The 137,918-nt window shown below is 28.7% G+C and overlaps 21 protein-coding genes and 5 long non-coding RNA genes across 38 annotated transcripts in view; 10 read left to right on the forward strand and 16 right to left on the reverse strand.

The window, feature by feature from the left end:
* Positions 1–1,337: 1,337 nt before the first annotated feature.
* Positions 1,338–2,882, reverse strand: LOC127290308 (uncharacterized). The gene is made up of 3 exons (XR_007844291.1): positions 2,614–2,882; positions 2,368–2,451; positions 1,338–1,642 (listed from the first exon to the last, which is right to left on the reverse strand). It is a non-coding gene; the product is annotated as an uncharacterized LOC127290308 (long non-coding RNA).
* Positions 2,883–4,120: 1,238 nt separating this feature from the next.
* On the reverse strand, positions 4,121–4,870 carry LOC127290315 (uncharacterized). Its single transcript, XR_007844292.1, has 2 exons — positions 4,786–4,870; positions 4,121–4,492 (listed from the first exon to the last, which is right to left on the reverse strand). It is a non-coding gene; the product is annotated as an uncharacterized LOC127290315 (long non-coding RNA).
* Positions 4,871–5,179: 309 nt separating this feature from the next.
* On the reverse strand, positions 5,180–13,000 carry LOC127290154 (RNA-binding protein 25). 2 transcript variants are annotated; one of them, XM_051318572.1, is made up of 12 exons: positions 12,815–13,000; positions 12,096–12,247; positions 11,664–12,024; positions 11,352–11,546; positions 11,159–11,274; positions 7,870–8,066; positions 7,139–7,790; positions 6,642–7,059; positions 6,344–6,562; positions 6,057–6,229; positions 5,770–5,916; positions 5,180–5,636 (listed from the first exon to the last, which is right to left on the reverse strand). In XM_051318572.1, exons 2-12 carry the CDS (start codon positions 12,201–12,203, stop codon positions 5,544–5,546), a joined length of 2,679 nt encoding a protein of 892 aa, XP_051174529.1. In that variant the 5' UTR covers positions 12,204–12,247; positions 12,815–13,000; the 3' UTR covers positions 5,180–5,543. The 2 variants fall into 2 exon arrangements, with proteins under 2 accessions (XP_051174529.1, XP_051174519.1); XM_051318562.1 differs by having other exon boundaries at positions 7,864–8,066.
* Positions 13,001–13,300: 300 nt separating this feature from the next.
* LOC127290208 (folliculin) lies at positions 13,301–16,440 on the forward strand. Its single transcript, XM_051318646.1, has 8 exons — positions 13,301–13,488; positions 13,823–14,212; positions 14,284–14,389; positions 14,461–14,732; positions 14,814–14,926; positions 14,988–15,305; positions 15,460–15,694; positions 15,768–16,440. The coding sequence occupies exons 2-8, from the start codon at positions 13,908–13,910 to the stop codon at positions 15,907–15,909; spliced, it is 1,491 nt and encodes a 496-aa protein (XP_051174603.1). The 5' UTR covers positions 13,301–13,488; positions 13,823–13,907; the 3' UTR covers positions 15,910–16,440.
* A 531-nt stretch (positions 16,441–16,971) lies between these two features.
* LOC127290163 (zinc finger protein 436-like) lies at positions 16,972–20,344 on the forward strand. Its single transcript, XM_051318584.1, has 7 exons — positions 16,972–17,401; positions 17,475–17,722; positions 17,799–17,971; positions 18,039–18,197; positions 18,264–18,491; positions 18,564–19,766; positions 19,856–20,344. The coding sequence occupies exons 1-7, from the start codon at positions 17,163–17,165 to the stop codon at positions 20,180–20,182; spliced, it is 2,577 nt and encodes an 858-aa protein (XP_051174541.1). The 5' UTR covers positions 16,972–17,162; the 3' UTR covers positions 20,183–20,344.
* Positions 20,345–20,492: 148 nt separating this feature from the next.
* LOC127290292 (NHP2-like protein 1 homolog) lies at positions 20,493–21,544 on the forward strand. Its single transcript, XM_051318785.1, has 2 exons — positions 20,493–20,660; positions 20,980–21,544. The coding sequence occupies exons 1-2, from the start codon at positions 20,658–20,660 to the stop codon at positions 21,358–21,360; spliced, it is 384 nt and encodes a 127-aa protein (XP_051174742.1). The 5' UTR covers positions 20,493–20,657; the 3' UTR covers positions 21,361–21,544.
* On the reverse strand, positions 21,425–24,134 carry LOC127290214 (chitobiosyldiphosphodolichol beta-mannosyltransferase). Its single transcript, XM_051318661.1, has 6 exons — positions 23,634–24,134; positions 23,190–23,532; positions 22,829–23,079; positions 22,558–22,731; positions 22,373–22,487; positions 21,425–22,265 (listed from the first exon to the last, which is right to left on the reverse strand). Exons 1-6 carry the CDS (start codon positions 23,914–23,916, stop codon positions 22,052–22,054), a joined length of 1,380 nt encoding a protein of 459 aa, XP_051174618.1. The 5' UTR covers positions 23,917–24,134; the 3' UTR covers positions 21,425–22,051.
* A 120-nt stretch (positions 24,135–24,254) lies between these two features.
* On the forward strand, positions 24,255–26,156 carry LOC127290245 (E3 ubiquitin-protein ligase CHIP). The gene is made up of 4 exons (XM_051318722.1): positions 24,255–24,577; positions 24,642–24,840; positions 25,036–25,349; positions 25,427–26,156. Exons 1-4 carry the CDS (start codon positions 24,461–24,463, stop codon positions 25,667–25,669), a joined length of 873 nt encoding a protein of 290 aa, XP_051174679.1. The 5' UTR covers positions 24,255–24,460; the 3' UTR covers positions 25,670–26,156.
* A 133-nt stretch (positions 26,157–26,289) lies between these two features.
* On the reverse strand, positions 26,290–30,118 carry LOC127290150 (GPI inositol-deacylase). The gene is made up of 11 exons (XM_051318551.1): positions 29,995–30,118; positions 29,782–29,925; positions 29,555–29,720; positions 29,342–29,495; positions 29,074–29,288; positions 28,565–29,008; positions 28,237–28,499; positions 27,734–28,171; positions 27,291–27,677; positions 26,850–27,218; positions 26,290–26,767 (listed from the first exon to the last, which is right to left on the reverse strand). Exons 3-11 carry the CDS (start codon positions 29,708–29,710, stop codon positions 26,503–26,505), a joined length of 2,691 nt encoding a protein of 896 aa, XP_051174508.1. The 5' UTR covers positions 29,711–29,720; positions 29,782–29,925; positions 29,995–30,118; the 3' UTR covers positions 26,290–26,502.
* A 124-nt stretch (positions 30,119–30,242) lies between these two features.
* Positions 30,243–36,324, forward strand: LOC127290177 (SH2B adapter protein 1). Of its 3 annotated transcripts, none has more exons than XM_051318609.1 (6): positions 30,243–30,651; positions 30,711–30,996; positions 31,616–32,490; positions 32,559–32,758; positions 32,827–33,075; positions 33,418–36,324. In XM_051318609.1, exons 2-6 carry the CDS (start codon positions 30,749–30,751, stop codon positions 33,544–33,546), a joined length of 1,701 nt encoding a protein of 566 aa, XP_051174566.1. In that variant the 5' UTR covers positions 30,243–30,651; positions 30,711–30,748; the 3' UTR covers positions 33,547–36,324. The 3 variants fall into 3 exon arrangements, with proteins under 3 accessions (XP_051174566.1, XP_051174575.1, XP_051174581.1); XM_051318618.1 differs by having other exon boundaries at positions 30,243–30,528; XM_051318624.1 differs by having other exon boundaries at positions 30,245–30,996; positions 32,827–33,150.
* LOC127290255 (cell cycle checkpoint protein RAD1) lies at positions 36,250–37,619 on the reverse strand. The gene is made up of 5 exons (XM_051318732.1): positions 37,389–37,619; positions 37,064–37,288; positions 36,774–36,968; positions 36,433–36,708; positions 36,250–36,324 (listed from the first exon to the last, which is right to left on the reverse strand). The coding sequence occupies exons 1-5, from the start codon at positions 37,479–37,481 to the stop codon at positions 36,298–36,300; spliced, it is 816 nt and encodes a 271-aa protein (XP_051174689.1). The 5' UTR covers positions 37,482–37,619; the 3' UTR covers positions 36,250–36,297.
* Positions 37,620–39,271: 1,652 nt separating this feature from the next.
* Positions 39,272–40,712, reverse strand: LOC127289763 (TM2 domain-containing protein almondex). The gene is made up of 6 exons (XM_051317909.1): positions 40,497–40,712; positions 40,336–40,403; positions 40,104–40,247; positions 39,894–40,015; positions 39,660–39,803; positions 39,272–39,563 (listed from the first exon to the last, which is right to left on the reverse strand). Exons 1-6 carry the CDS (start codon positions 40,585–40,587, stop codon positions 39,428–39,430), a joined length of 705 nt encoding a protein of 234 aa, XP_051173866.1. The 5' UTR covers positions 40,588–40,712; the 3' UTR covers positions 39,272–39,427.
* A 327-nt stretch (positions 40,713–41,039) lies between these two features.
* On the reverse strand, positions 41,040–42,297 carry LOC127289784 (protein lethal(2)essential for life-like). The gene is made up of 2 exons (XM_051317956.1): positions 41,938–42,297; positions 41,040–41,678 (listed from the first exon to the last, which is right to left on the reverse strand). Exons 1-2 carry the CDS (start codon positions 42,178–42,180, stop codon positions 41,316–41,318), a joined length of 606 nt encoding a protein of 201 aa, XP_051173913.1. The 5' UTR covers positions 42,181–42,297; the 3' UTR covers positions 41,040–41,315.
* A 2,460-nt stretch (positions 42,298–44,757) lies between these two features.
* LOC127289776 (protein lethal(2)essential for life-like) lies at positions 44,758–46,106 on the reverse strand. Its single transcript, XM_051317946.1, has one exon. It carries the CDS (start codon positions 45,624–45,626, stop codon positions 44,979–44,981), a length of 648 nt encoding a protein of 215 aa, XP_051173903.1. The 5' UTR covers positions 45,627–46,106; the 3' UTR covers positions 44,758–44,978.
* Positions 46,107–46,287: 181 nt separating this feature from the next.
* On the reverse strand, positions 46,288–47,789 carry LOC127289765 (protein lethal(2)essential for life-like). Of its 2 annotated transcripts, XM_051317934.1 has the most exons (3): positions 47,299–47,789; positions 46,748–47,201; positions 46,288–46,505 (listed from the first exon to the last, which is right to left on the reverse strand). In XM_051317934.1, the coding sequence occupies exons 1-2, from the start codon at positions 47,519–47,521 to the stop codon at positions 46,762–46,764; spliced, it is 663 nt and encodes a 220-aa protein (XP_051173891.1). In that variant the 5' UTR covers positions 47,522–47,789; the 3' UTR covers positions 46,288–46,505; positions 46,748–46,761. The 2 variants fall into 2 exon arrangements, with proteins under 2 accessions (XP_051173891.1, XP_051173882.1); XM_051317925.1 differs by lacking the exon at positions 46,288–46,505 and having other exon boundaries at positions 46,585–47,201; positions 47,299–47,788.
* Positions 47,790–48,568: 779 nt separating this feature from the next.
* Positions 48,569–53,992, forward strand: LOC127288003 (uncharacterized). The gene is made up of 8 exons (XM_051315186.1): positions 48,569–49,017; positions 49,325–49,576; positions 51,281–51,513; positions 51,657–51,781; positions 52,223–52,327; positions 52,752–53,019; positions 53,208–53,318; positions 53,407–53,992. Exons 1-8 carry the CDS (start codon positions 48,687–48,689, stop codon positions 53,686–53,688), a joined length of 1,707 nt encoding a protein of 568 aa, XP_051171143.1. The 5' UTR covers positions 48,569–48,686; the 3' UTR covers positions 53,689–53,992.
* LOC127290057 (protein lethal(2)essential for life-like) lies at positions 50,527–51,673 on the reverse strand. The gene is made up of 2 exons (XM_051318442.1): positions 51,176–51,673; positions 50,527–51,069 (listed from the first exon to the last, which is right to left on the reverse strand). Exons 1-2 carry the CDS (start codon positions 51,524–51,526, stop codon positions 50,839–50,841), a joined length of 582 nt encoding a protein of 193 aa, XP_051174399.1. The 5' UTR covers positions 51,527–51,673; the 3' UTR covers positions 50,527–50,838.
* LOC127289922 (uncharacterized) lies at positions 51,698–79,407 on the forward strand. 3 transcript variants are annotated; one of them, XM_051318216.1, is made up of 10 exons: positions 51,698–51,771; positions 52,223–52,327; positions 56,260–56,340; positions 62,584–62,751; positions 67,013–67,200; positions 68,542–68,780; positions 68,939–69,214; positions 75,663–75,996; positions 76,533–76,770; positions 77,586–79,407. In XM_051318216.1, the coding sequence occupies exons 4-10, from the start codon at positions 62,590–62,592 to the stop codon at positions 77,802–77,804; spliced, it is 1,656 nt and encodes a 551-aa protein (XP_051174173.1). In that variant the 5' UTR covers positions 51,698–51,771; positions 52,223–52,327; positions 56,260–56,340; positions 62,584–62,589; the 3' UTR covers positions 77,805–79,407. The 3 variants fall into 3 exon arrangements, with proteins under 3 accessions (XP_051174173.1, XP_051174166.1, XP_051174182.1); XM_051318209.1 differs by lacking the exons at positions 51,698–51,771; positions 52,223–52,327; positions 56,260–56,340 and adding an exon at positions 56,657–57,505; XM_051318225.1 differs by lacking the exons at positions 51,698–51,771; positions 52,223–52,327; positions 56,260–56,340; positions 62,584–62,751; positions 67,013–67,200 and adding an exon at positions 68,319–68,451.
* Positions 57,528–67,104, reverse strand: LOC127290090 (uncharacterized). The gene is made up of 3 exons (XR_007844251.1): positions 66,963–67,104; positions 58,632–59,146; positions 57,528–57,578 (listed from the first exon to the last, which is right to left on the reverse strand). It is a non-coding gene; the product is annotated as an uncharacterized LOC127290090 (long non-coding RNA).
* LOC127290075 (uncharacterized) lies at positions 67,207–75,809 on the reverse strand. Of its 4 annotated transcripts, none has more exons than XR_007844250.1 (6): positions 75,661–75,809; positions 75,191–75,440; positions 74,946–75,126; positions 73,625–74,046; positions 71,515–71,776; positions 67,207–67,488 (listed from the first exon to the last, which is right to left on the reverse strand). It is a non-coding gene; the product is annotated as an uncharacterized LOC127290075 (long non-coding RNA). The 4 variants fall into 4 exon arrangements; XR_007844249.1 differs by adding an exon at positions 74,592–74,831 and having other exon boundaries at positions 74,946–75,440; XR_007844247.1 differs by having other exon boundaries at positions 74,946–75,440.
* Positions 79,408–87,916: 8,509 nt separating the features above from the next.
* LOC127289918 (uncharacterized) lies at positions 87,917–91,173 on the forward strand. The gene has a single exon (XM_051318195.1). The coding sequence runs from the start codon at positions 88,958–88,960 to the stop codon at positions 90,641–90,643; it is 1,686 nt and encodes a 561-aa protein (XP_051174152.1). The 5' UTR covers positions 87,917–88,957; the 3' UTR covers positions 90,644–91,173.
* Positions 91,174–100,150: 8,977 nt separating this feature from the next.
* Positions 100,151–110,339, forward strand: LOC127289835 (uncharacterized). Of its 3 annotated transcripts, XM_051318057.1 has the most exons (10): positions 100,151–100,544; positions 102,823–103,251; positions 106,048–106,544; positions 106,599–107,284; positions 107,352–107,737; positions 107,795–108,092; positions 108,750–108,933; positions 109,072–109,148; positions 109,227–109,591; positions 109,660–110,339. In XM_051318057.1, exons 2-10 carry the CDS (start codon positions 102,958–102,960, stop codon positions 110,011–110,013), a joined length of 3,141 nt encoding a protein of 1,046 aa, XP_051174014.1. In that variant the 5' UTR covers positions 100,151–100,544; positions 102,823–102,957; the 3' UTR covers positions 110,014–110,339. The 3 variants fall into 3 exon arrangements, with proteins under 3 accessions (XP_051174014.1, XP_051173995.1, XP_051174003.1); XM_051318038.1 differs by having other exon boundaries at positions 108,750–109,148; XM_051318046.1 differs by having other exon boundaries at positions 106,617–107,284; positions 108,750–109,148.
* Positions 106,764–108,848, reverse strand: LOC127290103 (uncharacterized). The gene is made up of 3 exons (XR_007844254.1): positions 108,720–108,848; positions 108,342–108,521; positions 106,764–106,870 (listed from the first exon to the last, which is right to left on the reverse strand). It is a non-coding gene; the product is annotated as an uncharacterized LOC127290103 (long non-coding RNA).
* On the reverse strand, positions 110,286–112,499 carry LOC127289979 (protein HGH1 homolog). Its single transcript, XM_051318316.1, has 7 exons — positions 112,364–112,499; positions 112,135–112,279; positions 111,562–111,790; positions 111,181–111,411; positions 110,816–111,100; positions 110,568–110,729; positions 110,286–110,481 (listed from the first exon to the last, which is right to left on the reverse strand). The coding sequence occupies exons 2-7, from the start codon at positions 112,232–112,234 to the stop codon at positions 110,379–110,381; spliced, it is 1,110 nt and encodes a 369-aa protein (XP_051174273.1). The 5' UTR covers positions 112,235–112,279; positions 112,364–112,499; the 3' UTR covers positions 110,286–110,378.
* Positions 112,500–112,513: 14 nt separating this feature from the next.
* On the forward strand, positions 112,514–113,263 carry LOC127290065 (coiled-coil domain-containing protein 86). Its single transcript, XM_051318454.1, has 3 exons — positions 112,514–112,656; positions 112,780–112,984; positions 113,091–113,263. Exons 1-3 carry the CDS (start codon positions 112,559–112,561, stop codon positions 113,172–113,174), a joined length of 387 nt encoding a protein of 128 aa, XP_051174411.1. The 5' UTR covers positions 112,514–112,558; the 3' UTR covers positions 113,175–113,263.
* Positions 113,264–113,533: 270 nt separating this feature from the next.
* Positions 113,534–137,918, reverse strand: part of LOC127289861 (Fanconi anemia group J protein homolog) — a 41,239-nt gene continuing 16,854 nt past the window's right edge. Inside the window, exons 4-16 of one of the 2 annotated variants that reach the window (XM_051318098.1) lie at positions 127,550–127,582; positions 116,981–117,016; positions 116,797–116,890; positions 116,411–116,512; positions 116,184–116,280; positions 115,874–116,098; positions 115,522–115,761; positions 115,121–115,435; positions 114,718–115,032; positions 114,273–114,605; positions 113,942–114,138; positions 113,822–113,873; positions 113,534–113,740 (exon numbers count right to left, since the gene is read on the reverse strand). In XM_051318098.1, the coding sequence (XP_051174055.1) occupies positions 113,648–113,740; positions 113,822–113,873; positions 113,942–114,138; positions 114,273–114,605; positions 114,718–115,032; positions 115,121–115,435; positions 115,522–115,761; positions 115,874–116,098; positions 116,184–116,280; positions 116,411–116,512; positions 116,797–116,890; positions 116,981–117,016; positions 127,550–127,582 (2,132 nt within the window). In that variant the 3' untranslated portion in view covers positions 113,534–113,647. Of the gene's footprint in view, positions 113,741–113,821; positions 113,874–113,941; positions 114,139–114,272; positions 114,606–114,717; positions 115,036–115,120; positions 115,436–115,521; positions 115,762–115,873; positions 116,099–116,183; positions 116,281–116,410; positions 116,513–116,796; positions 116,891–116,980; positions 117,017–127,549; positions 127,583–137,918 lie in introns of both variants that reach the window. The other variant, XM_051318090.1, reaches the window with a different exon arrangement.

Below are 137,918 nucleotides of genomic sequence, written 5' to 3' on the forward strand. Positions count from 1 at the left end.
AATTACCATTACCATTTGTATATATATATGTACATTCGCAGTGTAAGGAAATTTTAAGACGGAAATTGTAACAAGAACAGTCTGAAGCATTGTTCACCTGAGAATTAGTGAAGCGCTCCTCCTCTTTGGTATAAGTACGAAGGAAAACCCGAGGACTGGCTAATCCATATAGAACAGGCTTAATTATTAATCATACTAAACCAAGAGAAGAGGGATTCAGTCTCTTGCGACTACACGTCAGTGGATGAAGTTACCTAGGTCTAGTCTCCGAGTTAATCTATAGGCAAAGCACGTCACTTACTAATCACATTTGATATTTGACCGGACGATAAAGTTTCAGCACAAGGTTTGCCGGTGCTGGTGGTGGTCCGTCAAGTGTAACCATTATTATGCTCTCGAGATTCTACTCTCATCCCTATTAGAATAATAGTAGCTTTTGTTAATTCAAAGAATATAAAAAATAATCTTTATATACGAGTTAAAAAACTTTATAATATTACAAGATTATTAAATCTTTTTCATATACATAATTTCCTTAATGGTCTCGTTTAGGGGGTATTAAGTCAGGTTCGTTACACTGAAAAAAAAAAATTTATTTCATTCAAATACTCGATTACTTGCGTATTATCAAATAAATATTTACTTGAACCAAATAATTTTTATTTGCATTAAATAAACTGTATTAGAATCAATAATTTCTGTCTTTAAAACAAATACCAATTTAATTGATTTAAAAAAAAATTATTTGGTTCAAGTTAATATTTATTTGATAGTCAAGTAATCGAGTATTTGAATCAAATAAATTTTTTTTTCAGTGTATATTGTTATCTAATGGAACTCGAAAATCAAAATCAGATCAAAATGAATTTATAAAGATACTTCCTGCTATAAATAAGAATAATTTTCAATTATCTTTCATTAATTATTTGGCATTTATATTGAAAATTCATAAGAAGTATAAAATTAATCACAATCGAGAGGAAATTTTCGCGAATTAAACATTTATAAATCTCATCTTGATTGAAAGCTACCTGTATTTCTGAATTTATTCATACTAATAGTTAATGAATTCAGTGCAATGAAACATGATATACTTCCATTTTGTCAAAGTAGAAATAGAAAATATATTATGGTAAAATTGATGTTTCATAAAATTAGTATAGAAAATAAGATTTTTTAAATCTTCTTATTTGAGAAAAATGGAGTTTTAGAGGAATATTACAATTTTTGTATATTCTATATAGAAAATCGTAATCAAGAAAAGTGTGGGAATTTCTAGGTATGAGAAAGATAAAAACGACCAAGGGTTTTTTGAAGAGACGAGACGATACCGCCACCAGACTAGACTGCATCATCATCATCGTATCAGAGTAAAACTCGTGCAACACTGCACCAAACGGCTGACGAAGCACTTAGCATTATTAGGCAAAGTAAAGCCTACTGAATGTGGCTGGCCACCATCGGCACATATATGTCTGAATTCATGTTCCTCTAGGTAGTCTGAGTTTAAAAGCTTTCATTCATGCGCCAAAAAAAAAAAGAAAGACGGATTCCTCTAATCGGTTTATCGAGTTTTTCCAATTTCAAAACGTTTTCACAGAATCACAAAAGTCAGATGAGCATATAGAAACTCCTTACATACCTAGAAAACAAATTTTTGTAAATAGATATACCCTATTCTAGTTGGAAATAAATTTTATTTTTATTTTTTGAAAAAAAATTGATTAAAACGAATTTTATTGACTTTTAAATTTGAATCCCCCAAAATGATGCAGAAACTGACTTTTTCAATTTTTAAATTAACCAACTTTGATCCGTATAATTAGCATCAAACGAAAGATCTATTCCCGTTATTCAAGATATATTCAAACGATAGCTATACACTGAGACGAGGTATTACAGAGTTTAGCATAATATTAGCAGGCAGGGACAACACGCGACCGGGGTAAAAGGGGTACACGTATTATTCAAGGATTACCTCACTTGTCTCGCCCACAATCCTCCCCAAAGCCTCCATTAGAATAATTGCTTCTTCATCTTCGCGCTTATACGAGACTTCTACTATATGTATATATATATATTATTTTGTATTGTCACTAGTATCTTTTGTTTAAATAATAAGCTTTTCTTCACGAACCTTATACCTCAACATCATCTTATCAAAATTCCAAACACGCATTAATATTCTATTCTGATATATATATCAACAAATTAGTCATTAATTATCATAAATCCAAATTGATTCAATTTTCATATAATTTTAGAAACTCGCGTTATCGTCATATTTGTTAAATTAAACATGAAATCAATTTCATAAAATAAATTCATTTGTAAATAAAATTAATTTTATATTAATAAAAGACTCACCGAATATGTGGATTCCCTCGACGGAACGATGGTAGGAGGCAGAAGTGGAAATTTCATCTTTTTCTTCTTTTTAGGAGCTGAAATCTGAAAATAAAAAAAATGTTAGAGAAAAAAGTAACAAAACCCTGATTTTGAGGTTATAATTATTATAAAATTAATATCAAATCCAATTAAGTATTTCTTATTTTGAGGTTACAATTATTATTAATTTCAGTAGAGAATATAATATATCTATTTATAGCATACCTCATTTTGAGCTTGTAAATAAATTTTCTTAATCTTTTCACAACGCGAAATATCACAAACGATACTACAAAGATTAAACGATCGCGATTTTAAAAATATTCGCACTCCCGAAAAAATATCTAAACATCTATAAATATAACAATAATTCTATAAAACGATCGCGGTTTTAAAAATATTCGCACTCCCGAAAAAATATCTAAACATCTACAACTATAACAATTCTATAAAACGATCGCGATTTTAAAAATATTCGCACTCCCGAAAAAATATCTAAACATCTATAACTATAACAATTCTATAAAACGATCGCGGTTTTAAAAATATTCTCACTCCCGAAAAAATATCTAAACATCTACAACTATAACAATTCAATAAAACGATCGCGGTTTTAAAAATATTCGCACTCCCGAAAAAATATCTAAATTATCTATTTTATAAAACGATCGCGATATAAATTCGAACACTCCCGAAATGACTAACAATGACTGAATATTAATACACGTCCAAAATTACAGGTAGTCTCGACAATTAACCCTAATAACAATGGCAATTTCATCGACTACAATGGAGCAATAAACCTGCAAATTTTCAAAAACCGTTAAAGTAAACAAGACTTGACATTGTCTTCAGATCAAGCAGGAGTACCAACTCACACGCCCCCTCTTTCAAGGTGACCTTTAGAGTTATATGCAGTACAAATTAAATTCAACTTTCGCAATGAAAAATGAATAATCTAATATTCTAAATGGATCGAATTATTGATTAAAATTAATATTATAAACAGACAATAGAGATAAAAAAGGATGCAAGATGGCATCCGGTGCCCGAAATAAACAAAAGTTTGAGACTCAATTTCTCTGACTTTGACGAATCTTCATTAATACATGTATGGAAAATTTTAATCGCGTCTAATGTATATTTGCCTCTGTATTGAATATGTAAATAAATTAATGTAATTTTTATAGAAAAACGCAATTAATCACAATAAATAAAACGCAAACTTTGACTACTAATCACGACAATGCGGGCTAAAGGACACTTCACACTTTATTGCATGCAATGCTACCCCTGTTGTTTCCATAACCTCATTTTTTTCAACTTTTCTTTTTATTCCCCATTTCTATATAATCAGAGAACAAAATTTAATCTTATCTCACATTCTAAAACATCGAAAAATGTATAACAATATCCCCTAATGACGAAAAATTCTATTAATTCAATTAATCTAAAGCTTGGAAACAACAGGGACTCTACTGCACTCAACTGTAGAGCGACTACAAGCTGCGCTTCAGCGCCTGCGCAGAATGTCAATTTCGATCCGCCAATCATAGAGTGGTGCGAATTTTTAAATTCAAAAAAATTAATAATTCTCGCGCCAATAATTATGCATTACTTATTTAAAACTAATACAAAAAATTATTAAAGTTTAATACACTTACTTAATAATTTTAGATGGAACTCGTATTAAAACAGTATAAATTTTTTTTTCCCCACATGAACATTGGTATAAATATATATCTCTACGAAGAGGGTACTTTATTCAATAGCAATTCTCGTTACCTTTTCCAATAAATTACGACCTTCACGTTAGAATAAATTACAGGAGCAGATCACAGAATTCTTTTTGTATTTTTTTTTCTTTCTTTTACTCGAGACGTTACATACATTTTGTTAGGTACCGCCGCGGTACAAGACCACTCTTCTCGTCATTTCAAGACGTCAGGGCGAAAAACGTGCAACGATTGCACAATTCACAATTCCATTTATTTACCCGCGTCTGAATCGATAAACTTCTTTAAATTCAACTTTAGTCTTTAACACTCCCACATTTTTAAAAACTTGCAAAAATTTATTTCATGTCAAATTATTTTAATATCAACTGAAAAAAATTAAAAATTATTTAAATTATAAAGAAAATAAAAATTGATATTAGAAATAATTAAATTTTAAATTCAGATAGAATTTTAAAGAAGCAAATAGTCACATATGTCGGAAAATTTTCAATTTTCTTTTTCAAGGTACGTAACACGTCTCTTCGTGAAGTGGTTGCCCGTAGTGCCACTTCACCATTATTTGTCGCTAAGTACATAAAAGCTTTCGGGTTTAAAACAAGCGCGCGTTAATAGCAGTGCGTTATTGTCTCAATATTCAAGTACAAAACGTATCACCAACCTTTCAAAACGAGTCTTTGTAGTTCAATGGACGTTCTTTTTAATCCTGGCAATTCAAATCGACACTTATAAAGGCGTAAAAGTTCTGAAACGTAAAAAAAAAAAAAATTCTTTTAAACTTTTACAAAATAACAAAAAATTCACCAATACTTTTAAATAACATAAAAAATAGAAGAGAAACGCCACAGTAAAAGAAAATATTTTTTTTTTGCAAATTATCTTATTTCAAATCATCTGAAATATTAAACATTACAGAAATTTTGCGACAACTATATCGTTCCAGTACAAAAATTGCACCTTTTAATACTGAAAATTATAAATTAATTGAAACAAATTTATAAAGATAATGTGAAAGTAAATACCGTAGAAAAAGATCGTGAAGAAAAATAGGAACATTGGTTTCCAAAAACTTAATTCATTTATGTTTTGTAAACTCTTTTCTTTATACTGGCATACATACTCCTTCAAGAAAAAAAAATATGTAAAGTAAATTTGCAAATTGTAATTACAAATAGTTATTCCTTTTTCTTTTTGAATATTTCGAAACCTCACGAAGTTGTCCATTCACCGCACGATCAATTGCGATTGAATTGAATTATCATTATATTTCAAAATAATGATACATAATAAATGTATATGAGTTTTAAAAACTACTCATTACACCAAATATCGTAGGAATTTTTTTTTCTTCTTCTTCATGTTTTTGTTGTAAAAACTATTAATCAATTCGATCGTTTAATAACACAATGGAAATTTATTTTATTTCACTAAACCCATTTTTTTTGCTTCAACTTCGTATATTAATAACCTCCACATTTTTACCACGAATACCTCTGCCTCCTCGTCTAATACCTATAACATAAAAAAAAATACTTTTTGTAATTAACTTAATTTACAATGTAATTAAAAATTTTTTTGTAATTATGACCAATAAAAAAAATAGAAAGCATTTAATTAAATGCCATTTGTTTAATTGATCTCTTACCATTTGTACATCGTCGAGAATACCCTGTGGAGAACTTCCTGCCATTACTTTACTGCAAATAAAATCGACTAACGTTGGTTCCGGTTCTCCAATATATTCAATTATCTTCTTATTGATCCAAGGACGTATCCTCTTTTCCATTAATGTCTAAAAACAAATATTAAAAAGAAAACAATTATAAATTTAACATTAATATTATTTAGAATAAATTTGTTTATTTAAAAAATAAAAGAATAACAATTTAATATGAAAAAAAAATTAAATTTTTAGAAGAAAAAATGACTTACATTATCGATTACAGCCCAATCGAGTTGATAACCAAAGAGTGCAGTTTTGTCTGTCGGTATTTTATCGATAAGAGATTTAATATGCTTTCTCTTTTCTTCTTGTGATTTTGAATTTTCCTCCTTACCAGGTTTTGCATTTGTTTCCTCTTTCTTCTTTTTATCTTCACCATAATCTAATATTCAGAAAAAAAGTATACTTTTTTTATTCAAACTCATAAATTTACCAAATTATTTCAAAAGTTATAATATTTTTAAATTAATAAATAATTTATTGTATTAAAACATACCAAGAGGAACAAGTTTTCGTTTTTTCGAATTACTGGTAGTATCGTCATCATCGTCATTATTGAAAACGTCTTTAACGTCAATACGTCCTTTTTTCTTGACTTGATTGGGATGTGAATGTGCATTTGGAGGTAAAGTTGGACTCGCAGGTGTTTTATTTCCTACAGCATGATCATTGGCACGCATTCCACTAGCTCCCATTGCAAATGGTACAAAATTACCTTGAAAAAAAAAGAGAACAAAATTAATTACAAATTCTTTTTTATAAATAAAAAAAACTTTAGATAAATTTCTACTCACTACTACTGGTTTTTTCTGGCTCACTAACAAGAGACATTCTCGAATCTTCATCATGATGAGGTAGCATTGCTTGTACAGGTGTTGTAGCCCTAATAATAACTGGCGATGGCCTTTTTTCTTTTGAACTTTCCCTATCAATTTCAATTAATTCCTCATCATTTTCACCATCACGATGATGATTTTGATGATGTCTATGATGCCTACGATGATGATGGTGTGGTCTTGGCGGTGTTCTCGATGGTTCCGGTTGTGATACATCGTCAAAATGAACCTCATCATCACTATCACTTTCAATTGGTTCTGTTTCAATAGGTGGTAAAATTTCATTTTCATTTTTCTTCAACAGCTTCTCGTCCTCGTCGTCGAGTATCGTTATTACTGGCTTCGGTTTATATTGCTCTTCTCTTTCCGCTTTCAACTAAAATAAAAAATAAAAACAATATTATAAACAAATTATTTAACAATAAATTAATAATTATTTTTAAAAAAAATCCCACCCTTTCAAATTCAGCAGCAGGATCAGGATGAGAAGCATCAGCGTATAATTTATCGCGAAGACGTTGCAACTCTTGTCGTTCAGCGCAACGATCACGTGAATCAGTTTCAGCTTCGGCTGCTCTCTCTTCCAAACGACGTGATAATTCTTTACCCTTGTAATATTTAGCATCATCTCTATCATCATCATAATCCTCAAGAAATTCCTTGAGTCTCTTTGCTTCTCTCTCTCTGAGATCACGTTTTGCTCTCTTTTTCTCAGCCTCCTTCTCGTATTCCTTCAATTTACGTCGTTCTCTATTTTCCCATGTTCTAAGACGTTCCTGATAGGCAGCATCTTTCTCCCTCGATCGCCTTTCATTTTTCTTTCTCTCCTTTGCCTCCTCTTCCTCCTCACGTTCACGAAGAATTTCCCTCTCTGATTTTCTCGCCTCTTCCCGTTCACGTTCTCTATCACGTTCACGTTCGCGCTCACGTTGTTCCCGTTCACGTTCTCTTTCACGATCTCGTTCCCTCTCACGTTCACGTTCTCGTTCGCGTTCCCTCTCACGCTCCCTCTCACGTTCCCTGTCACGATCTCTGTCACGATCACGATCCCTGTCACGATCACGTTCTCTGTCACTTCGTGCACGATCTCGATCACGATCCTTGGATCTAAAAAATTACATTTTATTAAATAATAATCATTAAAATTATTTATATTTTAATACTTTTAATTAATTTCTACCTTGACCTGGAACGTCTTTTTTCTCTTTTACTGGTACTATCACCGCGGGTCTTACGAGATGGACTTCCGGGTTCAGCGTCATTATCCTCTCGATTTCCATCTTCATCGCGTCTATCTTTTCGCTCTCTCTCACGTTTTTCTCTTTCTTCTTTCTCCACTGCTTCCTTCTTTTTCTTTACTTGAGCCTTTTCCTCCTCCTGCTTCTATAAAACACAAGAAAATAAACGTGATGAGTTTAATTTTTTTCTTCGGGGGTGAACGAAACTCTTGCGAAAAATAACATTCTGATTACTTTTTCTCTAGTATAACAAATTAAAACTACTCAAGTTTAAAATTGTAGAAAAAAAGCAATTGTTTTAGAAAATTAATTTTAAAAAAAAGTTTTAAACATGAAAATACTAAATTTTAATTGAAAAAAAAAAGTTTTCCCAATAGATTTGTTAAAATATTTTTTCAGTTTTGTTTCCTGAGCATCTCAAATAAATCAACTTAAAAAAACAGAAAATTCGCCCTTATGGCGTTTAAAATTGTTAACTAGAAGGATAAATTGAATTTTCATACATGTAATATGTTTTCTTATCGATGATTTATACTCACTCCGTTGGAACGTGCTTGAGCAGCAGCATCTTACGATATCTTGTTAACATATCAAGTACCTAAGTGCACGTACAAACTTTGGAGACAAACGTAAGAGCTCCCTTAAATCTATCTTATCAACTAAGTACCATTATTTTTTTTTTAAAACCATATAGAGACGAATCGTAGTAGGCCACCCAATGTACTTACAACATTGCAAATGTGCCTGTATTTTATTTCGATAGTGTTTTTTTTTAAATATATATTAAATACTAATTACGTAAATGGAAATTATAGGGCCATTGAGAAAGAGAGATAGAGAGAATATCCAATAATTATGAGAAAGTATTTAAATATACCGATCAGAAGTGGAGTCGTCACGAAGAAGGATATCCACCAATACACATCATTCGTATTTGCTGAGATACTGTCGCATTGTCTGTCAACATTGTTCCTTCTGGTTATGGATATACGCGGCAGCTGATGCACCAAAAACTGTTGAATATTAAATGCACAATAGTTCGCCCACCCTATTTTTTTTTTAATAAACAACCATCTCTTACCCAAATATAGCGCCTTAAAGCTAAATTAACTTTTTTTTCACCCTTTACTTTTACTTCAAAAGCCAACTATGGATTATTGATACAATTTTTCTTTATATTCAAATTGAAAATTAAATTTCGCAAAATTAAAATTTTGTAATTGGTAAAATATTTTTATAAACAAAAATTAGTTACAAATAAAATAATAATAAAAAATTATTATATTATTATTAATTGGTCCAATACTTTTTACTTTTTTTTTTAGAAAAATTACACTTTGGACAATAATCCTTAGTTGTAAAAATGACATATAACAAAACAAAACAAAATAAATAGAATTAACAAAAACAAAGTGCTGTTATTGAAATGGATGTGAAAAGGATAATTCAAACAATTAAATTATATGAGAAATATATATCAATATAATGACCGAAGGAATTTGAGTTGTCAATATTGGCTAACAGAACTAGAATAACCGAGTGAAGTTTTTTTTTTGTGTTGGTTCATGGTTTTTTTTTTATGGAGTTTACTCACAGTGTGAAGATGACTTGGTCAGTCACAGAGGTGGATCTGGAGAAGCGCGCACCTAGGTACTACGAACATGTCTGATCGAGACGCTGACAGAAGCTGTTTACATAAAATAAAGACAACAACTGAAGAGTCTCTATCGTGATGAAAGATTAATTTCATTTTTTTTTTCAACAATAAAAATCACGATCTATTACATTCTTTAAATTTTTTTTTTTTTTTGCTTTTCTACTTTCTTTCATTTTTTTTTTTTAAATAATTGCTCTAAGTATCCCAGCTTCAAGCGTTTGACTGTTTTCTCTGGCCCTCGAGTATGCTTTAAATACAAGAAATGTGCAAACTTATCTTACATTCACTTTAAATTATTATATTATTAAACACTATAATTACATTAACTAAATTATTACTTCCTAGAAGAGGATGATTCTTAATAAAAATATTATTATTTTGACAAGTAATACTAATTTTACTTAAATTGTTATCGAAAGTATAAGTTTTGTTTTGTGAAATTCTCATTCTCGTGATTAAAATAATAGAATTTTCTATTAAATGCTCGCTTAAATTTATGCGAGTAATTATACAATTAAATGGAATAAAAAATAATTTCATTAATTTTTACAACTATTTGATAAAAAAAAATTGGGAAATTCAATATTTTTTGTGGAATAAAAATAAGAAACGAAAAAAGTTGAAAGTAATGAAGCTAAAAAGAGAATTTGAGAAATTTTCCAATTTATGAATTATTTATATAACAATTGTAAAAGTTAATGAAATTTATCGTTAAATTTTGTAAACAAAAATTTTAAAAATATTTTTCTTGTAGTTAAAGAGAATGAGAAGAGTTTATTTAGTTAGTTTTGCACATTCTTGTCATGTTGATATGCACTGACTTACCAGCTAGATTTGCAGCATCGGTCTTTCGAAATAACGAGGGTTGTGTGTGATGATTGACTCCTTCAGAGCCATTGACTGAGAGACAAAAGGTGGTCCCCGCACACAGCATTCCTAGACGTGTGTGCATTTGCTGTGTGCGACGCACGCTGCCTGTCATTATAATTACAGCAAACGAATCACGGCTCCAGATATTTAGAGCTAACTTAACACACACACATACACACACTTTCCATTCTCATAAACTTAATTCTAAATAACTATCACTAATTTGTTCCTCATACAAATCTCATATACATCATTTTTTTTTTAAATTTAATTTATACACAAATTAATTTTCCAATTATATGATTAGAGGCATACAAAAGAAAAGCAAAATGTTTAAATATAGGAGAGAATAGAAAAAGAAAAATCAAGATATAAGACTAATCAAAATAAAAATTTTGTTGATATTTACAATTTTTTAGTTAATTTTTTTTTTAAATATTAATCAAGAGAGAATTTATCTCAATATAAAAATTTATGCAACTACTTACTATCAAATTAATAAAAATTTAGATTTTACTTTTTAGATTAATGAATTTTTTTTTCAAATTATGTAAAAGTAAATTTATATTTTTTCTATTTGAAAAATAATTAAAACCCCTGAATCAAAAAAAGTGCTTGATCAACTATAGGTGAATTGTGAAAGAAAGAAAGAAGTAAAGTAAATGGGAAAAGCGCAGAGTTAAAAAAATGAACAATTTTTGAAAACCTACCTTCATGACTTCTCTGAATTTTCCAATTTCCCGAGTGATTAAGTCTCGTTTACTTTCCTCTATTTCCGCATCATCAAGATTCAACTGTTTAGTTGACACTTTAACTGGATGATCATCTGCAAGAAATTTCGTTTTTGTTTCAGAAAACATCATTTTTAATTAAAATTAATTATTTTTTTTACTGTCTTATTACCTGGAGCAGATTGAGCTACTTCAATGTCGCCAGTGTGTTCCTGAATAATTTGATTAATTCGAGTAAGAGCATCAGAATCAACAACTCTCATTACTTCGTCCATATAATCATCTCCATCTTCGCCGTCTGCATTTTCAGTAGGCGTTTCATCTTGTAACGGTGACTGACCACCGCGAAGTTTCTTTCGTTTTTCAGCTAAACAAAAAATAATATTAACAATAACTAAAATGTCTTTTCTTTGAATTGTAGTTTTATAATTAAAAAAGTAAAAAAAAACATTTCTTTTTCTAAAGAATTTTTGGAATAATTTACCTTTAAATTGATCCAGAACTACTTTAGTTTTAGCGTCAACTTTAACGACAAGTTTTTTATTTCCAATTTCCATATCATGAAGAAGTCGTACGGCCCTGAGACCGGCATCGGGACCTGCATATTCGCAAAAACCAAATGCCTGAACCCTCTTCCAAGAGAGGACATGACCACATGCACCTAAAATATGTCGAATCATCACATCCGGAGCGCGATCCATAATATTTCCCACAAACACAGTCACTGGTGGACCTGTTTCACGTTCACGACGTCGAGGTGGTTCTGGACGTGGTTGAGTGTTATTTCGTGGATATCGCACAGCTGGTGCAGAAGTTTGCATTGCAGACACAGGCGTCGGAATCATCTAATATTTTCAAAAATTATTTAATTATACAATATATATTGTAAAATTGACAATTTCCTTTAAACACTTACATGAGGCATTGGCATAACTCCTCCAATTATAGGGGGAGGAGCACCCACCATATAAGGCATGGGGGGCATTCCTGGTATTCCCATCGGAGGCTGTCCAGGATAAGACATTTTTACTGATTTCAAACGATTTTCACTTTAAATCACAACATTCACTGAAAAATAAAAACAATAAATGTTTACATAAATTATATATCTAATTGGAAAAGTAAATTTATTAAATTAAAAAGGAGAAATTTAGTTTAAACAAAAATAAATACTAACAAAAAATCATTTAAAAAAAAAAAAAAAAAAAAAAAAAACCGGAATTGAATCAATCAAAAAGTAACATTTTTGACAACTGTGAAAAAAACAAATAAAATTAACCCTAAATTAAAAAGAAAATTAACATTGCAAATATGTATGGAATATTTCATTCTATTTATTTATAAACATTAATTACTCTTTGGCACTTGACACGAACGCACGCTATAGAATTTTAGCCATTCTTAACAACTTTTTTTGCAATTTCACAATGTGCAAAATTCACACAAACTATCCTTGCTTTAACAAATATTTTCACAATTACTATACAAGATGAGAATATCATCTAATATCGCAAAAATTCATGGAAAAAAGCTTATAATTACGAGAAATAAAAAAAGATAGATGCTATAATAGCCGAATCCAAATGGAGGGCAGGATAACCTAACCACTAAATATATTGATGAAGTATTACTAACCTTCACACACTAGGTTCAACAACTACACATCACTCCTATATTCACTCACAATAAAAAATGTGTCATTTTAATAAAATCACCGATACTTTACACTATTCCAATGATATATTTTTTTTTAGAATTCAATAACGTTCAGAAACTGAGGCTTTCGTCCGCCATTTGCAATTTGTCACTTATCGGTTACTAACACAATGATGCCAACATACACATACAAAACACAAAATATATGCGCAAGCGCCAATTTAACCAATGATTTCTTTCATTTTATTCTTAATTAACCAATCAGTTTTTGTTTTTCTTTAATCTCACAAAATGTAAGTTTATTTATATAAATAAAATATATATTTCATGATAAGCAATTAAATTATATTACTATATTTAATACATAATAATTCCACATATTTTTTATAAAAATTATTTAAAATTTTCAAACTTTCGCGCATTAATATCAGTAACCAATCATAGAAAGTCAGCTGACTTATTCAAGATGGCTACCGCTTGTACCAGCGCGGAAGAGTTCTCGGTTTTTTAATGTTGTTGAAAATGTAGGCTTTGTTATTTATCGTAAAAACGTCATGTGTCATTAGTCTTTATTTTTGTTTGTCACGTGAGAAAACTGATAAACCCTAGTCCCCTAGTGGTCATTATTTCACCCGATTTTAATTAGTACAAAGGCAAGTTCTTGATATTTTTTGACAAATATTTATCTCAATATTCACAAACATCTTATAAAAAAACATTTCCTTCTGGAACTCACAATTTATTAATTTATTTATTGTCAACTTTCAAACTTTGCTTCGTTGTTAACACGATTTTTTAAAAATCTAAAGAAAATTACTTTAAATAACTTTATAAATAAATTTCAAATATAATAAAAAATAATTACAAAATTGAATTAATTTTTAAAAATAAATTATAATAACAAGTGAATTTTTTTTATAGTAAATAAAATTTAATTTTATATTACTTTCCCATGAGAAGAAAAACAACATTATTATGTTTTTTCAGGTAATGTTAAGACCAAAGAAACGTCGAAAAAATATTCAGGCTCAGCCTTGAGTTTAAAAAAATAGTTTGCCTGTGATTAAGAGAAATGAATGCGGCAATAGCTCTTTGCAGTTTCTGTGAAATGCATGGACCAAAAATTATATTCACAACACAAACATTTAAAAATAATGATGATCAAAATCTTGATAAACTTAAATTTTACGGACCAAAAGAAATATTTACACAAAATTCAAGTTCTCAAGCTGAAATACAACAGGATTGTGGAGGATGTCATAGTTTAGGTGATTTAAAATATTTAAGCAATGAACATGAGACAAGAACATCATTTCTATCGGCTCAACAATCATTAATGATTGACATTGATAATTTACTGCGACATGCTTGTATTAGGTATAAAATTAAATTTATTATTTAATATTTCATTTATAAAATAAAAAATGATATAATACTTTTTTTCTCAGGAGTCTAAGCTGTGAAGTACATCCTGGAAAAGAAGGAGTTTGCTATTTTGGTGACGATAATCGGGGTCACGTTTTAAGTCATACGTTTACTCTAAAGGATGCTCAAGTAATTAATTAGAAAATTATTTTTATACTAATGAAATAATAAATATTTTTCATTAAAAAACTATTTTTCAGGCAAGAGGTTTTAGAAGATGGTGTAGTTTCATTGTTTTTATGCGTGATAAACAGTTCCTATTGAATATGTGGCCTTTTCTTGTTGATAATTTAAAGGAAGTGATACGTGAATTGCAAGACTATGCCGAAAGAAACTACAATATTGAAGAAGCCGAATGTCCACAAAGAGCTGTTCGTCTTTCTAATGCTAATAATGGACCCTCATCACAAATTACTAACAAATATCCTAGAACTCTCAGTAAAATTACAAATGAAAAACACGTTTATGTCAGGTACGACAGAATTTTCTCTGAAAATATTTCAAATTAATAATAAATTACAAGCAATATTTAAAAATTGAAAAATATTTGCAGAATACACATGTGGTTAGTGTGGATTCTCAGTGCTGGAGCAAGACATTTTGTTGAAGTCTTACCATTTAGTTTGCTCGATGATAAAATGAATTTTAACATCAAAGATCATATAGGTATATATTTTAATTAATTGATTCAAAAAAAAATTGAACTTATGGAATTAATTATTTTTAGGAGGCCCTATTGGATATATGTTGTTCAATGCCAAATTGCCAGTGACTTTAAATTTAGATTTAGACGTTCCTCAAATTGACGAAGTTTCAAACACATGTCCAACGACATTTTTGCGTAATTTGAGAGAAGTTCTGGGAAAGGATCAATTTCGGCAAATTTTATTCGCCGTACTTACTGGCGTGCAAATATTAGTTCGTGGTCCAAAATTGCCAACATTGAAATCTTTATATAGTCTCTGTTCTCTTGTGCCCAAGGCATGTCGAAGAGTAAAAACACAAGCTGTTCAATATTTAGACTCTAATATTTGCAATTTCATTGGTACGTTCGCTAAACTACTTCAAATTCTCATCATTTGAAGCAAAAGAAAGTAATAATAAATCAAATTTATTATTCGAAAATTGAAATCTTTTTTCACAAATAAAATGTAAATAATTATTAATTGATTTACTATTATTAATTTTTTTTCCTATAGGTGTGGATACTACAGTTGCAGTTCCATTGCCTTGTTCTGATGTATGTAGACTTGATATAATTCCACCTGAACATAGGACGGATAATTCAAAGTCACATGTTATTAAATGGACAGGAGTTTTACCTCCAAAACTTCCGACACTTTTGATTAAAATGGAAAAGTCCATTGAAAATGAAAATCTCACGAATTCAGTTTTGAGATCTCATTTTGCAGCTTTGCAAGAAGAATGGGCAAAGTATAAAATATATATTATATTATAATTAAAGATCAATTGCTTCTATATTAAAAGATCGTTTTAATGATTGTAGTATTGCAAAAGTGCTTCATACAATGAGAGGAAGAGGCTGCAGAGGAGATCTTCCTGGATTAATGTTGAGCTTGGGCGCGGGACCACAAGATCAAAAACTATTGGATGTATGGTCGATGGGATTACCTTCAAATCCTGCGTGATTAGCAGATTTTCTTTCTTTTTTTTTTTTGTATAAATGTATAGTCCGTTCTGTTAAGGTTGTGTTTACTAGAATTATTGTTGAGAAAATCATTTTCCATTAAAGCATGAATGATATACGCAAGATTAACTGCTCGTAAGATTTAAAATATAAAAAGCTGGCTTGGCAATTTGTGATTTTAAAGAAATTTATTATGATAATGTAAAAGTTCCTTTGAAAAAGTATCGAATGATAGTGTGAAACAGAAAAGTATACGTAAAAAATAAAATTAAAAAGAAAAATCGAGACAAAATATTAGTTTCGATTTTAAATATAAATTTAAGGGGCGAAGATAATAACTATAATTTTAGAGCAAGAATTTTAAGTCTAGAAAATATTTTTACTAGAAAGAATGTTGAAAAAAAAAATTGTTAATATGAAGAGTATTCTAATATTGTGTAATGTAGTGTGTTCAAATTTGTTATAAGAATTTGTTTATACAAAGTAGATAAAAAAAAATAAAAGTTTGCATTAAATAAATGTGTTTTTAATACTTGTTAAATTGGATTTCAAATTCCTGTCATATAATTTTGAGGTTATGTTAAGTTGTCAAAAATGTATTGTATATTAGATTAATTTTATATAATTTACCTGATTTTTGTTACTCTTTAAAAAAAAATCACATACCTTTTATAAAATTATACACTGCAACTGTAGCCAAAGGAAGGTTGTAAGTTTTTTTGTAGTCATCATGAAAAACCAATTACTTCGAATTCCTTGACTCATTTTTTATACACCTTTAATAAGAAACACTTTTGTTAATACTTAGAACACTTTTTAATAACTGTTCAACTAATAAATTTAACAAATAGATATTATTTATAAGAACTAGGTTATTAAAACAATTTAAATCAAATTCTCTGCCCTAACTTGTCATCGTCATAATAAGCAACTAACTTCAGATTCGTTCTTAAACAGGGTTGGGTAGTTAAAATTATAAAACAGATGCGTAAGACCCGTAACTATGATCCTATTTACGTAAAATACCTACATTTAAATGAAGTTATCAAAATTTAACTACAAAACCCATCCCTGTTCATGTAACATAACAATTTATATAAATATATACGGAAAGACGGACAGTTTTAACAAAAAATATTTCATCCGTCTATTGTGCCAGTAAATACTGGCACTAGACGGACAATTTATATTATCCGTCTAGATTATTAAGTGCAAATAAAACAATTTGAGCAAGAAATTGAAATAGAAGTAAAAATGGAAGTTGTTGATACTCGTAAAACAAGCGCAAACAAAACGCAACAAGGTAATTTAAAATTGTTTGCTTGTCCTATTTGTGTTGAACGTTTTACAAGTGAAAAGCAATATTATGGTCACCTGAGGATTCATACGGGAGAAGTTTTATTGTCCTGTGAACAATGTCCTGAGTCTGATATCAAATTTGATTCTCAGGGAAAGTTGCAAATGCACGAAAATTTATGTCACAATATTGTCAGGTAAATTTACTTATATTAAATATATCGATTATGACAGCACATAGATAATAATAACAGCATTTTTTTTTATTAGACCTTTTAAATGTCATGAATGTGGATTATTGTTCGATCGAGCTTCTCAATTAGAATATCATCAACGAAGTGTCCATCTTGGTGAAAAATCTCATATATGTCAAATATGCGAAAAAGGATTTTTTCGAAAGACAGATTTACGAACTCATTTAAATATACATCTTGGTACGAATGTTAGCATGTGTGAAATTTGTGGAAGAAAATTTAATCATGTGTCAAATTTAATAAGACATAGCAGAACACATGCTGGTAAAATATTTAAAAATATAATTATTTTTTTTCAATTTGTTTATCATGATAAATTTATTTATATTTATTTTTTTAGGAATTAAACCTTATCCTTGCACTGTTTGTGGAAAGCGATTTACTCAAATAAGTTCCTTAGCGAGACACAAAAGAATTCATGAACGTGTACAAAAAGGAAAAAATGTTAATTCTCAAGAAATAATTAATACCAATGATTATAATATAAAGGATCATGTTTTGGAAGTAAAAGAGGTAAATATTTGTTTGAAAAGTAATATTCTATTTTTAATTACAAATCTATTTAAGATAATTCTTTTAGATTACTAAAGATGTTGGAACTAGTGAACGAAAAGTAATAAAACGTCGTCACTATTGTAAAATTTGTGGAGAAAGTTTTCAATTTGCTGTTTTATTAAGAAAACACGAAAAAGAACATCTCAATAGTGCTAATATTTTTGAATGTAAAAGTTGTCACAAGGTAATATTTTCTTTACAAAAATTTATTCAATTATAAATATTTGTACTAATTGTCTAATATTTACAGAAATTTCAAAATCCAGAAGACATTAAAGAACATAGTTGTAGACAAGAAGCATTTACATGGACAGCTGATGATAATACATCAACATCTGAAAATATATCTAAACATGTTTCTCAACATATCGATAATGTGGATGTTGAATGTCATTCAATATTTTCCAAAGATTTATTACCAGAAGTTAGTGCAAATGAACAAAGTGCAGAAACTGTTCTTTATTTTAAAGCAAAACAGGTGAGATTATCTTTTTTAATCGAAAAAAAAAACATTTTTAACGAAAAATTTTATAATTTATTATATTTTCAGATGACTAATATTAATTTGGATGAATTTGAGGAAGCATCTTCACATTTTTTTAGAGATAATGTAATGGAATTGGCAAATATTTCTGATTTACTTAGTATTTGTAATAATGAAAATGACGATTTAGAAAAGGAGGTCAATCATCTCAATACTTACACTGGTGTTAATGATATATTACCCGATGTCCCAAGATTATTAGAGACTGAAATTTCATCAGAAGATCAAGTTGATATGAGAAATTTTATTTCAAGAAAGCAATCATCCAAAGAAAATATAAAATATAGACAAGACAATAATTTTAAAGAAAATTTATTAGAATTTGAGGAAAATAATACAAATCAATATTTTTTAAATACAGAATCACAAGATTCAACTACTGATCTGGAATTAGAGTCTGTTGATCCTAAAGAAATTCTCACAGACAATGAACCAACACTTCGTCTTGTACAAATTGAAACAGGTGAACAATTTTATGAATTGGTAATGGATAATATTACCGATAAGACACAATTTCAAGACCTCACACAATTAGAAAATGTAGAAGAGACTGGTAATGAGTCTGTTGACAATTTACAGAGTTTTGAATTTTTTCGAACAGAAGCTCAAACAAATTTTGAAGTTTACACTGAAGGTGTATTTGAAGATTTTGATAGAAGAAATTATGAAACATGCGCAAAAGAATTTTTAGAATTAGTACAATCGGAAAAACAAAAAGAAGGAGAAACAATATGTCACGCTGAGAATGGCGATCAATTTTTAGATTTAATTGAAAATCAAAATTTTTCTGAAATTACTAATAAAGAAAAAGAAATTGATTCAGATATTCCACTAAGAGATGATTCATCTTCAATTGTCAAAGTAGTAGAAGAATTTGAGACTAATTATTCTATTTCACAGACTGCTGATCCAAAAGAGATTATAAAACCACTAAATAAAAATGATTCGTCATCAACAAAAGAAAAGAATAATAAAGAATTTCATTGTTATGTTTGTGAAAAAACATTATCATCTAAATATAATTTTACACAGCACATGGGAATTCATTATGCAAATCATCAACGTTTTCATTGTAAAGAATGTGACATATCATTCGCATGGAAATCAACATTAAATAAACACAATGATAGTATTCATAGACCAGAAGGACGTCAATCATATGTTTGTAATATATGTCCAAAAGTTTATAATAATCTTTCACAAGTAAATGTGAGTAATAGCCATTTTTAAAATATTTGGTTATTATTAAATTAAATTCTCTAAGTAAAAATATTTTTTTTTTACTCTTTTCTATACAGGAACACATCAAACGAGATCATTTGAAGGAAAGGAAACATATTTGTCCTCTATGTGGGAAATCTTTTTTTAAAAAATTCGATTTAAAATCACACTTTAGGACCCATACAAACGAAAAACCCTACCAATGTTCATTTTGTGACAAAAGATTTCATTATCAGAGTCATGTTATACGACATGAGCGTATACACTCTGGAGATAAGCCTTACAATTGTGACGTATGCCAAAGAAGTTTTTGTCAACGTAGTTCATTAAAAACACATAAGGAAAAACATCGTATAAATAAAGATTCAAAAAAAAATGAAAATGACAAAAACGATCCAGAATAATTTTCTACTTAAGTTTTTCTTATATAGGTAAATTAAACGTAAGATTAAATAAATAAATTGGGTGATAAATGGGATTATTAATAAATATTGTAAAATATATAGAGTATTTTTGATCAGATCAAAATTGATTCTTAAAAAAAATAAATATATTTTCATTTTTTATCCTTTGGTTTTATTTAAAAAAAATCATTTATCTTGTTTACTGACTTCAGTAAATTATTCAAATATCCCGCTTTCCATTTTAAAGGCCAAATTGATTGGTTGCCTAGTCAAGGCTGAACAATCGATGCGTGCGCATCAAAATAAAAATAATTTTCTCACCCTGCTTCTTTTTTCATTTCAAGTTGTTTGCTAAACGTTGTTTTAACGTTTAAAAATTCTTTTTTCTATCCCTCAGTGAAGCGATTTTCGAATTTAATCGCCGAGAGGTTTTAAATCTTTAAGACTTAAAGCGAATTTATTACGTAAAACAAAAATGGTGAGTTACTGTCAAATTTTAATTGAAATAATTATGATTGTAAAAAAGCGAGTGCTTTAGAGGTTATATTTTCCACGTGCATCCGGTACTTTCAATTTATTAATTTTTTTACCTTGCTTATTTATATAATTAGTCAAGCAATATTAATAAAAAGTATTAAACTTAATTAAAAGCGCATTTTTTATAATTTAAATAAGTAAAATATTGAGGGTTATTGTTAGTGAAAAGTAATTTATATTCACCTTCGAAAAGAAATCGTTTCAATGTCTTTGTTCTCCAAATAAAAGAAAAATTACTAAATTATATGATTTTTTTTCAGACTGAAGAAATAAATCCAAAGGCATATCCTTTGGCTGATGCCACATTGACAGCGAAAATATTGAATTTAGTACAACAGGCTATGAATTATAAACAACTTCGTAAAGGAGCAAATGAAGCTACAAAAACATTGAATCGTGGACTTTCGGAATTTATTGTAATGGCAGCTGATGCACAGCCTTTGGAAATTTTATTACACTTACCACTTCTTTGTGAAGACAAGAACGTTCCTTATGTTTTCGTTCGTAGTAAACAAGCTCTTGGCCGTGCTTGTGGAGTATCCCGACCAGTTGTTGCCTGTTCAGTAACTGTTAACGAAGGTTCCCAACTGAAGCCTCAAATTCAAGCGATTCAACAAGAAATTGAACGACTTCTAGTTTAAATTCCTTCTTTCTTGGTACCTGACATACAATTAACATTTCATCAATATGTGATGTTTATATATATTTACTTTTTTTTTGAGTTTTTTTTTCTACAACAAGAATTAAATTTTTTTTGTACATTTAATAATTGTCAGCATTAATTGTTTTACAAATATATTTGTAAATAAATATTCTTTAATAAAATTGGAATTTTCATTATTTATGTAACTACCTAATATCAGGAAGTTAGGATAAATAAATAAATATTAAATTTCATTGTGCTGTATATATATGTATATATTAAATTGTAGAACATTTATCAAAATTAATGAAAGTGCATTATATTGAGAGCTTTCATAATTATTAATATCCAACTAGTCTAAAATGTAGAAAATCAAAAATATATCTTTATATATAATTAAATTTAGGACTAGTCTTAATGTTTGGTTTAATTTTTTAGTCCACGATAATCTTGATAAAATTGTCTTTGAGACGTTATCAAAAATAACATTTTTCATAATTTTGTTTGAAAATTAACAAAAACGCTAAATGCGTTATGAATAAGAAATATTATATTGGAATGTAAAAGTAACATTCCTTTTTCTTGATTAAGAAAAATTACTTATATCTCAACTTAACGTATAATTATAGATAAGAAAAAAAAAATAGTATTTAAAAACCTGAGGAATAAATTGCAGTCTTTTCAGATTTTCATTGTTTGAAGCAAGGTAATGCAGTGACTGACCAATTTCCATGCCATCCAATTAATCGGAATTTTTCCAATTCTTGTTTGAATTTGCTGGATTTTGCCTTTTGTTCCATGTCATTGGGAAAATTTTTGAACCACATTTTCAATTCATAGGACAATTCTTTTTCATTAGAGAATATCAAACTGTTTTCATCATGTTGCACCAATTCATGTAATCTGAAAGAGAAAAATATTTTTTAAATTATTAAGAGATATTGACGAAAAAAAAAATTAGTAATAGAATTTTTCTGACACTTTGTATAATTAATATAATATTTATTTACGATTGAAAGTTGAAGGCAAGAACAGGAAGTCCACATCCAAACATGTCGACCACTTTCATCGGTAAATCCAAACCACTGGACGATGTGTGAAGACACACTCCTAAATCTGCACTGCCTAAAAATAATAATCTAATCAAATTTCACGTTTTATTTTAATGATAAAAGAAATTTTTTAAAAAATATACCTAAAATTTTAGGATAATCTTCATTTTCAAGCCAAGGCGTAATAACTGTTACGTTTTTCCAATTTCTTCTCTCGATTAAAGCGATATAAAAATCTTTCAATGGCCCCTTTCCTGTGATCACACATATCAATTTTGGAAGATGCAAATCGTTTTCCACACAAGCTGCTTCATAATCTAGAAATAAAAACTAATGTTACTAAATCTCATTTATTAAAAAATTAATTAAAATATGTAATATTTTAAATGGTTTAATTGAACTGTTAAACGTTACCATCAAGAGCGCTCAAAAGAATTGAAAAATCTTCGTCTTCAGTCCAACTTGTACTTGAAACCAATAAAGCTGGTCTATCTGAACGCATTTGAATTTCTCCATTGGATAATGTTTCCGTAAATAATGTACAGGTATCATTCTCTCCTTGAAATATTTTATAATCTTCGCCCAATATTAAAAATAATGCATGCTTTTCTTCAATTGTTATTGGCCGGAATCGTTCTGCTGGACGATCATACAAAACATTTGCTCTGCAAATTAAAAGAAATTATTGTTTGAAAATACTAAACTCTAAATTATTAAACATCAAAAAATTGAAATTTGTTTTTCTAATATTAAAATAAACTAAAAAAATTCTTACTCTATGCCCCATTTAATTTTCAAATCATTCTTCATTGATTTGGTGACACAAAAATTATAGTCTGCTTTCTTGCCGAAATATGATTCAATAAATTTAGCAAACTTGACCAAAATGTGAGTGTGACTTAGATTCAAAGCCATTATTGAATAAGCATAATTATGCCAATCAATGACAAATTTTGCATTCGACAAAATACAAAAAAGCCAGCATATCGGAATTGTAGGTATTGCTGGAGGATTTTGTAACATCAAATGAGACGAGTGACATTTTCCAAGCAAAATAGCCAAAAGATTCACAGATTGCCAAATAACTTTTATTACATACGAAAAAAGACGTGTTACTTCTGAAAATAAATAGAAAACATTAGATTATGAATGATTCACAACAAATAAATAAATAGAAGCGACAATTTATTACTATTAAAATATTATTAATTTTAATTACTATTTTGTAGATCCGGTGGAGGTGTAAGATAATCGATTTTAACGTTAGGAAATTCAGAAAATCTTTGTAAAGGTGTTGAGCCCGGATAACCTATAAGATGGACTGCAAACTTTTCTTTTGCGAAAGAAATTGCATGATATTGCATTCGTGGACTTCTTCCAATGTCTCCTAAAACCAGGATACAGATACTATTCTCTTCTTTTCGATTTCTTAGCCATATTCGACAGAAGATATAGGCTAATAACAATTGCACAAATGTAAGCACAATTAAGAAAAATAACATTGTTCTTGTCAAAAACGCATATGTTACAAAGCCACAAATTAAAAATTTGTGCAATAAAGATTGACAAAAAACAATAATAAGTTTAGTTAATAATAAATTTTTTAACAACAACAATAACTTTTTGCTTTTGTTTTGTAAATAAAAATATTGTTAAGAAAAAAAAACAATTCTTTGTTTACTTTGACAACTTGGCGGCCGCACAACTTTGTAGTCAGGGTTGTGTAGATGAATTGAAGAAAAAAGATCATTTTTAAATTCCCAACCCTGTTAACATTTGAAAACGCGCCCAAAATCAACAACTTCGTGAGATGTAACGAATATTAACGAACATTCACGAACACAACTTTAATAACACAATTTTGAGGTTATGAATTCTAATTTCCCTTGTTGACGTATTGATAATTTTTTTAAAAACATTTTTAAACTTATGACGTTTAGTTAATATATTTCAGTGAAAATAATTGTTGAATTAAGCAAGTGATTTGTTGTCTAATTTTATGTTGTGTATTATTTTTTACAAGCCACAAAAGGCTGTCACATCATAATGAGTAAAATGTATTCGACTGCAAATCTCTCAGACAAGGAGCTCAAGGAACAAGGAAATCGGCTGTTTAGTCTACATAAATTCGAGGATGCTGCCAACTGTTACTCCAAGGCAATTGTGAGTCTTATTCAGACTTTTCAAATTGCCGCAGGTTAGAAATGTTCGCATCTCGTTCCTGCAGATTAAAAATCCGAGCCAGGCGCTGTACTTCACGAATCGAGCTTTATGTCATCTAAAACTGAAGCGATGGGAGTCATCCTGTCAGGATTGCAGACGTGCCCTGGACATCGATCCCTGTTTGGTGAAAGGTCATTTTTTTCTAGGACTAGCTCTCTTGGAATTGGAACTCTATGACGAGGCAATCAAACATTTACAAAGAGGTGCGATCTGTTTTTCTTTCTCATGTTTATATTAACTTCTATTTTTGTAATTTTGTAATTTTTTAATTATTAAAACAATTTGTTTTCATTTACTATGTTGTACATTTTAGTTAAGTATATATATTTTTAATATAACATTAAAATAATAAATATGACTTAATAATTAAACTTTAATGAGTGCAAAAAAAAAAATAGCGGTGGACCTGGCAAAAGAGCAGAAGCTAAACTTTGGGGATGATATGACATGTGTCCTGCGACAAGCACGTAAACGTCGATTTCAGCTCAAAGAAGAACAACGAATTGCACAGGATATTGAACTTCAAACATACCTGAATCAATTAATTATCGAAGACGCGCAACGGAATCTCACAGTTTTAAAAGACAAAGAAGAAACGGAAAGTAAATCTGATGCCGAATTAGCCCAATGTCGTGAAGAAATCGAGGAAAAACGTGATACTTGTATTACACGATTAAACGATCTCTTTTCAAAAGTTGATGAAAGACGACGAGTAAGTTCTATAAAAATATAATTTGTTATAAATAATTTTTGTTATTACAATAATTATATTTTTTATAATATTAACAGAAACGAGATGTACCAGATTATTTGTGTGGCAAAATTAGTTTTGAAATTCTCCAAGAGCCAGTGATTACACCTAGTGGAATAACCTATGAACGTAAAGATATTGAAGAACATCTTCAAAGGGTGGGACATTTTGATCCTGTAACACGTGTTCGTCTAACACAAGATCAATTAATTCCCAATTTGGCAATGAAAGACGTTGTTGATTCATTTCTACAAGAAAATGAATGGGCACTCGACTATTAATTTTGCCCTCAATTTGTAAGTTCAGTCATCATGACACAATAACACTGTCGTATATTATACAAAAAAAAATAATAGAATTAGTTTCGGTAATTTTTTTACACACCGGAATATTAATTTCTATTGTTAAATTCTAATACATACACGTGTATAAATTATAAGCTTAAAATATAATTTTAATCTTGTTAAAACGCACCAATTATACTGCAGCCAATTTTCAAATCTTTTGAGGTTTTTTTTTTTTAAGAAAAAAAAACTTAATAGTCTCGTCTTGTCCATAGCTTTTAAAGTTAAGAGAACGCGCAGTGCCTGTGTATATTTGATTTTTCACAAAATGGGAAAGTAATAATATATATTTTAAAATCAGAGAAACTTACTTTGAGTTTGATATATTTAATCTAAATGTATAGCGCAAAGACAGTAGTTTAGATACAAACGTGCCGTTAATTTTTTGTCTACAAATATTTTGTAATAAATTAGGTTTTTTGAAGTATCTTGTTTATTATTTGAACCAATTGTATTCCTTGAAATAATTATTTACTCTTGATTTTACTTAATTACACCGTGTTCTTAAAATTGGAATACCTTTTTTTAATTTATTAAATAACTTAATTTCTCGAATATAATGTATTATTAGTGTTTTTGTTTTATTAATTAAATAACAATACATAACATTTAATATAAATGTTAAATTTTAATCGCTTCTATTATCTAAATATTTATTAATAAACATTTGTTTATTATAAATACATTATAAGCTACATGTGTAAAATTTGAACTCAATTTGAGCATTTTCTAATTTTGAGAATCAATTTTGTACTTTAAAAGCAGTCTTATTAAAATATCATTGAACAAAATGATATTAATATCATAAAAACAGTCACAGATGGTGGTAACCACCATTGATAGAAAAATGAATTCGGAGCAGCAGTGAGACAAATTATTATCCAAGCTATACAACGCAATAAAAACGATATAAATCTGGTTAATACACCATTGTTCTTACAAGGAACTTCTACTAATCCCAAAGTTCCACAAGCCACTAATATAATCCAACTGTAAAATAAAACTGGATCTTCCGTTGTTAATCTCGAACTATAACTGCAAAAAATTTTATTATTATTTTTTTCAGTGGTAGTTCAAAACTAAAATTTCCAACATTTTTCTTTTAATTAATAATTACCTGAAATTTTTCGCCCACACAAGAACAGATGGAACAGCAAATATTGCTATAAAATTCCATACCATAAAAAGAAGAAGTTGATTAAAGATTTTTCGTCGTGTATTTTCATTGTCATGTTTATTTTGATCACGTTTTCTAATTAAATTAAAATGTCGCATCGATGCTAAAAATAATTCTTCCAAATAATCCTCATACATTCGTGTTAATTTTAAAAATTGTAAAAAAATTGAAATCATCATTGCGAGAGCACCACATGTCGCTGGAACTATTGATAGGACAATTATTGTCGTTACAATTGGCAATTGATTTAAACCTCCAAGCAACCAATCGGACCATGTTATTGAAAATGCTATTGCACGTGCCAAAAATCTGAAAATACATTTAATATTAATTTAAAGAATATACTGTAAAAAAAAGAATTCTATTTTTAATTTTACTAACCGTACGGCAATATTGTGAGCTACGGAGCCAAGAAAAACGACAGAACAACAAACACAAATGGCTAATAAATGTAAAATAATAAAAGCCACGCAACATTCGAAAATAATTCCTAAACCAACACAAAGTATTAAAGTTATTCCAGCTGTCAATAAAGAATCACGATTATTGTCAAATTGCACAGCAATTGCCAATAATAAAAGACTAATTGATATTGGATAGAGAGTCATCCATCGATCTCGAACTATACATGAGATTTTTTCCACTAACGATGCTTGTTGAACAATAATACTGTACGAGCATGATGAATCCAAAGTCAGTCTTAATTCTGCTATATTATTATCCTCCGTGGTTTTCGTTTGTATTTGCAGTGTTTTTGATTCACTGTTACTAAAAAATAAAATAAAAATTAAATTAAAGAAGTTATTAAAATTTAAATAATTCACCTTCCAGTTAAGAAGAAAAATTGCGTTGCTCCAGGATTCCAAGGCTCTATTAATTCGACTATTCCGCATTGTGATTTTGTCAAATCGGCACATTGTAAAACTTTGAGTTCCACATTTATGGCATTTGTTATTTCTAATAGTTTCACGTGAAATCGTACATCTCCTGGCGTTGTATTTATTGTCAAAGGCTTCTTTGGAATGAAAAGACGTTTTAGTAATGAAAATTTCTCATTGAAATTTAATATTCGCGATGATCGTGAATACATATCAATTTGGACATTCACGTATTTTCTCTCCTTACCCGGAGGAATTCGTACAACTACATGAGAATATTTATAAACTTTGAGTTCTTCGACATTTAAATCGACACTTTTTCTTCGACGATACAATATATCCGGTAGTATTGTTGATCGGTTTGACAAGTTCCATCCCCATTCACTGAAAAATTTGTAAAAATTAATTCTTTTTTCTTATTCTTTTTTTTATATAATTTGAAATGTTACCAAATTCTTGACTGTCCCTCGATAGTTGAGGCCAAACAAACGTAGAGCCAATCTTTAGTTTCCAAATTGAGAGTTTGAATTGTCAATTGATCGGTAAAATCGCTAAATCTGATCATAAGATAAATAACCGATTTTGATGTTTCGTCATCGGTAAAATTTTTACCAGACCACACGTATTGTTTGCGAATATCCTCTATCCATAAAGCTCCACTTTCGAAATTAAATTTTTCCTGAAATGGTCTGAGACGTTTTCCTGAATATCGCTGAAATTTTCGATAAATTTAGACGTTTTTAATATTTAAAAAAAACATTGAGTATTTAATTTCACCTTTTGAAAATGATAGGAGAGTGCTTGCATTTTTTTCTCAGGATCAGCAGTTATCATTGGAGGTCGAGTCTTAATGTCAACACAATCAAAAAGTGCTCGAACTATTGATAAGACTAATTGTTTACACCAGAGAATACACAAATGATCGGTACTTCTCCAAACATCGGGAATACCATTTGAAAGAAGATTCATATCTGCTGTTGAATCAATTGTTTGTGTAGCAGTGACTAAATGATCTCTGGGTCCACCACCAATGGAAATTGTTGTAACGTTCGCTAATTTTAATTGATCCATTGAAGCTTCTAAATGTTGATAATAATTTGCAAAAGTTCTATCGAAAACAATTGTTGGCGTATGTGGTGTTGCTAATGTTATTAAAATACTTGCAAAACTAGCATTAATCTTTGGCGACATAAGTAGAGCACCTTTTGCAACAATTCCCCCCTGAAAATAAATATGATTAAAAATAAATTATAAATTATCAAAATAATAGTAAATTTTTTCTTTACCATTGAATGACCAATTAGAATAACATTATTCACTTTGCCTTTATATAAACTTAAAACTCTCTCAATACAATGAGATACGTATTCTGTTTCCTCCATCAAAACACCGCCATATAAAGCAGAATAATCTTTACCAAGATGTACGGCAAAATAATCAAAATGAAATGGTGTTCTGTCCTCTAAACTTTTTCTCAAACTAACAGAAGCCAGAGAACGCACTAAAAAATAAAAAATATTAGAAAAAGATACAATAACAAAACATTTTCCTTACCTTGTTCGGAAGAACCTGCATTTCCTGGGATAAAAAGAACAGGAATCCCAGTGAATTTCATTCGTCGAATTTTTTCCGTCACAAAACCTTCACCGTATGCATATAAACCAAATCTGGGAAAAACTTTTTCTAATTCATCATAAAGTGTTATCCTCTGTAAAGAAAAAAAAAATTTCAGTAATTTATAAAAGCAAATTAATTCTTTATACATACCACATATTGAGGATATTCAAACATATATGTCATTTCGCAGGTGTTTTCTTCTTGTGTAGTAACATAGTAAACAGTACCCAAAATGTATAAAATAAGTAAAAGGAAACAAGCCGATAAAATAGCTCCATAAATAATAAATTTCTTAACTCCCAACATCTTGAAGTGTCTAAAACAAAATTTATCTTTAGATCTTTAAAAGTAGAAATAAATGTAATGTCATTATTTACCTGATATTGTGTATAGATGTAACTTAAAATATTTTCATTTTAAAAACAATTTCTTATAGTAAAGAAAGTCATATTTTAATAAATAACAAATATTTGTAAGGTAAAGGGTTGATTGATAAACATAACATTCTCCTTACTTTTTATCTGAAAATTTAAATTTTTTTTTTAATTTTCTTATATAAATAAATAATTTCTCTATTTCATTTTACTTACCAATAAGTAGAAAAGTGAAATATTTCTCAATAACAATAAAAATCATTGTTGATGAGACAATACTTGTCAAAATTTGGATTTTTGTGACAAGTTTGAGGTTAGTTTACACGTTTCATAGTGCGGTGAGTCGATGACTTTAGTACAAGGTAAAAAAACGTATAATACTGTATTTTACAGTAAAAAAATCATACTTCTAACTTCACAACCCTGCTTACGCTACATGAGCACTATGCTTTATTGAAAAAGTAATGTTGCGGAAATAAAAATGTAGTGACCCTGTAATAATTCTTGTACCGGAAAGTACTTTAACAAAAGTAAAAAAAAAGTATGAAGAAAAAGTAAATTTAAAGTATACAGTGATTGTTGGGGTTGATTTATTATTGAATACACCAGACAAAAGTGGTGTGCAATCGTCATTGTCGGCAATAACAAAGTAGTGCTTCTTTTTTTTTTTTTGGAGTATATATCATCATCATAAAATAAAACCAGAAAAGAATGGAAGGTTATCTCTCTGATTGATCCCGCAGTAAACAGGTGCATTTCGATTCAACGCCGATTAATGAGCGTTGTATCGTCAATTACGTGTATATTCAAATAAAAAGTCAAATATACATATGCAATAAATCACAATGATTGTGTCTAAGATGTGGTGCAGGTGTAAGTTTATTTTAATATAAAAAAAAAATAAATAAATAAAAAGGAGTGCAAAATTACAGAGGTCGGGGTCGAGAACCTGTCTCTCTCAAGGGGAAACATGAGTGTTTACAACGCGGTTACAGCGGCGGGTGTCGCGTCGCCTGAGGGTGCGGGCGATTGGATCGAATTTTGTGACAGACACGCCCGCGCCTCAGCCTCCGACTTTGCCAAAGCTTTCTGTACCTATGTAAGTCTCAACCTCCCCGAAAGCGCCAAGGCCACCCTCTCCCACAGGGATTTTCTTAGGAAATTTGTTGAGACCTTTTGCGATCATTTTGAAAGTGAATACCTACGACGTAGTGCAAGGTTTGTTTTTCTACATTTATTATGCTCTCAAAAAAAAAGAAACTTGATCTTTACTCCGAAAATTAAATTGGAGCAAAACGCATGGCATTTAGACTGAAGGGTTACTTTATTTTTAGTAATGGAGCTAAGAACAAAATCAAATATTTCCTAAAATATGATTTCTCGAAAATTTCAAATAAATTTTTATTTATTATTTCGTAAACGCAGAATTCTTTAATTATATTATCGATTATTGTAGATAAATATAGATATAATGGTCACAATTATCCTGATTTATAAAAAAAAACTGATTTTATTATTAAATATTAGAATGATTCTGTATACAATTTGAAAATAAGAACAGAACATTCAAAATATTTTTAGAAATATAAAAAATTAGTATAAAGCAAATATATGTACTAGTTTTAACTAATCATGTTTGGAAAAAGAAATCTTGGAATAATTTTCTTTTTTCCTTATTAGCTTTTAATTTGTTTTTACAAATCATTATGTTTTTACTAAGAAAAATATAATTAAGTATTCTATGTCAATACGTTTAATATTAATGTTATCTTTTTCTTTAAATCAAAAATATTTTCAACAAAAAGAATAATTGACATTGTAATTTTTTTCTCCTTAGTTCGCCATCAGGAAGTGAAGTACGAACAGTAACAACTAATGAAAAAGACACGAATAATACAACAAATCAAAATAATAAAATTCCAATTAGAGCATCGTCACATGAGGAATTTAGCGATTATTCAGAGCAGGATGAAAATGCCGTTTCACCAAAACCCGTTCATAAACCATTTTTTCGTCGACTTTCATTTAAAGGTCTCAAAAAGGGTAAAGGTCTTTTTCACAAGCAACAAAGCGATGAAGTTGAATTATCACATAATGAGAATCGAAGGGATAAACATTCGAAGGCTAAACTTTCGAAAATTGTTGTCGAATGTAGAAAGGAAGGTGTCGTTAATTCATTAATGGGCGAAAATATTGATGGTACACAAAAATGGGAAAAATCACGTTTAGCGTTAATAAAAGCAATTGGAGGCTATATGTTAGAATTTTATTCACCGCCAAAAGCAGTAAAACCACGTAGTGGAGTATTTTGTTCTGATATTGTTGAAGCACGTGAAACAACAGCATTGGAGATGCCCGATCATGAAAATACATTTGTTTTGAAAACAGAAAAAATGGAATTTGTCATAGAGGCACACGATTCAAATGATATGAGATCGTGGTTGGCGACAATTAAATATTGTATGCGTTCTGGTCTACAAGGAATGAGTCAACAAATTTCTGGTTCAAATGATACCACAGATTCAGTTCATGGTTCAATGTCAATGAATATTGAAGGTGATAGATTGAGAGCTAATTCAGCAAGTAAAAGCTCACGTTCAATGCATGATCATGTTGATGAACAGGGAAATCCACCGGAATTACCACCAAGACTCAGAACACGAAGTAATAGTAATTTAGAACTTTGTTCCTCTCAACAAGAAATTGAACAAAGTAAGTGAAGAAAAAAAAATCATTGAATGAAGAGAAAATTTTCTGATATTAATAATTTTATTGTTTAGTTCCAGGTAATGAGGGGGAACTCGATTTGTCAAGTAGTTTACGCGAATATCCCTGGTTTCATGGGACTCTTCCACGTTCAGATGCTGCACAATTAGTTTTGCATAGTGCCGCCAATGGTCACGGTGTTTTTCTCGTTCGACAAAGTGAAACACGAAAGGGCGAATTTGTTCTTACTTTTAATTTTCAAGGAAGAGCAAAGGTATAAATATTATCATTGAAAAATAATTTTTAAAATAAATTCAACACTTTTTTTTTTTGTAATTCCAGCATTTGCGAATGACATTGAACGATCAAGGACAATGTAGGGTTCAACATTTAAGTTTTAATGCAATTTACGAAATGCTTGAACATTTTCGACAAAATGCCATACCATTGGAATCGGGTGGCACAGCGGATGTAATGCTGACTGAATATGTTGTCGCAAATCCAAGCGGTAGAACAACACATCACAGTGGATCGGGAATTATTCAACAATCGCAAGAAAGAAGGCCGGCAACTATTCCGGAACCAAGAGAAGTAAGAGTCAGCAGCGGAAGTCTAACACCTCTTGAATGAGCACGAGTGGCTGACTCAAAATTTGATCTACAGACAGTGAGTAGATAACACTCTAAAACAAACAAACAAACAAACGACGCGCCCTTTCAAATTTGTGTTTTATTAATATTTATAAAACTATTCTCCTTAAAAAAGATAAATAAATTTCCAGGTATCTTAAAATTTGAATCGTGCTTCAATAGTTGTTAGACTAAAAAATATTTCAATGAAATAAAATTTCACACTACCATTATAAAATGTGTCTAAAAATTAAAAGAAATATATTTTTCATAACTTTTTTTTTATGAACAATTTTATTCACAGGTTCAAACTTATGGTGGATCTATAAGAATACGAGCAGAATCTTTGGAACAATTACAACAACAAATTAGAGAACATCCAAATGTAATTAATAGTGGTAGAGCCGTACAAAATGCCTACAGCTTTTTTTGACGCTGGGTTAATAATAATCTGGCACCAGGATATCATCCGGTTAGTCCTGCAGACTGAATTTTTAAATGTTTCAAAAGATCACCTAATTGTGTGTAGATTTAAACAGAAAAAATATTATAAACGCCCAGTGTCATTCACTTCCAATATAAAAAAAAAAAAATTATATTTAATGACTGATGTGTGATAAAGACCACAATAGCGTTTAGAAGAAAAGAGAGAGATATGCAATTTTTAAATTGCATTATAATCATCATGGAAAATGTGAATTGTATAAATGAAGATATTTTTCTTTTTAATTCCCTATTTTTAAAAGATGCACTTTATTTTTTCACGGGAAAAAAAGTTTATAAATATTATTTACAAGTTTTTCGATTGATAAAAAAATTTTAACTTTTCTTTTTAAATAATATTCAAAGAATAAAAATACTCCATTTTTTTTTTTGTTTGTATATATATACGAAATTTTTTTTTTTATTCGAATATACAAATTTCTGTTTGAAATCTTTTTTTTATTATTGTTATTAATAATGATGAATCTTTATCACAAATTATCATTAAATAGTGTAGAAAAAGTCCCATTGCCTCTAAATGAGAAATTGTAACAGTGGTTTAATTCGTAGATTGATTTTGTTTGTTGTAGAGTTTCAAACAAACATTTACATGAGAAAAAGTTAAATTATTGTTATTTTTTTTTAAATAATTTTTATTTAAAGCAAATTGTTAAGCCTAATATTGAGATTATTGGAGTTTTTTTATTAAATCTTAATTTTTATTGGTGGTTTTTTTTTTTTAATTATGTGTCATTTTTTTAGTTTTATTTTTTGATACATTTTTGCCATTATTATTTGACTTTTTTTTTGAAAAAGACAAGCATTAGTCATATAGTATTTTTTGTGACTGAATCATCGATATGTAATGTAGACTCTTGTAGTCGTACATAAAGCCATTTTAAAATTTTAAGAAATTCCATTTTCTACTGATTGTATATATTTTAAGATAAATATTATATATTATAATGGATTTTTGTTTATGATTGTAAAAATAGAATTTTTATACGAGATTCAATTGAATTTATATATCAATGAAATGAAGGCAGAAAAATAATTACTTTTTTTTGGAATGGAAACATTTTCAATTTTTTATTTTACGCGAAAGTACATATTATTTATATTTATGTATTGAATTTATTATTAAGTTTTTTTTATTATTATTTTATCATAAATTAGTTGAATATTCAAAATTTTTATTATGTATTTTATATTATTTGGATTATTCCACTGTTGCATCAGTAAAATAAAAAATTTTCAAGTATATAAGAAAGATTTTTCTAAATTTTAATAAAAAATTTATTTATAATTTTAAGTTGAATTTTATTAAAGAAAAGAAGATTAATATTAATTAGTATTTAAAATTATTTGAGAATAATTTAAGATAACAAAAAAAAAGCAAAAATAATAATTCAAATATTAATATTTTTATTTTAATATTTATTCAAGGAAAAAAATGTTTAATAAATTCAATTTTTTTTTAATGTTGCTTGAGATTTTAAAAGCACAATGTTTTACTGCCTGCATTCCCAATTTTGTAAATATTATTTTGAAACAGTGTACATCTTATCAAAAAAAGAAGGTACGCGTGCCTTTAATGGCTCTTATAATTGTAATTGTTGTACAGTACACAATAATTTTATATAAGATTTTAAAGAAACGAATGTCATCGGTTATTTTTATATTATCAGAATTCCAATTGTTTTGCTTTTTTTAAGTTTTGATGTTAATGTTACGTATTATAAGAACGATGTATACATATGGTAATTGTAACAATAATTAGTTTTGATATTCTGAATTTTTAGATATATTTGTACAGAATACACGAATGATGAAGTGAAAAAAATACTTTTATACTCGAAATACATTAAATGGCGCATGTTTTAAGACAAATTTTGTCGAAATTTACGTGTTAATGTAAAAAAAAATATCTTGACATAAAATAACGAATTTTTCAAAAAAATTGGAAAATAACATTTTTTAAAAAATTAAACATTGTTACAGGGATCTAATAATTTCAAAAGTTACATAATTTATGAATAACGCTCATAGTAATTATTTAATTTATTTGAATCATTTCTTTCTTCAATTATTTTGAGAAAAACATTGTTTTTCTGGTTATTGTCCATATTTTTAAAAAGAGAGTATAGAAAATAAAATATAAAGTAAAAAAAGGACCATTTTGAAGAAATTGCGAATGAACGAAAAAAATTACATACATGTGATTATGTATTTTACAAAAAAAAAAATCTCACGATTTTTAAGCAGGCAGAGCCATTTTGGTGTAATAACTATATATTTTACATAAATATAAAAAATGATAAAAGGCTTTAATAAAAGTATTTTTAATCATATTATTGAGAATAATTAAAAGTTTCGTGAAAACATTAATTTATACAATGCGTATAACAAAAAATATTTCAAGTTTTATGGAAATATAAATATTTATCTGAAAAAATGAGATATTTCGTTTAATACCGATTTTCAAAAAAGCTTAAATTGTTAATTATTCTCTAATGCTCTACCTGAGTATATAAACTCATCAAGTATACTATAAATAAAGTGAAATTCATGTACAGTTCTATCTAGTCTAAATAAAATACAATTTTGTGAAATAAATTAATCTCTTATTATTACATTAAACTAGTATAAAAAATATAGTTATATGTTCATTATATTTAATTGTCATGAGAATTTATAAAATTTAATCGTTATCCACAATTGATGACATCTGAAATTGATTTATAGTTTATTTTTATTAATTTTCTAAATTAATAATTAATTAATATGGCTATTGGGAAAATAATTAAATTAAAAAATAAAATTTTTGAATACTTACAAAATATTCTATATAACAAGTTTGTCCTTCTTCAGTTTTCACCATAAATTGAAAACACAATAGTCCATGATCATCAGTTTTTAATGAAACCAAATGACTGCAGGCCAAAGCTTTAACAACAGGTTTGATATGTTGTAATTTGTAATTGGAAGTAGTTGTCTCTTTACATTCAAAACTGTCAATTAATTCACTGTCATGAGGAACTTCAATAGTACAATCACCAGCCAATCCATTTGTAGTTATTTTAAAATAAGGCGCATCGGGAGATAAAGTTAACTGAAAAATAATAGAAAAACATAAATGATTAGTTTTTAAAAATATTTTACAATAATTATTATTACCTTAATTGAATCGCTAGTTGGATCAAGTTCAGCGAGAACATCCTTTAACAATACCGTTTGAAGATAAATTTTATTTACAATATTTTCCGGTTCAAGATTAAAATTTAATAATTCATCCGGTTCGGTTGTTTTCAAAGAACATTCCGTTATAATTCCCTCTTCTTCAATAAGCAATACTACGGGATTGCCATTACCCTTTAAAAAATTCAGTTATTTTAGTAAATAAAAAATTTTTCTTAAATTAAACTATTTCGATTATTAAATCATTTCTTTTTTGGTCATTTAATTACCTTATAAGACATTTGTAAAGCGACAACGCTCCCTTGAGCATTTATACTGCTCCAATACATACAAAGACAATCAACTAATGCATTTAGACTTATTTGAAAAATAATGTCCTCATTTAAAATGAATTCTTGAAAAACACAAATTGGAAGATAAACTGTAGCTTGCATACATTTTGCATCCTCAACTGTAATTTTAAGACCATTTTCGCAAGCAGAACATGTGGCAACCTATTTAAAAAAAAAAAAAGAATAATTATTTAAAAAGAAAAATTCATCGAAATTAATCATTAAATATACATAATAATAATATTTATCATTAGAAACAAACATCTTTAAAACTAATAGCTTTTAAAAGGTGAACCACAGTCTTGAGATTTCCTAACTTTGCAAGTAATTTATATTCCTCATTGGGAGTACACATTTTGCTTGTATGAAACTTGATACACCAATAATCCTCGAAATTGAGAAAATGTTAATTTTTGATAAATTAATTTTTCTTTATCTAATACAGCCAACCAAGCTGCTAAAACATGTTTGCACGTAAATGCTGTTTGTCCTTCTAAAACTTGATATCTGAAATAAAATTGATTTACAATGTTTTTTTCTTTACAAATTTTTTTTTAACATTCAAACTTCTTACCTGAACGCTTTGCAAGTACAAAAATTTACATTCAAAAATAATGTGTATACTTGTACAGAAGAACCTTTAACTTGTAAAAGACAACGTGTTCCACTTTTTATTGGTAAATCAGATGTTGATACATGTGTTACATGACCAGATTCATAAATTTCAGAAGCTTTTTCAAAAGCAGTTCCAAAAATTGAATACAATTTCATCAAAGTTTTGTCTGAAACTAAAATAATAATACTATCTTAATAAAAATTTTACTAATTAAATGAAACTGTATTTAAATACAAAATAAATATATTTTATATAAAATATAATTACATTTTCTCTCCTTGGAAAATTCATCAGTTGCTTCTTTAAGAATGTTTAATGGTAAATTCAATAATTGTTTATTTTTTTCTAACTTCCTTAAATTTTCAGAATCATTGACAACACCACAATTCATATTTGAATCACATTATTTAAATATTAAATAAAATAATAAATGTAAAATTGAAGAATTAAAGCATTTATTATTATACAATTAACACACGTGTCCGGCTTTATAACCTATAAATACAATATTGACACATACATAATAAAAAAAACTGTTTGTATAGTTCTGATTGATAAAAAACAAAACTAATTTCTAAATTTAATTCTTGAAACAAATAAACGTAAAATTAATCATTAACGAATGTAAAAATTAAAATTAAAATAATAAAATTTGTTAATTATTTTAAATATAGTTGTATAATAATTACTAGAAATACGGTAATGCAATTGGTTGTTCGTTTGTCCAGAATTTTTTGACAACCAATCAGAAGACCCACACTTGCTTTTCCTAGTTACATTAACTTTAACCAATAGAAGCTTTTTGTTACTATTTTAAAATTGTTCATTGTAAAATTTTCTACATTAATAGTGTAACCGTTATTTTTGTTACTTCTTGATTTTCTTCATTAAAAGTGGTAAGTTATTCGCAATTTATTAAAAACCTTCTTAATTCAGTATTTATTTAACTAAAGGAGTGTAATATTTTGTAAAAATTGTATTGAAAATGATAATTATTTAACAAATATGGAAATAATCAAATATGCCATAACCCCATAAGTAGTTGAATTTTCAAGGTCGAAGAAGCAAATAATAAATTTGCTTTTACAAAAGTATTTTAATATTATCTTTTACTTTTGTCAGTGACAAACAATCGGCAACTGGCAATTGTTTTTCGTAAAACCTGAAGAAAAATATATTTATTTATTTGTTTTATACTTTACAGGTTAAGTAAAAAAGAAGAAAGGAACAATGAATTATTGTTGATTAACAGAGAGCATTATAAAAAGTATTATCGTTTAATAATTCTAATGTATGGAACAATTACAAGTTAAATGGATTTCTATAAGCTGGCATATCCATTTTTTAACTCAGGTAAATTACTTTCTATTAATTTTTACCATTTTTTTTTAATTTTACTTTTCCCTACATATTTAATTAAATTTTCATAAAATTCAAGAATTTTATTCAATTTGAGGACTAAATTAAAGTATGATAAATATTCTATATAAATGTAATAATATATAATATATAAATTAAAATAATGAAAATTGATAAATATAAAAAGTCATTATTTTCTAAATATTATATATAATATATCAACTGGATATAAAAATAACAAAAAAATTCATTTACAATTATGGACATAAAACAAAAGTTTTTTAATAGTATTTAGTATAGAGGCATAAATTATATAAGTCTTTTTCTTAAATATACAAAGAGCCATCTGCTGGTCCTAAATATCTCATTGATATTAGCATCACGTCAATTAAAGTCCACACTCCTAATCCACCAAAACTAAATAATTTTCCAATGCCTTCTTGCCAATGACCCAAGTAAAACCTATTTTTCATATGGTGAAAAGAAATTAGTAAAATACACTTAATAAGAATCTTTAATTTATTTTGAGATCATTATTCTGTAAAATTTAAAAATTACCTATCAGCTCCAAATCCTCCAAGGGTTACACTCAATATAAAAGCAGTAGACCAACGATAACCTCCTGTCCAATTGCACGGTAAATTTTTTAAAAAAGTCCTTCTACCCAAACATATCACATCGCTATTAACTGTACAATTTGTTCTGCAATATTAATATATCATATATTATTACATTTTACATAGATAATAAATTATTATTAAACTTATGTGTACATAATAATAATATACTAACCGATAATATTGTTGTGGTGATGCAATTGAACTGCATGAATTTTTTTGTTGACATTTATATTCCCAATGCTCAGTTTGATAACAGTATCGACACATAAATGTTTTTTCAATTGTCGTCTCACCCTTTAACAAAACAATTACATTTAATACTCCGATAAAAAGAAAATTTGTTTTAGATTAAATTTTGTCAATAGAAAATAAATTAACATACAATACAATCAATTTGATCCATGACAGTACAATTGACTTTATAAATATCACCATAAACACAATTTACATTAAAGTTACATTTTAAACAATCGCCACCTAATTCTGAACATTGTGCACCCGTGGGACATAAATTCACTGATTCTTCCTGAAAAATAGATATTATTGTTAAAAATAATTAAACAATATTACAATTACTTTGTCGTAAAAGTTATTTTTTGTTGTAATTTTCTAACCTTTCGATTGGAATAAGCAGGTGTTGAATTTGTATTGGCATCTTTTAAAGCATAACTTGCAATGCTTTCTAAAACAATAATAAATAAAAATTAGAGAATTTTTAAATATTAAAGTTCAAATTTTTATTGTTATTTGAATAATGTAAACAATTGATAGTCACCATAGCCCATGTGTGCTTGTTTGATTGTCGTTGACAAAATTGCCAGAATTATAAAGATCACATTTTTTGAATTGATTCTAACGACGTTCATTCCGATCTTAAAAGAAAATTATTTAAATAAAAAAAATCACAATTGTTTTTTTTTACATTTAAACTTGTATTAACCTTTACACATCAGATTTTTGTTTTCTTTCCGAGAACAGCAATAAATATGGCGGATGAACGTGACGTATAATTTTCCAACCAATAAGAATTAATTATACATTTAATCATCAATTAAATTAATTTACTTTAATATTTTATTTACTTAAAGTAACACTTTACTCTTGACTTATCATTTTACAAAATTAATTAATATTTAATTATATTTGAAATAAAATATCATTTTTTCTACTCCCTCTTTGAATTTTACCGCCATTGCGCCCTCTCGCGGAAGTAAAATACAAATTTCAAAAATCAAAACTTTCATTTTTTGAAAAATTTTATTCTTTTTTCGAAAACTTATAATATAAAACTGGGTGAATAAATAATAAGATAAAAATATTCCTTTAATTCAAGTTTATTTTATAATCCTTGAGATGTTTACAATTGAATGGCTTATTTTTAAAATAATCTGATATTTTTTTTTTTTTAATAATTAAGTCACTTACTTTAAAAATAATCTTTGAGATATCTTTATAATTAACTCGCTTAATATAATCTTAAAAAACAATGTCACGTAACAATATTACGTAAGATAATTGAAAATTATGAAAAAATTAAAAGTTATAAAGTAAAAAAAAATATAAATCTTTGTTGTGAAAAAAATACAAAAAACACTTATTTTATCATTTTCTTCTCAGTTTTCTTCTCTTCCGGTTGTTTTACCTCTTTTGGTTTAACACATTCGTTGGTAGTAATTGCTGGTTTTCCTGTATGCTCGATTGGGATGTTCTTCTCGTTTGTTTCCATTTCCATTTGTTTTCTAGGTACAGTAATGGAAAGAACACCATCCGAAGAAAGACAAGATTTTACTTCATCAACGTTACATTGATCTGGAATGAGATATTTCCTGGTGAACGAGCGGCTAATAATTCCATGCTGATCCTGCCTTTCTTCGTGTTTTCCTTCAACGACGATAAATTTATCCACGACCTTGACGTTGATCTCATCAGGTTTAAATTGTTGAACATCCAAATTAACCTGCGAAAAAAAAACGAAATTTGTAAGTAATCTCATTCATATATTGACAATATTTAAATATAAAAGTTAATTTGTTGGTCTTGAAAAAATTTCAAACCTGTCGTTAATTATATTTAATTTTTTTTTTTTTAATCTACTGAACGATTGAATTGCGTTTTATTTTATTTACTAATTTATTTCGACGTGAACGTTAATACGTAATTTGCAGAATATATTTTTGGATATAAAAATTTGATAAATTAAATTTAATCAAACTTACGTGGAATTGATCCTTGTCGGCTTTCACAACAGAAGTTCCTTGATTGGCAACTTGTGTCCATGGTCGTAGATAATTCATCCTGGGACGTCTATCAAGTCCCCAACGTCCCATCATTGGATTATACAATGATGGTACCATTAGATCATCTGGATTAAATCCATGTCCAAAATCTTGATCCAGGAGAGAATGAGGTCGGTCCAAATGTTCCCACCAGTCGGAAAATAACAATGGTGCAATTGACATTTTTAAGATTTTAATTATTCACTGATAGAACAAATTGAAAATGTGTTTCGTATAGTATACGAATTTGCAAAGTTACACTTTCGATGACTTCTATTTGAATGATGGGAGCCGGCGTTTTACCCCTGTATTTATATACGCGCAGCGCACCGGCCGGTAAATCTAATAAACAACTGAACCTTCGAGAATATTGCCGAATTTTCCTGAGATTTCTCTTTGGCCTTAGTTTAATTTTACATAAAATATATTTTGACTTTAAAAAGAATTTGCCTGATTTTCGAAACAATTACAAAAATAATAGGAAAAAAAAGAAGTATTTTGGCATTATAGATATGACATTAATACAAAGTGAGGTTATATATAGGTTTCAGTTTTTTAATTATTTTCCACGTAAAAATTCAGGTGGACTTAAATTAATTTCTTTTGTTTCATTTTAATTTTCTGTTCTTTTGGTAAGTTTTTTGTTTTTTATTCAATTTTTATATAGACACATCTAATTTATTGTTGCATTTTTGGTTTTTCATGACAAATTTATAATCGACATACAAGTAAGGCTTTTTTATATCAATTTTTTTTTGTTTTTGACGAAATTTTGAAAACTCAGAAAAGACAAATTTTTTTTATATATTTATTAACAAATAATATAAAAAAATAACATTATTTGTTTTTAAATATAAGAAAACTTTTTCGTGCGTCGAAATTTTTTTAGTCAACAAAGAAAGTAACCTTGTATTTTTTGCAAGGTCAATCAATAATATTTTATGCGTATTACAAAAATTGCGTCTTCAACGTTTCTAGATCGTTAAAAAGCTAAAGCACATTTAGAATGGAATATATTTTAAAATATTGAAAAAAATTAATATTATATAATCCATATAAATGTATACAGTTGCATAAATAATATTTTAAGATTTAATCAATTTTATATAATTTATATAAACATGTATTTCATAATTTAGTTAAATATTGAAAATAATTTTTATTTTTCAATATTTTAACAATTAAAGTCAGTAAAACAATTACTGACTTTATTTCATCAAAAATTTATTGAATAACAAAAAACAATTTCTATTAATAAATTTTTAAATGAAAAACAATTTTTTATCTTTACTCTGATTTCAATTGTTTTTTACAGTCTAAATTAAGAATGGACCAAAACATTTGTTTGATAAATAATTTTCGGAAAAAAATAATAAAAGTTAATAACGTATTATGAAAATATTGAAATGATAATACTCTATTTCTTATTATAACTGTCAATAAGATATAAGAACAAAATTGAAAATATATTTTTGCAAATAATACTGATAAACTGTTAATCACAACATTGTTAAATAATGAAATTCTATTTTTAATTTTCGCCACGTAATTTGCTTTCGTTTTTGCAACGAAATATAGGTGATTACGTTGAATCATATCTCTGCAAATAAAATTCTTTCTGGTTTCATTTGAAAAGGTTTAGATAACTGTATAAAAAAAATCATCTCGTTGATTTATTTGTAATTTATTTTACTTTTCATATTTTTATTTCATTTTTTTTTTAATTATTATATTTGAAGGGTAGAATGACAAAAGGGGTCAAGCGCCAATTCACTGTTTTTACAGGAAGTAAAAAAAACATTTTTAAAAATTTTGCAGGTCATTTAAAAAAAAACTAAGAAAACCGTTTCGATATATTAGTATGTTTTAATAAATAAACAACAATTTGTTGAAATAAACCTACATATTAACGATAAAATTAAAAAAAACTGTGGTTCCTTGAGGTTATATCAACTGCGCACATTTTCTTTAAGCATTAATTATAAAAAAAATATACAGTTTAAAGAAACACTGGAAAATTAGTTTCTTTCTATGGAATCGACGAAATGAATAGAAAAAAAAATTCCTTTAAAAAATTGTTTGTTTTCAAGAAAATTACGAATTAATTGCTTGCTTTGGAATTGAGCAATACTTTCATCTTTAAATTCAATTGTTCACTTAGTATAACCATAAAAATATTTAAAAATTAATAACAAAATTATTTTAAAATTGTTTTAAATTGAAAATACATTATTATTATTATTAATTTTATTAATTAAAATATTATTAAAATAAAATTAAAATAAAATATTAAAATAAAACCTAAAAAAATAATATTTTTTTTTATTTTGATAATATTATTGACTCACCACTTTCTTTTGTTTTTCAATCAGGTTGCAATAAAGTAAATTTGAGGCTATTTTATTAATTTAATTTTTATTAAAAACTGATTTAAATACGCAATAAAAAAAGAAATCCTTCTACAGAAATGTGTAAATGAATTTTCTTGATTTTTTTATGCAAAAACCTCATTTTCGATAAATTGGCGCTTGACCCCTTTTGTCATTCTACCCTTCATTTATTTAACTGAATTTTAAATTGAAATTATTTTATGTAAATTGTGTGATTCAAATTATATAAATTAAAATCAATAATCTTTTATAAATGAAAAATTAACTAAAAAAGTAAAGACAGTCATAGGAGAAAATAATTTCAAAAATAAGATTTCTTTAATTTTTTTTTTTGAGACATGCAAGGGATTTTGAAAATGATTAAAATTCATTTACAATACTGAACGTTATATTTATTAAGCCTTCTCTACTTTTTGTTTACAAATATTTTTATAATTACTTAAAATATAAGAATATTGGAGACAATTTTCACAATTTTCACTATGTCTATAATGAATGAAAAAAATGTTTTCTTTATGAAATGAAAAATATCAATGAAATGTCTATAAGAAAAAACATTAAATTTGAAAATAAAATTTCACTTTTGAAAACTTATGTAGATTTTGCATTTGATTTTCGTCCTCTTTGGGGCGTATTTGGAATTTTTTGATTTTGTTTCTGATTTTCTATTGTTCCCGCAGATCCATTGGAAATCGATTGTTGCTGTGATTGCCGAACAGCAGGTTGACCGGTGAATTGAATTTGGATCCTCCTTTCGTTGGACTCGATTTGATCCTGCTTTCTGGGAACTGTGATTGTCAAAACACCATCAGATGAGAGGAATGTCTCCACTTTATCAAGATCACACTGATTTGGAATTGTATATTTTCTTCGAAATTCCCTGGATATCCAGCCATGCTCATCTTCTTTTTCCTGATGCTTGGCCTCGACAATTACATTTTTATCAATCACCTTAACGTTTATCTCATTTGGCTGAAATTGTTGGACATCCAAAGTTATTTTAAATTTGCTCTTATCCGAATCAACAACCGATGTACCTTGACCTCTTCTCAAGTAAGGACGATATCGTTTTTGAAAAGAACGTCTACCAGGTCTATAGATGACAATTTGATCAGAGCTCGGCAATGTGTCCAAAAGATCTTCCATATTCAAATCAATGCCAAAATTTTGATCAAACAATTGATGAGGACTATCCAATTTCTCCCACCAATGGGAAAAGAGCATTGGCACCAAGGACATTTTTTTTTTTGCAAGTGAGTTTTTCTTTTTAATTTCTAATTTTTTCAATTGTTTTTGTTATCAATATTTTATAAATTGAAATTTTCGTAATTGAATTGACAATTTTATCTCAATAGTGGATTTAAAAATTCTTTATAGCACGTGGTATTATTATGATTTCGAGAAACTGCTGTTGCTGAGTGACGCTCCCTTTTTATATAACGCGGTTACTAAGGCAACTCGCGGTGGGGGATATATATTGACCGGTTCTCGTGTAACTTGTTGAAACTTCAGGAAAATACGAGACGTAACCTTGAATCGTCTATTCGCGATGAATGAAACTGCAAACTACTATGTGTATATTCATTCAAATTAAAAATAGATTTCTCAACGTTTCATAATAGAATCTGCTGATTACAGTAAAATAGTGTCTGGTAACTGTCTACTTCAACTATCAATTATTGTTTGGGGTCAAGACTCGTATTTCTCACATTAATTATAAAAAATGAAGTTAAATCATGAGTTAAAATATTAATTAATAAATATTAATTAACAAATATTAATTAATTAATCATTAATATATTAAATTCTTAATGATAATATTAAATATAAAGGAATAATTATAAATTAATTACTTAATATTTTGTCTGATGAAAAAATAGAATTTTCTGGAAACGACGAGAAAGTTATAACGTTATTTATTTAAAAAGTTCTCGAACATTCTAGAAATTTATCAATACTTCTTTTTTTTAGAGCACTTCAATTATGTTTTGTGCGTTGTTGACTTTTTTACCATTACAAAGGCCGTGTGCTTTTGTAGTAGTAGAACCAACTATCCAACCTTTCAGACAATTGCGTAGGGGAATTTATTTCAAAATGCGTCGAAGAATCGTTATATATCTGAATAAAATTAGACAAATATTAAATTAACAAAATTGCAAAATTATACAATAATATAAATAAATATATAAATTCAAAATTGTCATTTAAATATTTATTTAAAAAAAGTATTTTTATAAACACGAGTATTGAAACTTAAATGACAGAATAACTTTAGGCTATTAAAATTATACAACTATGAGAATTAATCTTAATATAAAAATGACAAGAATAAGAATTATCACAATCAACTATATAGTTACAAATTGTCAATAAATTATTTTTCAGAAATAGATTCATCGACCGTTTCCACTGTCACTTCTTCCTCATTTTTTTCCTCCGAGGTTGTTTTTGTTGTTGTTAACTCTTCTGGATTTTTAGGTTTCTCTAAAATTGCAGGTTTTCCAGTTTCCTCAATGGGAATCAATGTTTCCTTCTTTTCATCTTCAGAAACTTTTTTAATTGGCGCAGTTATCATAAGAATTCCATCAGTGGACAATGTGGATTTAATATTCTCAATGTCAACTTGATCGGGCACAAAATATTTCTTGACAAAATGCAGTTTATTCACTTTTTTGTCATCCTCCTTCTCCTCATGTTTGGCTTCAACAATCACAAATCTATCGACAATCTTCACTTTAATTTCATTTGGTTTGAAATTTTGAACATCGAGAATTAATTGGAAATTGTTCTTATCGGCCGTTATAATTGATGATCCTGAAACAGAGAATGAAAAAAAATTAGTTAACGAATCTCTTGAGAAAAATTTCAAATCTCATAATGTTTAAAAAAAATGTTTTTTTCAGGTACATACCACTATCTTTTGGTCTCAAAATGTCTGCCCAATTTCGATCAAAAAAGTCTAAAGATGTTGATCGGTCCAAAATCGATGGCAAATAAAATCTATTGGACCATTCGGGAAACATTAAATCGTCAAATCGTCGAGTTATTTGTCCCATATCTTGGTCCAGAAAGAGATGGGGCCGATCTAAATCAGCCCACCAGGCTGACAATAGTAATGGAAGTAGAGTTCTCATTTTAAAAAATTATTATCACCAAAAAATTTGTCCTTTTTATTCTTTAAAGAATGAAAATTCCTTTTTTAAAAAAATTAATATGCAGTAAAAGATGATCTTCAAAATTTTGCTTTAAATCACTGCAGATTAGAATCTGAATAAATTTCACACACATACACTTTCGAATTTTATATTCAACTTTTTCTTTATATTGACGAGCAGGCTCACAAATGATTTCTGTATATCTCTCAATGATGTTTTCAACTGGAAAGTGCAGCTCGAAACTGCGATCATTTATGTGACGTTCCTGAGCAAAAAAGTGGGGGATGAATGATCTGGAGCATTCACGAAAATACACGTGGTAAAATGATAGAAAATTGCTAGAGAAACACTTATGAGTCTTTTGCTGATTTGTTGTTGATTGATTAGGAATTTTAAATAATTTATTGATTTCGATACAATTTATTTAATTATTCAAAAAAAAAAATTCAACAGAATTCGAGAATATTCTGATGAACTCTATATCTGTTTGTTATATCTTGTTTGTATCTTTAAAGACGTTTAACTGACGTTGCTCATGAAAGTTTTTTGAAAAGCAAATTTCGAATTTCTTTCGGCTCATGTATTATTCAAAATAAAAAAAAGTCATGAAAAATTCCAGAATTTTGAATTCAAGGATAACATTGAAATTGAAGAAAATTGTTTACTTTTAGAATAAATTAATATTGTTTATAAATAATAATTGTTAATAATTATTAATTAACTATTATTTTTATAAATATAATTAGTTCCACAAAAATAGAAATTATTTTACTTAATGTTAATGTTTTCTGTGTTTTTATAACAAAAATTGTGCCAAGAAATTTTTTTTTCTGAGTAATTATTTTTACAAATTGAAAAAATTGTGTTTTAAAGAGTTAAATTATATTTATGAAAAATTTAACGATAGTTTTGGTCTTGGAATTTTCTCGAGAATTCTAGAGTAAAGAATAGCCATGTGGATCTTTCTAGACGGAGCTAGAATAATTCGCCGGCCGGCAATCGACTATAAAAGCTGACGCAACTTGTGACGCAGCTTCACTAACATTTTGAAGTGCGAACATAACGTTTCGTTAACGTTAATCGTGAATATCAGTGTTTTTTGTTTTGTGCAAAAGAAGAGAAAAAAAATAATTCTCCATTCAACATGAGATCGAGAATGACAGTTATTCCAAAATTGATGTCACAATGGTGGGAGGCTCTTGAACGACCACATCGTCTTCTGGATCAACATTTTGGATTGTCTATGAATCCAGAAAAATTGTTTTTAAGATCAAATTTTAACAGAAGACTTCCTGCCTCCTATGTACGACCCTTAGAGGATTTCTTTCGGGATGATGACTTCTGGAGAGATGATGATCATGGATATTCTGTCGTAAAGGCGGACAAAGATAAATTTAACATTGCTCTCGATGTTCAGCAATTTAAACCAGAAGAAATAAACGTAAAAGTTGTTGACAATTGCATTGTGGTTGAAGGTAAATATTTTTCATTGCAATTTTTATCATTTTACTCGAAGTAATTCAAATGTTATCGGATGACGTAATACTTTCTTAAAATAATTTTAGTTTTGTGTTTTGAAAATTCAAAATATTAAAAAAAATTCGTGGCAACTCTTGTATTTAAAGAATTTTGAAAATCTTCTTTGATTTTTATTTGATTTGTTTAACTTGATTAGTATTATTGAATTTTGATTAATTGATTATAATCAATTTAATTATTAATTTATTTATCTTTAAGTTTAATTGATATTTTATATTTATTTTGTAATTTAAATTTTTTTAGGAAAACACGAATTAAAGAGAGATGATCATGGGATGATTTTACGGCACTTTATTCGAAAATACGTCGTACCAGAGGAGTGTGATGCGGAAAAAACCACGAGTTCACTTTCTTCCGATGGTGTATTGACAATTTCAACTCCAAGGAAACCGGAAGCAATTGAAAATTTAAAAGAAATACCCATAACAATTGAAAAAACAGAAAAACCTTCCATTGAAAATAAAGAGCCGCAGGAAAAACAGAGTATTTCTGCCAGTAATTAATTAAAACAGTCCGTTGAAATGTTTGTGATACTTCCTAAGACTTATATTTTATCATTTTTTTTTTTTTTTTTTAAACGAAATTGTGCGATTTGTGTTATTTTCAGTTTCATTTTTCTTTTATTAATAGTACGATACATTTAAATCTTTAAAATCACTATTGAAGTTTCTGATTTTTGTATGTATAGATTTAGTAGTAGGTAATTATATTTGTAGAGAAAAAAGTATTATAATAAATCTTGTATATTAAATTAATAATGACTGATTATTTTTTAATCCTTTTCATGAACTATGTTGAAAAATTTTCCGTTTTAAAAAATATTTCTTGGCACGAATGGTTATAATTGCGACAATAAACAGAAAACATTAAAATTATAAAATTTTAATTATTTTGAAAACTGATTAGAATTTTAAAATGAAAATACTTTTATCATAAAAATTTAAAAAATTATCACCACTAATTTGCGGTTTTTGATAACTTTCAATACTTATTTCCAAAAATGAATAACTTTTTCTAGTTATAATTTTAGGTCATATAGGATAAATGTAAACATATCTAATTTTCGCAACTAATTAAATTTTTTTTTCTTTAAAAAAATATTTTTTTATATACTTATCAAAAATGTAAATTACCATTGCTGATAGTGTTATCGCTTTAATATATGATATCCTAATTGTTTGATTACTAAAGTATACGACCTTGAAATGTTTTCTAAATTTTCATTACCCAAAATTACAAAAAATTTTCGTTCAACAAAAAGATATTTTGAAATTAATTGAAAATTACAATTTATCAAAAAAAGAAAATAATTTTCTTGTTAATTACCGAAAATTAATGTAATGTAACTTTTTATATTCAACATTTTTTCAATTTTAAATTTTATTTTCATAAATTGGAAAATTTTTGTACTAAAAGGTGATAGGATGATTAATTGAAACAAGCGATTACATTTACTGTCATTTTATTAACTTAAAGATCACAGAAGAATTAGGAATACAAAGATGTCATAGAAGCTATGTGTATGGATTTCATAAGTATCTTAGAAGTATTTTTTTTAAATCAAAAAATTAAATTTAAATAACAATCTGTCAAAAATAGTTTTACTATTAAACTACATAAAGGAAAAATATGTATTTCTAAACACTCAGTCTGAATTGGCAGTAAAGTTATTTAGATATTTAAGTGAAAGTGTATGTATTTTAGAATTATTAATTAAATTTGAAGAATGTATCATTTTTTTTTTTTTGATAAACCTTTTACTTCTTCTCTTCGGTCTTTGATTGGATCTTTGTATTTTTATCAGCAGATGCCTTTATGGCAGGTTTTCCAGTATGTTGAATTTTAATAACCTTCTCATTTTGTAGTTTTGGCTGTTCCTTTCTTGGCACCTCGATTGATAGAACTCCGTCAGATGAGAGGGATGACTTAACCGAATCAATGTTGCATTGTTCAGGAATAAGATACTTCCTGGTGAACGATCTACTCACCTAGAATTGCAAAAAGGTAATATTACATATACAAAATATTCAATAATAACTAATTTTGATATAATTAAAAAGGAACTTTTAAAAGTAATAAAAAATGGATTCTTACCCAACCATGCTCATCTTGTTTTTCTTCGTGCTTAGCGTTGACGATGACGTACTTATCAACGACTTTAACGTCAATTTCCTCAGGTTTAAATTGCTGAACATCAAGTTGCACCTGGAACTTGTCCTTATCATTGTGCACGGTTGAAACACCTCCGTCTTCCTCACGCAAAAGGTCTGCCCATGGTCTACGATAATTCACTGGGCATTTTCGTGGAACAAGCTGATGGAGCATGCTACGTGGAGCCAAAAGTTGATCAGGATGAAGACCAAGACCAAAATGTTGATCAAGGAGATGATGAGGACGGTCGAGATCCTCCCACCAATCCGAAAACATCAAAGGTACTAGAGACATTTTTCTTGATTTTTTGTTGTTGTTGTTGTTGTTATTAAAATATCAGGAAACACAAAACAATTGCAATTTCGCTCTACGAAATGTTCACAAACTTTATAATAATTTGCTTTTTATTGACTTAATCTCTTAGAGATGTAATCTCGATGAATGCTCGTGTAATACTGAACGCGTTGCTAACCGGCCGGCTATTTATCTACACATTCACACTGAGTCGAGAACCGTTGAGAAACTTCTAGAAATTTCGCGTAAAATCTCGTATTATATTGCGAATTATATTTTAATTATTATTTAATGTTTAATTAATATTATATCTACAAAAGTAGATATATAATTTTATTGTTTTAATTTATTTTCTATAAATTGAAAATTTAAAAACAAAAGAAAGTCAAAATTTGTTTAATATATGTTTTGATGACGTGTCATATAAAAAAAATTGAATGAAATCAATAAAAAAATTATAACAATTAAAAAAATATTTTAACGATTTTTTTTTTAAATTTTTACAGAAAATATATTGTTTATTCAGTTTGTGAATTTGTAAATAATTAATTAGAAATATGTACAAATATTTGTACTTGTTAATATTTAAATAGAATAATTTGTTATTTTGATAAATATTTCGTATAAATTTTTTTAAGAAAATCTTTAGAAAATATAGACATAATTTTGACCTAATTTTTTTTAATGTTTTTTTAGCATTTCGGAGCACGAGGATAAGGAATTTATAAATTCAGAAGAAATTACGGAGAATTTGTCAATTTTTTCATTATATCACAACAAAGAACATGGATCAATTTTTACGTATGTATGAGTTTAAACTTTTTGAACAGATTAAATTAGAATTGTTTATTTTCTAATTTGCATGTCAATATAACCAAGCCGGCTGTTGCCGGCCGGTGTTTTTTTTTTTTTTTTTTTTTTGACTCTACAAGACAAGTAAAGTTTAAAATTTCCAGAAGCATCTGCGGTAAATTTCATGACCGTTGAATATTCTAAAACTTTCTGGAAATATCTATCCCTTCTTCATTTCATCGACCGAGGCTATAAATACGAGTTCCCTACTTCGTTTTGGTCAGAATTGAAATTTTTCTGTTAACCGTTTATGTTAACAGGCGCTTCAATATTCTGAAACAGTTACATTTTATATCAAAAAGTGATTCATAAACAGTGATTAAAGTGATTTTTAATATCAAACATTTGTGTAAAGAAGAAAACAGTGGTTATAATTGAAAATGTCTCTCGTTCCATTAATGTTCTCAAAGTGGTGGGAGGACCTTGATCATCCCCATCACGTTTTTGATCAAAATTTTGGCCATGGCCTTCATCCTGAAGAGTTGGAATTATCGATTTCTCCCTATCATGACCTTGTATCGAGACCTCACATTTTGCATCGTCGTCTGGCCCACCGACGCCATCCTTACGATAGGAGTCTTTCTTTGACACAAAGGTCTGGTGGTACTTCGACTGTGCATACTGACAAAGAGAAGTTTAATGTAAGTAACAATTTAATCCTTTTTTGTTTTAATTTAAAAAAGTTCTAATTTTCCTAATCTTACTTTTATCATGTTTTTGATAAATAGCTTTTTATCATTAAAACAAGTTTATTTATAATAAAATTAGAAGCTAAAATTTTTTTATTATATCATAATCTCAATTTTTTAATTACATTATTTAATTTTAGGTGAGCTTGGATGTTCAACAATTCAAACCAGAGGAAATTTCTGTAAAAGTTGTGGGAAATAATGTGATCGTCGAAGGAGAGCATAAAGAAAAGCAAGATGAGCACGGATGGGTACTTTTGATTTTTTTTTTTTTAATTATGTAAAATTATAATCAATTTTTACTGAATATTTTATAATATCATCTTTTTGCAATTCTAGGTGAGTAGGTCATTCACCAGAAAATATCTTGTTCCGGAGCAATGTGACATTGAAAAATTGTCATCCAGTCTATCTTCTGATGGAGTTTTGATTATCAATGCACCGCGAAAGGATCTTCCTTTGGAAGATAAGAAAGAGCGAATTATTGAAATTCAACATACTGGTGTACCAGCTATCAAGGAATCAACAAATAAATCTATTGATTCTCAAAAGGAAGCAGCATCACAAACTAAAAGTCCAGCACAACCACGAGTTGCCGAAAAAATTGTAAAAGCTGCCTAAGATAGCATTTCTTTGTATTTTTCATTCTTTTTTTTTACTTTCACACGCGTAATACAATTACTTAGTCATTTATCGTTCAACGAAGTATTATATTATTTTCCAGTGAGACTCCATATGTCATTTAGTTTATAAATAATTTCAATATTAAAAAAAAAAAGTGATAAACATGTGATCAATAATTTTTTTTTCTCGCTTAATAGTAAAAATAATTTAAGTATTTTTGCATTTTGTATCAGAACATTGTAAAAATGAATTTTCTGAACGAATTTTAAAATGAAATAAACTTGACATTTAAAATTGAAAATTGTTTGACTTATTTTCCTTTGTGCTTTCGAATAAAAAGCTAAAATTAAAAAATAATTAATTAAATTTAATTCTCAAATTAACAAATCTTTGATCTTAATTTTTAAATAAAATTTCTAACTTTTCACCGATTGAGTTTCAATGATTTAAAGGTTTTCTGCTTCGTTTCAAGATGACAGCACTGTCAGGTTTGAATTTAAGTACAAGATTTAAATTCACTGATGTTATCCTGATGACTTTTAAATATTTTTTTTTTCTTTTCTTCTCTTTTTTTTGAGAAATTGTTTAATTACTTATATATAATTATCAGTTGAATGATTTAAAACTGGTTATAAAAAAATGATCGTTTCCCAGGATTTAAAATAATAATTTTTATATTGTTTATTAAATGCTGGCGTTTAACATTAATTATACCCTTTCAAAATTTATTTAACAAGGCTGTAAAATAATTTTTTGAAAAAATTATAAAACAATAAAATAACCATTACAAATCGGTCACAGCCCTGACATTTCATGGATCGCGAGGTTGATTTACATTATTATATATACATATACATTTAACTCTTATAAGATTTCTGATTCTCACTTTCTCCAGTCCTAGTGCGCAAAAATTATTATAATGATTTAAAAATTGATTATATATATTTTTTTTTTAAAGAAAACAAGGAGGGGACATATTAATTTTTTTATTTAATGCAATTGCAATCAAATCTACAAATGGAATGTTAAAACATAAAATTTTGAACAAATAGAATTTTCAATAAAATAAAAATTTGTCTATTTAAAAATTTGATTAAATAACAATTTAGTTAAATATAAATTTGAAGACAAAAGAAAATTTATTTTCTAATTTCCTGCTAAATGGAAATTTGAAACAAATAAAATTTAGGAAATTTTCATGCACCTTATTATTAAAAGAGAGAAATTCGTAATGCTGTTAACTGTTTGAACACTTCACAGTTACACGTGAGCTTCTTTTGTTAGTTTAGTATAATTATATTTACTTTGTTCTCGACATTCTCTGTAAGAAATTTAAAGAAAATGCATCTCTTTGAATTTTGAAAATAATATATCGAAATTTTTTCCATACCCAAGAAATTGATAAATAATTTTCAAATTATCAATATACTATATTTTCAAACATTTGGTTCAATTTATGATTTAATTAATTCCAAATACCAAAATAGATCTCAGCCAATTTGAAAATAATGTGATTCTACATATTTTTTTTTTTTTCTCTTTTTTGATCATGAACTATTAATCTACAAAACGTTTTTCTGAATATTAATTTTACGATATTGAATTTTACTCTTGATTATCTGTTTTAACTCATCGATCAAGGAATAAATTGCAGTTTAAAGAACTGGCTTCTCATTATGGTGACTACCACGGTGAATATGTTATTGCAATTTTTTTTTTCTATATAGGAAAGTTAACACAAATAGAGGACATACAAACATGTGAATGTATATGTGTGTATTTGTGAAAATATGCGGTACTGATGGTCAGAATTACATCACGTTGACTTTCTATATCCTCTTCTGTGAATCTTTTATTTGAAATTTAATCATGGAAAGAATCTATTTTTTAAGTGAAAAAATTTTTGAAAAATATATCTTTCATTAACTGTGGATATTTGAAAAAAATTAACTAAGAATTATGGAATCAATATAAAATAACAAAATTAAAAGATTAAATTAAGTTTTTTTAATTGAATAATTTAGAATGTTTTTTTTTAATTTTTCATATTTTTTGCAACTTTTTTTTTTCTTTTTTAAAAATACGTTTCTTGAGGAATCGAGTTGTGTAAATTATTTTCCCCTTTTTCCGGTGATAAAATGTTATCTGTAACTTTAGTTTACTTTGGAAAAAGGGTCACTAAATGTTTAAAATGAAATGGCATATTTTTTATTTCCAAAGAATTGTTAAAATACCAATTAAAAAGCAAAAAAAAATTATTGATCAGTTTACATTTTTTTAAATATGTAATTTAATAATAAATCATTTTTATTTCTATTTTATATTTGATAAATGATTGAAAATTATAAATTTCTCTAAATCCTTGTTGAAGAATAAAGGAATTGATTTATTAAATAAATATTTTCCCTGACTATAGATGGTTTTTTTTATTGGTTAAACGTTAACAAAAGATTAGTTTTAAAAAAGAATTCCAATATCAATCATTTAAATGTCTTTGATCAATAAAACATATGAAAAATTTGTTTTCAAATCACTAAATTGACCTCTGACTTTCTTATTTGATTGCAGGTATCATCTTTATTTTTGACGATTCAACAATCACTTTTGAACATCAACAATGGAAATTGGAATCGCTTTATAACTTAACAGGTAAATTCTTTTAATTTTTATTACCGTTAATTTATAATTACAATTATTTTTTAAATCTAAAAAATTAAAATTGTTATTCATGGAAATACCAAAATTATGCAATATGCATTAAATCATCCCGAAATTTATAGTACCTATTCAATTTTTATTTAACAAAATATTTATTTAATTTTATATAAATTAAATATTTATTAATTTGATTCTAAAATATTCTTTGATTTTTTTTAAATGATATTAAAAAACAATTTAAAAAAATATTTTTAAAAAATAACTCTGAGCATAAAATTGCAAATAAATTGATTCAAGAAGGTACCGAGAAGCGTGGTGTAGGTGGAGGGGGTCCCTCTGAACCACTCTGTATATGTATACTCGTTCAGGTAACAGAAGACTTCTTATGGGGCGCACTTCGAAAGGCAGTCGCGATCAGTCAAGGTGTGGCGAGGTTCCCGCGAGTTTTGTTTCGTCATTTTCTATATACCATGGACTTTCTTGTTTAATTCATTCCAGGACTTTAAACTTTCATGTGTGTATGGTGCTTTCGGATTTTATCATTTTTTTCTTTTTTTTTCAATTGTTTAGTGCGCGATTGAACTTGAAATTTCAGATGGTAGATTATTTGAAACTTGTGTTTGTGCGAATTGAAAATTCAATTCGAATCCTATTTTAAACCTCATAAATTCTCGAGGTTATTTGAAATTTGATATTGACATTCTTCTATAGTTTGAAAAATTAGATTAAAATATGTAATTTTGATGACTCGGTAAATTTTGCCAAGTGTTTCTAAATTTTGTTTTGTTTTATCTTAAATATTTTATTTTGAAATTAATCTGAAAAATATTGCTTAACTTTTTTTCTCGAATTAATTGAAAATAAAGAGACATTTTAAATTGAACTTGGTGAGATTTTATTATACTGAGTGGATTGAACTCTTTGAAGGAACTTGCAGGTTGATCTCTCGTGAAATTATTCGAGTGAAATATATTTATAGTTTACAATTCGAAAATATGTTTATTTTTTTGTTAAATTTACTGAGAGATGAATAATTTTTTAAATGAGTTTTTCAAAGACAAGTGAATATAATTTTAAATTGAGTACAAATTGATAACGACATTTCGAATGCAGTTGCAACTGCAACTGGAAGAAGTGCAGCAAACCGAGCATTCTGGTGAGTCTCGTCTACTATATACGGTGTTCTTTTTTAAAGAAACAATCTTGCTTCGGCTTCGTTCTATAATACACTGAGAAGAAATATTTCTTTCAATTTTCAATGTCAATTTTTTCTTGTAATGGTAGTTTGAATTTTTTTTTTGTCAAATTGAAAACAAGTATTTAAATATTTAGAATTTAATAATAATTAATAAATTTAATTTATTACAATTAATAATAAATTAAATTTATTATAATTAATTCTATTTTTAATTTTTAATGTTCAAAAAAATTTTATTCGCCCTTTTCCAGTAGAAAAAAAAAATGATTGAATTTTTATAAAATTTCTAACAATGTACAAAGAGGTCATCTACGTGTTCAATCAGCTATACTAGTTTTGATGAAGTAATACTTAATAAGAGATTAGAAGACTCAATTATAATTTAATTGAGACAAGTAAAAAAATCTTTGACTACTATTTTAGATCAAAGTATTTTTTTCAAATAACAACATTAAAAATTTAAAAATATATATTTCTTTTAATTACTTTTATTAGAAAGATAATTTAGAATCTTGAGTCGTAAATAAAATGACCTTTTCAAATGGTAGATTCTAACGATAGAAATAAACTAATCTTCTTGGGGATTAAAGACAATGCCATTTTTAAAATTGTAATTATCAATGTAGATTTAATGATAAATGCAGTATTGTATATCTGAAATATATACACTTTACTAAAACTAGTTTTTAAAATTAAATTTCATTATTATTTAATAATTCAATTAAAATTGATAGCTTTTTCAACAAAAAAAAATTTGGTTTAATTTTGATTTAATTTTTTTGTTGAAATAATTCATAACTAACGTAATATGATTGTAACACAATTACGACTAAATATAATATAGAAACGATAAAAGTATTTTGTAATATTGAATTGAATAATAATAAACGTTCAAAATTTCTCCTAATAAAAAAAAAAAAAACTAGAAGTCTATTTCTCAAGATATGGGAGAGAGACATCTGAATGAAATCGCTCGAAAAAAACGAGATTATTTCTCTCAGTAATAAACAAAAAAATAAATAACTATTGTAATAACGGTATAATCATTCTACAACATCAACACTTGAAAAATGTATATACGCACAGTGTTAGACTTTTAGAAAATCATGCGGTCATGTTACTTCATTCTATTCTTTTGTGTGTGTGTGTCTTTCTTCCTTCAAAAAGTATGTCTAGCTGTGACTTTATTTCGCTTTGTGTTCAAAACAAATAGATTTTTTATTGAGGCATTGATGTTTTTTCTTCTTTTTAAAGTTTGAGCATTTCCACATTTCCTGAGCATTAATTTCAAAAAAATTATCTAGTCGAATTGATATATAGAAAAAGATGGGTTTATCTTTTGTTTTAGTCAATTTCCAAATTTCCTGTGTACGTTAATTTATTTAAATTTAACTTTTCTCGAATTGAAAATGAGGAATTTTTATAACGAATTTTGCTACACACTGGTCAGTGAATAAGTGTTAGCATTTTTTCTTAATTTTATGGGACTTGAGAGAAAAAAAAAATAAACATTAAACGAAGTAGACTGCACATAGAACAGGTATCTTCATCATCTTTCTCTTTGTGTTTCTTCGTTGTTCTTTATGTCGACAATTTAACCTATAACACAAACAAAAAATTGTTTTATGAATCCCAAGGTAAATGCGCAGCTTCAGTAAATTTTAATATTTTCAAACTTTCAATATTTTCTGAAAAACATTTTGCTCAAGAATATTTGTTTCATACAGCATAATATTGAAATTAATTAATTTTTTTATACTTTATATTGTTTTTTTATATCTAATTTTAAATTTTTGCATGTTAATTTATTTTTAATTTAATTCCACCTTATTTTTAATTTTTTTAAAATAAAATTTGTATCTGTTATAATTTTTCAATTTAAAAAAAAATTGACTAGAATTTTATGAATTTTTGAAAATTTCAAGTTTTGTGGAAATTAAAGAGGAAAAAAAAATTTTTTTTTTACTGGTCATAAAATCGGGGAATAGAACTGTAATCATAAAGAGAACAACTTCATCAATACGACTTTTAGAACTGGAAGAAAATGGCTCATAAAATTAAACTTCCCTGCTCGTCTGAACTGTATATAATACGAGTCAATTTAATGTTTAATTTATTGTTAATATTATTATTATTCGCGTGCTACAGAGAAATTGGAATTTTATAAATCATATTTTCAACATATATTAGGTAAATAAATGGCAAATTTTAGCTTCAATTGTAAATCATTTAAGTCGTTAAATAGCTTACGATAACAGTAGACTAAAATAGTTAAATAATTTATTACGCAAAGTGAACTGTGCGAAATAGTTTTTTCCATATTGAATACTAGTTTTTGCATTATAAATTTTTTTTCAAGAATTTGTCGTGTTTCTCTTTTTCAGGTAAAAAAAAAGAAAGTTTATTGGTATTTTAGTAACTGAGAATTGGATATATAAAGTTTGGAATTTCTTTACATATATTTCGTATTTTTATCACACTTTTATTTTACGACTTTCTATATAGTTAAATTGCAGACTAAATATTTCAAACAGTTTTTTTTAACCAAATAAAAGGAATTTTTTTGGGGGGGGAAAAAATATTAAGTAACTAAACATTTTTTTTAAATCAAATATGTTTTTTTTTTTTGTTCAATTGTGATTAACTTTATGAGATAAAAGATGGAAGAAGATTAAATTCTAATTTGAATGATTAATTATATCATTTTTATGTAATATTATAAATCATTCTCATGATATCGAGATTATTTTTAATAGATAAAATGAAGATTTTTGGTGGGAAAAAAATGTAATTACAATTTTTAGGAGCGATGATGAAAAAATTGAGATTGTATATCTTTTTTTTTTTGAAATTATCCAAATATTATGTCGACATAATTTGTCTAATTGTAAAGTAGGTCAGGAAGTTAGAATCTCACGTGTTGTGTATCAGTATCAAGTCTATAATCTTGTGTAACTTGTTTCATTTAAAAGTTTCAAGATCAATATTCTTTGGATTAGATTATATTTCTATCAATTGTTTTTGTAAAATATTTTTTTAAAATATAGAATCAAAATCTATTGACTATAGAATAGTACAACCAAAAAAATTTTTAAATTCATTCTTTAATATATTTAAATTATATAATCGAGTTCAAGTAATCACAGTTTAATGATGGTATGATGAAAGATTTATAATTGGGAGCACATTATGTCTTTTAGTAAAGTTTCAAGCGAGAACGATTGTCTGACATTTAAAAAAGATCAAATCAATCAAGTTAATTAATGAAAAGTGAAATTGGATGATCTAAAAATTGTATGTCTCGAAAATTGATCTAATCTTACTTTCACTTATATATTCAGCATTTTTTTTTAACAATGTTACTGATATTTTATTCTTTTAGTGAAAAGAAATTCTTTTTTTTTCCTTTAATTGTTATCAATTATGTATTACAAACCAGAAAGTTGATTTCTGTGAAGTGAACAATTCAAGAAAGTTTTTTTTTTCAAAAATTGTCTAGGAAATTTAAAAAATTTTCTCTTATGTATTTTTAATTTTCGTTTTTGTATCTTTCAAAAATGATTTTATAATATCTGGAGATTTTCAATAATTTGATTTTTCATTTAAAAATGTTATAATTTCAAAGAACAACTTTTAATTAATTTTAAGAGATTTTTTCTTCTGAAAACTCTTTTAGAAAAAAATATTTCTCCTCTATCATCAATTTAGTTCTCTCCCTCTCTCTCTTTCTTCCAAAGTGGAAATAATTTCTTTTATGCTCCCCGATAAATGAAATGGGAATAAAGTTTCCAATTTTCTCGAGAAGAATATTGTTTATGAAGAAAACAATCATCCTATGCTATTTTGGACAATCCTGTTAGGTTGTTTCTAGAAGATTTTCGTTCTATAAGATATATCTCCCTCTGATGGAGCTCCGGATCAAACTGTTGAGCGAGAACGGAGATGGACAACGTGGAAACGGGTTTAAGCGTGAAAGTAATCGAGCCTATGGTGCTTCGAGTTCTTCTCTTGTCCAGAGTGCTCAAGATATACCTGCACTGAAATAAATAATAATAAAAAAAAAAAAAAAAGTCGTCCGTTATTCTTTCGTAAAAAATATTGATTGAGATAAATGTTTCGGAAGTTGTGCGCGCGAGAAGTTTTATTATTTTCTTTCATGCTCTATTTTTATCATCATTTTTTTTGCCCATATTTATTATTTTTATTTTCCTTTCTATATACTTTTCTCGCATTCTACAATATATATATTGCAGGCTTTCGCCTTTCTTTTCATGTGAGTTTTTAATGAAGTTGGAGTTTTTAATTTTCATTTCTAATAAAAAAAAATTTATCATCTCAGCGGAAATTGAATTTGAAAAAAATTTATAATTTTTGCAACTAAAATACCGATGAATTTTATTATAATTAAATTTTCAATCGTTATAGTAATTGGTTCAATTTTTAGAAATGGTAAATTTTCTTTTTCAAATATGGAACTTGAAAAAAAAAATTGTTTACGTTTTCCTCTCGAGTGGCAAAAGCAGTTTTCGAGGTTTTCTCCTTAAGAATTTGTAATCGTAGTGGATTAAGGACGTGGTATTGCGCTGCTCATAAAGCAGGTGTTCGAGTAATTATTATTCCGTTAGTGGACAATAAATTTACATTTTGAAGATCATTTATTCGCTGTACATATGTCGGCTGTCGACTCAAGGCAAAAAGTTAGACAAATTAATTTATTGAAGTGAAGATAAACGAACATTAAGGAAAATATTATTTTTGTCTTTTTATAGCTTCTAATTGATGTTAAAAAAAGCATACAAAAATTAATAACAATTTTTTTTTTAATGTTTTCAAGTAATGTTCAATTTGCAATGTAATAAACTGATAAGGAAAAAACAAATTTTTTGAAAATTTTTACAAAATTTACAGATAGAATTTAACGCAGTGAAGAGAATTAAATTTTCTTTTTATATTTTGTAGAATAATTTATTATCTTGTTTAAAAATTTTTTTTTCTCAAAGAATGATTGCAAAATAATAATAATTTTCATTTTTCAGTGAGTGATGGCCCTACGTTTGAGAGGAAGTAAAGATGTCAAGAAAAGCTCGTATTACGTATGGTATTTGGGGGCGAGGGAAGCAAAAGGGGTGGATGCCATGCCAAGTGCCATAGATTATCTCTTGGAACGTGAACGACTTCAAGAACCTTTCAAGGTCACTTTACAGGTGAGTGTGTTACTATTTTTAAATCCGGTTCCAAAATGCAAATAATAATTTTTTTTTGAATAAAAAATTATGCAGTTTGACAACATTTTTAATGATTATAATACGCATTCTTTTAACGCACGCAGAGAAAAAAGAAAACGAAGAAAGCTATTTTTATAGTGTAAAAAAAAGTATTTATAAAATTTATGGCCAAAAAGACACTACATGAACTTCATATCAATGTCCTCTTAAGAATTTAACAAATTTTCGCTTTTTATTCAGCTCTGTTCTCTTCTTCATTTGTTTTTCATTTTTGTCCACATTTCTTTGTTTCTTTACATTTCGAATCTTTCTTTTTTTATTTTATATCGACAATCCTTTGCGTAGAAACTGGAAATTTCACTTTGAATTTTATCAAAGTTTATACTTCTGATATTTCATTTGATTTTAAAATTACTTTTTAAAACGCTTTTAATATCAGTATTTTGCCGTCAAAGAAAAAAATATTTTGAATATGAAGAAGGAAATTAATTTTTAAATTGAATTCGATTAGTTTATTATGGATTTGAAAACATCTTATTTCTAAATTTAAAACAGAAAAAATCTTTGGAATTTGATTTTTTATCACAGAATTTGTTGCAAATTGAAAGTAGATAATTTTTTTTTTTTGACAATACTTTTAGTATTCACGGTGTTCTATGTTTGAAAGTCTGATTTTTTTTTTGAAGTTTAAAATTCGACTCCAGTATATCAGCTTTCACTTCGACTTGTTCATCAAATTAAAGAATCATTACTTTCACTTTAAATGCGTCTTAAAATCGTCACTTGATTAATTATTATCTAATACTTGATGTAAAAAATAGATATAAATTTAATTCTCTAGTTTAATTCAATTTGTCGAAACTTGGTTTTGATGTGCGCACAGGATGTGAACTTGAAAGACACTTTTTGTCTCGTCTTTTCATCTCTCTCTCTTTTTTTTTTTTTGTCTGTATAGTACTCAAGTTTTATGAAGTACGTTCCATGGAAGGAGCATAGCGGATCGTCAGCATTCTTTTAAGATATCGCGTGTTTACATAGGAAACGAAGGTTCGCTTTAAACTCATGGAAGTGATGTAAAAATATATAAAATAACGGTTAACGACGTTGTGTGGCAAAAACAGCTCGATAAATCGAGTCACACACAGTGCAATTGTACAATACAGTGACTTTCAATTTGATGATGAACTATAAATACTTAATGGCAAATCATTTTCTTAAATGTGTACATAAAGTGTCAAGTATTCTCATTTTGTCTTTATATGTATAGAGCGAAAAAGAGAAAAGAGAAATGTTATATTCGATGGACAAAAGTCGAGACCAATGATATGGAATTTCAAAGACTTTTTTTTCTTCAAAGCAAGTTTCAAAAATTATTCTTGACACGAGCCAATTGAAAATCTACAAAAGGAGAACTTGTGGCCCGGATAGAAATCGGCATTGCGAATACATACCATTCGCAATGCAATAAACCTCGTTAACTGTCGAGTGACTCTAACTGGCGCGTATATATATATACATATATTGGATGCGTTGGTACATAAGTACTAACAGCCGGGTCATCAGCGAGCTCCTGACTTTCCCCGGTTGACACACCACATGAGTTATTGTCTGTCCTTCATTTGCTGTCGGGAAAAGAAAGGAAATTCTTTTTAAACTGAAAGAATTTAATAGGCAATTAGTTTTTGCACGTATTTCACTTCTATTGATTCCGTTTCACTATGAATATTCCCTAAATACACTCGTTTTTAATTCGAATTTTATAAAGTCGAAATATAAAGTAAAATTCATATATTGGATTGAATTTGTAATTATTTTTTATTGGAGCAAAACTTTTTCCTTTTTTTCAATAGATGTCTTCATGTGATTGTAGTGTAATTAAATTTTCATTACTGTTTTTCTCTTATAAAGAAAATTAATAGTTTGATTTAAAAATTAAGAAACCCCCCGAAGGCATGAAGAAATCCTTTTGGAGAATAATATTTAAAACATTATGTACAATGCTATAACGAATTTTCATCTCTTATGAGAAATTCCCATATATATTATTATATTCACGTACATATTATTATAAAGTCAAGTATTATTACCAACGAATTTATGAGACTTATTAATAATATGAAATTTTAAATAAATGTTCTCATTATTTTCATATTTTGAATATATGTCAAAACTTTTTTTTTTCATCATGTAATTTTTTCCTTTAAATTGTTTTTATCCGAAAAAAGTGTTTTTGAATATATTAATAAATTAAAAGTCAATTAATCAAGAATTTGATTAAAATATTTTAAAATATATTTTCAGTCAGTTTTTTTTCTAAAAAGTATAAACGTGTTCATGAATAAAACAGTGTTTTCATTTTATGACCATAAATGGAAGAAATTTGATTTGAACCATAATTAAAAAACACTTCCGTATTGTGATATATTTGGAAATATTATGATGATATTTATCCAATATATTTTTTGTTTTCTTATAAAAAATTATTTTTAACTTCCATTGAAAAAATGACGGATAATATTTTTGTTCCTTGAATTATTTTGTAAGAAGATAAAAAGAAATACCATTTATCAAAGTGAATCTTCATAACGATTTTTTTTCTCACTTGATATAATCACACAAATTCCATTTATATTGTTCCTGTTATAAAATAATTATACCACTCGTGTTTGCTGTCATAAGAAAAATAATTATTGGCACCACGCGACTTAAACTGACTATTATGTCACGTTGTAGTAAAAGATTAATAATTGCAAAGGAAACAACATTATTTGTCATTATACATTCAGTTAAAATAAATAAATAAAAAAAAAATGACAGCGGTCCATCCGTTTGATGTTTATTTCTTGAAGCAAATCAGGAAGTTAAAGAAATCTGTTATTAAAACCACATGTCTTCAATAATAATTACCTTGTCTAAAAATAAAAAGTAAGAAATACTTCTTTTTTTTTTTTTTTTTGCAAATCGATAATACAGTTATAGTCAATGATATATAGTTATAAAACTACTGTACTAATAATTTCAAGAAAGTTTATTTTGTCCAAGGGGATAATTAATTGGAAATAACTACTCACGAATGAAATGGCTAATAAATAATAATATTGTTTTCAGAAGACAAAAGGGGAGGAGATTGAGAAACTATATTGTGCAATTATAATTGCTATATAGGCGAGCATCTCTCGAGAAAGTTTTCAAAGTCTACGGAATCATCTGTCATAACTCGTGCACGGCTCGTGAGCATTGACTAAACTTCCAGACAAGTAAAGTGTGATAACGTCGATTCAACAATAGAAACATTAATTACACGACTATATATATATATTCGCTATTTAAACTTCTCGTAGGTAGAAAACAACATTGACATTTCTAAAAGGGTATCGGGAGTTCACACTTCTTTGTATAATCGATTTCAAGTGACATTCAAAAAAGATTTTTCACGAAAAGAAAATTTTTTTTTTATTTTTATTTATTTATATACTGCGTGGAAAATGAAACGAATTCTCCTTCGATACGAAGGTGAGGGTCACCTATTTTATCAATTTTCCCATAAACATAATTTACACGCAGTGAATCGTTATATTCAAAAGCAATATTCATACTTCTCAACCCTATTCACACCATCATAAGAGAGATAAAGAAAGAGAGAGAGAAATACTCTAAACAACCTGATTTATAAGACCTGGTGTGCACCGTTACCATGTAACGTATATCCATAAGGTCTCAAAAAAAATGGTACATACAAGAATCTAGTTTGCAGATATGAAGGAAGGTATTCAAATTGCTCCACTATGGGAGGTGACTTGACTATTAATGAATCAATTAAAAAGTTCACGCTCTAGTTATGTGTTTCTTATATGGTTACCTGCACACACATACGCGCGTGCGAAATCATATATTCCGCTACCGCGGTTTTTCCTCCTGATGTACCGAGCATCAGTTATGAATCTGTACCTTGTTAACGAGAATCGTAAGCCATATATATATATATATATATTAATTACAAATGAAATGAATGAGAGTGATTCTGATAACAAAATTCATCCGCAATAATTATTAACATTCCCATGATTTTCCCATTACATGTTTTAATTTTCTTTTTCCTGCAATGAGGTAACCTTCTATCTAATTATTCAATTTATAAAAATTTAAATTTTCGAAAATATTTATAAAAATTAAATTAGAATATAAATTACCTTTAAATTTCGAAAGAACGTTATAATGATGATTATTTTTATGCTTTCAGGTGAGCAGTAAAGGATTGAAAATAATTCAGACGGTTCATCATCCAGCAGCATCGTCAAGATCGGCTTTAAAGCATTTGGTACCAGGTCATGCGGTTTTAGCAACAGTTCAACGTGAAGATGTTGTTGCTGCTACTCTTCTTCTACCCAATCCCGCGTCAAATAATCCAGTTCACGTTCATGCTTACAGGTTTGATTATAATTGAAATTTACGAAATCAATTTCCACATTTCGAATTCATTTTGATAATTATCTTTTAACTTAAAATTGCTCCAATTAACAATCATGACTCCAAATTATTTTTAAATCCAAAAGTTTTCTATATATATATATATTTATTGAGAAATCCATTCGACATTCATTTTCCAATTAATTACATAGAGAATTCTTTAACTAGAACGACAATTTTTCCCTCCTTTTAAAATCCATTCCATTTAATTCGTATAAGGAAAAATTTCCCTCAAGGATCTTCACATTTCTGAAATATTAAAAATATATTATTAATTCTTAATATTACTATCAAAATTTTAATTTGGGATTCATTAAACTAGAACTTGAATGATGATATTCAAGGATCTGGAAAATTTTCATTCAACGATAAATTCACTTTGTTAAATAATTAATTTTCACATAGAGAATGGTTTTGAATATAAGGTTGACGCGCAGGAATCTTGTCAATTTGTGTGGGATTGTTTTGCATTTTTAATAAGTTTGCATCTAATGTGTATGTGTGTGTGTATAATTAAATGTATGAGGGTCATATAGTTCATCGCCTCGATCTCACTAGTTGGCTTCATTAATTGATGACTTTCATAATTCTAAACAACAGTATACATATACTTCCTTGATTCACACGTGACCTACGCGGAAGGATTTCAAAGTTAATCCCACCTTGATATTAAATAATCCGCGGATTTATATTTATATATTTTAAAGTAAAAATCAGACTATATCTCTCAATATTTATCAAATTGACTTCTGGGAAATTATTTTCCAATTTAACATGTGATCAATGAGAAAATAAAATTTCAAGTGTAAATATTTTGATGACTAACATAAATTAGAATAGTAGGATAATAAAATTTTAATGTTTTGTTTCTTTTTAATGAAAAAAAAAAAATAGAAAGTGTATTTTTAGGAAGAAATCGAAAATTCAGATTTCTCTTTGAATGAAGACAAAGTTATTATTAGAGTTAATAGGCAGTAAATATTAATAATATTTATAATGACATAGATTGTTGTGACTCGAGTGACCATCATTCAGTTTAGATTATCATATTTTGCAATTACAGGCAATGCAAGAAAATTATAATAGAGTCTTTTCATCATAAAAGGAAAATTTTTCTGATATAAAATATTTCATATAACGATTAAATTATTGAATATTTATTATTTTCTAAATGATTAAATTTATTAATTTTGAAATTCTTTTGCTAACAATGTAACATTTTATTTTTAAATATATAAAGATAAGATTTTTAATATTTTATGTATTTTTTTTTTTTTTGTTAAAATGATTTTTATTTTTCAGATGTGATTCGGTGGAAACTGCAGAATTGTTGGGAGGGCAATTGAAGGCTTTGGCTTCACACTCAGATAATTTAGCAAGGATAGCATCAACTGAAAGTAGAATTCGCAGTAATCTAGGTAGCGATGGAAGAAGCACAAGAGAATCTGAATCTTCGGAAGGAAGTGGAGAACTTCGAAATATTCCAGTTCAATCAACATCAATTTATGAATCCCTAGCAGCCGAATTAAGAGCAAAATTAGGTAAACTGTGTAAAAATTAATTAATTAAATTTTTAATTACTAATTATAAAAGTGTGACAATTTATTGTGACACATTGAAATTTCTAGGAGATATGCAAGTACGACACAGAGGATATCCTTTGATTTTTTTTTTTTTTTTACTATTTTGTTCATTTCAGGCAGAGGAAATTCGGCTGACAATTCTGGTCCCATTCTTTTGCCACCACGCGATTACGACACATTTCACAGACAGCGAGGTAATCTCGCAGGAATTGAGTACAGGCGATGTCTAAATCAAAACATCGTAGGAGGAAACACTGTCATTGAAAGAGGTGGGACGAGAAGTGCCGCGAGCAGTGGAATTGGTTCTGATAGTGCAGCGACACCTCCTCCTTATCAATCTCATCATCCTTTAGGACCAAGGCCATCAAGACCTTCGAGGGATTCATCTTCCGGTGAGTTTTCTTTTCTTTTTTTTTTTCCTTAACATTGACATTCCTCGATTGTTATCGAATCTTTGTTGTTCTATGCCCTTGAAAATAAATATAGAAATTCTTTTATAATTTCATAATTAATATACAATTATTATAATCACTTTTGTTATTTAATGAAAATTATTTCTATTTTTCTTTTATAATTAAGTATATCCGAATTCTTACTGTTTAAAAAAATATTTCTAAAAGGTATTTTTTAAAATAATAATTGAATAATCATATATCTGTTGAATGGAAAATTAAATATCATTTTATTTGACACAATTAGGTCAAATATAAAACAAACAATTCACAGTAGTGAATACATATATATATATATAAAGTAAATAAATCTGAAGAAAATTAGAAATCGCTTCGATTTTCGAGAAAGTCTTTAATCACCCTGATTCTATCATTCGTTATATACACAGTAAATAGATGTAATGATCATTCGACTTGACACAGTAAACAACTGTACCGTTCATCATTTTTATTTCAAGTTTCCGCCACTTTAATTCTTTAAGCTTTACAATTTTCCGATTTTCTTTCAATTTTTTTAAAATTAGACCTTTTTACCTTCTGAAAAATTGTTAGCCAATTCATTTAAACTCTTTGATTTACTAAATTGATTAATTTATTATTTGAATTTATTGCTCGTTATTTATCTGCTTGATTTATTTGTCGGTTTCGTTTTCTATATATATAAACAAGGGGATTTTGTAACAGGCAATAATATATTTATAATAAAAAAAAAATGACGTTTTTAGAAAGGAATCAGGAAGTTTCGAAGAGTTCCGTAATTTCGAAATTCCTTATGACATTTGACATTTTGCGCGAGAAGATGAGAGACTCTATGAAGTAAACTTTGAATGCGTGTTAAGATATATAAATTTTGACGACCAGTTTATTGCAGTCGACATTCTTCTTCTTCCACTTGTGTCCTTAACATACCTACAGCATTCGTAACGGGTTTTATTTAAACAACATACACACACTCTAGAATAAAGTTATATCTCATCAAGATCTGTAATTTTCCCACCAGGGTGCAAATGTTTACAAGCCATTTCTGGTTCACGAATATTCATTAAGAGGCGCAAAGAATGAAAAAAATCTTAATACATGAGCATGCGTTATTATTTAAAAAAAAAAAAGAAAATAATTTAACCGGTTTTGATAAAATCGAAATAGAAAAAAAAATAGTTCAGTGAACATTTTCCCAATGATTTTTTAATTATCGTTTAAATTTAAAATTTAAATATTCTTCATTTCAAATTTTCTTTAATTAATTTTTTTAAAAATTTAATTTTTAAAAAACAAATCGCAAAATGAATTCAAAAATTTTTAGGAATTTAGTGAAGCAAATTCCAATGTTTGTTATATGAATGAGGGAAAAATCGTAAAAAAAAATTCGGAGAAATAGGCGCCTTGGCGATCAGAAATAACAAATTTGGACACTTTCTACCTGCGAAACAGGTGCACACGTGACGCATTCATAGAAACGTTGCAAGCAAAGACGTGCTCCGTTAACCCACTTCCGGAGAATTTATAATATGTATATGCGGAGAAAAAAAAAAGAATCAGCGAACAAGCTCGATTTTTATCTTTGAATCTTTACCACACGAAAAGACATTAATTCCATTTTACGTTTCATTCTGTTTACATTTTATTTTTTTTTATTCACATATAATTAACCATTAAAGACGAAATCATTCCGAAACACGAAATTCGTTTTACTGAAATTTCAATTCTTTGCAATTTATATTTTCTTAAAATTTTATATTTTTTATAAACAATTTTGGAAAATAAAAATTGATGTGCAAAAAATGAAATTAAAATTTGAATAATATCTTTAAATATATTTTAGGACCGCAGAGCAAAATTTTGAAATTTGCGTGTGTCTTTTATTTATCAGATTTCTCGCGCTGTTCATTTTGAATTTCACCAGCCTGCGGCGACATAAAAAAAAAAGAAAAAAAAAAAACATGGGAATTAGTCGTCCTTTTTTTCGACTATCAAGATATACTCTCAATATAATTACATTGTAAAATTGTTTCAAGTACATATAAAGGTCTCTCATTGGAGATTGCTTCTGAGTGAAGTGAAAGTGAAATTTCTTCTATATACAGATGTTTATTATAAGCCTATAATATAGACGAATCTAATATCGCATAAATTTTCAAAGGCAATAAATATAAACCATGTAACCACGATAGGATATCACTCTCTTGTTTGTGTGAGAAGGGGAGGGGGGAGGGAGAAAAAAGAGCGAATATATACGTCACCTTGAGCGAGTACGATGCACCGTGAAAAGAGCCGCAAGTTGCCAAGCAAAAGGTTTTACTTTATGTGTACATATGTTAGTACATAAATCGCGAAACCCAACTTCTATCTCTCTCTCCCGTTTCCTCGCCCCATAGTTGGAGAATTGTAGAAAATCAAACGTTGATCACTGATCCTTTACTGACGTTTGATGATAGACATTTTGCCAGTTCGATGATTGCAGATAATAAGGTACGATTCCTTTGGTAATCATTAGCAGGAAGTCTGAAAATGGAGAAAAAAAAAATATTAAATAAGTTACAAGGTCTTGGTTGAGATCAATATTGTGAATTTAATTCGATTTGAACTTGTTTTTCCTCGGCGATATATTTCATTACTTTTTGTTTTCTATAATTATTTATATCTTTTTTTTTTATATATATTTCTTGTCAATGATTTTACTATTTATTTTACTAATTATTGTTATATTTTCTTCAAATTTCATAAATTATTTATTAATGTAAAACTAGATTTCTCGTGGAGAAAGAATTTCAAATAGAAATTTTTTTTGCAAATACGATTTTTGGTATTGGTAAATTGTTAAGTAGGAATTTTGAGGGGGCACCTGTTACGATGGAGAATATACTATATTATAATGTATATATATATAAAGAATATACCGTTAGGAAGACGTGTTAGCAACAGGTACCAACGGACCTGCCTTCAGGTTTCTGGCTTCAGGGCTTTATTCTCGGGACATGTTCGCACTGGCATGCATGAATGTACGCATTTAGTCTCGCTCATTTACCGTCTCTTAAACTTACTCTTCTCCTATATACGCAAGATATCTTTGGCTCTCATCTTACCCACCTTGGACCTAACTTGGCCCACTTTGAAATCTCTCTCTCTTTCTCTCATGTTGTTAATATACATCGCAATTTGCCTTTTTAACTTTTCTCCATCACGTGCATATTTTCATTCCTATATATATATATATAAAGGATGCAGGTCAGTGTTTCGAGGACGATTTTTTTTTCTTTTTACGTTTTAAAAATCTTTCGGTAACTTAAATTAATGATCCATTCTCCAATTCTTGTAAATTTATCTCTCTTAAGAAATTGTGCTTAATGAATTTTTATTTCTATTTTTATGATCGCACTTATATAATTAATTTTACATTTACAGAATTGTAGGCCAGTGGAAAAAATTTCTTTTCGTAATAAAAAAAAAAAAATAATAATTATAATTGCGGTAGCAAATAATTTAAAGTTTATAGTTTCAAACGTAATTGTTTGAACCTTAATTTCATGTAAATTTTGATGGTGTGACTTTATTGAAATATTCATTGAATGTAAATTGTCCTATTTGCATCGACTAGATCTTGAATATCCGATTTGAATTGAAATAATACCTTTTCAAAGTTAGCAAATCTATTAGGAAACATTTTGATTTCAATATATATATATTTATTTTCATAATCGATTAAATTGATTAATCATCGAATTTGATTAACAGTTTCTATTTTATTCTCTATATCATATATTAATTTGCGTTTCACAATTGTATAGAAAAAATAATGTTGAAATTAATAATTTATGAATTTCTTCATTTGGTTTAAAATGTGATTTATATTTAGTAAAAAATTCATGGTTATTAGATCGCCTAAAAATTGAGTAACTTATTAATTTTTTTTTTTTTTTGTAAAAAATTAATATTCTCAAAAAAAAGTTATTTTTTGTAAAGAAAATTTTTACGCAAAAGTAGCAATTACTTGGTAACTACTGAAAAGAAAATACGATAGGAAATTACAGTGAGATTGAATAATTTGTGAAAGGGGGGGGGGAGAGAAGTAGATAGAACATCAAGATTCTTGGCGGGGACTTTTTTTTTGTTTTTCATATATATGAGAGTGGTTATAAATTTATAATGCATGATGAGTACATTCGCATCTTCAAGTGGCAAAACCGCAAGGTCTGCGAGCGTTCAACGTACTTTCTTTATGATGGCCACTGATATGCACCTAGTTACATCTCACGCATTCAAAAAGAAGACGTGTGAGAGACGCGAAATTAACAGTTTAACGCACTATCGCATATTCTTGTTGGTACACACACACACACAAACACAACCTACCAATCGAAAATGCATTCCTTGTAACGCTTCGCATCAGCCGATGAGGAAATCCTGCGGTGAAGATCCGATAATATGTATGCGCACTGCCTTTGGTCATTTTAGTTGCGTTCAAGAGTTTGAAACGTGCCCAAGAATTATTTCTATATAGTCAAAGCACTTGGGATTCAAAAGTATATACGATGTGCGTGAAAATGCCGCCAATTACTCGCTCTACACATACAATATGTGATTCTCTGATTGAAAAGTTGTAGCGCCTTCGAGGCAAAACTTTGTAATTGAGATGCCAATTTTTTTTCAACGCGAATCATTCTAGGCCAGGGTTGATTATTTCAAAAACTAATCTTCTTCTTCCAAGTTTCACTTCAGTTTAGATTGCTTTCCATTTCCATTTGATAGATTTTTTCAATCTGTTTGTTATTTTACTGAAAAATATTGAAATAGGAATTAAAAGAATATCCACAAAATTCGAATTTAAATTTCTAGCAATTATCCCCACAATGATTGTCTGATTTAAATATTATGCGTTTAATTTTTAGTACCTGACGGTAATTTACAAGCGTCAATAACCTTCGATATATTCTAATTCCTCTAAAGTAAGGTCAAGGCAATCTACATTTCCAAATAAAAAAAAAAAAAATAATTTTTATTGACATCACCACGAATGGTTTCCTGTTTCCAAAAATATATCTGATCAAATCATTTTTGTAAGTAACAAAAAAATTGAAAATAATATACGAATAATGAAAAACAATTTCCAAGCCTCTCTGGTAATATTAACTGTAATTCAAATAATAATATTGTAATGTTACATAATATTGATTCCCAAGGAATAATATGGTCTTCAATAGCGGTGCACACTAAAAAAAAAAAATTCATCTGACAAAAGAAAATGTGTGGTTTCTGTCCCTGACATTCTCTCTATGGACAATGTGCTAATCTTATTTCGCAAGCAGATTGAATTCCTCACCAGCCACGAATGGAAAATCTCTCGTCCATACAGTTCGTTCCACACAGTGGGAACTCAATTCTATTGGATGTATCATTGCTTTTCTCCTCGCGCGCAAAAAAAAATTGAAAGAGAAAAAAATTCATCTTCACATTCAGTGGCACGCTCCGAGGATTCTCTTTGAATTCTCAATTAACTCACGACATTCCAAGCGATACCTCCCGTCTCTTATAATTGAACAATCGCCTTGTAAAAGATTATCTATATATACAATGTATAGAAAAAAATTTCAAAAATTCCCCAGAAAATGGAAATAATCAGGATTAGATTGACGCACTTAAGAAAAAAATGTCAAAAAAAAAATTAAATTCGTACCTCTTCAAGTTCCGCATTCTTGGCCCATAGCCAGAGGCGTCATTTAACCTTAGAGAGAATCTCTTTAAATCTTCTTCCCTCCACCCCTTTCTCCTCATTACCACCCACTGTCTCCTCTTTCTCTTTTTGTTATTATAACTTTTAAATTTAGAAGAAGCGAGGACATTTTTCTTGTCCCACCCTAAAGAAATTCTTATTATCCTTTCTTTCTCTTGCACATTGAATATAAAATATACTCAACTCACTTTACTTGCTTTCGTTCACCTTCTATTTGTGACCTTTCCTATACTATGGACCCATTTTCCTACATCTGTGAGTCGAGTCTGCTGGCAAACTCTCACGGTCGTCTCGGTTCGACTGTGTCTTTTCTCTGACTTGACCCCATCGTTCGCAGGCAATAATTTGTGCTTCGCAGATCCATTTGTCGATGAAATCGTTACTCCAAAGAGTGTCGAGTCGATTGGTGCTGATTTGCTGTCTTCACAGGTAGTTGAACTGAAAGTGGAACAAGAAATGTACTTAAAATTTATCTCCACTTATTAAACTCCTTTTCATCCATTTTTCCCTATCTTTTTTTTTTCTTTTTCATTGTCTCTCTTCTTTAAATTTTCATTTCAATTTTCTTTTAAAATTGAATTTCATTAAATTTTTTTTTTAATTTTAAAAAATAAATGCGAATTTTAATTTTTGTAACTAAAATTGAATAATACTTTACAGATGACGATTGGGGTGGTCCAGCGGATGATCAAGATTATATTCCAGAACGTGAAACCTCAAATCTCACTCTACCGCGAATAACTCGAAGTCCAGAAAGAGTTTCGATTCCAAGAGGCGTTTCTCCGGCTTCCCACAGGAATAATCGTAAACCACCAGAACACAGACAAAGATCTCCAAGTCCACAATATCAACCTCGTGTCAATCCTGGTGAAATAACAAGTCCAAGGGAGAGATTTCAGGATGCCAAGGAATTGTTCAGGGCAATGGAACAGAGAGAAGCCATTCAAAGATCGGTGATCACCAGACAACGTGAACCTGAAATTCATATGCACAGGTCAGTTATTTTTTTTTTTAGAAAAAAAAAGAATTAAAATATTTAGATAAACAAAATAGGAAAATATTTTTTCAATTAAATTTTCTCTAAAAATCGAAATAAATTATCTTCACTAAAAAATGAAAATAGAATTTTATCTAATGACAAAAATAATTCTCTTCAAGAAATCACAGAAACAATTAAACTATTCTCATTTCTCCGAGTCAGTCTTTCAGTAAAAATATGCACATCCCATCACATTAAGTCATTAAACATAATATTTATAGAGATTTCTCTTGTCAGATGATGAGGATAGATTTCTGAAATAAACTTTTCTTCTGGAACGTTTAGATCTTAATTATTTTATATCTCTCATTAATTTCTTTTCTGAGGAAATGTGAAGTTACATTTTTTGTCCTAAAAATTCAATGATTTTTATGATAAAAATCAATTTTTTCGTAATATTTAAAAATTAAATTGCGTGTATAAAAAAGTGATATCACTATTTTTTTGCGAGATAAATTTATCTAATCACAAGTGATTTTCTTATCAAGCAGGTTGGACATGTCGAGGCAAGCCCACGGGGACAGAATGAACAGGCAATTTGTTTCTACTTCCGCACCAATTCACGAACATTTGATCAGGCGAAGTCATCCCGAATTGTTAGCCCGTGAGAATGATGTCTCGTGCAAAGCCAAACCAAGACCTAGAACCCTTCATTATCCATTGGCACGTTTACCGGAACCGGAAGTCACAAGACCTCGACCACGAAGTTCTTACGAGAGTCCTCCTGCCGTGAGCATGAATTTTCTTTTAAATTAATTTTTTTTTATAAACAAAAAAAAATCATTTATCTAAAATGAGTTCAGAAAAAAATTTAATTAAATGTAATTATTTAGCTATAAAAATTATAAAAATAAATGTTGAAAATTTTATTGATTTTTAATTCATGTATCGAAAAAAAGTCATCAATGTCGATTTTCAATTGATTATCTCAAGAAATTTTTTAACATTATTAATAGTATAAAAACTATACAATTAGTATCTATGTTATGTAGAAATCGGTAAATTGTAAAATCTAATTTTTATTATTTAATAAATAAAAGGCACTTAATTAAATTTTACAATTAAGAAAGTTATGGAGAATTATTCTCTAAATAAAATGAAGTGTATTTTCAATTAAGAATTATGAATAGTAAAATAAAATTGATCCAGTAGTTTATAATAAAAATAGAAACTAAATGTTTTATTTATTTTATTCATTATTGAATAATATTTTTGTTAATGATCTATTAATTTCGATAATCACGAATAAAATTGTAAGACGACATATTTCCGCCAACTTTTTTACGATACTGACTGTACTTATAATATACACTTTCGAATTATATAATACTAAATTATTATTATTATTATAAAATCATTAGATAATTTTTTTATACACTATTCGATACAGAAAACAGCATCCGATATTTTTATATCTGTTTCTTAACTCTAGAATTCTCAGAAATTATTCATTTTAAATGAAATAATTATTTTACAATATTGTAAATAATAAAATATGGAAAATATTCGAAATTAAGAAATTAATATAATTTTCTTATTTACAGATTAGAGACTTTAGAGAAAGGCCAATTTCTCGAGATTTTCGGGACAAATTAAGAATGAGACCAATGGCATATCAGGAATTGTCTGAACATGAACGATTTCCAGGATTAGATCGAGAAAGCGCTAGACCCGCTTTAGAGATAATACCCTCGGCAGTAAGATATCGTCATAGTTATGCAGAACCACCAAGATTGGGTCTAGCAGCCCTTCATCCATACTAACAAATTTTGTTTTAATTAATAACGAACAATGTATTTAATTATACAAATATATATATATATTATTCTTTATGAAAAAGTGGTTTTGACACAAGTAATGCGCGAAAATGTGCTGACTTACAATTGACAATTAAAAAAACATTCTTGGAATGTTAGATGTAACAGAATTTATTCTTGAAATAACAAATATAACAGAATGTTATAAATATTATGTATTTCGAATAAAACAATAGAATGTTATATTTTTTTCCGAATAAAGCAGAATTATTCTTGGAATAAAATAACAGAATTTAATTCTGAAAAGAAATCACTTTCAGAATTAATCAATTTTGTGTTAATTCTTTAAAAAATCTTTAGCTGGTTCCGCCAAACAATTAATTTGAATCGCTGAGGGATTAATAAAGATTAATCGACGAAACGACGATTTTTTTTTTAAATAACGAAAATGTATAATTTAGTATGTAGAATTACTATAAAGGAAGACACTACTTGATAACTATTATTTTTATATCGCGGAAATTGTTGATATTTAGGATAAATTGTAATTACATAAAAAAAAAATCGAAAATATATTTGCTCAAAAAGAAAAAAACCGACATTGAGAGAAATTTATTGTAATAAAATATTTTACAATTTGATTGGTAAAATTCTCACTATATTTTATTAAATTAACTTTTTAATTTTTATTTTTACTAATATTTCTTTGTTTCTCACTTTCCTAAAATTGTAAAGTATTTTATTAAAAAATAATAACTTCTTAAAAATTTTGAATTGCGAGGACATGTGAATTATTCAAAAGAAAAATAAGAATCTTGTCGAGATTTTTCTAAATAATTAAGTGTTGATAATGATTTTAAAATTAATCAAGTCTTCCAAAAAAATACTTAATGTGAGGAAAATCATGAAATGTTCTTCGATGAATGTAAAACGAAAATATTTTTTTTTTATATAAAACCTACGTGTTATTTCACTATAAATTTTATTCTAGATTTAGAATCATTGATTTATAGTCGCAGGTAGTCGAATTTGCTCACAGGCAACGCTCAAATAAAAATTGTAATACATTAATAAGTGATACTGAGATAAAGAATAAGAAGAAAAAACTGAGTAAGCACATAAGCAACTCTTTTCAAGCAACATGAAATTATTTATTGCGAAATGCACTTGTCGAATACTTATCATCATTAGAATGAAATTCCAATGAAAAACAAGTGTCAGTAACGTGTCATTTAAACGCAATCAACGCGCAGAGAAAATAAATGAAAAAACAAATTTTCAGACACTTAAAAATAATAAAAAAAAAACAAAACAACAACAAATTATTCGATACAAAATTATGAACTTCATTTTTATGACTCTCTGTTGTTTACTGAGGCCAGAAGCGCCGAAAAAAGCTGTTTATGATGTATGTAATTGCATCAAGGTTCGTAACTTAGCAATTGAGTATGGAGAATTTTACCCTGCAGGGTTTGAAGTTTCAAGAGAGGTGAAATGACACCCGTGTTGTCAGGGTTATAAGTTTCTGATGTATTACTTGTATTATATGAAAAAAAAGACTAACGACAATAATAACAATAAATAACATTAATATTTGCAGCTTCTTAAATTTTTGTTCTCTATATTTAATCCTTACTCGATATTTAATGTTTTGCAAAAAACTTTTTTATTTCTTATTTCAAAAATTAGGAGGGATATTTTTTTATATTATCTTCAAATATTCGTATTTTTTTAAAATAATAAGTTTTGCTTCTCTTGATCAAAAAAATTTTTGAGAATAATTAGAAAAATTGTTTTTTAGAGAAAAAAACGTATGCCTTAAAAATAAAAATAAATTTTCTAATATAATATAAAATTAATTAATTTAATTAATTAAATTAATTAATAAAAATATAAATATAAATAATTTAATTATTAATAAAAATAACAAATTTAATATAAATGGGATTTTTTAAAAATTTTGACCTTTTTCTCTTTAAAAAAAATGTTTACATCAAATTGAAATTTAAATGCTTTTGAACATTTTTATAAACATTAAGAATTATTTATAAGCAATAACAAAATTAATGCCAAATATAAATTCGTAATTTTGAATATCTGAAATGAAGATAGAAGTATTTTAAATTATTAAAAAAAACTATTATTATTATTATTGTTATTATTTTAGAAAATAAAAATAAATGTATTTCGCGAATTAAAAATTGTGATTACCAATTTTACACATAATTTGGAAAAATAATTCTCAAAGATATTGTTATTTAGAAAAAATATAAAAACTTTAATCTCTCTTTGAATTATATCGATACTTTTAACGGGAGAGACAAACGTAAAATGTTACCTAACAGTTTTAAAAATTTTATTGTCAGAATACAATATAGAAATATGAAACTAAAAGAGAACTTTATGTGATTTTAAACACGACAAAATTATATAGTTCACTAGAGTTTTAAAATATTCAAAAGTAAAATTCTTAACGTGTCACATAGTGAATTTGAATTTCTAATCATTTCTCACTTTTACTTTTTAGAAATTTTAAAAGGCAGAAATTAAAGATTCTTCTTCTCTACAGTGCTTAATTACAATTTTTATCTTATATTTAAAGAAACAAAAAACAACATTTTTACTGTGACCTTTCAATTTATTAACACTTTCTAAGAGATATTTCATATATTTATTATTTCTTTTCATACCGAATATTCTCGACTGTAAATTTAATATATTTTTTTTTTTATAATTTATTCATAATTATATTTAAAATAATAAAATGTATTATAAAAATAAGTATTTCTGAAATGATTGCGAGTCTCTTGTTAAAATTTGTATAAAGTTCATCAAAGCTTACAAGTTGAAACTCATAAAAAACTGTAAAAACAAAATGACTATATCTTGAAATAACAAAAGAGAAAGAAGAGTCCATTTGACGCCTTTAACACTGAACTTTAAAGAAAAATATAAAATTTACCGTTGCACTTGCCAATCATGCATGCAAAAATGGAACAAGTAATTAGAACGGGGAAATATAATTACTTTACAACTGGACAATGGCATTCGCTTTTTTTAAAAATTCTCGCATATCCTGTTAGTGTTAATTATTTCTCAAGGATCTATTTCTACATACATATAGCTATCTTCATAAAAATAATGATTTCAAACTTAAAATTTTTAAATTTCAATTGAACTAATTTTATTTCCATTTCTCAGTAAACTATTATTATTTATTTAATGAATAATTAATTTTTAAACAATTTTTAATTGAAAAAAAAAATAAACTAGTAGTCACTATAAAGCAGGAAATGGGAAGCTGGCATTGTTTCAATACAACTCGTTTAGAATATCAAATGATTCGAAAGTTCTTGGAAGAAGAAGTATTAACTTATGTTTAATTAATTAACTGAAGTTTAAAGTGTCAATATATAGACATATCTAACATTCGAAAATTTTGAAAGTTTCTTAAAAATTTTACAAAATTAAAAATTATATTGAAAGATTTTTTTATTTTTTCTAACCTTTATTTATTATAATAATTTTTTATTTGATTGTTAAATTCGTGTAATTTCATTTAAAAAATTAAATTAATTTCCTTTTTTTTACAATTTATTCTTTTAAAAAAATAAAAATTGTAAGAATAAATTTTAAAATACAACAATAATGAAATGCACCGAAACTTGATTAATAATTTATGCTACTGGAAAAGAATTTGATCTTCAAATTGATAAAATTTCTCTCCATAGGAAAAGATCGTGCAGCGACTCTAGATCGTTTTGATTGTCTTCATGTGTATTGAAAGAATCGAGTCTCCCATAAAAGGGTTCGTGACTCTCGATGGCAGTGACCTGTACACACCAACTTTAAAAAAAAAATTTTTTCCAAATCAAATTCCTTCATTCATCAAAATTCATTTTCAATTTTCAATAAATTTGTTTTCTTGCCAAATAAAAATGAAACAATGAAAATAAATTTGTAAATGGATTTATAAAATAAAATTTTTAACTTTTATCAATTTTTTTCTTCAAAATCTCAGACAGAAAACTAAAAAAAAAAATTGTAAAAAATATAATTCAAGTCCAAGAAGTAATTACAGTTCAAAACAGAATTTTAGTGATTTGAAATCGAAAACACTGTGTTCAAAAAACAAATTACACACTGCTTAAAAATAACAAGTTCCCCGTCTGAGAAGATAAAAATCCTTTTCTTTTAGAAAGTTTCCGAAGATGCTCTTTACTTTAATATTCGGTCGCTCATTATACTAAATTACAGATATATATATGATCAAGCCGAGGGCATAAAAATGCGATCAAAAGTAGGAAAAAAATATATTGGCTATTAAATTAAAGGCGGTTAATTTTTATTTACTTTTTTTTATTTCATTATATTTATTGATTATTTATTTTCTTGATTGAATATCAATGATTGGTTCCGTGTCACATAGAAAATATATGAATATGTAAAGAAACTAAAAAATATTGAAAATCAGAGAAATGAAAATAATATGAAATTAAAGAAAGTATTATTTAAAACAAATAAAAATATAAAGAAATCATTATTTTTTGTCAGGAAAAGAATATAATATAGAAATTTTTGCATTCCATTCTGCTTTCAATATAAGCGAGAAGGATAAGGTAATGCATGACCTCGTGCCTATTAAGTATATGTGTTCTAAGCAAAAATATACGTGACAAAAAAAAAACGGATATTCCATGTCGGAAGTTCCGTTGCTCCCAATGCTTGTACGAGAAAGAATTTTATCTTTACTTTTTCCACCTTGTCTGTCGAACAGGTTTGTCAAAGATTTTAAAAAAACGCGAAACCTTCTCACGATCCTGGAAAGTCTGAATGCAATATATTTCCTTAAATAGCTATAAAGTCAGCAGTGAACCACCATTAATGTTTTGAATCTATTGTTTTTAATAAATCATATTTTGGTTTTTACTGTATAAGACCCGTGAGTCATCATTGTGTGACCTTATAGAATAATCGTGAGAATTTACATTTAAATTTATAATTATTTTCTTTAATTACAGTTGCTTTAAACGGTACATTCCTGTCTGATCTATATAATTTTGTCCTATATTTCCAAATATATATATTTTTTAATTTAAAAATTCAAAAGTTTAAATTGTATTTAAAAATAAATTAGTAAAAAAAAATTGTTGAAAGTTGTCGTTTAATAAAGAAAGAAAAGCAACTAAAAAGAAATCAGTAAAGAGATTTTAATAAATAGTAGGAAACAGGAAAAGGAAATTTAATTCTTGTTATCTGCTACTATAGAAGATTGTATATATTGCATAGGTTGAAGGATGTGGGCGATTTTGCTGACCGCGTTAGTAAAAGTGAATACTGCTGTAACCGAGGCCGAGTAGACATCACTTCCCTGGCGTTCATGTCTCTCCCGTTATTCTAATCGCGTTCAGGAAAGTCTAATGCACACATTCACGTCTCCCAAGTCCAATCACCAATGAGACATGTGCATTAAATTATTTCAGGAATTTCTTATTTCAAAATATCTTTCTTCCATTCATTTCATTGCGGAAGAAAAAAAGAAATGAATAAAAATGGTTTTCATTTAAAAATAAACGAATTAAAAAAATTAGAAAAATTTCCCCATATTTACAAAATACTACTTTTTTAAAATAAAAAATAATTTGTAAATTCCCAAAGGAATTTCAAATTAAATCAAAAGAAAAAATTTAATGGAAATCGTCTTTCAAAAGGGACATAATCAAGTAAAATTTTAATTTCATATTTGTGAAAAAATTGCAGAAGCTGAGAATTTAACAATTTAAGTTATTCAATACCGACTTCTTTCAACTCTTTTATGCAACAAGGAATATTTGCACCTTTATATTGAATAATATATATATAAAAAAAACTCGAGGAAGTGTCGTAAAAGAAAATTTTAAACCGTTAGCCACGGAATTTATTGCACAATAAAATCAAGCCTCATGTTTTAATATGAAAATCCGGGTTCTCTAAAAATTAATTTTCTTTTTTAATATTTAACGAATATTAAGAAAAAATATAGAATATTGTTTTATATTAATTTATCCCCTTCTTCACTTTGCAACTTTTTTAAAAAAAATGAACGTATGATTTAATATTGTTTTCATATATAATTTTCGGAACTTACCTGCGGTAAATATATGAAAGAATACAAAATCGATTTGTGAAGACGATGACATTTTTTTGTCCGATAAGAAGGAGAATACGGAATTCTTGTAATTAGTGATGACCCAGTGACACACTCGATTTTCGTTCATGAATCGTTGAAGATCTTTCAGCCAATAGAATTTGACGCTCTCGTATGGGTGTGGAATGTAATTTTGAAGGCATTCAAAGGCAGGGCAAGAGATGCGAAAACTCCTCTTCTATACCATCGAGGAAACAGGTTTCCTCTCCTTGACACGTTTTCTTTTATTTTTTTTCCCCCTCGGATCGACTGCTAATTTTTTCCCCATCTTCGATTCATCTGCAAAAAAAATTTCATATCAATTCTATTTGCAATTTTCCTTCATGTGAAATTTTTATTCATTTCTTTTTATTTTTAAACTTATTTTCCAAATAGATCTGAATTAATTAAAAAAAAATTTTTTTTTATCAAAATAAATTATTTCGGTAAATAAATTAAATTATTTTGTTAAATAAAGAAATTAATTTTTTTTTTCGCGAAATAAATTGATTATTCTCTCCGTAAACGGAACTTGATATGAGGAAAAATATAATTTTCTGAAGGAAAAAAAAATCCTTGAATGGATCAACGATCGGATAAAGTCTTTTCTTTTATAATCCGTTAGTTCTCGAGTTTTATTCTGACCTCCCGTATATTTTTCTCACTTAAGTTGATTGCACGTAATTATATAGGTGACGTCTTGAACGAGGAGAATATACATTCCAGTGTGCATAAATTGAATAACATTATATGTGCATCACTTGCTAACGCAGATTTCCGAGTAACAGTACACGAATTTCAGAAATTGAGATTTTAATAACGAAAAAAAAAACTTTAATATACTTATATAGAGAAAATAAAATAATAGTAAATAAAAACTAATCTACAAAGCGTATTACGTACAAAAATTAATATAGTTCCAAAATTATCAAGTTCAAGTTAAAGAAAAATTCAGAAAATTTAATTTTTTATCACTCTAACAAGTTTTACTTACCTTCTTTATTAGTCAGAAGTGTTTGGAAATAGGATTTTTAATACTTGTTTTATATAAACTTGAGAACTGGTAATTCTTGAAATTTATCGAATAACCTTCCACGTCCAATAAATGTCATTTGCAGGATTCAAAAGGACACGAGTTGATCTCGAAATAGTCTCTTGCCTCATTTTCACTCTCAAGCATTTGCTGAAAAAAAAACATTAATTTATTTCAAAACTCTTTTGCAAACATTTGAAAAATTTATTATAATTACTAATTATAATAAATTCAAAAATATTACTAAAAAAAATTTCTTTTACTTTTATGTTTGATTATACATTTTTTTTTACTTTATTTTGCGAAATCGAAACAGAAATAATTTTACATTTTTTTAATAAAGAATTGAGAAAAAAACACTTTGTTACGATTTATTTTTTAAGAGGTTTTTAAATAAATTGCTTATTTATAAATTAAATGAGAAAATTCTTATCTGTTTTCGTCTAAAGTAACACGTATTATTTACTTAAAAAATTATTTTTTCCACAGTAGTAATTTTATAGTTTCATGGTATAAGCAAAGTGAGTCATTTACGAAGCAAAGTTGCAATTTCACAGGTTCTGCATTTTATTGATGTATAGGTGAATAGCTTTTTACTTTTTCCATAAATGTTTTGTTTTGCAGTTATATTCGTTGGAAAATATCGAATATTTGTCAAAACAAAGAGACATTTTTTTTTTACTGAAATTTTTCACATAAAAATTGCAGTATTATAATTTAAGTGGTGATTTGAGGATTAACGGATCTCATTCGGAATATTGTCGCAGGTAGTCTATAACTGACGTGAGAGGTGTCGATAGCGATCGATTTCACCGACAGCGAGTTCTTTTGAACCGGCTCTTTTGGTTGACTTTAAACGTAAACAAACTAACATTTAAAAACTATACACATGTCAAAGAAATATCTTTAGTGACAATATTGCCTTTAGCTACTATATACTATTATAGAAATTTTTTTTGAAAGAAAAATTTCTAGTCGCTCCTCAAACGTATTTTTAGAATAAATATATTCATATACATTTAGAAATAGCTAATAGTTATTACATATGCGGATGTAGAAAGAAACATTCTCTCTTATAATTTTTCAAGAAAATTAACGAAATTTTTCTAATTTTGCAATTTAAAATAAAAAATAAAATTCATAATTAATAATTTTAAAACGAATAAATAAAATAATAATAAATTTTGTATAAAAAAGTGGACTAATTAATTAAAAAATTTTAATATTCTAAAATTTTAATCACCAACAAAATTTTCTCCTCGATTTTCTCTCTGAAAAAAAAAAAAAATATTCGAGGTTCACTTTTCTTGTATAGGAATATTTTAAAAAACACGATGATCATAGTTAATTGACGTATCTTTGGAAATATCTGATTAATTGTTAAGATGATATCAATGTTTAGAAGGCATAGTGTCGAACAAAAATAGATTTCTGGCACTCTCAGCTTTCAGGAATTTCAATTGGAAGAAGAAACTCCGTTAACACTTTTATACGTGATAGTGTTAAAAAATCACTTAATCTAAATTCTAAATTAATTCACATTTTCGAAAAAACAATTTCTATGTTGACACCTAAGAAAAGTGAGAAAAAAAATTACGAACCAATTTTCTTTCCAATATATAGAAATATTTTTACGTTAATTTAGTCTATTTAGAACTCTCAGGGAAATAATATTTATAACTTTAGATTTTGTAAATAATCTAATCTCAAATGCACAATAATTTTTTAATCTTAATTATTATATAGTTTAATGATTTCAGAAATAAAAAGTAATTAACTACAGTAAAGAAAACATTAAAAGGAATATAACAAATCAAAAGTAAAGAAAAGAATTTCCAAACAATTACAAGCTTTGTTTTTAATTAGTAGATCGATTTCGAATTTCATTTTTTGAATTAACTTCATTCATCAATTGTATATAATTCCCAAAAATTAACTTTATATCTATACAATAAAAATGTATAAAAAAGATTCTGAAGAAAAGTGAAAGATATCGAAACCTAATTTCTGAATAGCCGCCTACAAATAATGATAATGATCTGACAACTTTTTCCCAAGGTTCCCATATAGAATTCTTTAGAAATGATTTCTTGGGGCACTTAGGCTTGAAAACTTCAATAAATTTTAGAGCACCCTCGTATATTGTATACAGTTAGACTTGTTTTCTTCGTTTCCGGGAAAAAAAAGACGCTTATAAAAAATAAGAAGGAAATGAGAAATAAAACCAAACGAAACGAAAAAAGAAACACCTATAGGAAAGAAAATAGAAGAAATTCGCCAATTTGATTCACAAAATTGTGAAAACTAATTTGGAAATTGTTGAAAATTCTCTACATTTTTTTTTTTTTTTTTAAATATTTTTTTACTATTAGACACTGATTTTTCTCTAAAATATGATAATTTTTATTAATAGATTTCTATAAGAATTCTATTAATAAAAATTTTTTTTTTTTGGACACTAATATAAGAATTCAGATCCCTTTGCATTATAAATTTGAATTCGATGTGAATCTGAGATGAAAAGTGCTGATTGACCCTCAGCAGGATACCTTGGCCTCAACAGGTGCCTGTTGAATGGCAAATTTCGAGACACCCTGACCTCGAGACCTCGAAATCTGCAAGAGGTGACAGACCCAGCGACGATGCTTTGGATTTCCCTCGTTTTCAAACTTGTTGATCGGTTCCTGCGCAATCTCTGACCTATAAAGGGCAGACCGTCGTCGACACCATCTGCACGTGCACGCAGGTTACGTAGGTGCGTAACTAGGCAAGAATTTTCAAGCAAAAGAGCCCCTCAGGTATCCTAAGAGCAAGAGAGAGAGGGCCCCGACTTTAATACCTGCTGAATAACTAAAAGAGAGAGGGGTCTCTCTCTCTCTCCGTCTTTTATTCCACCTCTCCCTCTTTACCTTGTGCATCGTCGTTGGATTCCAATTCTCAGCAGTCCGGCTCAGACCGCCTTCACCGCTACAACACTTTATACTTCTCGTGTTTTGTGAAATTTTAAACTTCTTGCGGTTTTTACTTCTTTTTCGATTCCTTTTTTCTTTCCTCTTTCATATCCCGTGACCCGGTAGTTCGTGAGACCGGGACCAACAAACAAAAGAGACTCCGGATGACGTGGTTCTTCTCTTTCAAATCATTCTGCTGAGGTACAAATTTTGCGCCTCGTGGTTCAAGTGAAAAAGTCGCGAAAACCGCGCGGCCTCTGCAGCAGCCGCACCTCCAGATTCCACCGCTACCAACACAGGTAACACGTTGAATTCCTGGAGGCACGTACATACACAGTCCACGACGCCGCATACCTCGTTCTCGAGACCTGGGAAAAAAGTTGAAGAGGAGGAGAAAAGAGAGAGAGAGAGAGAGAGGGAGCCAGGTAACCAAAGGTAAGGAGAGGAGGAACGAGAGGAGAGAACCTGCAGGTAGAAGGGGCAAGCTAGATGGAAAGGAGGCAGCCATAATGGCTTGATGCGATCTCCTCGAGGCGGCTACAGCTGCTGCGAAATCGAATCTAGAACTCCTTGGATAGTTTTGCAATCATAACGTCTACCGCTGACTACGCAACCTCATGTCGTTACACGCCACTTCTTTTAAATATTCCCCTCAGTGATCTCCTACAAGTCGATCAGTGATTTACTGCAAAAAAAAATACAATCAATATAGTGCTTACCTGTCAGTGTTTAAGACAAGTGTTCTCCCATCATAGTGCTTCATCAACCAAGACAATTAGTGATTGAATATAACGCCTCAAGTGATTATCCAATGATTTCAGTGTCATTATTGTGTGTTTCCTCGCCACCTGAAATAAAAATTTCCAATTCAATAGGAACATAATTCTCGAAATTTTCAAAAAAAGTGCCGCGTATGTTATTCACAGTGTTGAAAATCCCGTTGGATAGATAGTACATATAGAAAAGAAGAGATAGCGAATCGTGACCGTTGAAGCAAAAAAAAAAAGAAATGAGAGGGGCAAATCACGACTCGGCGACGCCGTATTGTCGCTGCAGGGTGCTTTACCTGGGAAGTTCTGTGCCACATGCAAGTAAAGAGGGTTTATTGGGAGTTCAGGAGCCACTTCGTGAACTTTATCCCGAGCAAGGGGCGCTTGGTGCACGCGGCATTGATTCATGGTTGAGCGTTTGGAGCAATGGACTTCTATTGGAGAACGTGGATGAACATCGCAAGAAGGTCACAAGGTTCTTTCCAATTGAGGCATTGCATTATTGCGCCGCTGTACGCCACGTGAAAGGTGGAAATAATGGTGATGCATCAGCAACACGATTTTTACCACTCGATTCACCCTTTGCTCGAACACCAAGTGCCAATCATCCGCCCTTATTTGCGGCCGTTCTTCGACGAACAACTGGTATCAAAGTTCTCGAGTGCCACGCCTTCATCTGCAAACGCGACATGGCTGCCAATGCCCTCGTGAGATGTTGTTTTCACGCCTATGCCGACAGCAGCTATGCCAAGGGTCTCGATCCAACAACCACCAACAACACAAACGGAACAATTGTTCCCCAACAAACTGGTAGCCTCTATCACACACTCGGAGGCTCGAGCACAACTCTCGACAGTCCACCAATAACCAGGCTCGATGCTGCACCATCCGATGACATGAGCCTCTACAACGGTGACGAGAATCACAAAGTTTGGGCCCGTGGCAGAGACGAAGTTGACGGCGTCTATCAGGAACAGGGCACACTCCGTAGCACCAAAGGCTCAAGGCCTCGTCAACTTGTCGCTCCTCCACCTCCACCGCCTCCGCCACCACCACCCACCCAACCGCTAATGCTCGAGGAATCCAAAAAGAAATCAAGCAAAAAGCTGAAAAAACTCAAAAATCGCACTCTACAAGACGATCCCATTCACTTGCATCATCCTCAAATGCATCATCAACCTCTCTATACGAATGGACATGGACATCACACACTTGGTCATCCAATTCGTCAACAACACTATCATCCCCATCAGCTTCCACCCAGCAGTCGATCAATTGCCGGAACTCTGGCGAGACCAGCACCGGTTCTTCTCGTGCCAGCGGCCACTCTACCCAGAAAGGCTCATCATCATCCCCGTGGCTTGAGACCAATTCCAGCAGCGGCGCCTGTTGTACCGGTTTTTGCACCACTTCCTGTCGTACCCCCACCACCCGCAGCCATGTACGGCACTTACGGTACAGCCGGAAATCGTGGTAGACGATACCCGGAAGTCGATAATTCAACATTAAATAATTCCCGCCGATTGGCAGCATCGCACGCTGATCTCACTGCACCACCTGAACCCCGTCCATCCGAGAGTCCTGAAAATGATTCACGATTTGGAACTGGAATTTATCGTCGCAAAGGTCATTTAAATGAGAGAGCATTCTCATATAGCATTCGAGCTGAACATCGTAGTCGAAGTCATGGTAGTCTTGCTTCATTGGGCTTCAGCATTCCAAATGGTAATCCCGTACCCAAGGGGAAAAAAGATAAAGAAATTGAACAATTAGTCGCGGGACTTACACTTGACGATGGTGGTCATCATCAGGAAAATGGACACTATCCACCTGGACCACATATCAGGACTGCTAATTCACACTATAATCATCATCATCAGCAACATCAGCCACCACAACCTCTCCCGAGGCCACGACCCCGCTAAAGGTCCTGTTGCTTTCGCGTGGATAACTTTTTTTACCTCTTGATCCCAAGTATACTCATGCCTATAGTGTAGAGAAATTTTTTTTTATTACACTTTTGTTTTAATGAGAAAACATCATTCTAGTAAACAAATTTGAAATGGTAATTTAATTTTTTAAAATGAAAATTCCAATTTGAAATAAATTTTTAACTAGAAAAATTTGCCATTTTCTCATTTAAAATAAATTGGTTTTAACTAAAAATTAGTTTAATTAAAATTTCTTCAAAAAAAATATTTTTGATTTAAAAGTATATAAATATATATGTACTTGAAAAATAATCTCTGATGGTTGACGCTCTTATGTGATTCTTTCTGGAAATTCGTTCTTATTTTGCTCAGAAATAATTCTTCTGGAAAGATCATTGTCGGATAATAAAAGACCAAGTCTGCTAAAACGTCATCAGATATCGTCAACTTCCTTCTTTTTTTTCCTACTGAAAACTTGCTTTTAAGAATTTGAGACGTCTCTCCTTGGTTCTTAGATCAGTCGCCTGAAAAAAAAGACAAAAAAGTTATTTTAAATTAACTTTTAAATTAATTACTTCAAAAAATATTTTCATTGCTGAAAATTTTAATTTAAAAAATATAAAATTATACAATGAAAATTATTATTTTAAATTGTTTTATATTCCCGATATTTTTAAACATAGTTTAAAGTAGTCGGTATATAAAACACATGACTCAGGAATAATTAGTGTCTTTTTGCGATAAAAAAATAAATTATATTTTTCGAGTACGTTTACATTATGAAAAAGAAACTTGTAAAATAGAACACAAATATTAAATAACTTTTTAAGGACAACTTTATTTACACATTTAAATTATCTCAATTAGAATCATTTATAACTTCAATAAGCTTAGAGGTAAAAAGTTATCTTTAATTGTTCTGATATAATTTTTTTTAAAAAAAAAGTCATCTTTTAATTGTCAAAAATATAAATAATAAATTTTGCAAACAGATTTTTTGTTTTAAAAATAATAAATATTATTTTGATAAAAAAAATATTTTTTTGGCATACTTTTGAGAACAATAAAAATTATTTTTGTAGTATATAAAATTATTATTATTTTCTACTTTGAAAATAATATTTTTGCAAAATAATTTCAATTTCTCAATATAAAATGATAATTATTTCTAAACATCGTGTTACAAAAGAATAAATATATTTATTTTTACTTTCATAATCAACAAGAATTTATTTCTTTAAATCGACGATTTCTTCAGTTTTTAAAATACTTGACACACATTTTCAAGTCGACAAAAATATTTTTGCTGACAATCATATAAATATAGAAAGGCCATAAAGGGGGACATTACACCATCATCGATAGCAATAATCATTCCTCGATGATCGCAGGATGAGCCAAGAAGTTATATTCAATTATTACTGTAACTTTTTTTTCCTATTTTTTATTCCATTCAATTTAACATCATTAACTAAATATGTGTCCTTCGATTTTGAAAAAGTTACTTTTTTTGCAATATCGCATTTTTATTCACCCGCATTCTACTGTGAAATGCCTGCATATTGATATAGCCATTAAAACATAAAGTGCCTGGTAGAAAAATATTTTTACCACATTTCATATATATATGCATTGGCTAGAAAATGAGAAATGCGACCGTTAGAATAATTATTGCCGCGATGATAGGAACGCAGGTCGTTGTAAATCGCAATATGAAGAATTGTCGTTTTTAAATTTTATTATTATATACCTTTCTAGTAATTATCCTTGAGTCAGTAATAGCGGATTTTATTGTCCAAGAGTCCAAAAAAAAAAAAAGAAAAAAGTAATTGACTATGAAAAATTATTTACTCGTACAAAATATAAATATATAATCGTATCATTATATAATTTTACCTCGGAGTTTAAAAGAAAAACAAATCTTTTAAATAACTATATAACAAAAATAGTAAATTAATTTTATGACAAAATTTGCCAATAAAATTAAGGAGATTGTTAATCAAATTTTCAAAATTAATTTAAAATACAAATAAAAAGTGGACAGAAACAAATTTCTCAAAAACTTGGCATGAGTTGATAATATGAGTAAATATGTAAAAACAAAAAATAAGTCTTTACGTAAAATAAGACAAATTTATTATTATTAGAATTTACTACCAAAATAATCGAGTCAGATATTAATGAAAGAATGCGCCATTAAAGGGTTTCTTCTTTAGAAACCTACTTTGAAAAAAAAAAAACAACAAAATGAGCGTAAATCGACTGTACCATGGAAAAATATACTCAAAAAAAAAAAAAAAATGGTCCAAAATATTTCTCAGTGAAATTGAGCGCGTTTTATTGTTCTTTGTTAAAAAGACGAAAAACACAGCCTATAAAACGCACAGATATGTATCATTATAAATATTTTTCTCTCCAAGCTATATAATATTCATATTATATGTACTTTTTATTATTTTCGCATATTATATGTATTTTATTTTTATTTTTTTTTCCTTTTTTTTTTTTTTTTTGCTGCGGAGGAAAAATTTAATGAGACATAAAGACTGTAATCTATTGGCTTATTTTTGTTGCCGATGAATTATATAAATCACTAACGTTACGTGTGTATTTAAATAACTTCCTATTTTAACAAGGACCTTTCTCATTGATATTATAAAATATAAATAATATTACTTTATAGAGAAGCCCTTATAATGGACGCGGAGTTTACGCAACTCTGAAATTAACGCTACTACTACTTCCTTTGAGGAAGGTCTATAGTTTTACAGCTTTGGTCACTTTCACCAATCGCTTATTTTTTCAATCTTGCGATAACAATACCCAGTGACGTAAATTTAATTTAAAACAATATTTTTCACTTGGCATTTCTAAACTTTTCTCTCCTAAATTGAAAGAAAATTTTTGTGATTTAAAATTAGAAGAATTAAATCAAACATATTTTTTAACAATCGAGGTAAATCTTTATTTTTTCAAAAAAAAATGTTATCGAAGAAAGTTTTTCTTTATCGTCTCTTTAATTTACGATAAAAGTTTCCAAAGAACAAATATCAATTTTCTTTCAATTGTTTTTGAAGAGATGTGAAGAGTGAGGAAAGTAATCAAGTTGGATAATATGATTGTCGATAATTGCCTTTCACAAGAGAGGCACGGAAAATGTAATTCACAAGAAGAAGCTGTAACTCTAATTCACTTACGTCTTATGTTTTGATTTTTCCTTTTTTTTTGTGTAAACTCTACTTATGTGCCAGATGAAAACTGTGTCAAGATACAAAGTATACGTAATATGTGCGCGTAACTCTGTTTCAAATGAATTTTCTTCTTCGGCCTGAATCACAATATACGAAAGGCATATAAATCAGAAAGTGTAGCACATAATCAAAATTTCATTAAAATGCGAGGAAAAAAAAATTTTTATGTAAATTTTATATCGATTTCATTTCAATTTGAATAAACCAAAAAATTTTGTTTCTAATTTAAAAACAAAAAAATTAGAAAGACAAAATATTTAGTTTTGACAATTTTCTCACAAAATTACACAAAATCCTGTAATTATCGAATCAAAATCTTTTTCAGTTTGTAACTTGTCATAATCTCTTTATAAAATTATGTCTTCCGCAGTTGCGTAATCTTGTGCATCAAATTACGTTACCAGGTACGACAATATAATGTTTTGCAAGTGCAGCGTATTATATAGATATACATACTTAAGAAGATTTTTTTTCAGCGTAAAAAAAGAATGATTAAATATAATAAAGGAGTAAAAAAAAAATGAAGAAAAGAACAGAGTGAGAGAGAAGATTGTGAATTATCTATTGTAGTGCGGTGTTTAAGTCGAGCAACAATAGGAATGTGCCATGGAATAAAGCGAAGAAGACTCAAATATATATTTTTAATATATATATATACGTATATATATATGCGCATTATGTGCGTGTGACTGGAATGGAATAGAATGGAGCGATGATGATAGACGAAAAAAAGAAAAAAAAAAACTTTCTCTCTTCAATATCATGAGACACCATGGGTGCCTGTTATGATAAGTCCTCGAAGAATCTTTTATAATTATTTTTCTGAGAGAAAGGCGACATTCTGGTTTTCTTCGTGTGTCGTAATGCATCTCGCGAGATGTTTTGCTGTTTTCTAATTCTTCGAATAGTTGACGAAAAAAATTATCTAAACATGTAAATACCATATATTCAAGTCGCGGAGAAATTAGTCAATCGGGAAAACTTACCAATAGAGAAGTAGCTATTTTAACCTGTCGTTTGGAATTTTCTTCCGGAAAGACATTTCCGATTAGAAGTTGTTTGTATAAAACAGAATTCAAACGCTGTCTCTGAAATAATTATAAAAAATGGCAAATTAGTAAAAAAAAAAAAATAATTAAATTTACAATAAGTAAATTTTTTTAAAATTAATTTTTTAAAAATTAAAATTCTTTAAATTTGTCAAATTTTGAATAATTTCAGAAATAAAGAAATAATTTTCTCAAATTGTTTTTCAATTTTAATATTATAAGTAAATTGTATTTTCTCTCTCTCTGTTTCTCGTAAATTGTATAAAAAATTCTTCATAGAATTTGCTCCACTGTCATCCCTCACACGTATTTTTAGAAAAACTATTTTACAAAAAAAAAAAAAAAATTTGTAATAAGAAAAAAAAACGACGCGTATATGTATGTGAATATATTGTAAAGGTCTTTGTGCAAGTAATAAATCCATGTATATAATTAAACTCAAAAGACACGTGTGTGCAAACAATAAAAAATATATATAACAAAAATATTTCCAGTGTAATATTTAAATAATTGAATTTTTTTCTATAATAAATTTAAATATATCTTATATACAAAGATGATTATCATAAACTGGAATTTTACATAAAGAATAGAATATAAATATACGAATTTTGTAAAAATATCCAAATAAATATAATCTTTATTTTTATTATTATTTTAATGAAAACAAAATAAAAATATTAATTTTTAGAATATTAAATTTTGAACTAAAATAGAAGTTAATTTAAATCATTTTTTACTTTGGAAACATAAATTGAATAGTACGTATTTTTTATTGTTTGCCAAAATTAATTGTTCATTATTTTCCTTCTTTATTGGAGAGTCATTGGCATTGTATATAATTTTATTTCTTTCATTTTTAAGGCGAGACTTTAACAACCTTCAAGGTTGAAGATATGCACGTGGTTATGACAAACACTTTCCCTTTGTTATGCAAAATACTATAGACAAATAATTCTGAGAAGGTGAGGGACAAAAAAATCCAATGTTAAATGCAAATTGAAATATTAAAAGAACAAAATAAAATCTATTTAAATTCTTACAATTATACACAATAAAAAAAATAATTAAATTATTTTCGAAATGCATGACAACTTTTACTTTTAAAAAAATATTTTCTTATAGTATTTGATTTGTTACTTATAATTAAATATTAACATGAGAAATTTTTTAAATTCAATTTCGTTAATTAAATCAAGAATTTTTAAAAGAAAAATATTTGTAATGTAAAAAATAAAATACTTTTTCAGAATGATTATTTTCATTGGCAGGGAAAAAGAAAAATGTGAAGTGATGATTCCTTGAGAATGAGAGCCGTGACAATAACTTAAGGAACGGTATATCTATATAGGAGTGGTTTTGCGTTGGTTATTATTATAATTAGTTATGCTGATTATTCAGGTACGTGACCTTTGCAAGCTTTGATTTGAATGATGAGAGAAAGAGAGAAGGCAAAGGCGATTGAAAGCCAAAGCTTGAATTACAGTTAGCAAGCTAGCCTGACGTTTTACAGTTATACTATTGCAGATTAGGTCGTTGCAGAATTTATATTTAATAGTTTCACCATGTAACACAACTTACCTTAATTTCACACGAGGCAATTTTAACGACAAAGAAGAGACAATTTCAAACCCATAATTAGCCGTATATGTTTCTCTATTCATTTTCAAAAACATGCGTCTTTTATGTACATGTGTGCAATTCTCAGCAATTTCCTGGGAGTCATATTTTCCTGAAATAATATAATAGTTTTTATTATTAATAAAAGTACAAAAGAACATATATGAATTTTTTAGAGTTGATGTTAGAACAAAAATTATCTATGTCACAAGTGAAATATAATTCCAAATAAAAATGATTTAATTTTAAATTAATTAAAGAAAAGTTGCAATAAATAAATTAAATAAGAGTTAAAACAGAATTTTAATTATGAGACATTTTAATTTAAAAAAATAAGAGAGTTAATTTATTTTTATTGCTTGAAAAGTGATTTTCTTTTTTTTATGTATTATTATTAAAATTGACATTTCAAAGAAACCAAATTCCATTTCAAGTTAAACGAACTGTGTAACTATCACAATTCCACTTTTTATCATTCAACAAGTTACAGTTTTAGAATCTAGGACGGTAAGTTTATTATAATTTACAAAGAATCGAAAGAAAAAGTAAATTAAAAAATGAAGCTAATAACAAATTTATCGAAATTAAAAAAAGTGAAATATTTAATTAATATGCAAAAATATTTTTAAACTTTATTTCTTTAGAAAGTCACTTCAACTTATTTGAAAATTAAAAAAAAATAATTCTATTATTTTTATTTTATTACACTTGAATTGTGTTAAATATAAAAGTTGTTTAGGATTTGTTACAATTATTACAAAATATTTCAGCGTCATATAAGCATGAAATATTCGAATTCTTTCCAACAAAATTTTAAATTCAAATAAATTCCACGCATAAATTGTAAGTCATGAATTTACGATTGTAAGATATACATTGATAAATAATCATTATCATTTAATGTATTCATATAAAATATATTATATACTCTAAAAACTCCTTTAAAAGAAACGTTTACTATTTAAATAAAAATAAGAATCAAATTATTAAGTAACGAATCATTTTATAAAATAGATATTCATCAGTTTCTGACGAAATTCTTGTTTAGATTTAAAAAAAAAGAAAGAAAGAAATGCTTCGTAATAATTGCGACATTTTTCATTTTTAGGAAATTCTTGTAATATTTAACAAAATTTATTCACAACTTTCCTTTAATTCAAATATTTTATCATATCCAAATAAAAGAATATTTTTCTTTTAACAATTATTATCAATTTTTTTTTGTAGAAAAAAATTTTAAATTGCTGTCTCAAAATCTGAATTTAGATAAAAGAACAATTGATTAAAAATACCCAGTTATGCAAAAACAGATGCGCAAAACCTGGGAATTATGACAAGAAAAAAAAATCGAGTGTGTCTCCTCATTCTGTTGTTTGTTTCCGTTTTGCTAGGACGGTTTTCTGTGGGTAACGCATTGCACCTGTTCACTTGACTATATATATCTTAAAACGGAAAATATGAGCATATTATCTTGCTATGTCTAAGATAATATAATCAAAATCTTTCCTCGTGTTTAAAAAAAAAAATAACTTTTTTGCTTCACTGCATTTTTATAGCGACCATTCAATGTTAAAATAAAAAAAAAAACATGATTTTAAAAAGTAAAAAAATGTTTATCTATTATGAAAGAATTTAAAATATCAATAAATATTCCCATTTTGAACATCTTTCATAATTTTATAACTTTCCCACGGAAAATATTTTTTAAATTAAAAAATAATTTTTATTATATTATTTTAATATTACCGTTTTTAAATTCTTTCATAATTCTCTAAAGAATTAGTTAAATAATAAAATTATGAAATTGGATTATCAAATTATTTCAATTATCGTTTTTTTCAAATTTGAATCATTTTTTATAATCTATTACTTTTTCTTAAATTAAATAATAATAATTGATAAAATTGAAGCAAAAAAAAAAGGGTCAAAATTGAATCATTTGGATTAATTTTGATTTTTCGATTAATTAAGATAATTATACTTTCGGATAACTAAAAGAACATTATATAGTTTCAGGAACGGCTTTTTCAATCTAAAAATGGCTGATACAAGATTTCTGATAAAATAAACTTGTTGCTGCGTTGTGAGAACATAGAAAATTATAGAAGTGTATATAGTATAAAGAGGGGTAAGAAAAAAAAAATTAGAAAGTAAAAAATCAAACTAGGAGACATTCCAGAATCGAAGTTCTTGAAATAATGAGCGTGCATTGGAACACATCCTACGTGTAGCTTAACTATTCCTTACAGATTTCCTGCTTGATCTCGAAGCATGTCCTCCAGGCAATGCAGTCATTGCTCTCAAGAATTCTAGGTATTCATATACATATACTTATTACCTTCTAAACATCAGCAATAAATTGCATTCTAAGCCCATGTTCGAACCATAACATATTAAAAAATAAAATCTACATTAAACCGTGTGTTGACACTATAAATATTATTTAAATACCGGTGGGGGAGAAAATTACGTAAATTATGAAAATCGATTTTTTTTTCCCTATCAAAGTTATTCGATAATAGTAAAAAGAAATTTATATCAATAAAAATATTTTTAAAAAGTTAAAATTTCTTTTAACTATTTAAAATTTGAAAATTATAATTAATTCTAAATTATAATAATTTCTATGAAAAAAATATAGTACTAGTGCTCTTACTCTATAAATAAATCAAAATTTCGATTTCTGATATTTTTGCATATCATTTTCTAACCCAATAAAATTTCAATTTGAAAATAATTCCTTTTTTTTGACAATATTTATAATTTAATTATTTTTGCAATCGATTTAAATATAAATTTTATCTTAGAAGTTCATAAATATGTCGTTAGATAGAGCTCGTATTCGCAATTGTAAGAAGTTAAAGAGCGTGAAATACAAACGTTTGAAAGTATATTAACGTTAAAAACAACATTAGAAAAATTCATTTTTCAATTATTTCTAATAGTTCTCAATAGGTAAAAAAAATAAGCTAACTATAAAAAATAAATTTTTTTCCCAACAAAATTGTAGATTATAAAAAAAAAGTAAATATTAGCGCATAATAAAAATATAAAATTGCAATAAATTAATCAATACAAGCAAAAATTTGTAAGTGAATATTTTTCTTTTAATTGACTAGATTTTTAATTTGGAAAAAAATTAATTTTAAAAAACTTGCCAATTTTTAAGAGAAAAACTTGTTTCTCGAATGTTTAAATTAAAAAAGAAAAATTGTCAAAAAATAATTAAGTCTTCGGGAATATCCTTTCTCAATGAGACTCGCGTTCCCCTTCTATAAAAATTTCTTTCAATTTCTTGCCCCCCCCCCCCCCCCCTTCTCGAAACAAAACAATTCCATAGATAGGGTCTCTCGCCCCCTTTGTAAATAATTACCGCCACACTTTAATTAAATTGCTCTCAAGTAAAAGAAATTTCTTTTTAAGTCCCAAAGATGCCTCGCATGGTTTAAATAACAGTACTCTCACATTGGACGCATCGCGCTTGGTGAACGCCATCAAAACGTGTGGTACCGTTACCGGTTTTATACACGAGCAGAGTAAGAGCACTAGGCACTAGCATCACTAGCAGACAGTTCTCTTACCTCTGTATCAACAAGTTCATTTTGCTACCGATTCTTCTTCATCCAAGATTCATTCCACTCCTGGAAAGCGTTGATTTTTGTCGTTCGTGTGTATCTGTGTTCAATGTGAATGTGTTTGCGTTCACAGTGGTTCCTGCCACTTCCGAAACATTTACTCCTGCTCTACATGAAATACTCCTGGACATCGGTCAGTCATGAAGCGGATGGTCCACAGTTCACTTCCGTTAAAAAAAACTTCCTTTCCAACTGTGACTAAACACTTCTCGTAACCGTGAAACATATACTCGAATGTCAAGGTGAAATCGTCATTTAGTGTTACACAAACTCGTGTCGTGCAAATTTTCTTCTGGAATTTGGATCATGTTCTTCAAAAGGAACAATCTAGAAAGATCCGGTATGTTAATAAATAATATATTAATTATTATTATTTCAGTATATAATTTATATACTAATACAAATTGTAATTTTACTTTAATTTGCAAAAATCACATTTTTTTTTCATTATAATACAATTAAATTCTCATTACTATTTTTACATTGGTAATAATTTCAAAATAACTAAATTGACACACACACACAACTTTATGGTTATTTAAATAAATTAAAAAAAATATATTTATCAAAAATAGAAAAGGCCAGGTGATAAATAAATTATTATAATCTAAAACATTGTAAAGAAATTATAAATCAAGTAAACATGCGAAGATGCACACCTGAGTGAATAAATGTTCCAGGAAAAAAAAGAAAATATCAAACAATGGGTAAAACTGACGTATGTGCATTAGAAAAGAAGACCTAATAATTTTTTTTAAATAAAAAAAACTTGAAATATTATTCTTCACTGCTAAATAATTAATTTATCATTTAATATCATTTAAGTGATCAATTAAATTTCGATAATTCGATTAATTTTCAATCTAAAAAAATATTTGTAAAAAGGTTCAATAACCTGGAAAAATCGTTTTAAATTTGCAAAGAATAAAGATATGAAAATGTAAAATAAATAGAATCAACTCATTTTATATTTTATAGCGGCTATTTTTTTTATGTAAAAATTCCCAAAATAAAATAAGAAACAAAGTGCAAATATATTCAACCGATAACTCATAAATAAAAAATAAATTCTGTTCACACTTGATTGAAATAAATCTAAAAATTATCAAGTATTGTTACAAGTAAATAATAAACCTATTTAAAATAAATTTCTACAAATGTTGTTATGTTTTTTGTTTAATTAAGTATATATATAAAAATTCAAAAATAGCCTAAAATTAATTAATTTTAATTATTAACAATAAAAATAAATATATTAATTAATTCAATGTATATTTACCAAAAAATAAATTCAATTGGTATCCAATTTAGAGTAATTAAACGACTAAAGGAAAAATTTAAATAATGAAATTGAATTTAAATAGTGAAATTAATTAAGAATCCCCTTTGAATAAGACGTTTTGCTAAATAATTACTAATTAAAATGATAATTTGTTTAATACAATCAGTAAACCGTACATATATGATCAAAAAACGCTTACAAGGTATTATATAGATTAAAGTGTGAACATGCGCGCCTTTTAGAATGAACTTTTAAAAACGATTTTACTCATTAACGATATAAAAAGGAAAAGAGAAACGCGTTACGATTTTCATGCTTCGCATGGTCTTAATTTGACGGATAGTAATTTGAAACTGTATATTGCTTGTGAGATTATACAAAAGATGCATTTATGACGTTATTCAAGTTTCTGATATTCGATCAATTTAATTTAATCCGCATTATTACGTCTTCTTTTCTAGAGGAAAAAAAAAAATTACGTTCATAATTGTCAGAGTAATTATAAAGATTATTCTATTTCAAGTGAAAATTCAATTTCTTTTTTTCATCAAGAAAAAAATTGGAAAATTTTTTTAAAAATAAATTTGACAATTAATAAAAAGAAAAAAAAACGAATTTAAAAACTGAAAAAATAAGATGATTAAGATAAATATAAATAAACATGTTTGAAAATAATTAATTATTATATTATATTTTTATATATTATTATATTGTATCATTAGCATTAAATTAATTAGTACGTTTATTTTAATAATTTCTAAATTAGTAAGCTATATTTAAAAAATGTAAACTTTCATTGATTAATCAATTTGAAAAGAAATAGGACAACGTCAAATTAAATAAAATAAATTGATCACAAGGTTTTGAATATGGTCTTTTAAAAAAAATCAAATTAACAACAGTTATCTAATTAACAACGGTATTTTCTTTACGAAAGTAACTAAGTTTGTCTTTTTATGTATACGTAAATCAAAACCTTTAAAAATGCGTATTTTTATGTGTGTCTCTAACAGTTATTTCAATACATAAACGAACTTTGTTCATTGACCAAAGAAAGAGTTTAAACTGAAATATAAAAGAAAAAATTTTTTTTTTTTTAGATCTGACATAAAAAAAAGTTTTTTCTCTCAATATAAAAATTTAATTAAAATACTTAATATTAAATAATAATATAAATATATAATATAACAATGAGTTAAAAGGACTGAAGTCATTCAATAAATATTGTAACAAAAAAATGAATATTTTAATTAATTAATTAAATTTTTGACAAAAATGACTTTCAGTCCATTTAATGAAATTTCCATTCAATTTTTCATCATCTCCATTTTTACAGGAGGTGAGAAGCCGGAGAAATCGATATTAGCGGAAGTGTCTTATTTACCAAGAGTTCGATAGCCTGATCTCAGAAGCCACAAAAGATCCTCATTTTTTTTTCTTGAAAAAAAAAAAAAAATAAAACATCATCAGGATGTCGTGTTGTGACGATGGTTTCCGATTGGCTGAAGCACCTTCCGTGTGCTCAATGAAGAGCAAAGCTCAAATTGATGCTCTTTTCGATGAGTTAAGATCCATATGCAGTTCCACTAATGGAGGATGGTATCCAATAATTTCAACAGGAGTTGTTGATCACGATTCAGAAGATATCAGCTCCGAGGAACAGAGGAAGATCAACAATGCTGTTCAGGCTCGTATTGAGTCAATGTTCGCTTCTGTTGAGGCTGAAAGCGGAACACCTGGAGAATGTGCTGCTGCAATTTTACCGGTAAACTAAACGCCAGATGTTTTCTTCTTTAAAAGATTATTTTTTCGCTACATATCACGACCAGAGTAGGAAATGATGATGAGCAACAAGGGTCCTAATAGTTGTATATAAAATGATGATGATGATGATACCGCTATCCATCATTATAGTAGCCTCAGATTCCTCTCGCGCATCACACACACAAGTTTCTCTGAAATCAGACATATTTGTTAATTCCTCTCTCTTTCGTCTCAGAATCTCGTTTTCAATCGTGACGACAATCTCGTTATAAAGCTTGATCAACTTCTGTTTTTGGTCGAGAGATCATTACAAACAAGAAAAGCTGTTTGCAAAAGCAAAAGAATTTCTTCCTTATTCAGGAAGAGTTTTCTTTCAATTCAATTGTAATTTAGAAAAAATTATTTTCAAACATTAGATAACATTACACAAAGATGTGGAAAATTATAGAAAAAATGTTTCGTTATTAAATTACTGATTGAGAAATGAAAGTCAGGTAACAATTTTAATAAACAAAAAAAAAAAACCCCAAAGACCTTGATAAATACTTTCACTGATAATTAAAATTGGATCAGAAAGAAAACTTGTGGGTCATTTTGATTGCATATATAAGCGAAAGATACACGTTTCGTTCAAAAGGAAAATATTAAAATTTTTGACTTAATTAGATGGTGGACCAATGCAATCTTGTAACCGGTTATTCAGAAACAAAAAAAAAAAAAAAACAAAACGTTCCAAAAAAGTAATAAGGGGTTAAGAGGACATGGGAACCGGTCGAAAAGTGGCTCATAAAAAGCAGATCATTCTTTTCGTTTGAGTGAGAAATATCGTTTTGCTTTCAAATATTTACCCTTGAACGAATAAAGATAAGAAAAACAGAAAGTAATTGCACTAAAATCAATCAAGAAAATGACTTCACTGGTCATTGATAAATAAATAAAAAAATTTTTTTTGTAGATTAAGATATAAAAATTAAAAATTTGAAATTGATTTCAAGTTTTTTAATAACAATGGGTTATGAATGATTAACTATGTAAATTGCCATTTCCGGATAACTCGAGAATCTCATTGTCATCAGCAAATAGCGATGAAATTTCACTTATGCTAATTACACTGAAACATTTCACTTCCTCGGAAATTATTATTCCTTAAACGATCTAATAATAACGATTTCCATTATCAATTATTAAAATCCATTAAAGTCTTCACCATATTTATATTTTTGCTCAACAATTATTTTACAATTTCAAAAATCATGTTTCTCTTTACCTATTTCCTATTTCACAAAAGAAAATTATTTCAATATTATTTTCATATTTTAATTTTGTATTGACAAATTAATTTTTATAAGATTATCGTAAATAAAAGAAAATTGAGCTAAAAAACATTTTTGATTTAAATATCAAATGTATTTAAAAAAGGTTTTTAATTAAAATTTATTGAAATCAATTTTTATTAAATATACGGAATTCGTTTTCTCTCCACGAGGCATAATTATTAATCACTTTCTTCAGAGTTTTGATCTTGATCGTTTCAATCGCGAAATGAAAATTCCTACACTTGAAGTTGCAATGGAATGTTTTTTTTTGTTTATAAAATATGAAAGATGAAATATCATTTCGTTTCGTTTGTAACGCCACGTTAATTTCAGTATATAGGATGTTTGAATTTAGAATCGAGAGAATATCACGCATTACTGATCTCTCGAGACTGGTTCGTTTCGTAATTTGCAACGTTGAACTTGATTCAACGAGTTGGGTGCACAGACAAATCACGCGATCTGATTTTCACTAACTTCTATATAGTATAGGTACATTGTTCGTAAAATAGGTCGAAATTGCTTTTCATACTTTTTTTTCGATTACTTAATGTTTAATCAATCGTAATTAATCATTTTAATTAAATTATCAGAATTTTGTAATTCCTATATCGATTCTTTTGATAAATTAAATAATCAATTAAACTTCCATTAAAAATTTGATATCACGTCACAGATTAATTAGATTTTAATTAAAATTAATTTTTCCAAAAAATTGGAAAAATATTTTACAAAGAAAATAGTAGTTGTCGGAGAAAAAAGGTTTCCATCAAGCAATATTTATAAAAGTGAAGTTAAAAAAAAATAATTTAAAAAACATTTTGCAAAATGATATCAAGTTTTGATTTCTCTCAGGTGAATAATCTTTAAGTTCATTGCACTGAAGCCTTTAGGTACTTATTAGAACGGAATTTTACGTAATTTCCACCAAGTCCAAGACACGTTCTTCATGAGTTACAACATCCTGAGACTATAAAGTGAGAAATTTGTTTTTCTCACTTAAAAACTCTAAGTAAGCCGAGAGCTGTTAACGGGCTGCCAGAGGAGTTTTATTTATGCTGATGCTTTTTCGATGTCATAAAAAAAAAAACAAGATACGCGTAAATATTTTAATTTCAAGCAACGGTGAACTTCCCAATTATTTTTGAGCAAAATTCACATTTTTTTTTTAAATTCTCTAATCGCGAAATATTTTTTTTCTCAAACGCAACATAATAAATCTAGTCACGAAAAAGGAGGTCGTGAGCTAAATATACGTTCCAAACAATTAATTATAACTCAATTTTCAATAATGAAATTTCGAGTTTAAACTTGAAATAAATTATTTTAGTTGGAATAATTATTAAAATAATTAATAGAATAAAATATAAAAAAATTAACTTATATGTAATATATTTTTGTTACCTTTATTATTATTTTTTTTGTTGAATTTTCTTTTTTCTTGGCAATAAAATTGATGTTTTTTCTAATTTTTCATCAAGGTTAAATATTTGGGAGCAGCTCCAGTGGGTGGACGTGTGGCGAGTGTTCGTGGTCTTCAGGAACCACTTCGTCAACTATTGGAGCAAAAGAAAGAATCCACAAATGCTGAATTGGAAGTCTCACGTCGAGGATTAACATATCGAACAGTGGAGCATTATGAAAAAAATAATCCATTTCGAAGAATTGCCGTTTGGAGTGCTCTGAGGCTTCGTGCGAAAAAAACAACAAACGGTGGTGTTCATCATGCATTTATGCCGCTGGTCGGCGATGATTTAACATCATCCGGAGACGAGAGACACTCGGATCTTTATCGAACGATGCGTGGCCTAAATAGTCAGGTAGAAGGTTATCCGCCAATTTTTGCTGTTGTCATGAGACGACCAGGCGTTGCTCGTCTTCTCGAGTGTCACGCTTTTGCTTGTCAAGCCGAAGAGGATGCTATCGCAGCCGCTGCCACACTCTATCGGGCTCTCGTTGCTGATTTAGAAGCCAACAGGTAAGAAAAAAAAAATTTACAAATTTACATATTTCAAGTGTTAAATAAAAATAGAAAAAAATTTTACCACAGAAGAAGGCCACGGCAGACAAATGGCGTTGGTTGTGTTTCTCTTGCCTCGGTTATTTCGAGCGCACGGGATCTGAGTCCAGCGAGTAGAATTAAAAACATTCGTCGTTCACCACCACCATCGCGACCAATGGCTCCACATCCGGTTAGGCCACCAAGGGCAAAGAAGAGTTCCGTATCGAGTGCCACTGAAGAAGAGACAACGAAAAAATCCCCCGTAGTTGTTGAAAAAGTCCCACGACGAAAGAAGAGACTCACTGAAATTAATCCCGACGATATTTTAGAAGCAAGAAATCGAAAGTATTCATTATCAAAAAATTCCAATATAAAAAATGAAAAAAGACGCGATACCACAAAAGTTGAAATACAATTAAATGAAGAGCGTATGAATAATAAGAATAAAATTTACGGTACAAAGCAGACGCACACCGGTAAAATTATTGAAATTCCACGAGGTCAAGCTGACATTACGTATGACGATAATCGAAAATGTAATGAATACGAGAGATTTAATTTGAAAAATAAAAAAAAGAATTGCTGTCACGAGACAAATAATCAAAAGAAAATTAATGAGAACGAAAAAAATGAAGAAAATATATACGAAAAGAATCAGGGATTTTATGATCTTAATCGATCAGCTGCTAAGAATCGCGAGGAGAATTGTGACAGGGGTAAGAGAAAAAAAACAAAAAATCAAAAAAAAGAATTGAATTATAAATGTTATCATTTTTTTTTCAGGTAAATATAAAATTTCTTCCGAGATGAATAAAGCCCCGGAGAAGAAAGATTCAGAATGCAAAAGTCGAGAGAACTCTATTTACGAAAAAATGTCGAATAAAAGATCAAGTAGAGAGAAATTAAACGAGGAACACTTGAAGAACGCCGATAAGATCTACAGCCTAGGTCAGGAAGAAATCTACACACCCAGGAAGCCAGCAAGAACTGATATAAATCAAATGCAAACAAAATGCATTCCACAGCAAGAACATCGAAATCAAAAGGATAATGCATCCGAGGAAGATATCTACTCTTGTCGTCAGGCCAATAGAATTTCCACTCTCGATAAACCCATGAAGAAACAACTTCTTCAGGATCTTAGCACCAACATTCCACAATGTTGTCAGGTAATATATTAATTATAGAAAACAATAATATTTTGTTAATTTTTTTTTTTTTAATAGCGAACTAGACGTAGAAGTCGAGCCGGTAGTGAACCACCGTCGAGTAGATCCGAGGAGGCTTTAAAATGTCTACAAGAGACAAAATTAAAAAGATCACAAAGCGATATTGACGTGGATAAAGGAGATTTAATGACTCGTGTTGAATTGCCAAGGAGAGGGAGTTTCCTGAAAACGGGAAGTACAAGAAGACCAAATACAATAACGGGTGGAACACCGTTAGGATTTACGGAATTATTCGATGAATTTCGAAATCAGGAAGGATTAACAAGTGTCGATGACATTCTTGCAACTATTATCGGTAAAGGATTTAATATCAAATCAAGAGGTCCTTGGAAATGCAAATTAATAGCTATATCAAATTATTCTAATTCACTAAATGCAAATGAATCCAATTCTCGAATGCAAATTAACATTTTTTAAATTCAAATTTTTATCCTGTAATATCCTATTTGTCGATTTAGGAAAAAAATTTAATTTACTAAAATAGAAATTCGAATCTTTAAATAATTCAATTTAAATCAAAATTTTAAATTGTCTCTGCAATTACCTTATAATCATTTCCTCATATGCAGATAATTTGTGTCTGAAATCCGGTTCTCTTTCTTCCAATTATGACTTTCTTCTGATTCTCCAATTCGAATACCGCTATTTTTGATTGTTTTCCAAACATTGACATTTGTATATTTTCCTGGTTCGTTGAAAACCGGTTCATTGAAGTTACAAGTGCCTGAAAAATAAATCACTTTTGTTTATCCAAAACAAACTTCAGAATCCCGTTTTTAATTGACATTAAAAGAATTATTTTTTTCTTTTTGACAAATCTATGATAAATAGTTCTGAAAAATATTTTTAAAAACATGAATGACAAGAAATAATTGTGATAAATTATCGAATAACTATAAATTTTAGAAAAATTTGTATTTACCTTGTTAAATTTAGTTTTTTTTCTCCACAGATCCGGAGGGAATGTCTTTTAACGATTTGAAGCCATTATATAAAGAGTTCTTGTTAAAATTGGCATCAACCTTGACACAGGATGAATTGTATCAAAGGTCAGCGAGTATAATGAGAAGACGTCGTCGTCCCCAGAGGCGTCGATCAACAAGTCGACCTTCTCTCTTGGGTCGTGCGATCAGAAGGTCAGTTTCACGACTCAAAGGCGGTCCAATGGAATTTACATCTGTTATTTTTCCCGCACGAAAATTAAATGATAGCTTTGGTAGTAGTTCGTCTTGTGATGTCAGAAATAATCATAGAAATCGTGTTCTTGCCAGCAGGCTCGGCAAAAGAAGATCGTCCTGGCGAAAAAATAAAGGAGCAATTGGACAAACTACCTCCGAGGATAGCGATACTTGTATGTAAATATTTATATTTTTTTTTAACAAAAGAATTTAAAAATTTTCTTTAATCCAAATAAATATCAATATTCCAGGCAAGCGATGGAATCGTAATATTGGAGCAAATAGAAGTAGCAGCGGTTATGTGAGTTGCAGTGAATGTAGTTATGATTCAGAAACGTGTACCTGTATCTCGGCAGATAAATGCTATTGTTCTTTATCGCGAAAAGTTCCCGCTGAGCAGGCAGTTATTTGTTCTTGTGATACGGACAGTTGTTCAGAGAGTAACAAATGTTATTGTCCCAGTCGTCCTGATCAACCAACAATTTTGGAACAGCTCCGTCAACGAGGAATCGTTCCCTCAGAGAGTACCATCAGCCGTGGAGGAAGTTCCGATCGAGCAAAAACAGCCAGAACCAATAGAAGTATCGCTTCATCTCAGAGTCTTGAATTTCTCAAGGTAAAAAAGAAAAGAAATTTTAATAATAATATTTAAAAAATAATAATATAAAATAAATATAATTACAGGTTAGACCATCGCCAAATCGAGGAAGTTCGGATAATTTGGCACTTGATTATGATCTCTTTAGTCCAGGAAGAAAATCACAACACTCGTCAGACAGTGAAAAAGTATTGGTCGTCAGTGCAAGAGATCCACAGGGTCGTTTAGTTTACGTTGGTGGCACTGAAAGACATAAAAAATCAACAAAAACTTGTCAGGGTAAAGCAAGTTTACATCATGAGGCACTGTCAATTAAAAAAAGTGCAGAAATTGCCGCAATTTTTGGCGGTAATAACGGACGTCTGGGAAGAAAGACAAGTAATGCATCTAGCGTGAGAAGTTCCGTAAGTTTGGAAGCTGGATTAGGTTACTTACCTTAAAAAAATATACTTTTAATCGAATACGGGTATTTGATGCTCAATTTAATTTTAAATGATTAAAAAAATCAAAAACACATTCCAAAGGATCTTGGAAATAAATCCGTGTATGTTTAGAATAGTTCTCTTCTTTTAGAAAATACTAAAAAGTTTCCTATAATTCTGAAAAATTTAGAAAATTAATTAATTATATTCATATTTAATTTGCTACATTGAACCTGATATAGCGTAAATGTAAAGACAAGGGATAGTGCAATATAATGTAAAGTACGAAATATTTTTCATAAGAATTGAAAAAATTTGAATGATTATTAAAAAATTGATATTTACATTAGATTATTAAATTGTAGGTACACATTCTTTTATATTCAACTATTTATAAAATCTTGATCCATTTTATGGAATTTTTCTTTATATTCTTCTGGTACCTCAACGTCTTTTAAATTGTCTACTCCTATTTCTTCCTCCGTCCTGAAATTTAATATTATCATTAAGTAATTTGTTTATTATATTTCACTTTCAGTAAATTAAAAATTATATAAAAATAATAGAGAAACCTGATTAAAATATCTACGAGATTTTCACAAGCAAGTAAAATTGTTTTTTCCTGTTCCCATTTGTGATATTCCCGAAGAATTACATAAACATTCTTGTCTCTAAAATGCTCGCGTACTTTTTTTGTTGCACACAATTGTGTCAAAGTTTCGAGCAACATTAAGCTAAAAAGTAAAAAAATTATTTGATTACAAAAAAAAAAAAATATTACAAAAAATCATTTTAAAAAAAAATAAATATCAATTTATACCGAATATCAGGATCAGATTCACGTTGTTTGGTTTCTGGTAAATATTGCAAATCAATTGGCAATTTATTATTATCCTCATCGTCAAATTCCTCAGGTCCAGCAAGTGGTAAAAGTAGATTTGGCAAAATATCGATATCTGAACTCACAAACCAATCGTGATTTTCCAAATCAAAACAACAATTTCTCAATGTTCCAACAATACCACCTCTTCTTAATTCACTATCTGCATATTCTGTGAATGGAAGTAGCTTTTGAATCAAACATTCATTTCTGTCCGTTAAATATCTAAAGTGAAAAGAGATAATTGTAAATGAGGTACAAAAAATAACAAAATTAAAAAATAAAATTTTTGCTACTAAACAAACCTTCGCACCACTGGAGAATGACTTAAATTACTAAAAACTGGACCCAAATAATTTAAGACAGCACAATTTTTATCTCCCTGTTTACAAAATACGGAAACAATTGACTCCCACGTGTATCCACTTTTATCAATAAGATTTACAATTCTCTCAACAAATGTTGATGGTCTTGTCATATTTGACAAAATCATACAACAAGGATCTGCCAAATTAATATTTCTCTCCACGATGTATCTGAAATAAAAAATAAATATTTGAAAATTAAATTTACATATAAATTATAAACAATTTTCACAATTTATATTTCATAAAACAAAAAATATGTAATAAATAGAAATAAATAAAATTTTCCAAATCAAAAGAATAAAAATTAATTTAACTCACTTTAGACAAATTTGTAGTAAATTTGAATTTAATTTATCATCTGGTTTCGAAGATTCTGAAATTAATAAAAGAGCACTTGCTCCATTTTCATCAGCACTAATGTTTATCAATGACAGTGTTACTGCTTTTGCAATTATAATCGATTTATCTTGCAAAAGTATAATTAGTTTTTTCAAAATTTCAGGTAATTTTAAAAGCAATTCTCTTCCTTCTGCAGATCCTGTGACGCCTGTAAATAATTATAAATTTTCTTTAAAAATATTGACAATTTTTAGATTTAAAAATATAAATTTAATTATACATAAATTTTGAAACTTTAATTAATTTTTCAAAACTTCTGTAATTAAAATACACTATAAAATTAGTTGATTAATTATAAAACATTTATAAATAAAAAATAATAAAATTTATAAATTTATATTTTTTAAAAGACAAAATTATATAAAAAATAATAATTGATTATAACAAAATTAAATTAATATTATAACAAAAATAATAAATTAATACTAAAAAAAGGAATAGTTTGAAAATATTTATTTATATTAAATAATAAAGGTTATGTTTTACACTCACCAAGCACATGTTGAATTGTTGCATCTTTTATATCGGTTCTGGTTTCCGGATTAAGAAATTCTGATATTTCCTCAAGAGATTTTAATTGTTCCTCATCCATTATTATTGATAGTAATTAAAAACAATTTGTTTTTTTATTTATAAACTTCAAAATTAAAAGAAAAACAACCTAGTTTCTTACAAATTAAAAACAATTATTAATTAATGGAAAGAAAAAATTCTACATTACCTTTTAAAAAATTTGTCTTCAAAGTTCTCTGGTTCTCCGCGAGGTGAATATGTCAATAAAACGAACACGAGGTTAACCTCAAAAGTAATACGTTCTCTTTTTGATTTCACAAACAATTTTCGAAATTAAATTAGCAAACTTGATAATTTAAATATAAAAAAATACTATAAAATAAATTCTTATCAATCTCTAAAAATGACAGAAGCAGCGAAAGAAGAAAATAATGACATCAAAATTGTTATTCCACGAGGAAAACCAAAATCAGGACGAGTTTGGAAAGAACCAAGAAAAAGGTATAAAAATAAATTTTAAATTAATAAATCATTTAAATATAAAAATTAGATATTAAAGCGATAATTAATCAATAGTTTTGTGACTTTCAAATTACCTCTATTGTTTGTTTTGATTTTGTAAAGGTTTTCCTCTATTGTCAAAACAAAAGGCATTCGTCAATCATTTGAAAAGAAACAGAAATTAAGAGAAGATTTGAAACACATAAAAGAATTATCAAGAGAAAAGGTAGCGAAAATGAAGGAAGCAAAAGAATTAAAGAAACAAAGGAGAGTAGAAAATTTGAAACGAGCCGAAGAAAACAGAAAGAAGAGTGAAGTGGTCCAAGTTGTAAGTTATATAATTTAAATTTTAAATAGAAAAATTCCAATTAAACATTTATATGTAATTATTGAAAACTAAAAAACGGTCATTAATAATATTGTTTTCCTTTCAGATAACAAATACAGCGAAAATAAAGAGAATGAAGAAGAAGCAATTGAGAATGATCGAAAAGAGGGATACTCTCAAAATGAAATAAAATATTAATAGAATATTTTTTTGTAAATAGAGTAAGTATTTTTTTGTAAGAAGAAGATTTGTAATAAAATAACGAGAGCTGTCTGTTAATTTCGAGATCTAAAATTTTATACGTAAAAATAATTGTAATAGAAAATTTATTTATAAAATACGAAAACTTTCTTCACTTATTAAACATGTGCATAATAGCACTTTACTTTAACATAGTAAATATTTTATCTACATCTGTGTATAATATAAAAATAAAAATTTAATACTCTAATATTAATACTTATAGTTTTTAAACTTTAGTTCTTAATTTAAAAAAACATATATGCAAATCATTGAATTAATCAACTCATCGGATCCTGTCACGATGAGTTTAGAAAAAAACAAAACATCTATTGAACACTAAACGGGACAAAAAAAAAGATTCTACAATTAATTTACGAATATAACGAAAACAGAACGAGACAAAAACTTTAAGAACAATATTCACAAATGAAGACGCTCTTCTTCTTGTATTTTTTGCACTTGAACAAATTCCTTTAATTCCCCGGGAAGATTTACTCGCGCTGGTTTTCGCCACTTGAAATAAAATTATTTGTGAAAAGAGAGACTGTGATTAAATTTAAAAAAAAGGATAAATTCAAAAAAATGTTTTTTTACCATGCTTTTCACCCATTTTGGAAGATTACTAACTGTCGCGGTGCTTACAAATCTGCAATTTGCAAATTGCCCTCGTAAATTAAAGAAAATTAAAACAATTAAAAAAAAAAAATAACTTACCTTTCATCGACGACTAGAACTGCTCCCCAATCGTTTTTGTGTCTGATACATCGTCCGAGTGCTTGATTTAAGGCTCGAAACGCTTGAATTGAATACCAATCACCTCCACTGAGAAGTCCTTTCGTTTTATTTAGATCATTGTACATCATTTTCATATCAATCGCAGGATCTTTTCGAACAGCAAATGGAATTCCAACCTTGAAATTAATAATTTAAATAATAAAAAATTGAAAGATTGCATATTGAACTAATTGGTAAAATAAAAAATACAGTAAATTATTATATAAAGACTTTTTTTAAGAGAAATAAATAATGAAAAAGTTTTACTAACTGTTAAAACGCATCGTGCTTCATTATCACTAAAATCAATTCCTTCAGCAACTTTTCCTCGGAAAACGGCAAATAGAAGAGCGCCCGTGACTCCAAATTTATTTGGATTTGAAGTATCTTTTATAACTGTTCGAAACTCTGTCATTACTTCGTCTAATTCATTTCCATATCGTGGCTCAACAAGAATGTGTTTACTGTTTTCCAATTGTTGCCAAATTAAAGTATCCTTCCATCTTTCAATTTGAGAATTCATCATTTTATACGATGAGAAAAAACACAATACACCATGTGGGACTGATTGACATACTTGAACTAATAATCTTCCTAGTTCATCCTAAAAAATTATTTAATATTAATACAATAAATTAGTATAAATTGTAATTAAAAATATCTGGAAAAATATTAATTTTCCTTTACTAAAAAAAAAAAAATGGACGAGAAATTACCTTAAAATTGAATAAATTAGTGTTTTGATAATTTGCTTTGAGACCAATTCCGGTTGGTCCATGAGCAATTCCTCGAACATAAACCTGATCACTAGGTATTACATGATTAGCTTGAAGCATATTTGGAAATGTAGTTCCAAGTTCACTTTGAAAAGAATTGATAGGGGCGAGTGTGCCCGAAGCCAAAATAATAGATCTTGCCAAATCAGAGAGTGGTTTAAAAATTACTCCTGGATACATACATAATAATTTTAACATTCTTATTCGTTTTTTTATTGGTCGATTTGAACCTCGAACCCAAACATCGTCTTCAACCTGTTAAAATTTATATCATCTCATAAACATTTTTTCTCAAGTTGCACAAAATAAAATTAAAAATTGTGAAAAAAAATGTATAACTTACCGTAGTTTTATAATCGCGTACTTCACATTCCATAATACAAGCTTTGAAATCTTTAGAGAATCGTATAGAAGATATTTTTTCAATTACAAAAAGAAGATCTTCCAATAGTCTTTTTGTAAAAAGAGATATAATTATTGGTGGTGCTTTTTTCTGTTGCTCACGAATATTTTCTTTTGCATTGTTATATTCAATAATAACTTTCTTGGCAGCATTAATAAATAGATTCAACATTGGTCTTCCCAAACTATTGATCTCCAATAATTGCATTAACTCGTCACCTTTCCAATACGCACTGCACGATTCGTCACCACCATTCTATAATTAAAAAAAAAATACAGAATAATTTTTTTAAATGACTTTGAAATAATTTTTGCATAATAAGAATTTAAAAAATTACTTACAATCGGGGCAACAAGTTGCTTGGCAAGAAATTGGAGTACTGTTTGGCAGTAGTCATAAATTGTATTGTAAGTCGATTTTAAGATATCGTCATGCACTATTTTTTCAAGATTCATACATTCTTTAATGACTTCTTCTATTTCATCAGCACGAATTGTTTTACTTGCCACATCACGACATATATCTTCAATATTGTGAGCTTCATCGAGAATTATAATCTGATCTTTTAAATCCAATTGCATCTGTAATTAAATTAATAAATTAACAAAATGCAATAAAATACAATTTAAAAAATTATTTTTTAATTAAAAAAATATTTGTAATTTATCAAAAAAAAAAATTATATTATCATACCGTTTCTCTTATTTGAGGATCGATTATATAATTATAAGGACAGAATATTATTTCAGCTTCTAACATTAAATGTCTTGCTGAAAAATACGGACAGCAATTAATTTCTTTTCCCAATTCTACTAGATCTTCCACATCCCATGGTCCATTAATTCCTAAATTTCGTAATCTCACATTAGATCCCATATCGATTCTGTTTTTATCAGTGTAATAAGGACAGCCAAGTTTCTGTAAATATTAATATAACTCGTATTAGATAAATTAATGAATAATTAAAAAAATATATATTCGCAATATTTAGAAAAAAAATTACCTTCACTGGGTCCAGCAACTCATTGCAGAGTTGAGTTTTACTTTTTTTTACTGGATTTTGAATACAGGAGTGTTCTCTGCTACTTAAAATAGTCATACTAAAAAAAAAAATTACAAATTATTCATTGAAAAATAATTATTTCTGATTTGAAAAAAATATTCTGAACTAATTTTTAAATAGATTTTTAACTTTAGTCTTCTTTAATAATAAATTAATTGAATTCTTACGCCTTATCACGATATGCCGTTCTCTTAAGTTCTTTGATAATTTGTTCGATTTGTTTATGAGTTCTGGAGCCGTAATAAATTTTTGGAATTTTTGTCCTTGGCCTGAAAAAAAGCAAAACTGATTTACAAACTTCATCTGTTGAATCAAAAGAATAAAAAGATTGAACGGTTACTTTTTGGTATACTAAAAAAATTAGTTTAATTTGAACTTTATTATTAAATAAATATTTAATTGAACTAAATAAATTTTACTTGTTACAAATAAATATTTATTTAATCGAGTATTTATTTATTCTCGTTAATCGTTGTAGTAACGGATTATTATAATTATAAAATTAATTTTTTTAGTATAACTTCCTAAAAATCAATTTATATATTATACTTACGCCATATCGTCAAGTGCTTTATTAAGATTAATGAAGCCATCTTCAAAATCCAAATCACTTTCTTTTGTAATATCGTTGGAACAACCAGGTTCACCTATATTGAATTTGGAAAAGGTTCATAAATTTCACAAAAAAAATTAGAATAAAGAAAATACTTATATTTTTTAAAAACATTTTTACTCACTTTTTATTTTTGATGGTGAATCAATATTTGGTGAAGCTGAAACAATAATTTCGTTTTTTAGAATAATAATTAGTTTTGAAAGTAAAAATTAAATTTAAAAAAATATCTATTTTCTTGTTTATCATACTAAATAAATAATAATAATAATTAATTTTTTATAATAAACGTATCTCAAAATGAATTTTTTCTTTTTTATGTAAAAAAAAAAATTAATAAATGACAATGAATGAATGGATGAAATTTGATAATAATTATATATAGGATATAGAAAAATAAAGAATGAAAACATATATTTTGATGGGGTAAAGTGGTAGGTATGTCAAAACATTTTGCCGGAATATAAAAGGAAAGTAAGTACACATTGAATGACATCAATAGAATGGTTTTAATCCACGTAGGAAGCAGGACGAGGCTAATCGCTTGGTTGAAAGGAGAAGAAGCCGAAGGACAACCTGCTTTAAGCCGTTTGTACGAATTTTAGAGTCAGAAAACCCGAAATGATCCTACACTATTCGTATATATATACCTAATAGGAACTGAACTTTTTAAAGCCATTCCTCTGTAATCCGCTTTTAGCCAAGAGTTACAAGCCATTGTTGGAATGCAATTTAAAAAAAAGAACAGAAAAATGTGCAAGCATCACATTCCTCAGGACCTTCAAATATATATAAATCCAGATCAGAGATCAAATTTTTCTTTCATAGAAATATTTATTTAATAAAGTTTGCCAACTTAATTAAATAAATCATTATTTGAGTAACATTAATTGTTTTTACACTTCAGGTAAAAAAATTTGCATTTAAATTTTGAAATTTAATTTTTTAAACACAGATTTTGAGGGAAAAAGATTGAATTTTTGGAAAATATAGTATGTGAAATAAATCCGTAATGATCTCTATAAGTGCTTGTTCCTCTAATTTATATATATAGAGAAATAAAAAATCTAGGAATGATAAAAGTGAACCATGAGATCTCAAGGGTGCGATAACTTTCGATGCGGACTGTATTCACGGATGAGACCCCCTGAGGGAGAAAACTCTCCCCTTGGGTGTTGGGTGGGTTGAGGGTTGCCAGGCAACGACACCCTCAAAGTCCGCACACTCTGATTGGCCCCGTTCCCCTTTTGTGTCTGTCTTGGTCCTGGACGGATGGGGTTGCTGGACTCCATCTCACTCTTGCTCCTTTTCCTTACGCCTCCACTTTGCCAATCAGACACCCCTCACCCACAGCGAGTCTCACCACATCAGCCAGCATTCAGCCATCGATAAGGAATCCTCTAATACCGAGCGAGCATATCACATATACGTGCATTCATCCTCTTCCTCTTGCCACTCTGAATATATCCTATATACAATATTACATCATCACTGTGTAAGCTTTGCACGTGCATGTAAATATGTAAATATATAGTAACTGAATGTACACTCAGGAGTGCCAATAGGGAACACATATATTATACAGATACATGCACATGTGGAACTTAAATATCTGCAGGCAATCCATGAGTTCACCTAGAGCAAAGCATCCAGGTGCCAGGTGTATTGCGGGCGTTACGAACAAAAAATGTATTGCGCACTTTTAGATTAGTCCAGCGGATGCTGAGCTACACTCAAATTAATTTTGGAAAAATTTTCGAAAAATTAAATTTGCGAGATAATTGTTCGGGAATACCGACAATAAAATAGAAAAAAAGTTTCGAACAAAATATGTATGGCGCACTTTTAGATTGGTCCAGCGGATGCTGAGCTACACTCAAATGAATTTATGAAAAATTTTCGAAAAATTAAATTTTCGAGATAATCGCTCGGGAATACCGCCAAAGTCTTTAGCAAAAAGTAGCGAACAAAAAATGTATGGCGCACTTTTTGATTGGTCCAGCGGATGCTGAGCTACACTAGAAAACAAATTTGGAAAAATTTTCGAAAAATTAAATTTGCGAGATAATCGCTCGGGAATACCGCCAATAAAATAGGGAAAAAGTTTCGAACAAAAAATGTATGGCACACTTTTTGATTGGTCCAGCGGATGCTGAGCTACACTCAAATTCATTTTGGAAAAATTTTCGAAAAATTAAATTTTCGAGATAATCGTTCAGGAATACCGCCAATAAAATAGGGAAAAAGTTTCGAACAAAATATGTATGGCGCACTTTTAGATTGGTCCAGCGGATGCTGAGCTACACTCAAATGAATTTATGAAAAATTTTCGAAAAATTAAATTTTCGAGATAATCGTTCGGGAATAACGCCAAAGTCTTTAGCAAAAAGTAGCGAACAAAAAATGTATGGCACACTATTTGATTGGTCCAGCGGATGCTGAGCTACACTCAAATTCATTTTGGAAAAATTTTCGAAAAATTAAATATGCGAGATAATCGTTCGGGAATACCGCCAATAAAATAGGGAAAAAGTTTCGAACAAAAAATGTATGGCACACTTTTTGATTGGTCCAGCGGATGCTGAGCTACACTCAAATTCATTTTGGAAAAATTTTCGAAAAATTAAATTTTCGAGATAATCGTTCGGGAATACCGCCAAAGTCTTTAGCAAAAAGTAGCGAACAAAAAATGTATGGCGCACTTTTTGATTGGTCCAGCGGATGCTGAGCTACACTAGAAAACAAATTTGGATAAATTTTCGAAAAATTAAATTTGCGAGATAATCGCTCGGGAATACCGCTAAAGTATTTAGAAGAAAGTTCTGAACAAAATATGTATGGCACACTTTTTGATTGGTACAGCGGATGCTGAGCTACACTCAAATTCATTTTGGAAAAATTTTCGAAAAATTAAATTTGCGAGATAATCGTTCGGGAATACCGCTAAAGTATTTAGAATAAAGTTCTGAACAAAATATGTTTTGCACACTTTTTGATTGGTCCAGCGGATGCTGAGCTACACTAGAAAACAAATTTGGAAAAATTTTCGAAAAATTAAATTTGCGAGATAATCGCTCGGGAATACTGCCAATAAAATAGGGAAAAAGTTTCGAACATAAAATGTATGGCACACTTTTTGATTGGTCCAGCGGATGCTGAGCTACACTCAAATTCATTTTGGAAAAATTTTCGAAAAATTAAATTTTCGAGATAATCGTTCGGGAATACCGCCAAAGTCTTTAGCAAAAAGTAGCGAACAAAAAATGTATGGCGCACTTTTTGATTGGTCCAGCGGATGCTGAGCTACACTAGAAAACAAATTTGGATAAATTTTCGAAAAATTAAATTTGCGAGATAATCGCTCGGGAATACCGCTAAAGTATTTAGAAGAAAGTTCTGAACAAAATATGTATGGCACACTTTTTGATTGGTACAGCGGATGCTGAGCTACACTCAAATTCATTTTGGAAAAATTTTCGAAAAATTAAATTTGCGAGATAATCGTTCGGGAATACCGCTAAAGTATTTAGAATAAAGTTCTGAACAAAATATGTTTTGCACACTTTTTGATTGGTCCAGCGGATGCTGAGCTACACTAGAAAACAAATTTGGAAAAATTTTCGAAAAATTAAATTTGCGAGATAATCGCTCGGGAATACTGCCAATAAAATAGGGAAAAAGTTTCGAACATAAAATGTATGGCACACTTTTTGATTGGTCCAGCGGATGCTGAGCTACACTCAAATTCATTTTGGAAAAATTTTCGAAAAATTAAATTTTCGAGATAATCGTTCGGGAATACCGCCAAAGTCTTTAGCAAAAAGTAGCGAACAAAAAATGTATGGCGCACTTTTTGATTGGTCCAGCGGATGCTGAGCTACACTAGAAAACAAATTTGGATAAATTTTCGAAAAATTAAATTTGCGAGATAATCGCTCGGGAATACCGCCAATAAAATAGGGAAAAAGTTTCGAACAAAAAATGTATGGCACACTTTTTGATTGGTACAGCGGATGCTGAGCTACACTCAAATTCATTTTGGAAAAATTTTCGAAAAATTAAATTTGCGAGATAATCGTTCGGGAATACCGCTAAAGTATTTAGAATAAAGTTCTGAACAAAATATGTATGGCACACTTTTTGATTGGTCCAGCGGATGCTGAGCTACACTAGAAAACAAATTTGGAAAAATTTTCGAAAAATTAAATTTGCGAGATAATCGCTCGGGAATACTGCCAATAAAATAGGGAAAAAGTTTCGAACAAAAAATGTATGGCACACTTTTTGATTGGTCCAGCGGATGCTGAGCTACACTCAAATTCATTTTGGAAAAATTTTCGAAAAATTAAATTTGCGAGATAATGGTTCGGGAATACCGCCAATAAAATAGGGAAAAAGTTTCAAACAAAATATGTATGGCGCACTTTTAGATTGGTCCAACGGATGCTGAGCTACACTCAAATGCATTTATGAAAAATTTTCGAAAAATTAAATTTGCGAGATAATCGTTCGGGAATACCGCCAAAGTCTTTAGCAAAAAGTAGCGAACAAAAAATGTATGGCACACTTTTTGATTGGTACAGCGGATGCTGAGCTACACTAGAAAACAAATTTGGAAAAATTTTCGAAAAATTAAATTTGCGAGATAATCGTTCGGGAATACCGCTAAAGTATTTAGAAGAAAGTTCTGAACAAAATATGTATGGCACACTTTTTGATTGGTACAGCGGATGCTGAGCTACACTCAAATTCATTTTGGAAAAATTTTCGAAAAATTAAATTTGCGAGATAATCGTTCGGGAATACCGCTAAAGTATTTAGAATAAAGTTCTGAACAAAATATGTATGGCACACTTTTTGATTGGTCCAGCGGATGCTGAGCTACACTAGAAAACAAATTTGGAAAAATTTTCGAAAAATTAAATTTGCGAGATAATCGCTCGGGAATACTGACAATAAAATAGGGAAAAAGTTTCGAACATAAAATGTATGGCACACTTTTTGATTGGTCCAGCGGATGCTGAGCTACACTCAAATGCATTTATGAAAAATTTTCGAAAAATTAAATTTTCGAGATAATCGTTCGGGAATACCGCTAAAGTCTTTAGCAAAAAGTAGCGAACAAAAAATGTATGGCGCACTTTTTGATTGGTCCAGCGGATGCTGAGCTACACTAGAAAACAAATTTGGATAAATTTTCGAAAAATTAAATTTGCGAGATAATCGCTCGGGAATACCGCCAATAAAATAGGGAAAAAGTTCTGAACAAAATATGTATGGCACACTTTTTGATTGGTACAGCGGATGCTGAGCTACACTCAAATTCATTTTGGAAAAATTTTCGAAAAATTAAATTTGCGAGATAATCGTTCGGGAATACCGCTAAAGTATTTAGAATAAAGTTCTGAACAAAATATGTATGGCACACTTTTTGATTGGTCCAGCGGATGCTGAGCTACACTAGAAAACAAATTTGGAAAAATTTTCGAAAAATTAAATTTGCGAGATAATCGCTCGGGAATACTGCCAATAAAATAGGGAAAAAGTTTCGAACATAAAATGTATGGCACACTTTTTGATTGGTCCAGCGGATGCTGAGCTACACTCAAATTCATTTTGGAAAAATTTTCGAAAAATTAAATTTGCGAGATAATGGTTCGGGAATACCGCCAATAAAATAGGGAAAAAGTTTCAAACAAAATATGTATGGCGCACTTTTAGATTGGTCCAACGGATGCTGAGCTACACTCAAATGCATTTATGAAAAATTTTCGAAAAATTAAATTTGCGAGATAATCGTTCGGGAATACCGCCAAAGTCTTTAGCAAAAAGTAGCGAACAAAAAATGTATGGCGCACTTTTTGATTGGTCCAGCGGATGCTGAGCTACACTAGAAAACAAATTTGGAAAAATTTTCGAAAAATTAAATTTGCGAGATAATCGTTCGGGAATACCGCTAAAGTATTTAGAAGAAAGTTCTGAACAAAATATGTATGGCACACTTTTTGATTGGTCCAGCGGATGCTGAGCTGCACTCAAATTCATTTTGGAAAAATTTTCGAAAAATTAAATTTGCGAGATAATCGCTCGGGAATACCGCCAATAAAATAGGGAAAAAGTTTCGAACAAAAAATGTATGGCACACTTTTTGATTGGTCCAGCGGATGCTGAGCTACACTCAAATTCATTTTGGAAAAATTTTCGAAAAATTAAATTTGCGAGATAATCGCTCGGGAATACCGCCAATAAAATTGAGCAAAAAGTCTCGAACAAAAAATGTATGGCGCACTTTTTGATTGGTCCAGCGGATGCTGAGCTACACTCACTAAAACTGGGGAAAAATTTTCGAAAAAAAAAATTTGTCAGATAATGACTCGGGAATAATGCCAAAAAATTGAGCAAAAAGTCTCGAACAAAAAATGTATGGCGCACTTTTTGATTGGTCCAGCGGATGCTGAGCTACACTCACTAAAACTGGGGAAAAATTTTCGAAAAAAAAAATTTGCCAGATAATGACTCGGGAATAATGCCAAAAAATTGAGCAAAAAGTCTCGAACAAAAAATGTATGGCGCACTTTTTGATTGGTCCAGCGGATGCTGAGCTACACTCACTAAAACTGGGGAAAAATTTTCGAAAAAAAAAATTTGCCAGATAATGACTCGGGAATAATGCCAAAAAATTGAGCAAAAAGTCTCGAACAAAAAATGTATGGCGCACTTTTTAATTGGTCCAGCGGATGCTGAGCTACACTTAAATTCATTTTGGAAAAATTTTCGAAAAATTAATTTTGTGATATAATTCTTCTGGAATATCACCAAATTCCCCGGAACTGTCTACAAAAAATGAGTGGTGCAATCTCTTCAGGGTTCAATACACTTGATATTGAAATAAATATAGGTATCAAGTAAATGATTAATTTCATCTGAATAGCAATGAATGTATAATAAGCGACGAACGGGAATGAAGAATAAAATGGCACGACATTTTAAGAAGTTGCAGCTGTGTTGCGTCGAAAGAGAGAGAGGCGGAGAAAGACAGTCATTGAGCGTAATGATTATTTGAGATGAATCAATTGCACACCCTCTTGGATGTAATTCTGCAAATGGAAGCTTCTCAATGAACGTTGGCCAGCTGCTATGACTACTGTTTGCCGCTAGCTATAAATAAACGTGGCCAATCGGATAAATGGAAATGTGTGCACCCGGGTATATAATTACAGGCACGATGACAACAGAGACTTTACTGTTAATTAACATTTAGCATGACGAACATTTGACAGTGGCTTCAACGCTTCAACTATATACACATATATATGTAATAAAAGATCATTTGCCCTTTTGTATAGAGCTGCGGACTTCAAAACGAATAAAGTGTTTGTTTATTCATCATTGGTCAAACAGACGAGCGTATATGATCGACCTGAATCAATTTCATTCATATACATATATATAGTATATATAAAACCTACAAACGTAAAATGTTTATAAATAAAAGTAAATGATTATAAAATACAATTAAAAAAGCAATCGTTTTTACAGAATTTACTTGCATTTTATTTCAATTTAACTTTTAACTGTAATTTGCTTTCAATATTGTAAAAGAAAATTAAATCAAATTTTAATTGAAATCGAAAATTTGATTTTTGAAAAATGGAAATTTTCAAATTTTTAATGTTAAAATTGATAGTTTTATTCACACTTATATTTAGATTCTGCATTCAATATGGTAGTTTTTTTTATATCATTAACTTTTCAAATTCTTTTTAATTCATAATTTTTACCATTATCTTCATATACCAAATTAAAATTTTTCCGTGATATCAAAAGATTTTTTTTTTCAGTGAACAATCGAGTTCCTATAACAATATCTTCTATTTATACGTAAGAATATGGAGAGATTGAAGAAAGCAAAACAAAATTGAAGGTTTCGGACAATATTGAATCCGCGCACAATGTCTTTTCTCTCGAATATTATATATATATAGAGCCAAACAAACTAAGTAGAGGGATTGTTATCGCGAGGGTGGTCTCGAGGACCGATTGATCCTTCCTGAAGTCAATCTCGAGTAGTCTGTGGTGAATGGGGGAAGAAATCAAGTGCCAATTAATTCAGAACCGCGATCCAGTTTAGCAAATTGCATTTAATTGAATGCTCCAATGACTTGTCGACTTGTTTTTTAATTGCACAAAATCCGCATCAAACTTTTGATCATTAAGATTATTTCATTCTCATATATATGCGAGAGTCAAAAAAAGATATAAAAGAATTATAATAATCCGTTGAATGGAATTTGAATAAACAATTTGTTTATTATATGAGAAAATCTAACAAAGGAAGCTGATATTTGTGGAAACCAAATTTTTCAGGCCCCAAAAAAATTGATTTGATTGAACCAAATTTTGGTTGTAATGAAAATTTAGTAGTATTGCAAAATCCAAGTTAAATATTAAATATAATCGCTAAAATTTCTTGGGTCTTCTTCGTGGAGCGTAAAATTAGAACTCAGATGAGTTTCTGTAAACCTTTTATGAAGATTCGAGCGTTTCTGCGTACGTGCATAAACCGAAGACTTTTGCATCGACGCGTACGCTTAAGTAAGCACAACGAAGTTAATGATGGGAATGCAGCTAACGAAGTTTTCGAAGGCCCTTAACGTAATTACGTGGTCGCATTGAAGGGCGGTCTTTTGCATTTGGTTATGGTTTGGAGAGAGAGTGCACCCACCAACGTTAATTAGGTGCTTGCAAGAAGGAAAAACGAAAATGAAAGGGTATAGTGCGTAACTCTGGTGCTTTCCAGCAGAGCAGAGAGCCCAGAGGGTAGGATAGTGTTATTGACATGATGGTGTCGAGGCGGCCATCTTGGCCCGATGGCACCCCGCCGCGCTCACATCAGAGAAGTAGTAGTAGTAATAGTAGGTGCGTCCTTGTCCCCTTTGCTTCGTGTGACATTCACAGCGAGTCTAACCTAACCTATACTAGCCGCCCTAGCCACCCTTTCAACCAACCCCAGCAACGAGAAACGAGGGTCCTGGGGGTTGCTTGTCGTCATGGCGACCAACGCTTGCCCAACCCCTGATCCAAACACGAAATCGTGTCTGTGGCCTATGTACTTCAACATAGAGGACATTTTACGTAAACACGGACAACCTCATATCTATATCGTGTGCGAGCTTTCGCTGTGTATATTCTCTGCTGATATCAACGCGCGGTAGCTCATTATCGCGCCACCCATCCTATTTATTTTCGTATCCCTAAGCTATATGTTTAAATGTATATGTATTATTATACACATGTACATTCATCAAACATATATATGCACCTATGGCTACTGTGCGCTTAAAAATACGTTTTTTATTTTATCATTAAAATTTCTTTTTCATATTAATTATTAATTATAAATATTTAATCACAATTCACTATAAGAGATTGTGTTTCTAATTCGAAGCTATATATAGCCGAATTCAAATTCAAAAGAATATCACGCCTTTAGAATTAATTTAATTAAACAAAGTAATTATTAACAGAATTTCTAACTTAATATGATTAACTGATTTTTCATTTTCACAGAATTTTTATTTAAACTATGTGAATCAAATAGAATGTTAATTTTAATTAATTAAAATTTAATAGAAAATAAAAAAATCCAGAATTTCAACACATTTGAAAATACAATTTTTTTATTATCTTTTTTAAACTTTTTAGAAAACCTCATATCAGATAAATTGCAACAAAAACCCTATATCGATAACAATATAGTTTTAAATGAATCCGCAAATTTTTTTTTCTCAATACTCGCAAAATGTTAAATTTTGAACATATATATTCGTTACATTCAGCGATTTTGTATATATATAGAGAAAATAATTTATTTCTTTATTTTTAAAACAGTTTTTTTTTCATAGCACATGGAGAAAAATTGTTTCACAATATATATATCAGATTTACCTAAAACTATATTATTTCGCGTGATATATTTGTGGCTCGCAAAATGTTTTTTTGTAAAATTCGTATTCAACAATAATAATTGTTAAATTAAACTGCAGAAAATCGTTTCCCTTTTTTTTTTTTAAATTGTGAAAATCTAGCATTTCATATAATACTGTTACAAATATAAAAAAATAGTTTTATTTTTTTTTTTTACAAGCGATAGCATTTCAAACGCAGATGCTTTTATATACATATATACTATATGTATTCGTTTTATAAATATAATAACCTCTCAAATTTTTATGCTCAAATGAACGAAAATGTGTTACACAATATTTGGGGCAGCTTTTGCTTTATACAATAGACTCAGAAGTCTGGAAATTTAAGGTTGGTTAGTCGATAGCAAGTGAGTTGCCTAACGCTCTTATAAACGTGAAATATTCATATTTTGAAACTGGACGATTCAACTATGGGGGAATTGTGCAATTTGCAAAAATGAAACCATATATACAAAAAGTTTGTATAAACGAGTTTGCTAAAAACGCTTCACTTTCAGCATTTCGAAAAAATCAAAAATCTTTTATATTTTACATTTCATAAATAAATGTATATATGAAATTTGTACTTGGAAAAATAATTTTTCTGTCTGGTGATGTTCTTTAGATTTATCTTTTAAAAAAAAAACTTTTTAAATCTCTTTTTAAAAAAAGGTATTGTGTCAGATAAAAAATTTGATAAATGTAAATTTTGAAACGTTACTCACTTATTCTGTTTTCCTCCTCCTTTGCTACTTCCTCTGAAACAAGATTAAATATTATTAATTATAAAAATTATAATTTAATATCAATACTCTTTAAGTAATTTATTACTCTCTAAATCTGAATTAGTAAAAATATTTACTAATTTGAATTAGTGACTCACTTTTTGCTTCTGAATTAGTAAAATTTTACTAATTGTTAGTAAAAGTTACTAAACTAATAATTAGTAAAATTTTACTAATTCAGAAACAAAAAGTGAATCACTAATTCAAATTAGTAAATATTTTTACTAATTCAGATTTAGAGAGTAAGGATTAAAATAATATTTTTAATCTTTTACTGAAAACAGTTAAATTGTTACTTTGCAAAAATGAATGAAAATTTTTTTCCCAATATTTGTAATTTTTATGGAATGAAATATATTTGTATACGTATAAAATATATAGACATTATAGAAAATTACAGTCTTTTTGATTAAAACGATAAATATTTGATTTCTTAAGCATTATATACTATACTAAAATTGCGTTTCTATATATATAGTGAATGGATTTCTGTTAATAGGCATTATATTTTTGAGTTTTGTATTATATGAACTAGAGTTTTGGATTATGGGCCTGTCAGCAGTCTAATAACTGGTCTAAGGCTCTCCGAACATCTGATACGGGAAAGGACCCTTTTACAATGTGTGCGCGCGTATTAAATACTAATCGTAATATGTGCACACGAAATCGTACGTACGCGAACGCACGTATACACTCTAAATATAATAGCAAGAGTTATAGGCGAACGTATGGGTTCATCAAAGGTACCGACACGATGAGAGAGGACCTCTTACAAGAGCTTATATGTATACCGCGGCAAAACGACGTGATGCAGTAATATCAAAAAATACATATGTCCGCGACAAGAGCCAAGATTATCACTTTATATACTCAAAGCATTATTTCATTGACAAAAAAAAAAACGTTTAAATATACGCCACTACAAAACAATGTAACAGATAAAATAAAATTTTAGCTACAACAAATCTGTATTGTTGCACTAATATATTTGTTAAATTTTTAGTATTAACAAATATATTGTTAGTGCAACAATAGATTTTAGCGACCAAAGAATTTTTTAGAGTACACAAAAATTTGGGTAGCATGAAATTTCTAATTTAGAATTATGGTTTACAAATACTAAAAGGATTTTAGTATTGATTATTCGGATAACGCCTACTCTGTCTCCTAACAGAAATTGTAGGTTTGTTAATTAACGATTTAATTGCGCAAGAAACAAACCCAATTTTGAAAAAGCAAAAATCATTTTTCAGCTCCGTTGCATCTACATACAGATGGTTCGGGTGGATTTCCGTTTATCCAATGAGAATGTACCACAGGGTCAGAAGCATTCATCCCCGGAGGCTTGAAATTCAGAATTTGATCCCCTTTGCGCTGATGGCAAGGATCCGAGGATATTATCCCTCGCGAAGCTGTGTAATGAAACCGTTTCGGCACCCCCGTGAAATCATCCCCTTTTGTGCGATACATGGTCCATAACGTGGACCAGATATACATAAATAAAGGAGAGAGAGAGAGAGCCTATACAAAAAAACGCATGTACATAAGGTACTTCAAGTCCTTTCCTTATCAAAGAGAATCATTGCGGTATCCTCGTCGCCATCATTATTATCCTTGAGATCATCGACAAAATCCACATAATTGCTTCAACCCTTGGGAGTTGATATCATATCCACGCGGCCATTTTCAACCCTCTGCGCTTCGAAAAGTAAAAGAGGGCGCTCTCGCTTGGTGTCTGGAGTGGATAAAACAGAGATGGAAGGGGGTGGTGGAAATCCAGGGATATATGTTTCGTGGCAAATGGGAATAATTTATTAGCCGTTTCACCCTCGCCCTCGTTGGGGGAAATCTCTTCCGGTGTGTATATAAATAACACACCGGAGCGACACTACACCAATGGAGAAACAGCATTCGCATACAGATTTATTCATGGTTTTCTCTAGCTTGAATAATAATCAGAGGGCGAGACCTAAAAGTGAAAATTAACATACAAGAAATTGAAAAAACACATTCAATCCGTAAAAAAAATATCAAAATTTCTAATATGGAAAACTAATTTTATGTAAATTCTCAAATAATAAACATTTCACTGGAAATATTTTATACGATCAGTTTTTAAACAAATACCGAAAATTAATATGGTCCAGAATATTTTTCAGTATGGTCAGAAACTGGTACGTTCTGAAAAGACAACTAGTACTTCCAAATAAATAAAACCCAAATTTAATATGGTTCATACTAATTTTTAGCATGGTCAAAAACTGGTACATTAGTTTCTAACCAAATAATATACTGAAAATTAATAAAATGAAAATCTATTACAAAAATTTTATGAAAATTTTGCCAAACCTTAATTGCCTAATAGAAAGCGCAGGTATGTTAGCCTTTACACGGCTTTATTTTGAAAATGAAGAAATGATTTTGCCGGCACGTGCACGCTTTTAAAAACTAATAAAAAAAAAGTTTTGACGTACGGTATATATACTATACAGTGTTTGGTACATATAATATTGAAAAGCGGAACCGGCTGTCGAGATACGGATCTGACCAATCATAAAAGCCGCATAATGGCCACTTATTCATCCATCTTAGGGAACAGTTTTACTAACGACAAAAGAGGAAATTAGTCAGGTTCTCGTTATGCTTATTAATTGACTGACATTTCCGTCATATTATTGTGTATACGATGAATCGAAAGACCGCAAAAAGCACTCGAACCCGCCCCGATCTATAAACCATTCAATAATCAACACCGTCTATAAAAAAAAGAAATTCACTCTTTTTTTTCATTTTCAAACAAAACAAATATTATAAAATAGTTATGAAAAAAATTATTCATAAAAAGGTATATGAAAAAAATAAAATTTATATACAACAAAATTATATTAAAAAACAATCTTTTTGAATTGAAAAGAGGAAAACGAGATGAGAGGATTATTTTTCTGTATTTTTCAAATAGAAAAAAATTTGAAGGGCGTTTAAATGCGTATATATATATACAAGATGGGTAGATTAAATAATTTTATCCTGTTATATTTTTGTCTCTCACTGGTGAAGCATGAATGAAAACGAATGAAAAAAAAAGTTATAGCATGAATTGCTCTCGAAAAATGCAGTGCTTCTTCTTAAGAGGTTTCAATTCAACAGAGATTCTTTCTTTTATATATATATTACTGTAGATCTTTTGCACAATATATATATGTCTATACATAATTATACAAGAGACCACTAATTATCAGATTTTGCGTGTATTTGCACTCTGTCTACTTTTGATTGTATATAAATTTTTTTCTTTATACATATATAGAAAAAATGGTTGTCAGAAAAAAAGGAATATAATTAAAGATAAAACAAAAATAAGAACAAAATAAATAAAAAAGATAAAACAAATGAGAAGATGGAAAAAATAAAATGGCAACTAATTTCTTATTCTAAACGAAAGATGGGGAGTAAAAGAATAAATGATTGTCAGAGGATATGATACCAATTTCAAAAAAGAATAGAGCGATTTTTGTAATCTAAAATGGAATTTATATTACTTGAAAATTCCAGATGCAAATGGCTCGAGAAGATGACAGAAAAGCAAATAGCAATGGCGGCTTTTGGAAAATCTGCTCATGATTGGTTGATTTTAAGGGAACGTATTTTTAGGCACCCTTCGGATTTGCCCTTATTGTCATTTTAATTTCAACCCCTGAAGGCAGTGTGGGGTCTCTCTTCATATGAAAGCACCCTTTGCGAAATTGGCTTCACGACGCAGAAACTGGTTGCGTTAGAAGCGGCAAATTTAACGGGTGTTCGAATTTCATCTACTCCTTTTTTTGCTCTCTCAAAAAAATCTAAATTATATTTTTTCATCAGAAATAACAAACGAATTTTAGAATAAAGAAATGTAAATTTTGAAAAATCCATCCAAATTATAAAATTCATCTTTTAATTTTTATCTTTTTTAATTTTAAATAAATTAAAAATAGATTCAAACAAATTCATAACGGAGATGCGAATTTTGTTCTCCAACATCATCAGTTAAACAAAAGGTTTTATATAAAATGTAATGTGTCACATATAGGAGACAAATTTCTAGTGCTTGAAACTTGAGATCTCGACTGCATGTGACAGCCATTTTAATTTTAACCCTCGAGGGTCTCTGATTCTCATTTCCCAGGATGCTACGACCCTCCCTTATATATACTATATATATATGCTTTCAATTCTGGCGTTATTTCGCTCCCTCGTGGTCCGCACACACCCTATCTCCACTGTCGCATCTCGAATCGAATAAAAGCTCCGGATAACCGACAGCGTTTAATTTCAGGATAAGCTACACGATAAGTTTCAGGTGGGCTTTTGTCTCTCTTGTAAGCAGCCTTTCTCCTGCCACTGAGCGCAATAATGGCTTCAGTTCGAAGCGAATAAGTCACGTGGGCGTCATTATAAGGATAAGAGGATGATCATTCTAAAAATGCTGACATCCCCTTAGATAAGGCTTCTTTCATTTAAAAAAAAAAAGAGAGGAAAAATTCCTCATTGACATTTTTGCATATATTGCGGATAAAAAAGCAGAAATATACAAAATAGAAAAAATAAACAGAAAAGGTTAACAAAAATTGTAACTAGAAAACGAATTTAATTTTTCTGTTTCTGTTATTGGCATCTCTACAAAAGAGGTATTTGGCGCCTTTATTATCCATATAAATGGGTCTTAAATTTTTAGTTACAGTTTGTTAATATTAACATCAAATTTTTAATTTCTTATTATTTGTTCGATCAAAAAAGTAAAGTGTAGTAACTACGATTTCACTATAAACTTCAGATTCTCAAAAAAGCAAAAAAAAAATTACATTGTTTCGCAGGAAAAGCTTTACCCACTTAAGGAAAGTTTTCAACTTTGATATTCAGGCTTCAGAGAGTTCGCACCACGAGTTATTAAACTCTCGAACGCTACTAAATGGAAACGTGGGTACAGTCTTCGTAAAAATCGTACAAAACTTTATAAACATTCAATAGAAGAGAGTTGCAAAAATTAAAATTCAAACATTTTGAAGGACAAATCCAAAATTGATTCAACAAAATTTTCGACAGAACAAGACAAAAAAAAGGTATTTTTTTTAAATTATATAAATAATTTTTATATATTCTTTTCGAAAAAATATTCGATATGTACCATTTTATGAAGAAAACAAACCGGGTGGAAAGAAAAAGAGTATATATATATATATATGTATATATGAGAAAAAGCCATCGTGAAAACTGTCTTTTTAAGAGAGTAGAAGCTCTATATCGCACGGTAAAGGAGGCGGAGAAATTTGTCGCCGTCTCTGCTTCTATCAGGCTTTCCATCTTTTCTTCTCATTACTCAGCTTTCGCCTCCAGCCCTTGGGGCATCTCCCTTCCCTCTATCTTTGCTATATATATATATATATATATAGTAAAGCTCGCTCTTCGGGGGCGTCTAATAATGTCGCCAGTCAGGCGTTTTACGTTCTCGTTCTCTATGCCAAGCCCCAACCCCAACTGGCAACCTCTCTGTTCACCACCCCCGAGGCCCTCGCCATCTACTGCCAGCAAAATGAGCCTCGCTTCACCAGCCAGCCAACCACCCTCCCAACCATTTCAACTATACATCGTGCCAGACTCTCTGCTTCTGCTTCTGCTATATACCTTTTCCTCCAATCTATGAGAAGCTACGGATAAAAACCTGCGAGAAAATATCTCTCGACGTTTCCGCCACTATTGCAAGGATCATCCCTTTCCATCTTTGGCTTAAAGCAACAACTTTTCATGTAATGGAAAATGTTTCGAAAACAATGTATATCAACTGCGCTAATGTTTGTTTTTCTTATTTTCTATTGAAAAACGGCTATAAAGAAGAAATGCTGCTTTTTTTTCAAATATCGATTTAGAGTTACTCTCCACAAGAGATGGTATGAATAAATTATATAACTTTTCTAAATATAGATATTTTCGTCTAATTCTGCTGTGAAAAACTGAAACTATCTAAAATAATAATTATATTTAATAGAAATAAATATTTATTTGATGATAGTCAAGTAACTGATTGAATTAAATGAAATTTTTCTTTCAGTGTACCAATGACAATGGTGTTCCGCACTTGAACCACAATTCGGAAATTGAAATCAAGTATCAATATATATATATTCTTTCAGTACACGTGTTCTGAAGAGTGACACGCGCCACAGTTTTAATCAAATACCGCATATATACCATAAAAATTGATTTTTTCCCATTCATAAGTTTCAATAACAATCCACACGAAATTTTAAGGGCATATTTTTAGAACCCGAAGAAGTATTTACAAACATAGAAAAGAAAAGTACAGAAAATTTCTTTGTAATCAAGATAAATTAAACTGAACCAAATCCTAAAACTTTCTAAACCTGAATTACCGTAGAAATTTTGGCATGGCCTGGATCTGGACCAGAATATGATTCCCTACCAGGGCCTTGGTAGGGAAATTTCTACACGGGTAATAAAAAGCTTTCTGTTGCGTCAACAAAATTTTGGTTGTCCCAACCAAAGTTTGATTGAGATCAAAATTTTGTTGAGGCTCAACAATATTTTTGTCTTAAATACCAACCAAATGTTACGTTGTCAAAATCAAACAGATTTTTCAGTGTAATAGTTATTAAAAAAAAGTCATCAAAACGTATTTCTGAACAAAATTCTGACTTGTCTCTCTCTCTAAAGTTTATATAATTATCAGTGCGAATCTTATCGTGAAGCTTAAAACAGGAGATAGAGAGAGTGGTCCATTCGAGGTTATCCGAGGTGGATCACCCGGTAGGTTATTTGGCTTTATGGTGTGGGGAATATACTATGCCAATATGACGTGGAGGGCTTGTTCACAGCGAGGGTGGTGGTAGTCATGGTAACGGCGGCACCAGCGAGTGTCGGCTCCAACGCCACCCGAATCCCTCATCTTCCACTCTGCCCTCCTCCTCCCAACCCTCCCTGCCACCTCACCCCGCGCGAACCCCTGATGCCACCAGTTTCCAATCCCCCTCGAGCATAGTAGTGGAACGAGGTGGGAAAGGAGTGATGGCGGGGACAAGAGGACTGGTGCTGTGTGGAAAGGGGTCTCGAAACCACCCCCTCAAAGCCGCTCCATAACAGATATATAGGTAGAGAGGGTGCCTACGCCTCCACGATCAATATGGTGGACAGACGCACCGACACCCCGTAGGGAAAAGCCAACTGAATTTACGGAATCACTCCTTTTTTATACTCCAAGCATGTTGCCGAAGCGAAGCAACGTCGTCGCTGACGCTTAGCGGCAAAACCATGTTCGTTGCGATGGTTACCTTCCGCTTCGCAGCATTCGCCATTTCAGTTGATTTCTGATCTGTTTGGAGAGAGGGTGTATACACATCACTGATTCCAGGCGTGAATCACACTGATGATTTTAGTTACAAGAAACCAAATTTTCATTCTTTCCATAAATAAATTTAGAAAATAGAACTAAAAGAATATACACGAAAAATAAAGTCGAATCGATGAATCTTTTTTTTCAACATTCCATACATTCGCAATGAATGAATGAACAGAGATATATTGAATGGACAGCAATTCTCGAATATGTATATTTTTTCGTCACACCATATGAATTCAATACAGTTTTATATCATCCCTATATACGCGTTTCAATCCCTCGATTTAGTATCTATATACAATATACATATATACAAAAATTTATTGTCGATATTTCGATGTGCACTAACCTCAGGTGTACAAACAGACCGCGGGCCAATTGTTAAAAACTCTCACGAGTTTAATCTTTTGCTCCAGGGGCATTACGATTTTCAAACGAATTTCACATATTTTTTTTCAACTCTAGAAGAGAATATATACTCTATGTGTATAAAAAATTGAACATAGAGATTTAAAGTGGAAAAGTGTTAAAATGTTCATTTAAACGGAAACGAATTATTTTACTGGGGTGGAAAAAAAGATACAATATATAATAGTTATGGCGTATTTTGAATTAAGAAGTAATTTTTTACTTTAAATTTTTAAGTTTTGTAGCAACATGATTTTTTTTTTTTAAAGAAAAAGTCAGAGGACACAATGACAGTTAGTCTTTTGAAACTCGAATTGTATGCCAGCGGCGAATGGGCAAGCGTTTGGTCGGCTTCTCCGGTTTCAACCGTCTAGCCGCTTTCAGCACACCTCGTGGAAGGACGTCTCGCAATAATAATGATCATCATACGACATTTATTATCAGCTGCTTTCTTTGCTTCTGCGTCCAGACTTGAGAAAAAAAATTATAGTAACTCTTTTCTTTTTTTTTCTTATACATTGAGAGAAGACTATGTTTTTTTATATTCTTCAACAATAAACACACTATATCGCATTCTATTTAATAAATACAAAAAATTCCTAGGCGATTTAGCTAGGCTTTTAGTCACTAGAGGAACCCACTAAAAATCAGTCACATTAACTAGGTTTCCTAACAAATTGCTTGCCATTAATAACTAGGAATTCTAGTTAATGTAACTCTGATTTTTAGTGGATTTCTCTTGTTACTAGGAGCTTAACTAAACCTAGGCATTTTTTCAGTGAAAGAAAACCGCAAAAGTAACAATTAACTATATTTGATATACGAGAAACATTAAGAATACTAAAATCAAGCACGGAAACAAACTTCAGAACAGCAATTCTCAAAAATAGAGAAAATGATTTTTATATCACAGTTTTCTTATGCTCTCAAATTGAGACCATAAACAGCATCAAAACGTTGCATTATCAACAATTTGATATACACTTTATGGTCTCAATTTGATATCCTCAGAAAAACTGTGATATAATCAAGCCCTAAAACTTTCGGTGAAGTTTTTTTTAGAAACAAAATCTGTAAATTTTTTATCCCTCTTTTTTCACGAAAAACAAAGAAATAATAACGTAGAGCAAATAATATACGATTTGTCACATACAAATATATAATTTCTATACTCTAAAACATATATTATCATATCGAGAAATAGCATGTGAAAGTTTTGTGACTAAACAGTTGTTGATGAAAATTAAATGAGTATAGCGAAATGAAAGGGACGATTTGCAATCGAACTATAAATGAATGACGGAATATAGAAAGGTCTCTTTTGAGAAAGGGACAGTATAATATATATTGCGCTTGAATGCGTGTAAATGGTCATATAGGGAATACGTAAGAGATCTGATAGTCTTCATAGAGTGCAGCATGATTTCGATTGGCTAGTTGTTGAATGCAGGCGTATATATGGCTCATTACATTGCTAATTTCTGGATTCGAGCTTACCTAATCCACCTCGGTTTATGGATATGGCGCAGCAGCGATGAGGTGGCCATTAACCATAGCATATATATATCCTATAGAGTAAATTAAAGCACCAACCCTCTACATCGAAAATATATATATATATAGTGTTGGATAGGGAATATTGACACAGGGTACATAGGTAATCGCTTCCAGGACAGGCATTCATATTGAACGAGATATTCTTCATTTATAATAAATAATTGCTTATTGTGGTATAACTTCCACATGGCGAAGGCAATTTGTATTTTATCAGAATACAAATACAAAAAATATATAAGGGGTATTATTACCTTTTTAATAAATAATTATAGTATATACAACAATTCATTTTTCTCCGTTATCAAAATATCTATAAAATACAAATTTTCAATTTTTTTTGTAAAAAAGCTGAAAGTGACCAAGAGACTTTTGTATGTAATCTCGCTTCTTTTTTATTGTCGACAAACCAATTAATTATGCGATGGGTCAGCAGAAAAGCAGGGGTTAAAAATTCAGAACAAAAAGGAAAATATAAGAAACAAAAGACTTAGCACATACACTTATAACCACTTGGCAGTGTTTTTACTCTCCTCTCAAACTATATTTTTCTCCATTATTTTCATCCTTCTATTTTCTCCGCATCTTCGAAGCTATGAGAGAAGAAAAGGAATAGATCTCGCGCACCACTGCACACCGCGGGGCTAAGACCTTATATTCTTTCTCTCTCATAGTTTCGCGGAGTGGTATATATTCGTCTAACAAGTTACAACTAACGAGCTCCATTTTTTTTTCTTTTCTTTTTTTTACTGGAGAAAAAAAATGTAAACTAAAAGAAGAGAAAACGAGGCAGAAGGAGATTCTCGTCATTGCAAGAATTATGACTCACTGCAAACACCAGTGCATTGAGAAAAATATCAAAGGAATTTAAGAAAATGTGACGATGAGGTCGTTAAAATAAGGCGCTTTTGTCAAAAGGGACATAGGTCAAAGAAAGAATAATAGAGTTCCTCGAGA

The sequence above is a fragment of the Leptopilina boulardi genome, unplaced genomic scaffold, assembly GCF_019393585.1.
Source record: "Leptopilina boulardi isolate dan_hultmark-lab unplaced genomic scaffold, ZJU_Lbou_2.1 LbouV2_123, whole genome shotgun sequence".
In the NCBI taxonomy this organism is placed as follows: domain Eukaryota; kingdom Metazoa; phylum Arthropoda; class Insecta; order Hymenoptera; family Figitidae; genus Leptopilina; species Leptopilina boulardi.

Excerpts from the sequence above, each read along its gene's own strand:
- LOC127290154 (XM_051318562.1), bottom strand. The coding sequence starts at position 12,203 with ATGTCTTATCCTGGACAGCCTCCGATGGGAATACCAGGAATGCCCCCC. Across the intron at positions 12,025-12,095 it reads GAGTTATGCCAATGCCTCAT|ATGATTCCGACGCCTGTGTC; the intron begins GTAAGTGTTTAA and ends TGAAAATATTAG. Across the intron at positions 8,067-11,158 it reads AATTCAGAGAAGTCATGAAG|AAGCAGGAGGAGGAAAAGGC; the intron begins GTAGGTTTTCAA and ends TGTGTTTTATAG.
- LOC127290208 (XM_051318646.1), top strand. The coding sequence starts at position 13,908 with ATGAATGCGGCAATAGCTCTTTGCAGTTTCTGTGAAATGCATGGACCA. Across the intron at positions 14,390-14,460 it reads TTACTCTAAAGGATGCTCAA|GCAAGAGGTTTTAGAAGATG; the intron begins GTAATTAATTAG and ends ACTATTTTTCAG. Across the intron at positions 15,306-15,459 it reads TAATATTTGCAATTTCATTG|GTGTGGATACTACAGTTGCA; the intron begins GTACGTTCGCTA and ends TTTTTCCTATAG.
- LOC127290163 (XM_051318584.1), top strand. The coding sequence starts at position 17,163 with ATGGAAGTTGTTGATACTCGTAAAACAAGCGCAAACAAAACGCAACAA. Across the intron at positions 17,972-18,038 it reads ATGTTTTGGAAGTAAAAGAG|ATTACTAAAGATGTTGGAAC; the intron begins GTAAATATTTGT and ends TAATTCTTTTAG. Across the intron at positions 19,767-19,855 it reads ATAATCTTTCACAAGTAAAT|GAACACATCAAACGAGATCA; the intron begins GTGAGTAATAGC and ends TTTTCTATACAG.
- LOC127290214 (XM_051318661.1), bottom strand. The coding sequence starts at position 23,916 with ATGTTATTTTTCTTAATTGTGCTTACATTTGTGCAATTGTTATTAGCC. Across the intron at positions 22,732-22,828 it reads TCTTTTGAGCGCTCTTGATG|ATTATGAAGCAGCTTGTGTG; the intron begins GTAACGTTTAAC and ends TTTTATTTCTAG. Across the intron at positions 22,266-22,372 it reads CTTGCCTTCAACTTTCAATC|ATTACATGAATTGGTGCAAC; the intron begins GTAAATAAATAT and ends TTTCTCTTTCAG.
- LOC127290245 (XM_051318722.1), top strand. The coding sequence starts at position 24,461 with ATGAGTAAAATGTATTCGACTGCAAATCTCTCAGACAAGGAGCTCAAG. Across the intron at positions 24,841-25,035 it reads AATCAAACATTTACAAAGAG|CGGTGGACCTGGCAAAAGAG; the intron begins GTGCGATCTGTT and ends AAAAAAAAATAG. Across the intron at positions 25,350-25,426 it reads AAGTTGATGAAAGACGACGA|AAACGAGATGTACCAGATTA; the intron begins GTAAGTTCTATA and ends TAATATTAACAG.
- LOC127290150 (XM_051318551.1), bottom strand. The coding sequence starts at position 29,710 with ATGTTGGGAGTTAAGAAATTTATTATTTATGGAGCTATTTTATCGGCT. Across the intron at positions 29,289-29,341 it reads TGCAGGTTCTTCCGAACAAG|TGCGTTCTCTGGCTTCTGTT; the intron begins GTAAGGAAAATG and ends TTTATTTTTTAG. Across the intron at positions 28,500-28,564 it reads TCTCCTATCATTTTCAAAAG|CGATATTCAGGAAAACGTCT; the intron begins GTGAAATTAAAT and ends CGAAAATTTCAG.
- LOC127290177 (XM_051318609.1), top strand. The coding sequence starts at position 30,749 with ATGAGTGTTTACAACGCGGTTACAGCGGCGGGTGTCGCGTCGCCTGAG. Across the intron at positions 30,997-31,615 it reads TACCTACGACGTAGTGCAAG|TTCGCCATCAGGAAGTGAAG; the intron begins GTTTGTTTTTCT and ends TTTTCTCCTTAG. Across the intron at positions 32,491-32,558 it reads TCAACAAGAAATTGAACAAA|TTCCAGGTAATGAGGGGGAA; the intron begins GTAAGTGAAGAA and ends TTTATTGTTTAG.
- LOC127290255 (XM_051318732.1), bottom strand. The coding sequence starts at position 37,481 with ATGTGTACTCCCAATGAGGAATATAAATTACTTGCAAAGTTAGGAAAT. Across the intron at positions 36,969-37,063 it reads CTTTACAAATGTCTTATAAG|GGTAATGGCAATCCCGTAGT; the intron begins GTAATTAAATGA and ends AATTTTTTAAAG. Across the intron at positions 36,709-36,773 it reads CAACTAGCGATTCAATTAAG|TTAACTTTATCTCCCGATGC; the intron begins GTAATAATAATT and ends ATTATTTTTCAG.
- LOC127289763 (XM_051317909.1), bottom strand. The coding sequence starts at position 40,587 with ATGAACGTCGTTAGAATCAATTCAAAAAATGTGATCTTTATAATTCTG. Across the intron at positions 40,404-40,496 it reads ACAAGCACACATGGGCTATG|AAAGCATTGCAAGTTATGCT; the intron begins GTGACTATCAAT and ends TTATTGTTTTAG. Across the intron at positions 39,564-39,659 it reads GGAGGATTTGGAGCTGATAG|GTTTTACTTGGGTCATTGGC; the intron begins GTAATTTTTAAA and ends TATGAAAAATAG.
- LOC127289784 (XM_051317956.1), bottom strand. The coding sequence starts at position 42,180 with ATGTCAATTGCACCATTGTTATTTTCCGACTGGTGGGAACATTTGGAC. Across the intron at positions 41,679-41,937 it reads CCGACAAGGATCAATTCCAC|GTTAATTTGGATGTTCAACA; the intron begins GTAAGTTTGATT and ends TTTTTTTCGCAG.
- LOC127289776 (XM_051317946.1), bottom strand. The coding sequence starts at position 45,626 with ATGTCCTTGGTGCCAATGCTCTTTTCCCATTGGTGGGAGAAATTGGAT.
- LOC127289765 (XM_051317934.1), bottom strand. The coding sequence starts at position 47,521 with ATGAGAACTCTACTTCCATTACTATTGTCAGCCTGGTGGGCTGATTTA. Across the intron at positions 47,202-47,298 it reads TTTGAGACCAAAAGATAGTG|GATCATCAATTATAACGGCC; the intron begins GTATGTACCTGA and ends TCTCTGTTTCAG.
- LOC127288003 (XM_051315186.1), top strand. The coding sequence starts at position 48,687 with ATGAGATCGAGAATGACAGTTATTCCAAAATTGATGTCACAATGGTGG. Across the intron at positions 51,782-52,222 it reads GAAATTTCGCGTAAAATCTC|CATTTCGGAGCACGAGGATA; the intron begins GTATTATATTGC and ends ATGTTTTTTTAG. Across the intron at positions 52,328-52,751 it reads GAACATGGATCAATTTTTAC|ATTGAAAATGTCTCTCGTTC; the intron begins GTATGTATGAGT and ends ACAGTGGTTATA.
- LOC127290057 (XM_051318442.1), bottom strand. The coding sequence starts at position 51,526 with ATGTCTCTAGTACCTTTGATGTTTTCGGATTGGTGGGAGGATCTCGAC. Across the intron at positions 51,070-51,175 it reads AACAAGATGAGCATGGTTGG|GTGAGTAGATCGTTCACCAG; the intron begins GTAAGAATCCAT and ends TTGCAATTCTAG.
- LOC127289922 (XM_051318216.1), top strand. The coding sequence starts at position 62,590 with ATGGCCCTACGTTTGAGAGGAAGTAAAGATGTCAAGAAAAGCTCGTAT. Across the intron at positions 67,201-68,541 it reads GTTCACGTTCATGCTTACAG|ATGTGATTCGGTGGAAACTG; the intron begins GTTTGATTATAA and ends TTTATTTTTCAG. Across the intron at positions 68,781-68,938 it reads CGAATTAAGAGCAAAATTAG|GCAGAGGAAATTCGGCTGAC; the intron begins GTAAACTGTGTA and ends TGTTCATTTCAG.
- LOC127289918 (XM_051318195.1), top strand. The coding sequence starts at position 88,958 with ATGAGAGGGGCAAATCACGACTCGGCGACGCCGTATTGTCGCTGCAGG.
- LOC127289835 (XM_051318038.1), top strand. The coding sequence starts at position 102,958 with ATGTCGTGTTGTGACGATGGTTTCCGATTGGCTGAAGCACCTTCCGTG. Across the intron at positions 103,252-106,047 it reads GTGCTGCTGCAATTTTACCG|GTTAAATATTTGGGAGCAGC; the intron begins GTAAACTAAACG and ends TTTTTCATCAAG. Across the intron at positions 108,093-108,749 it reads CATTCTTGCAACTATTATCG|ATCCGGAGGGAATGTCTTTT; the intron begins GTAAAGGATTTA and ends TTTTCTCCACAG.
- LOC127289979 (XM_051318316.1), bottom strand. The coding sequence starts at position 112,234 with ATGGATGAGGAACAATTAAAATCTCTTGAGGAAATATCAGAATTTCTT. Across the intron at positions 111,412-111,561 it reads TTACTACAAATTTGTCTAAA|ATACATCGTGGAGAGAAATA; the intron begins GTGAGTTAAATT and ends TTTTTATTTCAG. Across the intron at positions 110,730-110,815 it reads GAATCTGATCCTGATATTCG|CTTAATGTTGCTCGAAACTT; the intron begins GTATAAATTGAT and ends TTTACTTTTTAG.
- LOC127290065 (XM_051318454.1), top strand. The coding sequence starts at position 112,559 with ATGACAGAAGCAGCGAAAGAAGAAAATAATGACATCAAAATTGTTATT. Across the intron at positions 112,657-112,779 it reads TGGAAAGAACCAAGAAAAAG|GTTTTCCTCTATTGTCAAAA; the intron begins GTATAAAAATAA and ends GATTTTGTAAAG. Across the intron at positions 112,985-113,090 it reads AGAGTGAAGTGGTCCAAGTT|ATAACAAATACAGCGAAAAT; the intron begins GTAAGTTATATA and ends TTTTCCTTTCAG.